This window comes from Gadus morhua, chromosome 3 (assembly GCF_902167405.1).
Source record: "Gadus morhua chromosome 3, gadMor3.0, whole genome shotgun sequence".
NCBI lineage: Eukaryota > Metazoa > Chordata > Actinopteri > Gadiformes > Gadidae > Gadus > Gadus morhua.
Window position 1 is genome coordinate 4,536,907 of NC_044050.1, and position 144,179 is coordinate 4,681,085.

The following is a 144,179-nucleotide window of genomic DNA, read 5'->3' on the forward strand; positions in this document are numbered from 1 at the left end:
ATGATCATTTTAACTGACATCTAACGGAGATAAGCTAATTACTGGGCAGCGATTCCAAGAGCAAGATTTTGCAGAACATTTTCTCTGAGTAAATCGCATTTTCAATTACATTAGGCAACAATATTTTATTTGCGATTAAATGTTGTCTTTAAAAAGAGAAATCTTAATGAACATTATTTTCACACACGCTTGATGAATTTCCAAACATGCATGTGTGTGGATTGCTAAATGCATTGTCTTGAGGAACATTGTCAACTAGAAACTGCATTTCCTGCAGAAAATGTGGTGAGTGCTGTAGTGCAAAGTGAGGTTGAAAATATTTTTCGATAAAGCCACATAGAATGAGACATAAAGAAACGTTAAATGGCTTAATTCAAGTGAAGTGACTTGAACAAAAGTTAAAAAGTCTAAATGGAGTAAACAATTTAAACATACACAGGATTTAAGAAAATTTAAATGGTTGGAAACAAATAAAGTGGCAGCTGAATGAAAAGCGCAAAGCATTGCTAAAAATGCAGAAATGTAAAGTGAATTGAACTGAATTATCTGAAAGGTCCAATGTATTGCCCTGCTCTGTTGGCGTGTGTGCGTGCGTGCGTGCGTGCGTGCGTGCGTGCGTGCGTGCGTGCGTGTGTATTTAAGAGAATAGCGAGCCGGTGCGTGATTAACAATAGCCCACAGAGTGGGAAAAACAGCCGAATCTGGCAACAATGCTGAACGTCCTCACACTCCAGCGTCAACGTAAATCAATGAGACCAGCTGAAAACGAAGTCGGTATGAAACTAATTCCGTCATATATTATTGAAGATACAAGTGTGTAGATTTGTTAAATGGTTTGAACGAAGATAAACGCTTGAAAATTGATTTAGTTACGTCTTAAACAGTTGAAGTCAAAAAAATAATCTTAAAAAGTATCAAAAAACACGCGATTCCAAGCTATTCTGAATATTTTAAAATCTGAATGGAGTCTCTAGGTGAAAAATTTACGAAGGAGATAGGTCCCAAAGTTTGTAGAGACTAGGGCTGGCCCGAATGCCATTTTTCAGGCTTCGGATACTCGTTGGTTTTTCCGAGCGAATATTCGAATACTCGTTCCAGAAAAAAACCCCATCAAAAACAACATTAAGAATCCCTATATACTCCCTGGAACCGATTTTGACAGTATCTGCATATTTTGTTGAAGATTTAATAGCTTTTGAACGTTAATTAGTAGGCCTAAGTAGGTTGAAGTTCCTTAGTTTTTCCCCGTGAAAGCGAACAGCTGTTGCTCCGTTCCAAATCAGCTGTTCTCTGCCATCTTAGCCCTTACGGGAGCTTTTCAATTCATCCTGGAACGTGCATCTTTTCAGAGAATTTGTACAATAAATCCATAACAAATACCGAATATTGATTGTCTTATGTGTCCATATTATATCCATTATATTGACCGGGTATTCCCAAGACGCTCACGCTCTGCAGCAAGCCAGTCACAGTTGATTGGCGCGGCGCTGTACAGCGAACGTAAACAAACAACTAAGCTAAGGTTTTAAGCATTACTTTTCCTCCAGAGATCCCGCTAATGTTGCGTTATAAAGTAAAGGGAAACAAGATATCTATTCTTCCTCCACCTCTCTCGCTTCTCTGCTCGGTGTCGCTGACGCTTATAGTTTGCCTCCCTCGCTCTGGTAACGTCACGTGCGTGAAAAAAAAAAAAAACGATGCTCCGAATACTGATTTAAGCTTTGAATACTAATTTTCCGAACGAGTATTTGAATATTCGAATAATTCGGGCCAGCCCTAGTAGAGACAAAGAGGAAAGAAAGAAAGAACTAGAAATTTGATTTCCTGCAGAAAACGCGTGTGAATGCTGACGGCTGAATGAGAAGCGCAAAGCATTGCTGAAAAAATGAAGAAATTAAAAATGAATTCAACTGAAGAATCAGAAAGTAGCAGTAGTAGTAGCTGAAGTAGTACTACCAAGTATAAGTAGTAGTTGCTGAAGTAGTAGTAGTAGTAACTGAAGTAGTAGTAGCTGAAGTATTAGTAGTAGCTGAAGTAGTAGTAGATGAAGTAGTAGAAGTATCTGACATAACAGTAGTAGCTGAAGTAGTAGAAGCTGAAGTAGTAGTAGTAGCTGAAGTAGTTGTAGCTGAATTAGTAGCTGAAGTAGTAATATAAGTAGCTGAAGTAGTAGTAGTAGTAGCTGAAGTAGTAGGTAGTAGCTGAAGTAGTAGGTAGTAGCTGAAGTAGTAGGTAGTAGCTGAAGTAGTAGTAGAAGCTGAAGTAGTAGTAGTAGCTTGATTGGCACATTTTCTACAAAAAGGTGTTGCTTTGTGACCGATATATCAAGGAATATTGTGTGTCAATGCACGAGGGGAAAATTACTTGAATCCATCTTAGAATGAGGCTGTACCGTCAGAACATTTAGAAAAGGGGAGCAGTGAATGACATCTGAATGCAATGTGCCTAGGACAGATGCTGGCTACTGTTTTCCTGTTACTCTTTATCCCTTAATGTCTCCCTCTCTCTCTCACACACACACACACACACACACACACGCACACACACACACACACACACACACACACACACACACACACACACACACACACACACACACACACACACAAACACATATTGTTTGTGCGAGTGTATTGCAAACTAGACACACACAGATGCCTCCGCACCGCCCGCCATATGTGAGAGGTCATGGGGAACCTAATTAAAGGCGGCCGGTGAGAGGCTAATGCCTGTTCTGCGCTCCATTACCCAGCTTCACATGCTGATCATACAGACCTAATCGCCCTCCTCATTGTCCTTTTATTTCTGTCCCCTGTTTGCCAGATCTATTCAAAACGCTCTGTATTTATTGTTAGCCCAACACTGCTTTAGCATGTAAACATGCAGACATTCAAAGTACAACACAGTACCAACAGGAGCTACATTCAATGATCAATTGAATATCACTCACTCTGCAATCAGCTCATTTCTGATTCTTTTTTGTAGTAGACGTTACATGGAGTCAGATCTCGGCCTTGGTAAAACATTGCTCAACAATGCACACATTCTTCTGTCAAGATATTTATCTTCTTTAAACATGGCTCTCTTTACACAAGGGAAATATTTACATTCTGCCAACCTTTCATAATCTCACCGAGCCCCTCTACATGAGGGGGCTTAATGTATAAATCTGTCCCAACAAATTTCTTAACTGTGAGGTTTTGTAAATCCATGTGGTCGGATTCAGAATCCCTGCACTGGGATTGGTAATCTGTGCAAATGCATCCATCCAGGCAATGTAATGAGGTGATCCGACCCCCCGGGGACATAGGTACCACAGGTTACCGACTGAACCCCCTCACAGTGTCCCCTCCCAGTCCCCTTAACAGACGTGTTCCCCTGGTTCCCCCCCCTAACAGACATGTTCTCTTGGTTCCCCCCAGTCCCCCTAACAGACGTGTTCTCCCGGTTCCCCCCAGTCCCCCTAACAGACGTGTTCTCCCGGTTCCCCCCAGTCCCCCTAACAGACGTGTTCTCCCGGTTCCCCCCAGTCCCCCTAACAGACGTGTTCTCCCGGTTCCCCCCAGTCCCCCTAACAGACGTGTTCTCCCGGTTCTCCCCAGTCCATGGTGCTGCTCCTGCACAGTCAGCACCAGTACATCTTTGACTACGACGCGGGGGACCGGCTGTCAGCCGTGACCATGCCCAGCGTGGCGCGCCACACCATGCAGACGGTGCGCTCCATCGGCTACTACAGGAACATCTACAGCCCCCCTGAGAGCAACGCCTCCGTCACCATCGACTACTCCGAGGACGGACAGGTGCGTGGGGTGCAGAGGGGGGCTCCCTGGTCTCTGTGTAGGATGTTCAGCAGCCTGGATTAAGAACACTGGGACTGTCGATCCCAGGTCTTCCATAGAGTCTTCCAGGCAATTGCCCTTTCAAGTCGCGATTCTTGCATCAATTTAAATCAGTGTGTGTGTTTGGATGAGGGCTGGTTGTGCAACCACACCTGGCCTCAGAGTCCAATCAGACTCAGCCAGGTGAGGCTGCTCAAACCAGCCATCATCCACACACACAATCCCACAGCCAGATACAACGATTCTCCACTGATACGTTACATTAGGTTCAAAATTCTTGAAAAAATAATACCTGAACTTACTTGCTTACGTAGAAAGAAATTCTCAATCGTAAATCAAAACAGATATTAAAATGTTGTTCTCATCATTTCACTCTTCGATGGAATAATTATTGTCTGCATTGAATTTCTGAATATTTGAATCAACATGTACAGGGAATAGTTATGAAATCGACGTAAAACCGAATGAGGTTCATTCATTTTACAGTTTTTTATTATCGCTGGCCTTAATTGTTTATTTCAGAGGGATAGCTAGAGGGAAACCGAATGAGGTTCATTCATTTTACAGTTATTATCGCTGGCCTTAATTGTATATTTCAGAGGGATAGCTAAACACAGCAGATCCAGTTGAACAGCTGCCTTTGAGTGCCGTCCCTTTCATCTCCTTGTTTGAATCACAGCATTTGAAAGAGGTTCATTCTAGCTGTGTGACATATTGATTTGTGTCCTTGTCAACAGCTCCTCAGAGTTGCCCACCTGGGAACCGGTCGTCGTATCCTGTATAAGTATCGCAGACAGGTACTGCCGAATTGGAAGCTTCACTTCTATTGTCCATTATTTTTGTACATTCATGCCCTCGACCCTGTTCCCTCCATTTCCTCTCAAACTATCCTGCTCCCAATAATCTCAATACCATTTATAAATACTGTGTTTGTTTCATAGGTACCTACTTATCTTTTGAGAGAACTTCCTCATTCCTAATCCATAAACCCATAGTATTCCCTGTACTGACGTGACTGTGGCTCCGCCCCCCAGAACAAGCTGGCGGAGATCCTGTACGACTCGACGCGGGTCAGCTTCACCTACGACGAGACGGCGGGCGTGCTGAAGACGGTCAACCTGCAGAGCGAGGGCTTCATCTGCTCCATCCGCTACCGACAGATCGGCCCGCTGGTGGACCGGCAGATCTTCCGCTTCAGCGAGGACGGCATGGTGAATGCCCGCTTCGACTACACCTACGACAACAGCTTCAGGGTGACCAGCATGCAGGCCGTCATCAACGAGACGCCGCTGCCCATCGACCTGTACCAGTTCGACGACATCTCGGGGAAGGTGGAGCAGTTCGGGAAGTTTGGCGTCATCTACTACGACATCAACCAGGTGAGCGCGGGCGACCTCGAGGTCCCTGGCCGCGTCGGCCCCCACTTGATCACAAAGTCGGAGGCGTGCGGACGGAGGAGATCCATTGGAGTGCACCGTCCGATCTTTTGCTTGAACCCTTTTCACCTCAGATGTGCTGGAGAAATGAGCAGATACGAAATGTGTATCTTCGTGACCGAATGCTAAAAAAGATACTTAAAAAGTGTACAAGATAAAAACAAATATAATAATTTCACAGTTGAATTTCAGAGAAATGTAAACATTTCAACCAAGGAATCATGCTCACATTTGGTCCTGTTTGAACGGCAGATCATTTCCACGGCCGTGATGACCTATACCAAGCACTTTGACCAGCACGGCCGCATCAAGGAGATCCAGTATGAGATCTTCAGGTCGCTGATGTATTGGATCACCATTCAGTACGACAACATGGGGCGGGTCACCAAGCGAGAGATCAAGATCGGCCCGTTCGCCAACACCACCAAATACGGCTATGAGTACGACGTGGACGGGCAGCTGCAGACCGTGTTCCTCAATGAGAAGATGATGTGGAGGTAGGACCGCTCATCCTGGACACAGGGACGTCAGGGTCCTCTCCCCACAAGCCTCAGCCTCTTATGTTGTGGTGTTAACATCAACTAAGGCTGTTTGAACATTTACCGCTAGTTATTGAATTACAGTCATTTGTGTACACTTTAAATTCCCATTGCATGGAAACACTTTTGATAGTGACATAATAATGCAAAGATTTCCGAACAAAACACATATTAATTGTGGGTGTAAATAATAAGAAATGTGTGTTTACTGATCTGAACTTCCCTTGAAAATTAATGCAATTTGGGTCCTTTTGAAATCAGCACTTTTGTGTGTAGGGGATTGTAATATTATGGGATGGTCATGAAGATGCAAAAAGACAACCGAAAACCGACCCTTGTGGTTGTGTTGTACAGTACTGCCCTGCGGTGCCCTCACCCTGCCCCCCTTTGGTTCAATGCAGGTATAACTACGACCTGAACGGTAACCTGCACCTGCTGAACCCCGGCAACAGCGCTCGCCTCACCCCGCTGCGCTACGACCTGCGGGACCGCATCACGCGGCTGGGGGACGTCCAGTACCGGCTGGACGAGGACGGCTTCCTGCGGCAGAGAGGGGCAGAGATATTTGAATACAATTCAAAAGGTGAGTGTGGGAGGGAGGCGAGTATTTGGTGTCTCTGCACTTGATATCCGACGGCCCAATCAATACTGTTGATTATTATTCTGGACTGCGCTTCTGCATCTGTTTGATATTCAATGAAAAGTACAGAAGAGACGTCTTGCGGTGCATCACACTATTATGCAGAAGTGGCCAGGGGTGTTGTCAAGAGGTTCAGCTGCAATACAGTCAGGTCATATTGGGTTTCTATGTGGGTTATTTATGTATACAGTATAAATATATACAAGCATATATCAGCTAGTGAGTAGAGAAGCTCAATGAACACAGAATATCAAAAGGGGCAGCCATAGCTCAGGAGGTTAGTTAGTGATTGCTAGTTCGATCCCCAGCACCTCGAGGTGTCCCTGAGCGAGGCGCCTCACCCTAACTGCTCCTGACGAGCTGGCTGACGCCCTGCGGGGTTGACTCTGTGTCAGCAAAATGCCCTAAATGTGAATGTCAATGTAAACATTAAGAAAAGTGCTGCCCCCCTAGAAGCGCCTGGCTGTTGCCCCTGCCTCACCAGTGGGTCTCCCCCTCTGCAGGTCTTCTGGAGCGGGTCTACAGCAAGGCGGCCAGCTGGACCATCCAGTACCGCTACGACGGCCTGGGCCGCCGCGTGTCCTCCAGGAACAGCCTGGGCCAGCATCTACAGTTCTTCTACGCCGACCTCAACTACCCCACTCGGATCACACATGTCTACAACCACTCCAGCTCCGAGATCACCTCGCTGTACTATGACCTGCAGGTAACCCCCCCCCCCCCCCCCCCCCCCCCCCCCCCCCCCCCCCCCCGGATCCCCTTAGAGACCCCCGCTAGCCTGTCCACCTCCAGGTCCTTTGAGCCGGGTTACATCACACATCAGGAGGATAGTTTGATTCTGAGGAAGGGCACTGGGATTGTTATCCAGTATAACAGGTCAGTGGGTCAGAAAGATGATTCATTCCAACAAACAGAAACTCACCAAAGAGACAGACTCTTCCAAATCATTGCAAGCAAGACTTTTCCCTATTGGAAAGATATAACCACCCACACAGCCAAAAATTATAATAGGCACATAAAGTATTAATATGCTGAGGTCGTAGTGTCAGATCAAACATTTAATCTCTCAACATCATTTTCATAATGTGGCTCTGAAAAGGTTACGGCACATTGTAATTCATTTAAGTTTCCCAGAACCCAACTCCAACCGCTATTTCAGGAGCTGCTTTAAAAGTTGGCTTCTTTTGAGGGGGTTTTAAGAACATGATGTTGTTTGTGTTGGAGTTGAATAGCCAACCAAATATCAAATACATCCCTATTAATTAAACTGCAACGGTTTGGTAAAGCAGAAACACCCCAGAAACACACCTCTATAACGGCTCATACTAACCAAATGCTGGGTGTGGCGTGTGCTGTGCAGGGCCACCTGTTTGCGATGGAGATCAGCAGTGGAGAGGAGTTCTACATGGCGTGTGACAACACTGGGACTCCCCTGGCCGTGTTCAGCAGCAACGGACTACTGCTGAAACAGGTGAGGGGGGAGATGCCATGCCTGTTTTTTCTCTTACAACTTTAAGATTTTGCATTGATATTGGTCGCACAAAAAACATGTCACAGCACAAAGCAAAGCAATCAACGTTAAACCTGACCAAAATAAATCTTCAAATAATGCATATATATAGTTTTTAATATTCATAATAATGGCACAATTAAGGCGTTCATGTTGAATTTATCTGACCTGTTTGTTCGTGTGTGTGTGTGTGTGTGTGTGTGTGTGTGTGTGTGTGTGTGTGTGTGTGTGTGTGTGTGTGTGTGTGTGTGTGTGTGTGTGTGTGTGTGTGTGTGTGTGTGTGTGTGTGTGTGTGTGTGTGTGTGTGTGTGTCTGTGTGCGTGTCATGTGAATGGCTGTGTGCAGGTGCAATACACGGCCTATGGAGAGGTGTATTTCGACTCCAACCCAGACTTTGTGCTGGTGATCGGGTTCCACGGGGGCCTGTACGACCCACTGACACGCCTGCTGCACTTCGGGGACCGGGACTACGACATCCCTGCTGGGAGGTGGGTGGTCGGCTCTCACACCTCCGGGGCGTCATTCAGAAACTTCTGGAAAATGCACCTCAGCATTCAGCACACCGGTCGACAAGTCAGCTCTGACCGTGGCAGAAATGGGGGGCATACTGCAAGACTTTAAATGGAGGGAGAGTATTACAACATTTGGTTTTTACATTTTTCAAGATCCATCTTACAAAAGATGTACAAAAATATGTTTTTGTGGGGATAATCAGCTTGGCCCTCAATTTAAGATGGTATGCAGCTTCCAAAGTTTGATGTCGCAATCAAACCCACAATTAAAATCATAATTAAAAGATGGTAATCCGGCAGCGTGTACCAGTCTCCTGAACAAGTCAACACATGTAAGATGTCTCTGTGACGGCCCGGCTGCATAAATAACCTGCATGCCGGGCCCTCTCTATTGGAGGAATCCAAAGACAGCCAAGGCCGCTGTGCATCATGGGATATTGTGCAGAAATAAGTGAGCATCAGTTGCACACTTTTTTGAGGGGGAATAATTTAAGTGAAGTTAACCGGATCTGTCGACTCAGATGTCGGACCAGGACCTGGGTCCACATATTTTAGTTCTATGCACGCATGACATCAGCCTGACCGTCGTATGACAGGCTAGCGTTGTGTAGTTTCCTTCTATATTTGAATCTATAGTTGAGGTTCGACTTGATGTTCTTTCGACTTGATGTTCTCCAGCGACGGCGCCAGCGCCTTTCTGCCGAGTGGTTTTCCACAAGGAGCGCTGGCAGCGGCCGCACAATCCATATATCTGCGGCGTATCTTCTCAAGGTGTCCGCATACATTCTCTCCTCATTGGGAACAATTTGAAAAAGTGGCAGACAAACACGCCATGTGGGCACGAGCCCTAAGAGGTGCACTAAATAGGACACATGGAGACTTATTCGCAGAACTATAGGCTATAGCACTGAACCAGCAATGGCGGCAGACACACACCAGCCCACGGCCAGGACCTCCGTTGACGGTGCTGAGTGGTCACCTGATTGGGCGTTCTGTGTGCTCTCCCAGGTGGACCACCCCAGACATCGGCACGTGGACACGCGTGGGCAAGGAACCGCAGCCCTTCAACCTGTACATGTTCCGGAACAACAACCCTGTGAGCAAGGTCCACCAGGTGAAGGAGTATGTCACAGGTAAAGGCTTCATGTTACTCTACATAGATCGACTCTCAATGAAAAAGCATGGTTTACATTTCATTTACATTTACCATAAGTCTCTTAGCAGACTACGCTTTAACACAAGGTGACTCCAAGTGAGTATGCAAAGAATCCAATTGAAATTGGAGTAGCTACAATAAAATATGTATAGTGCTGAACCTAATCATAAACAAGTGGAGGGAGTGAAGTGCAGCTGCAGGAATCAGAAATGCAAGGTTCTCACATGTCTTCCTTTCAAACTTTACAAACCTGAAGCAGACATATTTCTGCATATTCTTTACAATCCTGTTACTTGTGTGTGACAATGGCGATTTCCTAATCAGACCTTCCAACTATGCATCTATGGTTTGGGGATCATGGTGTGCTTCAGCCCCAAAACACATGGGAACCTCTTTCTGGACCACCAGTGCTACTCAACGACCGATCAGCAATCAGCAATCAGCATCAGTGCACAAGTCAGCTCACTTAACCCTCACTCCTCTTCCCTCTGCCCAGATGTAAACATCTGGCTGGTGACCTTCGGGTTTCACCTCCACAACGCCATCCCAGGGTTCCCCATCCCCAAGTTTGACCTGACGCAGCCCTCGCTGGAGATGAAGAAGAGCCAGCTGTGGGATGACCTGCCTGTACGTAACCTCTAACTCACATAGGTGTCATGGCTTCAATTACCATTGTTCTCTCAATCAGAGTGGGTAATGGATTTCCACATTCTCGTTTAGGATAATAGTTGTCAGCATCTGAAGGGAAAGCTGTGGTTCGCACAGTGTCGGCTGTGCTGTTGAATTTTGTTCATCTTTTGGGATAAAAAGATATCATTAAAACCATCATATGTGGTTATAGTGGGAGGAAGTGGGCTTTTTTTTGTCAATTATTTACACAGGTCATGAAAACAAAACTTGCCAGCATGATAACAATAATTACATGGCTTTGCACTTTGGCTATAGTGAAGTTTTTGGTAAACTGTTTATTGACTGTTTCTAAAAGTATGTTGTGTTTGCAGATTAAGTCCAGTTAAATCAGTTCTGTCAGGGGTCCTACAAGGGAAGTGCATAGATGCATGAAGCACACAGACTGTTTCTCAACCAACTGGGATTTTAGTTATCACTGCTGTACCAAGCATTTCTACTTTTACTGAAGACGGAAAACAAGCAGCCTTGGGCCCAGACTCACGCTGCAGCACTGATCAGATGCTTGTTTGGCAGGACTTTCAATGTATTTTCCAAAAAGCTATTTTTTTACAATAGCTCGATCGATGTCCCTAACCAAAGAAACGTCTCTCTCCCCAGTTGATCTCAGCAGTGCAGCAGGAGGTGACCCGTAAGGCCCAGGCTTTCCTGTCCTTCGAGCGCATGCCCGAGATCCAGCTGAGCCGCCGGCGGGTGGACCGGGACAAGCCCTGGCTGTGGTTCGCCACCGTCAAGTCCCTCATCGGCAAAGGGGTGATGCTGGCCGTGACGCAGGGCCGCGTGGTCACCAACGCCCTCAACATTGCCAACGAGGACTGCATCAAGGTGGCGGCCATCCTCAACAACGCCTTCCACCTGGAGGACCTGCACTTCACCGTGGAGGGCCGCGATACGCACTACTTCATCAAGACCAGCCTGCCGGAGAACGACCTGGGCACGCTGCGGCTCACCTCTGGCCGCAAGTCCCTGGAGAACGGCGTGAACGTCACCGTGTCCCAGTCCACCACGGTGGTCAACGGACGCACGCGGCGCTTCGCCGACGTGGAGCTGCAGTATGGCGCGCTGGCGCTACACGTGCGCTACGGGATGACCCTGGACGAGGAAAAGGCACGCATCCTAGAGCAGGCGCGGCAGCGGGCGCTGGCCAGCGCGTGGGCGAGGGAGCAGCAGCACGTGAGGGACGGGGAGGAGGGCGCGCGGCTGTGGACCGAGGGGGAGAAGCGGCAGCTGCTGAGCGGGGGCAAGGTGCTGGGCTACGACGGCTACTACGTGCTCTCTGTGGAGCAGTACCCCGAGCTGGCGGACAGCGCAAACAATATCCAGTTCCTACGCCAGAGTGAGATAGGGAAGAGGTAACACTGCTGGAGGAGCACAAGCGCCCATGGCTCCCGCTCCAGACTGCACAGAAGCCATGGTCTGTTCTTAAAGAGAGAGACGTTTAGCACGGGCTGTCACTCAGCCACTGAAGGATGGCCAGTGTTCGTTTTTTTTTAAGAAAAAGTACAATGGTCGTATAACAATCATTACTGAAACTACCGTCGGCAAACATTTTAAATGTTTGCCGTTGAAAAATGGGAGCTGCCAAGGAAGTTTGGAAGTCCTCGGACCCTTTTGAGCCTTTCACCAAGCCCCCCCCAAACCGGCCCTCTGTCCACCCCCCGATTGGCCGCCTCAGCCCATTCCACATGCTGTGAGACAGCGCGATGTGGAATAACATGAGGATATTCAGAAGGACCCACCCGTTTGAGTGTGTCCCCCACGTGAATCTGATGTCAGAGGTTGTATACTAGGGTCTAAGCAAGGCGCAAGGACTGAACCATTATAGGTTTGCAGACGTCTGTAGGCTGTGTATATCGCTAAATGGATGTACCGGGCTGTATTTTCACAGAAGGATCTGTTAAAATATACTATGGAACTGCCGTGGACTCTCTTAAAGAGATAGACACACAAAAGACTTCTGTTTATAAAAGTACACAAGGACTTTCTTGTTCTGTTATGGTTATGTTTGTTTTTATATATACTTTATTGGATTGCTTTGGACAAAAAAAGGGAAACATAAAAAAAGAAAAGTTTACATGTGATAACCTATACCACTATTACTACTACTACTATTCCTACAGCACCTCTGGACTATTAACCATCATCTGAGTAAGGACCAATACACTTTTCCTTCGCCATAGAGATCTGTTGTCTATATTACAATTGGTCAAGTTTGATGGAAATAACCCCAATTCTCTCTTCCCAGGGCCTTTAAAATTCAGGTCATGTCAGCTGCAATGTAAACAATCAAGGTTCCTTTGACAAATGTGGGAGGAACAAACTTTGGGACCTGCGCTGGGACCAGTTAAACTAAACTTTGTGGATGGATGTATTCTCGGACCAAGTGGCTCCACTAGTCCTGTACCTAAACACACCAGTAGAGCAGCGGGCTCACATTAGCTCATGGGTGGCTATGTGCAAAATGTGTAGACCATGTGCATTTATTGGCCTGATAATGTGTAGAGGTAGTAGTCTTGCTTGCCATAGAAACATGTTGTCATGGTAAAAGAGCTTTTGGGAAGAATTGCTGCAAGGAGTTAACAATCGTTGCCTCTTTAGTTCTTCGCCTGTTTCTCGCAAAATTCAAGCGTATTGCCATCAGTGACTTTTACAGAAGTGGTAATGGCTCCGAAACATACTTGGATGTTTTTTCCTCATTGAGCGTGGGGTCTCTGTTTGCTAGAGGTTTTTGTTTGTTATTGTGTATGTGTGTGTGTACAAGGAAGTGACCGCATATTAATGCATTTCAAAAGCTAAACTAGGAAATTGAGTAATAATGGAGTTGAAGTGTATGAAGGTGTTAAATGATACATTTTTTTAAGTTGAAAATAATTCACTTATCCGTACATCATTATTAGTCTCAGAGAAAGTAATTCATGTACAGTGTTTCTACGTTAAAAATAAACTTTAAAAATTCTGTGAGGTTTACAAAGTGTTGTTTTCTGTCTCTTAATGTCAAAATCATATGACATCCAATATAAACCGAATCACCCTCCAGTGACAATTATGCCACTTCTATAATAGAGTGGGTCAGGGGATTTGAATAAAAACGCTGCCCGGATTATGTAATAGATATTGTGATAATAAGTAATTGCATTTCTATGGTGTTTCTCAAGGAATTCAAAGTGCTTCACATAGTGTTTGGGGTATAGTTATCAACTCGTTCAGAAGCGTGTCTAACGCCCACTGGGGTGATGCATGGCTCACAATTGGTGCCAAAACATTCAGTGCACTCTGGCTATCGGCCTGGGGAGGGGAGGAGTGAAACGGTCTGACTGAGGACCTGGGATGATGGCCCGCAGCCACCAGTGCCATGGGATGCTTAGTGGCCACAGGAAGTCCGAGCATGGTTTATGATCTCATCGAAGGACGTTGCTCTTGACCGGACCGAGACCCGGCATTGGGGTTATTAGCTCAGCCAGAGGGATGAGCCCCCCTACTGGTTTTCCATCCCCTCCACCTCCATCTGACGGACCAGACTAGCCCTGCTTAGCTGCCAAACGAAACAGTGATGCTAAAACAAACCGTTGCTAATATTGCAGGAGAAAGCTTGAGAGGAACTGCCATGAAGGATGGGAGAAATGAGAGATGCACCAGCCCTTGAGGTTGTTGTTCCTGCCAAAGGTCAATTAAGTACTGATTAAACACTCTGACTACTTACAATGTGATATCTCAGTTTCAGATTTGTATTATATTGGCAAAATTACAAAACTGTTACTTGTCATTATATGGGATGTGTGTGTAAATAAGTGCGAAAGGCACAATTCTGAAACATAAAATGGCCTATGCTGGCGCATAGGGCAGCTACAGATTCCCTCCACTTCTTTCTTTGGCCATCTTCTCCCCAGTCAATTCACTCTCAATGGTTCTTCACCTATATATTTGGGCCTACCGCATTTATGCTTTGCTTGGTTCCATAGTTGTCCTCCTCTCTGAACCGGTGATTCCTGTAGTCTGAGCGCAGGACCAATCCAGATCCAATGGTGTGGTGTGTTTTTTTATTCTGATGAGTCGCTCTTCGAAGATTGTTTTTTTAAATATTATTTATTTTTCATTTTTTTCTTATTGCCATTTCTGTCCATAGGACTGCAGTTATTTCCTGTAGTTGTCGATGTGCATGCGAGAGGAGGGCTGGACCGCGCCTTCCCATAGGGTTAGGAACTCTGGGGGCCCTTCACGTAGCATAATCATTTGTTTTATGGTTAGGAGATTTCTATGCGCCAGGTGTGTAGTGGTTATTTTTTTAGCGGGGGCACTGTGCATGACGTCATCAAAAAGGAATCCTGCGTGCACGAGCACACATTCAGAAGAAGTTTGTTAAAAATATCTTTCCAAATTTGTATCCAAATATGAAAACTAGCTAATCTCAATTGTAAAAATCAACATGTTTAATAATAATGCTTCTTTCTCATTACCCCACGTATTACAACAATACGCATACCTACAGGTCTAGACAAACACTACTCATGTCACCAAATGTGGCCTGTCAAAAACAACAGATGTTTATTGAACGTCATATTATTGCATTTATCAAAAATCACCTACAACACATTTATGGAGCAAATCCAAATAAACCGAAGCTTCTACCATCACCACGCTACCACCATTTAATTTGTAACTTGATGTAAATAGTGGAGGATGGCGCGTCCCCCGCCCGCTACACCCCTGCTTTGCGCCATGTCCAACCCTCAGCAGGTCATGGTTTTGGGAGGGTTGATAAATGAATAGAGTTAAATACGGTAATAATCGGAGGAAATTGTACTTGGCATTTATTATTTATTTTTAAAAAGCAATTCATAGCTTTAAGGTGTTTGCTCCAAAGGTTAGAACAACTGAACCAAAAACGTGAGTCAATTATTTATGGCTACCAGATTCAGATTGCTACGCTATATCCAATGATTTCTCCTCAACCTCATTCCGCCACAGCCTGCCTTTCCACAACAAGGCTTTTTCATTTTTTACATCAATGCAACACATTTAGATGTTAACCACTGAAAAGCCATAGAAAGCCTAAGAGACAAAGTTAACAAAAGACCAGACTGCGCAAAATAAAATCATACATTAGGCGAGTGCTGCTGTAGCAATGACAAAGTGCCGCCGAGGAGAGAGAGAGGGGAGGGTAGGGGGAGCGCGGGGGGAGAGAGGAAACGGTGGACGGGAGGTTATAAAGAGCATGTGGAGTGCTGCCCAGAGATAGTCAGATTGGCCCTCGAGCCGGGTCATTTGACATTAACCTAAATGCCAGTTACTCTCCCATGTGACTTAAGTTGATCCAAAAGTAGGAGAAAATACAAATAAATACAAAATGTATATTTGGTCTCTTTGTCCCACACGCACAACGCACCAGACCGAGGCATTGGCATCGTCTCAACTAAGGCAAGCCGAGGAAGTTTTTGGGGTCTGGTCAAATGGATGTTGAAATATTCTTTAGAGAAGCTATATTTTTGGCCATTTTATAACAATAATTTGGCTTGATAGAGATTGTATAAACACACCTTTTCATGGAAAGTAAGCTTCACCGCCTTCCTGAAGTTTGACTTATCTGTCTTCCTACCTTGTGACTCTTTTAAAAGCCAGATTGTTCAGCCTCCAGCTGATTAAAGTGATTAAAGAGAGTGGTGGCGATGGCACCTGCAACAGAGCAGTGTTATTTTTCATTTCATGTCATTTTAGAAGAGGGCACATTCAACACATTAACTAATTATTGAATGCTGCCGACAGCATGCCTACTGTGGACAAGGAAGAGATTGAACAGATGTTTACTCGATGTATCACATGTTCTACCAACTCTTACCTTAGATTGTTTCTCTATGATATTGAGCTGATGAGTTTGTATGGTGTAAGCTTTGTGTTACAGGTACAGCCTTGCACAGAAATAGAGGCCAAATTTAGAGCAAGAGACATTGTGTGATGAACCATGATAATATTTGTTACGTGGTGTCTGTGTTTTTGTTTGTGAGCTGTTTGACATTTGTTTGCTTGCTAGTCTGTTTTGCCGTGTGATACCTGTCCTGTTGACTTCCCTTTCTTCCCAGGGAAGGGGACTAGGTAAGCTGGGGTACCCTGTACATAGCTCCCAGGTAGATCACCTTGTCTAGAGACACTAGGTAAGCTGGGGTACCCTGTACGTAGCTCCCATGTAGATCACCTTGCCTAGAGACACTAGGTTAGCGGTGGATGCCACCTGTGTACGTTTTATTTTTTGTCGCTAGCTAGGCTAGGGGGTTCAGGGTTTTTGATATCTTCTTTCTAAGGAGCTCAGCTCTTTAGTAGTAGTTTTGTTTTGCTAAATTGCATTTATTTGGCTCCAACATCAGTCCCACTAGCCTACCCTTTGTGTGTGTCCCACAATAAATGTTTTTTTACTTTTCAGTTGTTGAGTTTCGATCTCTGGTTGTTGTGCAAGTATTTTTACCACTTAGAGCCTTTAAAGGAGCGAAACAATATGAATGAGTTGTTTGTGTTAATGTCCTCCCTTTGTGGGCCATTGTTCTTTCGTATGGATGTTGACCGATTTTTCTAGTCGGCTGTTCATGTTTGATTGATCGGAGTTGTGATCAAAGATCGGTATTGCAGGGTGCCCCGGTGGCTCACAGAGTAGAGCGCGTACCATTAACGTTTGGTCCTTTTTTTTTTGTCCTTTGCTGCATGTCCTCCCCTCCATCTCCCATACCTTCCTTTCTATCTGAGCCACACCAGTCTCCTAGAGAGAACCTACTCTGCAGATGATACAGCCAGCGCTCTTATCATCACAGAAGAGGATGAACGTGTAGTGTTCAAACGCATCAACATCCGAAAAGCGGCCGGGTGAGACGGGTTACCTGGCCGGGTGTTCAAAGCATGTGCGGACCAGCAGGAAGGTGTATTCACAAACATTTTCAACCTCTCCCTCTCCACGGGCATGGTGCAAGCCTGCTTCAGGTCATCAGTAATCATTGAAGTACAAAAAAAGAGCAAAATAATATGCCCAAACGACTGGCGCCCTGTTGCTCTCAACCCCATAGTGAGCAAATGCTTTGCAAAGCTCATCAAGGTGCTGATCTGCAGAATGCTGCCACCAGCCCTGGACCCCTACCAATTTGGCTATCGAAACAACAGATCGACAGACGACGCCATTACCACAGCACTCCACTCAGCCCTCGCTCACCTCGACAAGAGGAACACCTATGTGAGGATGCAGTTTGTGGATTATAGTTCGGCATTTAACACAATAGTCCCCTCCAGACTCGACAGGAAGCTCAAGGACCTAGGCTTTGATCCCAGCCTATGCAACTGGATCCTTGACTTCCTGACGGATCGAAAACAGGTGGTGAAGATGGGTTCTAAGATCTCCGCCCCTCTGACCATCAGCACAGGAGCACCCAGGGCCTGGGGCCTCTTGTGCTGAAGCCCCCTCCTCTACTCCCTATACACCCACGACTGCGTGGCTACACATGGCTGCAATGCAGTGATCCAGTTCGCCGATGACACGACAGTGATCGGGAGGTCCTCACACCAACCAGGTGGTGAAAAACCACAGAGGCGCCTATTTTACCTTAGACGGCTGAAAAAATTTGATCCTGGGGGCCTTCTTCAGAGGCACAACGAAGAGCATATTGACTGGATGCATCACTGCCTGGTAGGGGAACTGCACTGCCCAAAGCCGCAAAATGCTGTAAAGGGTAGTGTGGACAGCTGAGAGGATCAGCGGATGTGAGGTTCCCTCCATCCAGGAAACGTACTAGGCCCGATGTGTCAAGAAGGCCCTCCGAATCATTTGGGACCCCAGCCACCCCAACCAGAAACTGTTTGAGCTACTGACGTCAGGGAGGCGGTACCAAAGCCTAAGGGCCAAAACCCAGAGGATGACAAACAGTTTTTTCCCCAAGCAGTCAGGCCTCTGGAGAAACACACTACCCCCAAACCATCCACACGCACACCACAACAACAGACTGGTATTTAACCCCATACTTGTCTATTGTATTTGCACAGCATTTATTTATTGCACAATAACACTACCTGTGGCTGCTACCACTACCACTACCACTTGAACACCCTACACTTCACACTTTATTACACCTCATTACTTATTATTATTATTATTGATGCTGCTACTTATTTTATATTTCTTACTTATTTTTTCTTATGTGTTTTTTATCTTTATTTATTTTATCTTGTATAGTTGCTGCTATGTGAATGTTGAGAAACAAAGCCTAATAATTGTACTCTTGTGTACTGTACAATAAGATGTAAGTGATTCTGATTCTGATTCTATCTAGTCTACCATAAAGCATAAAAATGCAAAAATAAATCTTAAAAGATAAAATAAAAAGATCACTATTTGGCCACCTCCATCTAGGCAACGTCCGACTGGTGTGTGTTAAGATGATAACATGACTTATTCTATTCAATTTACTTTTTGAGACCATTTTATTTCTTGGAGGCTGAGGTGGAAGTGGACAATGTCTTGTTAAAGGTTTAAAACAACCCTACCATCACTCTGACTCCACAGTGCCTGTGTGATATGTGTGGCCTACACTTCTTTCCAGGATCTTCGAAGCGAGCTAGACAATGCAGCTGCGCATTCCAGCCATTTAAAGCAGGAAGACTTAAAGGATGTTATCCTTCACTTTTATCACCGCAGTGCTCCCATCAGCAACAGGAAAGAGCGCTGTGGCCTGCCCAATGGGCTAACTGGTTGTCAAGGGTCATCACTGATGTCAAAATCTCCTCTCATAAGTGGAAATAAGGTCCTGTCTTCAGCAAATGAGATCCCCCCTCAATAGGCCGCTCTGATGTATTGGAAGAGACTTTGTTTTGCTATTTTTGCAAGAAATGTACCCAAACATTACTAAAAAAACATAAAGATTTAAAAAATGTAAATTCAAACTTCATAATAAATACTGAATTGTTTGAATTGGTGTTTCTCACAAGTTCAGGGATCCGGTGTGTATCCTCTGTTATTTATGTCTAGGTGTCTACCAAACATAGCAGCAGTAGATGTATTCCAAAACAAGATCCAGAATATGCTACACAAGAAAGATCTGACGATGAACAAAGAGCAATGTGAATAATACACTACGTCACAGGAGTTCTATGGATACATATTCTCAGAGGAACGCTTCTCAGCCCACCCAAAGCAGAGGTGATCTTCCTCAGAATCAGAGTGAAGTAAGTAAGTACTTACTTCTGAGTCTTCTTCGAATGAGGAACTCATTAAAATGTAACCCTATCTCCTTGGTGAGCTCACCAAGAAGGAGACCGATTGGATAACAGTTGTCCTTAACATGCTCAAAGAAAGAATCATAAGCATCCAGGGATGAGCTACTTTCATCCAGACCGCGGTACGGACATCCTTGTGGAAGCCAGCCCAGTCGTGTGATCCTTGCCCAGAAAACCAAAAAATACCATCACAACGCAAGGTGGCATTTGCAGGAAGAGCACTTAGTTGAACAGAAGTACTCCAAGAAAGAAAGAGAAGCTCTTAGCCATTGCATGCAGCTGCAAACATGTTCCCCTGCCAGAATTGAAAATGGACTCAATGCAGCCCTACGTTCAAATTGAAAAACTGTTATTTTGACTATGCTTAGACATCCATGAAGGCTTAGTTAATCAATGACCACAGATGAATTTGACAGCAAAATACATATACACTTTTGAATTACGAATAGGCCTACAGTAAAAAAAAAAAAGACCCTCCAGGAAGTCAAGCCAGAGACATCCGATGATCCAGTATTACAGCACTTCATTACAGTATTTCATTCAAGCCACTGGGAAAGTGTTGAAAACATTTAACAATGTCAGAGATCATCTAGATGCTCAGAGTCTAATAGAAGGAAGTCTTGTTCTCAGTGGAATCCGACTGTCAAGAGCACTCAACTTTGCTCATAAAGGTTTCGGGGGCTTGTAAAGACTATAACAAGGAACAAGTTTAGTTTATACAATGTACAACAAGGACCATGGTAGAACATCTCCAGAGGCGCCGCATCCCATTAGGCATACCAGGCAATTGCCTGGGGCCCCGGTCAACAATCCTCTGCCTAGGGCCACACTACCTAGAATCGCCCCTGAACATCTCAGTAGACATCTGTGAACCTTCCCCATCAGGTGACCTACAGATTCCCCTTTGTGGAGCAAACAACATCCACATCAACCAGCAAAGGGATTCCTGTGAGGTATTACCTCTTCTGAACAGTAGGAGGCAGCATAGTAGTAGGAACCGTAGGAGGCCGCGTCTATAAAATTATCCCGACAGCTAGCGAAGGTACTGGGTGGGGCCAACGGGGTCTGGATGTAAGGGAAGAATTAGAAGCAGGTTCGCTCTGCAATACGAGGTTGCTTGTTTTGAAGATGTTTGAATGAAAAGATTACCTACAATCAGTGGTGTAGTGGTCCCTGGAGAAGTGGATATACTCTAAATGTTTGCCCTTTTTTTTAGAAACAGTGACATGTGAGACTAATCTATTTAGTTTACCCAAAAATCCTTCAGTAGTATTTGCTCATTGTCACATAATTTCTGCTGCTTGATCTCAGGGAGGGAGGATTATGAAATTACTAAACCAATACTGGCCCACAGACTAGTGACAGACAACTATGCATTTTGAGTACACTATTCCTTATTCCTGGAATGACACCTGTCCTCTCACTTGACAAGTCAGTAATTTATTTTGTAAACTGCGTCTTTGGACAGCTGATTTGCAACACATAGCATGGGCCAGAGTGGGCCACTATTATAAAATTAACATGACTTGATCAGGAGCAGTTTGTAGGTATTACTGGTCACACAGGCAGCCTGCATGAATGTAAAATATAGATGAGGCAAAAATGGTGTTCAGTAATGTTTTGAACATTTATTTTAATAAAATACTTCAGATCTGAATTTGACAATGAATCCTTGTTCATATTTCACCTTAGATAAAAAAAAACGCACATCATTCTCTTCCACATCAATCATCTCGTTAGATATATATATAATATCAATATATATAAATATCATAAGATGATTGAACATCATCATTCAAATTATTCAACAATCGAATCAGTAAAGGCAGCGAGTATTAGCCAATAAGAGGCAGAGTAGCGTGGGTCATGGCGCACAGAGCTTTTGGCCGTGATATTATATATACAATTATATTATATTATATACTATTATATATAGAGCACCGGTAGTCGCAAACGGCAACAAAAAATTCTCATCCATGCTGCAGTTCACCCCGGACTGCACTGCACTGAGTTTGACGGTTGAACGCTGATTGGCTGTTACATGTCACTCATATGGCCACGCTGTTGAACGCTGATTGGCTGTCATCACGCGAAATTCGCCTCAAAGTTGAAATATTTCAACTCAAGCGAATTTGTCGCTGCACAAATCCTTTTGAATGCGCTCGCCTGTGCATGGCGAAAGTGTGGCGCGCAAATCAAAACTTGTCGCCGGTTTTCTCTCGCGGAAAATTCGCCCGATATGCATCTCTACGTTCACTTGTATGGGATCTTGTCGCCCCGTCGCGTTTGGTGTGAACGCAAAAAAGTGGACAATTTGGCTTGCAGATACTACTGAATGGTGCGCATCTGGGGGGATTTAGAAGTGGTCTACGCAATGATGACTGAAAAAGAAGTGGGTACACGCCGTATACCCGCGTATACCCTGGACTACACCAGTGCCTACAATAGGGCCCCGTTTGTCTCTTGACTGAATGATGATTGCCATGGACCTGCTCTCTTTTGACTACAGTTAGAGTTAATGTGTGAAACTTAAATTCTGACCAATCAAATATTTTATTTATAATAAATAAAATAAAGACATTCACTGAGAAGCAATTACCCAAATCATCTGTTGCCCTGACCCAAACAGGGTCAGGGTCAGGGATAATTTTCTAATATAGATGAAATGTCCTCCCGCCGGATGCGTTTTCAGAGCTCGGAAATATGACAATTTTCTCACTCTCAATTTCTGAACAGTACTCTAAACTGTAGTCTATCGCGGCTGTGCTGTAAAAATAATTGCTAATCGTTTCTTTCTTAATGTCATTATAATGTAAATTAAAGTGTCAGTGAGAATGAACTACTGTGGGTCGTGAACTCCCAGCTCCATTTTCACATCAGCGCATTAATTAACACAATAGCAGAAGACAGCAGGCTCTCTGCGTCGCATAACAAATTGTCTTACCGATCTACAGATCCTGAATGTGTATCCACTCCACAGAAAACGAGTTATTTTATTGTTATTCTTATTGTTGGCTGTACGGCACCCTCAAGGCTATTGTGCCACATTTTAGAAACGTAAATGTTTTGTGTTAGAGCCTGTGAATTAAATACATTTGACAGCTTTAACAAAGTTTCTCTGGCGGTCAGGAATTCCAATGTTTGCTACGTCTTTTTTTATGTTTGTGTTTCTTTGTTTGTCAGTGGCCATACTCAGCTAGTCCTGTAAAAACAAATAGATCTCATTTACTTCAATATAAAGATTTCATTAGAGGTCAGACCAAGTCAAGCAGCTATAGGTAAAGATGAGCTTTGACATGATGTCAAGATAAACTCACTGAGCTACATTCCAAGCCCATCAATTCCTCCATGATTTCAAGCAAATATAAACAGCAAGAAAATCAATCTCATTTTCAGACTGGACAGCATCAACCAGTTTAGGTATATAATTTGGCCAAATCCATTTATCATACCCCTCAGACCTGGACATTGTGAGGGTTACACCGTTTTTTGCCTTTCATATTGGTCAATACATATGTAAACATTTATTGTAAAATTAAATTATTTCCTATCTTATAGCTGTTAGCTACAGCTGTCTGTTTATGCATACAAATAAGATAAAAAATAATTATATTTCTGGGGTTTTGAGATTCAGCCTGTGCAGAAAGTATTACGGACTATAATTGGGAATAACGATTGGAAATAATTCCATCAGAGCTGTCAATTGATGTGAGGATGTAAATTGTTTACTTATGCATTCAATCATTAAAAAATCTAATTTGACATTTTAGCGCTTGCATTTCTTTGGGTTGGGCGTTATACTGTTGAGGGCTTTGTAGCCAGCATCAAACTTGGAAATGTTACTTAAAAAAGGAAAATACATTTGAACAATCACATTTTAATAATGATTTCCTCCCCCCCCCAGTAATTTTAGAAGCTACATCTGTCCAAACACACGGCAACGCTTTATATTAAGGTCCTTGTAATAAGCCTTAGTGAATATGTAATAAGACCTTATTATATGCTTATTAACATTAATTTATGTTAATAACAGTATCAATAAATGTTAATAATAACATAATAAACATGTTTATTATGAGATTACACGACTTTTACACGCACTTATAAGAAATTTGTCAACTATTTATTGATTGCTTTATAACATTAATAATGGTCTTACGAGTTTCTTATAGTTGTTAATAAACGCATTACAAACCCATTTATTGAGTCTCTCTAACTTAGCTATTATGTCATTGTTAAACCCCTACTAAGCATTTTTTATTCTTATTAAAGTTAATAAGTCCTTTATTAAACTGCTAATCATGGATTTTGCAGGTACGGAATCTAAAGCGGGAACCATGCTTATAAAGGTTAATAAGTCCGTTATTAAACTGCTAATCATACATTTTGCAGGTAAAGGGATCTAAAGCGGGAATGATGCTTATTAAGGTTAATAAGTCCTTTAATATACACTTATTAACAGTTAATGTCTATGTTATCAAGGTTGATAAAAGGAAAAATAAAAAATACATATACTGTCATTACAATGTTATGGCAGTGAAGCACAAAAACACACTTAAAAAAAAAAAAAAAAAAGTAAAAACTTCAGAATGTATTCTTGAACATCAACATTTTAAAAAGGCTGGTCTTCCTTGTTACTGTATAAAGAAACATAAAGAACATTGACCACATTAAACAGTTAGCAGACAGGTTACAATAAGCATTAAGCCGTTTAGACATGGATTCATGACACAACTGTTAGAATTAGACACGTTTGTTTAAATAGTTTCATATGATAGCATAGGCTAAACGTTAGCTCAAATGTAGCACGCCAAAGCCTCTGAACGAAAGTAATGTAAGCCAAAAAAGTTCAGCAAACAGCTAGCAAACATACTAGCATTACATTCTTAAAGGTCCCATGACATGCTATTTTATGTATTCTTTAATATAGGTATTAGTGGGCAACCAACACAGTATTCAAAGACGTTCCCGAAATTCAGCCGTGGTGCAGAGTTACAGCCACTCCGAGCCAGTCGCACATTGAGCTTCCCCCAAATGCGCTGTTTTGGTGTCTGTAGCTATAATGCAAATGAGGAGGAGCGAGGCGGGTCAAGGAGGAGGGTGGGGGTGTGGCCCTGAGCAGCTTGCAGCCACGGTACCATGCGCTCTGTTTACAGTGGATGTATCGCAATGGCGAGGCGCACACACCCTTTAGCCGTGTTCTGTAAATATTCTAGAACACACGGGAGTCCTGGAGCTCTATATCTAAATATTATCATATAGCCTACATAGATATATCATATAATATATATTATCACGGCCAAAAGCTGTGTGAGCCGATATTATGAATCTCAAACAACCTCATTGGGTTCTCCGACGTTCCTGGTTCTTCAACGTCCTCATCAAAGTGAAGTAGACTGAACCGCGACAAGGAGGAGAAAGGGATCGTTGCCGGTCTTAGGAACCTCCGCCTCCGGCGGTGGTCCCTCAGCGGGGCTCAAGCGGGAGACATTCGCCGCCAACAATCCCTTTCTCCTCCATGTCGTGGTTCATGTGTTTGAGGGAGTCAAAGCCAAAGTTCCTTCCCCCCAATTCATTCTCAACCTTGGCTGAGATAACCCCCAATACGAGTCTCGTTGTAGAAATACCAGAGACGAGAGTTCGACGAGGAAGTGTACAACAATTGCGTTACAGTCCTGGAGCTCTATATCTAAATAATATCATATAATACATAGAAATCTGTATCATTTAATACACATTATCACGGCCAAAAGCTGTGTGCGCCTCCAGACGATATTATGAATCACAAACGACTTTGTCGGGTTCTGCGACGTCTCTGGTTCTTCCACTTTCACATCAACCTGAAGTCGACTGAACCGCGCGCTGCCTGCTGCCGGCTGCCCGCTGCCGGGCGATGGTGCCTCGCGGCAACCGGCGGCATGTCGCAGTTCATGTACTTCAGCGAGTCAAAGCCAAAGTTCCTTTCCCCCAATTCCTTCTCAACCATGGCTCAGATAACCCCCACAACAGTCTCGTTGTGGAAATACAAGACACGTCAAAGAACCGGCAAGAAACCTCCGCCAGGTCTTCCAGGCCATTCGGGGGGCAGGGCTGCGCCTACACCCCAAAAAGTGCAACCTTCTGCAGTGCGAGACCAGGTTCCTGGGCCATGTGATGGGGCCAGAAGACGTGGCTACGGACCCTGCCAAGGTGGAGGCGGTAAGGAACTGGCCCATCCCCCGAAATGTCAGTGAGGTGCTCAGCTTCCTTGGGCTCGCCTCATACTATCGACGGTTCATCCGCAACTTTGCATCAACTGCCACCCCCCTACACCGGCTCACGGACAAGGGGAGGATGTTCAGCTGGGCGGACGACTGTGTGGCCGCCTTTGCCCAGCTCCGTGCTGCTCTGACAACCGCACCCATCCTGGCCCTTCCTGACCCTGGTCGCAGCCTCATAGTGGACATGGATGCCAGTGACGTGGGACTGGGGGCAGTCCTGTCGCAGGAGGGAGCAGGGGGCGAGAGGGTTCAGGCTTACTACAGATTTACAACTTAATTTTGACACCCACATCAAACACCTCTGTAAGACAGCTTTATACCACCTCAGGAACATCGCCAAACTCCGCCAATCACTCACCCTGGCTGATGCAGAGAAGCTCGTCCATGCCTTTGTCTCCTACAGGTTGGACTACTGCAATGCACTCCTCATTGGGATCCCTGGCAAGAGCATCCAGAGGCTCCAATACATTCAAAACAGTGCTGCCAGGGTCCTGATGAGGGTGTGCAAGCATGACCACATCACTCCCATCCTGAAATCACTGCACTGGCTCCCTGTCCTACTCAGAATTGAGTACAAGGTCTCCCTCCTCACCCACCAGTGCCTTCACGGACTTGCCCCCCTCTACCTTCAGGAACTCCTCACCCCCCCGACAAACTCACGTACACTCCGTTCAGGATCCACTCACACCCTCCAAACCCGACATACGAAGCTGTGCACCATGGGTGATCGGGCCTTTTCTGCTGCTGCCCCTAGACTATGGAACGCCCTCCCTGACCACCTGAGGGCGGGAGTGGGTTGACAACCAGGCACGCCCCTTCAAGCAAGCTGTCTCTGCCTCGTCCGTGGAAACCAAGACCTACTTCTCAGAGTGGGCCACCTTGGCACGGCATAATGGACTGCTTTACAGGGTCTGGCGTGCACCAGGCTTGGGATGAGATGTGTGGTGTGAGTTCCTAGTGCCCAAGGACTGGCACCAATGGGTGTGACATGCGGTTCACGGTTTGGTGGGGGCAGGACACTACGGGGTGGCCAAGACCCTCAACAAGCTGCGCCAAAGGACACAGCGCTTTTCGTTCACTGCTGTGACTCCTGCACTGCTGAGAAGGGGCCGACTTGACGTTCCCATACCCCTTTGCAGCAATACCAGGTGGGGGCCCCCATGAAGCGGGTTGAGGTGGACATCCTGGGCCAATTCCCCTCCACCGACAGCGGGAACCGCTACATCCTCGTGGCCATGGACTATTTCACTAAGCGGCCGAAGGGGTATGCGGTCCCCGACCAGAATGCGGTGACCACAGACGAGCGCCTGGTGTGTGAGATGTCCTGTGGGTTCGGGGCACCTCAGGAAATGCACAGCGATCAGGGGCTGAACTTTGAGGCTCAAGTCTCTGCTGAGGTGTGCAAACGCATGGGGGTAAGCAAGACCAGGACGGGGCCCCTCCGACCCCAGAGCGATGTGCTAATGGAGAGGTTGAACCGGACGCTTGCCATGCAACTGGCTATCATCACCTCACGACCCCAGCGAGACTGGGACCGCCACCTACCCCTTGTCCTGTGGGCTTATCGCTCAGCGGTGCAAGAGAGCACGGGGTGCACACCAGCTGCACTTATGTTCGGCAGAGAGCTGTGGACGCCAGTGGACATAGTCTTTGGTGCCCCTCCCGGCACTGATCTCCCCAAGATACCGCCCGCTACCAGCTGCCCGCTGTCGGCTGCCCGCTGCCGGGCGGTGGTGCTACGTGGCTGTGGTGCCTCCTGGCAGCGGGTGGCGGGGCTCAACGATGGCTGAGATAACCCCCACTAGAGTCTCGTTGTGGATATACGAGAGACGTCAGAGAACCAACGTGTTATGCGCCATAACACCAACGTTAGAATGGTTATCCAAGTAACAAAGAAGTGTACTACACTTGCATTACAGTGTGTGTAATCACAGACACACACACACACACATATTTGGCGCTCGCAAGGTCGTACCTCATTGTCTCATGGGCGGGCCAAATTCTCTGGGCGGGCAAGGCAGAGAAAGGGGAGGTAGCTTGGCCGCTTATGACGAAATATGGGGCCACATTCCAAATCAGCGCGCTTGAGCTTCAATTTTTTCAAAGGCGAGCAGGATACCTAGTCCTCGTTTTACACCGAATGCAAGTTTTAGCCACATAACACCATAGGCAGGCTAGGGGAACTCATGTCAATGTTAGAAAACCTCATAAAGTGAGATATTCTGGAGAGTCATCCTCCAGTTCTGACCTCTTCCTCTTATCCATGTTTTCTGTGCTTGTTCCTGTCTTTTGTCTGTCAGCTGTTGGTCTGGGGTGCTCGTGCCGACAATTCTGACATGTTCTCCAAACATAAAAAATGCTTATTAAAGTTTTAAAAATGACATAATAGGTAAGTTAGTAAGACTCAATAAATGGGTTTGTAATGCTTTTATTAACAACTATAAGAAACTCATAAGACTATTATTAATATTATGAAGCAATCAATAAATAGTTAACACGTTTCTTATAAGTGCTTATAAAAGTCTTATAACATCACAATAAACATGTTTATTATGTTATTATTAACACTTATAGATAGTCTTAATAACATTAATTAATGTTAATAAGCATATGATAAGTGTCTTATCACCTATTTCTACTTATTTTATGCATTTCTTTTTTAGTCAAGACCTGTGTATGCCTGGGCCCCTTTCAACAACTGTCCTGCCCAACCCTGACTTCTGCAAATGTAGAGCGCTTTGGGTCAACTCCTGTTGTCTTTAAATGTGCTATATAAATAAAAGTGACTTGACTTGACTATTAACAAAGGCTTATTACAAGGACCTTAATATAAAGCGTTACCAAACACTCCTAGAGAATGGTGTGATCCTAGTGTTGCACTAGGTCTTACCCTGCAGTGCATTGTGTAGCGCCTGTCTTCGGACACATGAACAACTTTGAGCAGGACCAGCCACGCCGGACGGGAGGACATACAATACAAGATACAAGATCGTTTATTGTCATATACACAATGGAAACATAGTTTGCACTGGGCAATGAAATTCTTAATTTGTAAGTTCCCTTTACACAAAATATCCTTAAATAAGGTAGGTAAATAAACTAAACTACCAGAAATATCTGTACAAAGAGCAGAATTTAGTTAAACAAAAACAGTTAAATATAAGGTGCTGTTTAGCATGTGCAATGTTCGCATACAGCAGAAGGCCCTGAAATACATTGAAATATAGAAGTTTTTGAATATATACATTGGATATTGAATATTATTAGTAGATAAGTACATAGTGCAAATGAAGCTCACAGATGAAAATAAGTACAGTTCACAGTATTGAATATAGTGCAAATACAGGGTGTCATCAGTGTTTGAGAGAGTCATTCAGCAGCCTGATGGCCTGTGGATAAAAAATGTTTTAAGTCTTGTTGTTCTGGCTTTCATGCTCCTGTAGCGTCTGCCAGATGGTAGCAGTGTGAACATTGTGTGCAGGGGGTGTGTAGTGTCCTTGGTGATGTGGTGTGCCCTCTTTGTAACCCGGGTGTTGTAAATGTCTTGAAGTGATGGGAATGCTGCTCCACAGATGTATTGTGCAGTTTTAATCACACGTTGGAGAACCTTCCTTTCCTGTACCGTGCAGTTTCCAAACCATACTGTGACGGAGTTGCTCAGGAGGCTCTCCACTGTACACCCGTAGAATTTGCTGAGGAGTTTGGATTACAGCCCAAATTTCCTCAGCTTTCTTAAGAAGTAAACGTCGAAAACGTTATTTGCTCCTGGGTTTCTGGCAATGCGAAAGAAGTGAAGAATGAGAACACAAACATACACACACAAAGACACGCAGCATTCGTCCTAAATCAATACTGGCTGTGGAACGCAGGGCAAGGAGCATATGTTATTGGTAAACAGCATGATACGCCAGCTGTGCTGCTACTGTGAGTGTGTGTTTGTGTGTGTGTGTGAACTAGTGTGGTTTCCTTCCAAGGGCGGGATATGAGATTACTCTATTACAGCAGCCTAGGTGAGAGCAGAACAAATTGGCCCTTTGACAGATTTGTCAGCGCACCGGAGCATGATGCTGCCACTCATTACAGTTCTCCACACGGCCTTCTCTGTTTGCAACCATGATATTGTGTCATTAAATAGGTTGACTTGAGTGAGCAAGTGTCCGCAGCCAGGCAGGTGGCTCAAATACACACAAAGCACGCTGCTCTATCTAAAGCCCTAGACAGTCTCAGAGTAAGATGAAAGACGGGACAAACTAACCAATGGTTAGGGTAAGGGTTAGTGTTTTTTGCCCTTTTTAGATTTGCGCCGGGCACAAGAGTCATTTATCTGCCGGTAAAATAGCAACATCGCCATAGAACCGCCCACAAAACTACTTGCGTTTGGCGCATCTCACTTGCGTTTCAGACTGTTAAAATAGGGCCCATAGAGTATTCCCCTCTGTCCCAAAGCAGTTTGCTGTGGCAGTGAGTGGGCTGCTCTGTTTGAACTGCAGTGGAGCACGGTTCACAGGGCTTCATACTACGACACAATAGCTCACAACTACAGACTGGTTTGGAAGAATGGGTTATGATCTCTCAATCTTGTGAAAATCTAATGAGAGAACCACAATGTGCTGCAGGAGGGGGCTCTCACTATGGTGCTGATGTAGATGATGTTCATTGGTTTACCTGAAGTACCTACAAGTGCCTGGTATTATTTAAAGAAAGCTATTCACATATTCAGCTCCATGGCAATTGTGCTGTCTCGCTGACTTAGTGGTCCACATGCTCCACAGTAGAGTGCAGACTTCGTTCACAAATTAAAGATCTTTCACACCTGGGGGTATCCCTGCTTTTTATGTTACTTTAGGCAAATGGAGTCAAGCAAGAGAAGCCCATTGTTCCATTTGTGTGTGCGCATATTGTCAAGTTAAACCACATTTATTATTAACAAAAATACAAATGTTTTTGGTCCGTATTTTTATTTGCCTTTATTTGCATTATGTAAATGGTTTCCGAGTAGCTTTAGCTCAGCATAATTTACATTTTCTATCCTACTAATTTGATTTGATTACCTTAACTAATGTTTTTTTGCTCCTGAGGGGTATCTGTGTCTTCCAAGTATTAGCTTGAATGTACGTACATTTCTGCATTACCCTATCCTAGCTGAACCCAAGACAAAACAAAATCCATCTGGCATTTTTACATTTACATTAACAATTTAGGGCATTTAGGAGACGCTTTTATCCAAAGTGACTTAATAATAATAAAAATAATACATTTTATTTCAAGTGCCTTTCATGTCACCCACACTGGGTGACATGGACACTGTACAGTAAAGGTAAAACAAAATGGTAATAAAATAACATTAGACATCAAACACTGAACATTTGTTAAACACACTATAGAGAAAAAACTAAACAAAAACTAGATAATAAATAAAACAGCGGTAAAAGATACATGGGAAGAGGAAATGGAAGGGGGGAGGGTGCGTTGGTCAGCCCTGGTCAAGGTCAGGGTAGAAGGCATTAGGGGTAGGGGGGTAAAGCCAGGGTGAATAGGTGGGTTTTGAGTAGAGATTTGAAAGTGGACAGTGAAGTGCATTGGGAGGGAGTTCCAGAGATTTGGACCGGCCATGCTAAACGCCCTGTCACCCATGGTGCGGAGGTTTGCAGTGGGGGTGGAAAGGAGTTGGGCTACAGTGGAGCGTAAGGTGCAGGTTTGTTGGTAGGGGGTCAGGAGGTTAGAAAGATAGGATAGTGCAAGATTATGTTGTGCTTTGAAAGTAAGGAGAATGATTTTAAATTGAATACGGTATTGCACAGGGAGCCAGTGTAATGCGGGAGGATCGGAGTGATGTGATGCCAGGGCCCAGTGTGGGTGAGAACTCTTGCAGCGGATGAGGTGATGGTGGTGAAAAAGCCAGGGATAAATAACAGTGTGTTTGAGTTTTCAACATGACTGGTGTGGCAATGATGGTTTAATTTGAGAAAGTTCTGTGTCATCCAGTTGCTGATGGCATTAAGGCAGGTGACCAGATTGGAGGGGGGGAGTTAGTTGGAGGGCTTACTGTGAATATGTGTCGTTGGCATAGCAGTGAAGGTTTAAACCATGCTGACGTAAGATGTGACCAAGAGGGAGGATGTACTGTATATGACGAAGAGCAGGGAACCTAGGACAGAACCCTGGGGAACACCATGTGAGAGGAGTGAGCTGGGGGACCTGTTATTACCTATGGAGACAAACTGTTCCCTAGCTGTGAGATATGACCTAAACCAGGTGAGCGGAGTGCCAGTAATACCCAAAAGTGTTTCCAGCCGTTTGAGCAGTGCGTTGTGACAGACCGTGTCGAAGGCAGCTGTGAGGTCCAGCAGCATGAGAATGCTGACATGGCCTGTGTCAGCAGCAATGAGAAGGTTGTTTATGACCTTGACCAGTGCCTTCTGAGGTGCTGTGCTGAGCCCTGAAACCAGACTGAAACACTTCACATAAGCTATGGTGTGTCAGATGTTGTTGAATTTGTGAGGAGACAGTGTGCTCAAGGATTTTGGCTATCAATGGGAGGTTGGAGAAAGGACAGTAATTATTGAGATCATCAGCAGCTGCACCAGTTTTTTTGAGTACTGGGGTGATAGCTGCAGTTTTGAGTGAGCATGGGACAGAACCAGTAAAAAGAGATGAGTTTATTATGTGAACAAGGAGGGGGCGTAGTCAAAAAGCAGGCAGTTTTTGACCAGTGGGGTAGGCATAGTGTCCAAAAGGCAGGTAGTGAACTTAGCCTTAGTGGCCAGGTCTTGGACAAAATGCTCATCCAACAGTTCAAAAGGAGAGAGAAACTGTGCTAGTGATTGAAGGGTATTTGGTACATCACTCGGTGCAGTAGCAGTAGGGAGTGATTGAAGTTGACTGTATATGGTACTGATTTCGTTTTGGAAAAAAATAAGAGTGGGAAGGGTTGGTAGGCTGGAGTACCTTGTTAACTGTGGAATAGAGGGCTCTAGGTTTGCCCTGTCCTCTAGCAATAATGGTGGTGTAGTGCATGGATTTGGCTTCGTTTAGAGCCTCCTGGTAGGCCAAGACATGGTCTTTATATGCCTGTATGTGAACTGTTAGACCAGAGTCGTTCAAGTTGACGACCAGCAGCCTTCAATTTGCGCAGCTCAGGTGTGTACCATGCAGCCGAGCGTAGGAAGGTGACGAAGGTGTGTTTTCAATGGGGCAAACTGATTTAACCTATGAGATAGATGTATGAGTGTTCAATAGCTCAGGGCCAAAGTCAGAAGGAGAGAAACCAGCAACGCAGACAGGGTCTAGATTCTGACCTTTTGAGTGGGTGGGGAAGTTAACATGTTGAGTAACATCAAAGAAGTTCCGTTTATTGAGAAAATGATCAGCAAGGTGACAGTTGTTTGAATCCGCATGTAGATTAAAATCACCCAGAGCAAGGATAGATGAGTATTGGGCACACAGAGGATAGCAGCTCAGCAAATTCATTTATAAAAACAGAGGATGCTTTAGGAGGCCTGTCGATAAGTAAAATGAATAGTGGTAGACTACCAGTGAATTTTAAAGCAAGACATTCAAAGGATGAGAAATCCTGCAGGGGCACACTCACAACCTTAAAACAGGAGCGATAAAGCACTTTCCCACGCCCAGGCAATCGTGGTTTATCAATAAATTCATACCCATGTGGGATGGCTTCATTTAGTTTGATAAATTCATTTGGTACTTGCCAGGTTTCAGTTAAGCACATAAAGTCAATACCCATATTAGTAATTGTTTTGTTGGGGTTTATGGGTTCTTCAATAACGACACATTAGTTATATGTTATAGGACGTGAGCTTCATTCATGATACAGGTAACGTATATCTATCAGCTTCCAGCTTCGGCAGCTTACTTGACCTATCTAACAGGAGCGCTCCCTGCGGTCAGCACATGATAAGATATACAAAATGTGTTCTTGTCATTACAGTAATTACATCATTAATGAAAGTTGCCTTGTGGTTGAGAGAACGTACATTGAGTAAAGCCAAGAATGCATTTTTTGCAGTGGGATTATTTTGAGTGACTTTCGTTAACGGATAAAGGCAGAGATTGTTGGTGTCCGCACTGCACTCAATGTTCCGTTTTAAGTTCTGAGTCCAGCTCCAGAGAGAGTCAATGTTGTTGGTATGAGGACAGCGGGTAGACTTCCTACGAGAGCCCCTGTGGATGTATTTGGGGCAACGACGCAGAATACCGAGGTGTTGGGGTGACAAAAGAGCATCTGGAGATTTATTACAGTATTTCTGCAGGCAGGGGAGATGTGACAATGAGTAGTTGAGGGCCATGGGTGTGGAGCACATTAGCCTGTGCAGATGTTGACAAGGGCTACGGGGAAAACAGCGTACCAGACAGAGCTCAAGGACTTGGAATCAGGCCAGCAAAACGGTTGTAGATCGCATTGGCAAGGAGGATGGGAGGCAGCCACAGGTTAGCACTGACACACCTAACCCTCGTTCTAATGATCTAGCAGTTAGCCAGCAAGTGTAACCACTGACACTCTGAGGGCTGGCAATGGAGGTAACCAGGTCCCTGTGAGTGTAATCTTAAGCAAGAGACTCACCCACTCATAAAATCAAGCAAGAGACTTACCCAAGCCGACTCAGTGGAGTAGCCATGCGAGGGCTCGCACAACGATGCATAGAGCAGGCGGGCAGGCAGGGACAGAGCGCACCGGAAGACCGTCACGTAAAGTGGCAAACAGTTCACCTCCCGTTGCTACTCGTCTCGGAAGCAGACCCAGTAGATCTTCAGATTGTATATAGCTTCAATGTTCCTTATGGTTTTAATCCACTCACAAGCAGTAATGCTGTGGGTCCACAGTGAGGTTTTCGGGATGGTAAAAAGTTTCAGTATGCAAAAGGAGTATCCACGGGCAGGGCATATTTACAGAAAAATATTTAAAAGTTACTTTGTTAGACGTAGGCTAGTCTACAAACAAACAAACAAACAAACAAACACAAACGAGTCCGGGGAGCAGTGGCAGCCAGATGCGCCAGCGTTCACTCACGACGACAACAGACTTACAATAAATACATTTGTCAGAAGGAGAAACAATATATCGCTGTCGGGGGATCAGCCCTATGTTCCCACAGCCCTATGTCTCCACATTTCAAAGAATGTTTTATTCACTGAACATTTTGAAAAATTAGGCCCCTTTGTTCCATCATTTCTAAGATTTTCCTTATTTCTACGATTTTTCTCAAAATGAAACCCGAAGGTCCCACATTTCTAGGACATTTTCAAAATGAGGTCTTGTGTTCCTTATAGTTCCCTTAAATGTATGCCCTATACTCCCACAACATTTGTTGGAAGCACTTTATAGTAAATTAATGAGTAATTTCTTTCCGCAATATTTGGTGAAAAGTTTAGCAGACAGGGTTAGGGTTAGGGTTAGTTTAGTGTTCTGGCACCTGAGCGCATAGCGATGCACACATCACCAGACAGCTAAACACTTTTCCCCACAAAACTTGAAGACAGGATCAATGATGAAAGTCCGTAAAGGATGTTGTCGACATCCACTTGTATGTCCATTTATTTATAGTTGTTGAACAAGTTGTTGCAGCTTTAGAAGTGTGAAACTGAAAATGAACCAATATGCAAATTGGTTATAAAAACGCACTTATAAAGTTGTGAAATACAATGAAATATGAACGTAAATAATTACATAAGACATGGATGAATTAAGTTACTTACAAACAAAGATTCTCCAAGGCTTACACGGATGAATGACGTGAGATAAAAAATATGTTTCACCGCGTGGATCTCTGGCTCAAATGACAGATCAAAATGGCTGCCGAAATAATGACCGATCACGTGACTAACAGAATGTGACTCTTATCAGCCAATGAGAATGAACACATTAAGAAACTACAAAAGAACTGCATACAAGTAATGGCCTGCAGGGGGCTCTAAAATGCCTAATACAAACTCAAAACGTGTAACGTAACATTTAGGGTTATGTTAGTGTTAAGGCAATACTAGTGTGTAGGAGGTGTGGGAGGGAGTGGCTATGCAGAGTCTAGGTAAACTCTGAACAAGTGAGTCTTTTGCGGGAGCCGGTGAGCGACTCTCTGGTCCTGACATTGGTAGGGAGCTCATTCCAGCATCACAGTGCCAAAACAGAAAAGTTGTATGGCTCTGATGATTGATCTTTGCTTGCCCGTAGCAATGGCAGTACCAGACGTCCAGCTGAATTAGTTGAGCGGAGCGCTCGAGCTGGGGAGTGTGGTCTCACCAATGCTTGGAGGTAGGCAGGAACAGTTCCATTGATCGTCTTGTAAGCCAGTACCATCATCTTGAATCTGATACAAGCTACTACAGGGAGCAAGTGGAGATAGCAGAAAAGGGGGGTCACATTGGAGAATTTGGGTAGGTTGAACACGAGGCGTGCAGCAGCGTTCTGGATACGCTGCAAAGGTTTAATCGTGGAGCCAGAGAATCCAGCCAAGAGCGAGATGCAGTAGTTAAGGCGGGAGATGACGAGCGCTTGGACCAGGAGCATAGCTGCTTCCCTCCTGAGGAAGGGCCTGATCTTGTGGATGTTGTAGGGGGCAAATCTGCAGGATCAGTGCAGCACGCAGCATAACTGATTGTCCAGGACCACACCGCGGTTGGTGATGGAGATACTGCAATGTCCTCGACAGTGACCAGTAGGTCCATGTGAGGGCAATCTTTACCTGGCATAAGCAGGAGCTCAGTCCACTTGAGGTTAAGCTTCAGGTGATGGGTAGTCGTCCAAGTGCTGATGTCTGCTAGACATTGTGAGATGGTTATTGCAATCAGGGGGCTGTCAGAGGAGGAGAAAGAGAGGAATAGAGTGTCATCAGCATAGCAGTGATAGGATAAACCATGTGATGTGATTACAGAGCCCAATGATCTGGTTTATAGGGAGAACATAAGGTGTCCCAGTACAGAGCCTGGAGGGACACCAGTGTCAAGATTGCAAGGTTTGGACAAGGAGCCATTACATCTGATCTGATAGGTGCGATTCGTCAGGTAGGATGTGAATAGCGTAGAGTCAGCGATGCCGAGTTCAGCGAGAGTGGCGAGGAGGATCTAGTGATTCATGGTGTCGAACGCCGTGGACAGGTCGAGGAGAATGAGAACCGATGACAGGGACGAGGCTCTGGCAGCTAAGATTGACAGACTCACCACGAGGAGAGCTGTCTCAGTGGAGTGTGCAGTCTTGAACCCTGACTGAGGATCAAGCAGATTGTTTTGTGAGCATATCATGCACTGTAAAACCGAACAAGTTTGGTTCACTCAAAATGTTATTTGTAACTGATTAAATTAGAATATTTAAGTTGTGGCAACAATTATATTAAGTAAAATATTATGTAAAGAATATATTAATTTCATTCTTTTTTTATTAGGGTTATTTTTTATTTCGACATGCTAAATTAAAATATATTAAATGATGCTTATTACTAAATTCCACTAACTAATTCTTAACTAAATACATTGAATTGTGCAAAACTTATAGCCTGGGGGAAATCTACTCAAATTCTTGTGTGAGTGTGATTAGCCATTACAAGCAGCTTTGTAAATGGCTTGTAATATGCATTTTGTATATCTAGGTGGACAAGCCCACCTGTGATGTCAGAAGCTTCACATTTTCAAAACAGCTTGTAATGGCTAACCACACTCACACGTGGTGGTATAATATGTCCCCTTTAAAATGTACAGAAGCCCCAATTTCAGTTAACATTTTGAATACATCTCCACTGTTACAATTACATTTTCATTTTATTAAAAAATAAAACAGCATTCCTTTTCAAAGGCATTAACCTAATCTGGTAAGGTCCCAGGTTGTGCGGGAGCTCAAACGCACGACACAGACGAAGGTTGTAACCGTTTGAATGTTTATTTGATGGGAAATGAGAAGAAGCTGAATGATGCAGAAGGCCAGCTGGGTCGGTGTAGGAACTGAGCTATATAGATTGCAGCATACTCTTTGCGCGGGATACGTTTCTTTCTGGAGAAGTGAAGAGGGCGTCCTACTGAACGGAGGTGGGTATCCTACAGAGGGCCCTATTTTAACGGTCTGAAACGCAAGTGGGAAGCGCAAAGCGCAAGTAGCTTTGTGGGCGGTTCTACGGCGCTATCGCTATTTTACAGGCGGATAAATGACGCTTGCGCCGCGGCGCAAGTGTCAAAATGGTTGGTCTGAAGCAGCCTAATTACCCGTAGGTGTGGTTTGGGCGTAACGTGCAACAAACCAATGAGAGTGCCAGCTCCCATCCCCTTTAAGAGCCATGAGCGCATTTGAATCGGACGAGTTGATATTTTGACAGCGCGTCTGCAGTCTCCGATGAGACAGATGCACATGAATCTCAAACTGCAAATGGCTTAGTTTATTGCCAAATAATATGGCCTAATTCACACATGGAATAAGGGGTTTTCTTCCACAACTTCAGAAATACTGAGTCCTCAAATAAATTTCGGCAAAGAAAACGTATGATAGGCTATAACATATGATATGCGGTAACTGTGGTTCTATTTAATGATGTACGCAATACATTATAAACATTGTTTCTTATGAGTATTGTATATGGGGTCAGAACAGTCTCATTAATAATGAATGCACAGAGAAGGATTCACAAATGTATTTTGTGATTTATATATAAATTACTCTCTTCCCACAAATACATTTCAATGCACACATAAATGGATATCGGTATGTATAAATGTAAAATAAATCCATAAACAAAAATAAGTTTCACAAACACATTTCTAATCCACACACAAATGTACCTTGTTTTAAATAAATGTAATATAAATCCATAAATATATTAATTAAAAAAATATTTGCAATTTTCATCACAATGTATTTGGATGTTGTAACATTTATATACAAACTGTTAAACTTGTATTTACAAGACGTTTTTCATTTGTGAACTTACTTGCATTTGTGTGGGAACTGGTCTGTATTTATGTGTGGATTTTTGAGACTCTCCTGACGTCGCTAGATTCACAAATGCATTTTTTTCAACAAGGAAGTCTCTGTAGCCAATCAGATGCCTCCCTCGTTTTCAGTCAACCACATGACTGCTGTGACTGGGTTTTTACGTCGGTGCCGTTTACTACTTTAACGGCACCGATAATCCCAAAACCCAGTCGAAATTAGATGGAAAAAGTGTCGTGACGCAGCATTCACTTCTTCACCACCTAGAGATTGTTATGTACGATCATTCAAAAAAACATGTTCTTTCCGATAGAGTAGACATTTGACAGAGAACCGGGAGGCTTGGAGGCTGGACCCCATGGGCTGGACTCAGAGGTCGGAACTGCAGCCATGTGATTGGCTGAAAACGAGGGAGGCATCTGATTGGCTACAGAGAGTTCCTTGTTGAAAAAAATGCATTTGTGAATCTAGCGACGTCAGGAGAGTCTCAAAAATCCACACATAAATGCAGACAGTTTCAGACACAAATGCAAACAAGCTCACAAATGAAAAGCGTCTTGTAAATTCAAGTTTAACAGTTTGTACATAAATGTAACAACATCCAAATACATTTTTGATGAAAATTGCAAATCTTTTTTAAATTAATATATTTATGGATTTATATTACCTTTATTTAAAACAAGACATATTTGTGTGTGGATCAGAAATATGTTTGTGAAACTTATTTTGGTTTATGGATTTATTTTACATTTATACATGCCGATATCCATTTGTGTGTGCATTGAAATGTATTTGTGAGAAGAGAGTAATTTATGTATAAATCACAAAATACATTTGTGAATCCTTCTCTGTGCATTCATTAATAATGAGACTGTTCTGACTCCATAATTGTATGCTATCCTAATATGCATCCCCGCGGTAATAGACATTGCCATTGATTGTATTATGCGTTACGTGTTTAGTTTGCCCAAGTGAAGGAGTTCAAGTAGCCTACCTCGGGGTCTTGTTCGCGAGTGAGGGAACTATGGAGCGTGAGATTGGCCGGAGAATCGGAGCAGCGGGGGCGGTATTGCGTTCGCTTTACCGCACCGTTGTTACGAAAAGAGAGCTGAGCCGCAAGGCAAAGCTCTCGATCTACCGGTCGATCTTCGTTCCTATCCTCACCTATGGTCATGAGGGTTGGGTGATGACCGAAAGGACGAGATCGCGGGTACAAGCGGCCGAGATGAGTTTTCTCAGAAGGGTGGCTGGCGTCTCCCTTAGGGATAGGGTGAGAAGCTCAGCCATCCGTGAGGAACTCGGATTAGAGCCGCTGCTCCTTTACTTAGAAAGGAGTCAGCTGAGGTGGTTCGGGCATCTGGTAACGATGCCTACTGGGCGCCTTCCTTGGGAGGTGTTTCAGGCACGTCCAGTGGGGAGGAGACCTCGGGGAAGACCCAGGACTAGGTGGAGAGATTATATCTCAACACTGGCCTGGTAACGCCTCGGGATCCCCCCGTCAGAGCTGGTCAATGTGGCCCGGGAAAGGGAAGTCTGGGGCCCCCTGCTTGAGCTGCTCCCCCCGCGACCCGACCCCGGATAAGCGGACGAAGATGAGATGATGATGAGTGTTTAGTTTGCGTGTGTTTTAACAGAGCACACACGCGCGCCCGCATTCATTCATTCTTTTTAACACTCACTCGCAGTAAAACAATGTTTTTCACGATCAAATAGGCCTACTCATCAATCCTAAAAGTTATGGGCATTTAGGCCTACACGATGTCTGTGTCAAGAAAATATGTGTTTGCTGTACGGTGTTTGCAGATGCATTGATTTAAAAGTACAACTTATTACCGCTGCATCAGCTGTTCTTTCCCAAATAATTTACCAAGAATGTGCGGCTAGGTAGATGAGAGAAGCAAAGTGTATGCGCGAGGTGCACAAGCAATGTATTGCATGCGCCCTTAAAATAGCATCTGAACAACGCGCCACTGACTTTAAACCAGGTATTTCCTGGTCAGTAGCGCAATGGTATTCAGAGACGGCAAAATACCGTTTGCGCCAGAACACGCCTCCTCCTTCCGCCGAACCGCCCCTTGGGGCGCATGATCAATCCCTAATTTACCGGCGAGTGGCGCTGGTGGGAAAAGAACGCTCTGCGCCAGTTGTAAACAAGCAACGACACATGCGCCAGTGACTACTGCCGCGTTTCCACTGCAGGGTGCGGAACGGATCGGATCGCAAAGGGGCGGTAGGGAGGGGGCGGTATAGCCCAGCTCAGTTCCGAGGTCGCGTTTCCACCGCCGACAGTACCCTTTGTGGTAGGCCGGATGTCGATCGCCGCGGCAGCTACGTAAACATCGTAAACAACGTCTTCCTCCGCAAGAATGCAGACGAACGTCTCCACCTCCTTGTTCGCCCAAGCAAGCTTTTTACGCGACATGTTAATTGTAAAGAATAATACCTCGAGGCTACTGTTTGTTTGTTTGTTCTTATCCCCGCGTCACCCGGAAGTGACGATTCTGTCGACCAATCAACGGAGGGGGGGTGTAGCTAGAATTCCAGGGTACCCTTTCAGGCGTCTGGTCTCGTTTTGGGTACCGCAACGGAGGAGTCCCTAAAATGGGGTCGGAACGGGTACGGCAAAGTCCGGGTCACGCCCACTTTTGGCGGTGGAAACGCGATCCGACCCGCACCTTTGCGATCCGATCCGTTCCGCACCCTGCAGTGGAAATGCGCCATAAGTCACTTGCGCCGGATGCAAGATAGGGCCCAGAATGTTAAAAGAAATTACTTAGATTAAGTGAATTCCCCCCAAAGTATTTCATTAACATGCCGCAAATGTACTTCAATTGATTGATTGATTGATTGATTTCATTTATTTCAGACTTATCAAAATACAAATCAAACATCGCAAATAACACCAAACAAAATAAAAAGCATGAAACTACAATAAACAAAAGCGATGTGCCAATTATTTCACTAAAGAAAAAAAAATACATACATTCAATTGATATGCCTGAAAAGGAGTAGGAAGAAGTGTAACACTAATTTAATCCTACCCCTTTTCCACAGTTCAATAATTAATATTTATTTAATGTATACTTCCTGTATTCCTCATAATCTCTCTTGATACTATATTTGATATATTATTTCATATATATATTAATATTATTATTATTATTTATTTTTTTATATTTTCCTTCTTACTTCTGTCCCTCATCCCTGTACCTTTTGAAAATCCTTGCTTTGAACCTTTATTTAAACTGGATCATGTTTGGACATTGCTTTAGCTCCTTGCTCATCCCATTCCACAGTTTCACACCCCCAATTGAGATGCAATGACATTTTAAAGTCATGCGTACAGCCAGTGTCTCAAAGTTTAACTGTTCCCTCAAATTGTAACCCCCCTCTCTGTCAAAAAAAAGTTTTTTAATGTTACCTGGTAGCAGTTTATTTCTAGCTTTGAACATGATTTGTGCAACTTGATAATCAACCAGGTCATTGAACTTTATGATACGGGAATGTAAAAACAAGAGGTTGGTGTGATCATAATATCCAGCTTTATTGATTATTCTTATGGCTAGTTTTTGAAGTGTGACTAGTGGTAGCAGTGAGCTTTTGTAAGTGGTCCCCCAGACCTCCACACAGTAATTTAAATAAGGTAAGATCATTGAGCAGTAAAGAATATGCAATGAGTTGTGATCCAATATATGCTTTGCTTTACCCAGGACTGAGATGCTTCGTGACAGTTTAGATTTAACATGTTTTATGTGAGGTTTCCAGCTGAGCTAATGGTCTATTGTCACACCCAGGAATTTATATACATACACTCTTTCAATATCATGATTTTTGTTTTACTTAGATTCAATGACAATTTATTATTGTCAAACCACTTTTTTAATTTGCTCATTTCAGTTGTAATTAACTCCAGTAGCTGCTGTAAGTCCTCTCCCGTACAGAAAATATTAGTGTTGTCTGCAAATAACACAAATTGTAAATTCTTTGATGTTTTGCATATATCATTGATGTAGACAATAAAAATAATTGGCCCCAATACTGACCCCTGGGGGACCCCACAGACAATGTACAAACAAGATGACATATGTTCACCCATCTTCACAAACTGTTGCCTGTTCTGTAGATAGCTCCTCAGCCAGTTTAATACAACCCCCCTAATACCATATCGTTCTAGTTTATTGATTAATCTGTCATGATTTATGGTATCAAATGCTTTTTTGAGATCAATAACACCAGCTGCATAATTATTTTGGTCCAGGGAATTTGTTATCTTTTCAATTAGCTCAATGACTGCTAATGAAGTGGATCGGTTGGGTCTAAATTCGTATTGGCTGTCAGTTAGTAAATTATGTTTATTGATGAATTTGTTAAATCTGTCAGCAAAGAGTTTTTCTAAAATTTTTGAAAATTGAGGAAGCAGTGAAACAGGCTGTAGTTTGTGAAGTGGTATTTGTCTCCAGTTTTGTACAGCGGTATGGCTTTTGCAATTTTCATTTTTTTGGGGAATTTACCAGTTTTAAATGATAAGTTACAGATATGCGTTAATGGCTTCGAAATTCCGTGAATTACCTCTTTGACTATTTTCATGTCAATGTCACTATAGTCAGTTGAAGTTTTGTTTTTGCATTTATGAGCAATCTCTATAATTTCACTCTCTTCCACTGCTGTTAGAAACATTGATTTTGGATTAATGTCTATGAAATCATAATTGCTGTCATCAGATCTCACAGGAACAGGGATTTTTTCAGCCAGTATTGGTCCCACATTTACAAAATATTGGTTGAAGCCATTTACTGCATCATCCATATTGTCAATACTCATATCATTTTCAATAAACTCATGTGGATAATTAACTTGTCTAGAACCATTTCCAATAACATTATTTAGTATATTCCATAGACCTTTAATATTGTTTTTATTATTATCTATTAATTTTCTGTAATATTCTTTCTTACTAATTCTCATAATGTTAGTAAGTTTATTTTTATATTTCTTATATTTATTTTCTGCGTCTTTGGTTCTAAGCTTTATAAATTCTTTATATAGTGTATTTTTCTTTTTGCAGGCATTTTGTAATCCTTTAGTTATCCATGGACTATCTGAATATTTAAATTTCATTTTGATTACTTTTATCGGGCAATATTTATCATACAACAATTTAAATATCCCTAAGAATATTTCATAACCTTTATCAATATTTTCTTCTTTGTATAATAGTTCCCAATTTTGATTTAATAATTCATTTTTTAAAGCATTTATTGCCTCATCTGTCCGTACCCTTCTGTACTTGAATGCACTCTCCCGTTTTTCCCTCTTGTAGTTGTTATTGTAAACAAGAAACACTGGCAGATGGTCACTGATGTCATTGATCATTAATCCACTTATTGTATTGTTGTCGATAACGTTTGTAAATATGTTGTCTATTAATGTGGCACAGTGTGATGTTATCCTGCTTGGTCTGGTGATTTTTGGATAGAGACTTAAACTGTACATTGTATTGATAAAGTCTTCAGTTGGTTTGTGGTTATTGGGATTAAGAAGATCTATATTAAAATCCCCACAGATAAATATGACCTTTTGCATTGACATTGTGTAAATTTTTTCCATCCATTCCTTGCATATATCAATATTCGAACCCGGTGCTCTATAAATACAGCTAACAATCACATTCTTCTTATTTTCCATAGAGAATTCAACAGTTAGACATTCTAATACATTTCCGATTGCAGTTGTCTCCACTCCACAGTTGAGCCACACCTCCTCCAGTCTTGTTCTCTCTGTTTCTGTAGTACAGTTCATAGCCCTCTATTTCAAAATCCACACCCCTTTCAGGGTTGATCCAAGTTTCTGATATTGCGATTATGTTAAATGGTTGTGAAAATTGGCGCAAATATTCCTGAATGTTTTGGAAATTTGCATACAGACTTCTGTTAAAATGAATCATGGAAAGTTTCTGATCTGCCTTAATGGTCTTATTGTACTGTTCAGCTGTGTAATAGCCGCAGTCGGCATTGATATTACAGAAGAAGTTATTTTCCGGGTCGATATTGTCTTCCATGTCTTGTAGATTGTGCTCCGTATATTCAAATGTTTTCAGTTCCAGTGTATCATAATCGGCAATCATTTGTGTTATAGGTACCGGTGTGATGTGTCCAGAGTATGTCATGATTAGTAGCCTACCTCAGACATCGAATCTGTCAAGATCACCAATGTCATTAATGACCATGACTTTTCCGTCTTCTGTAGTCGTCGTACCATTCAGCTTTATCAACACTTTACAGCTAGCAGTCCATGTAGACTGAATCTTGCTTTGCTTCCTCAGGATGCGTGCGCGCCTGGCGATCTCACCATTCCTCCTGGTGAGGTGTTCGTTAATGTACACCTCCGTTCCTTTTAGTTTCCGACCCTGTTTTAGGATCGAAATCTTGTTCTTTCTGTTGGTGAAGCGAATGATGATCACTGGGTTCGCTCCCTTGGTTCTCGTAGGCAGAGTGTGACAGGCTTCGATGTCGCTCCTGTCAACGGAGATCCCCTTACTCCCCAAGAAGCCGACCACCTGCTGCTCCAGCGATTCCGTCTCCGACTCAGCGTGGTCAATGCTCAATGTCAAACGCTCAATGTATTTTAATGGTCGCCATAACATAAGTTCAGAAATGTTAATGCAATACTTTGGGGGAATTCACTTGAACTAAGTAATTTCATTTAACATAATGTAGGATACCTGCGAGAGTATGCTGCGATCTTTATAGCTCCATGGCTGGCACGCGGTGGGTCCCAGTGTAATTTGAGAAATGCATCCCTGCCGGCGATATTCATTGGATTAGGAAATTATGGGCGGAACTATTTTGTCCCGCCCACGGACGCTCTGGCATCTACAGATACGAATACTTTTGCTACACATTTAACACCTAGACGTGTTGCAAAACTACCTGCAAAAAAACCCACAGCTGAGACTTGCAGGAGCAGATTCGAGCAATGGTAAAATGGATTTTTGCTCGCTCATTAAAATGCTGAATTAACATAGCGTTCTTTATCATTTTATTTGTGAGGAAATTTTTCACAGATGTGCAACTTCTGATGCATTAGTTTAAATTTGGGTTTACAAATGCACACCTTTTTGGCCATGTTCTCAGATTATGAAACACGGGTGTGCGAATGTGTTTTGTACCAACTGCACTGCAATAATTGTAGCAAAAAGATTTGTACACCTGTAACACAGATTTGCATACTCGTAGACCCTATTTTGTGTTTACAAAGATATAAAAAATATTTACGACTACAAATGTAGGCTACTGTTACACATTTGTGACTTTAGAGTACACATGCGAATTTAAATATATACGACTTCAAATTTACTGTGACTTTAGTGTACGCATTCAAATTCTGCTGTTACAGGTGCTTAAGACTTTTGCCACAATAATACCTTCATACAAATCCCCATTGAAAATGCATTGAAGGCTCAATTTCCGAAAAAAAAGTTTTAACATTAGAGTCAACGGAGATGGCTTGGGCGATTTTCCACGTCGATGAATTCGCACATAGAGGCGGGACCATTTGAAACGCGACTTGAATCTGACGATTCTGATTGAACGATGACAGATAATAGGTCTAGAACACTGAAAACTACTTTTGCCGTGCTAGAATAAAAAATAAAATAAAAATCCTTTCTCCCAGTTGGTAGTGCGTCGCCCAAATCACCCCTATACACCATCCGCCCCTGCATTTGAACGTGCACTGCTTTCCCTCTGCCATTTTCATTAATATCCTGTGCAGCGTGTGAACGCAGAGGATTGTGGGTAGTTTGGTATGGAGTTAGAATCATGCCAAAACCCCGCACACACGCAAAACGTGTTTTGCTCACGCACAACGATTCACACACACTCAAAACATGTTTTACTCACGCACAATGATTCACACACACGCTCAGTGGGGTTTGTAAATACAAAACATCATTCACAATCTAATGCATTTTGCTTCAGAAACAAATACAGTATGTTTTACGCATAGTACAAACTAAAATCTTTCAAGTACACAAAACAATTCCACAAGTACGGAACACTGAAAGCTGCGCGTGGATTGGAAGGCATTTGCGCGTGGATCAGCAAGGCGGAAAATGAGTGCCAAAAGTCACGTGACAAACAAATGTCCGGTGATTCACACTACACAACAGCAGGTGGCGCTGTTGAGTCAGTTTAAGGCCGCCAGGACGATCTTTTTTTCTTTTTGATGCCGGCCAACCGTGTGTGGATTCTATGGAAAGCGAAGGCCACTAACTGGCCCTAGAATGGCGCGGTAAAAGTGTACGGAAAACGTACGGAATCCATGCGGTTTGGCAGGAACAGCGCCATACTAATATATTATATTATATTAGTAATATTCTAGAAGTATTATTATATACTAATATATCATATTATATTAGTAATATTACATGGTTAATCAATGTATTTTTTGGCAGTACTATATTGTGTACATAGCTATTATATATTGTACATAACATATGGCCATATCAACCAGTTCTGGCATATAATTCCTAATTCCTTCTTATTCGTTTTCTTTCAGGACTTCGTTGAGTCCACTGCCACCAGCCCCCCCCCCCACCTCTCCCTCATGCTCCTCCACCCCAGGCACCTCTTCCACCACCCCAGACACCCCTTCCAAGAGGAGAGTGCCAGGGAGCAGGCGAGGCATGAGGAGAGCGAGGCAAAGTTGGCGGAATGGTGGAGAAGATGTGATTCTCCACCATTCTCTCAAAAGCTGAGAGAGAGAGTGTATGAGCCGACACGCGCACACGCACGGCTATAGGCAACCTGAGCTGGATGACGTATAGTCAATGCGACGACCACGGACATAATAAAGGCGACGAGCCTTCTTTCCCATTAAACGGTAAACATCGCGTCAAGCGGTTCAACTGTTGGTGTGTTCTCTTGTTGTCCATTGTTGTTAAAACTGACTGGCGGCAGACTTTATTATGGTCCATGCAGCGGACGCTTGGTGATGACGTGTTACGACGTGATGACGTATGTACAAGAGCCTTCCGTGGCCAGGCCACAGCTGCGACGGCCAACGGCCACGGCCAGATGGCCTAGTGTGAGTGCAGGCCAGAGAACAATGGGGCCATTTGAGCACGGTTAGGTGTGAAAACGGCCAACAGCCACAGCCAGGTGGCCTAGTGTGAGTGCACCCTAATACCACCTTTAACATGTAGCTAAGTGACATTCAAAATAAAGGTATATTACGAGGGACAAATAGTATTATTTTTTTTTATACTTTATTTAAACATGCCAATTACAAAATATAAATACCATTTCAGGTTAAACATCTTTACAATGGGTCTTGCTTGTTGCCCAAAACAATGGCAGCCAGTCTGTCTCTTGTAACATTACCAGGGGTCTGGTTATCTGCTAGGGGGCACGGGGAGGCCATGATGACGTCACAGGGTAGGGTTGTCCCATTTGGTAGGGGATCGGTTAGGGGTAGCAATGAGCATGAGCTATGAGGGTAAGGGTTAGGGTTAGGGTCGAGATGTAGGGTTGAGACAGTGAGCAAAGAAACGGGATTGGGCCAAAGTCTCCCATTCAAAATGCATTGGTTTACATTTCGTTATGTTTAGCACGAAAAAAGACAGACAACCGGCTCTGGGACACGATTCCATAGGGATATTTTCATTCCTATGAGCACGAAATTGTGTGATATCGGGTTGGGTTCTAACACAGTTTTCACTCAATACCTCTGGTTCTAACACGGTACTCACTCCATTATCTCTTGTTCTAACAGGCCCTTCACGCCATTACCTTTGTGTTTCTAACACTGTATTCACTCGATAACCTCTGGTTCTAACAGGCTCTTCTCTCCATTAGCTCTGGTTCTAGCAGGCTCTTCTCTCCATTAGCTCTGGTTCCATCAGGCTTTTCTCTCCATTAGCTCTGTTTCTAACAGGCTCTTCTCTCCTATAGCTCTGGTTCTAACATGATAGGTCCTCACTCCATATTACAGGGGTTGGATCAACTTGCCTCACCCTGAGCCAGTGACCAATTGACCATGAATCTACAATTAGCTGGCAGTTAACTGGAAACCACTGCACAGGAGTAGGAAAAAGTCTTGAAAATTCAAATGAGGTGGGTTACGTTTTTTTTAGAGCTGTCAAGCGATTAAAATATTTAATCGTGATTAATCGCATTAATGTCATAGTTAACTCACGATTAATCGCAATTAATCACAAATTATTTTTCTATGCTAAATATCCCTTGATTTTCTTGTCCCATAATTCTTCTCATTTTAATTCTCTTATCAACATGGTGAAGTGCATCGGCTTGCCTTGTGCAAATGATTTTTATTGATAACAACATTGGCATATACTGATCAAAACAGGACGATACAAAAAAAGAGCCTATAGTGCAATTAAACGACTGCTTTGAACAAATGTCATTTGAACATAGCAGTCAGGCTACTGCTTCTTTGTTTTGAGCCAAAGAAAATTATATATTTTTTTAAATATAATAATTGCGTTAATCGCGCGATAAAAAATGTAACGCCGTTAAAATTGGTTTTGTGTTAACGCCGTTAATAACGCGTTTAACTGACAGCTCTAGTTTTTTTACAAAGTCCTGAATTATAACACGCACCTGCTCCCAATGATGCCAATATTTCATTGTGTAATCTTAAAGCATATCACCCATTATGTTGTTTATATGAATGCCAATAACTAAACAACAAACAATAATTCCACTTTCAAAACCACATTGAGTCCAATAAGAAGAAAAACAAAGTCCCATGAAAGAAACATGGCGGTTTGCATATAGAATGATATTTTATGTAGTCCTTGAAAACACAATACAAAATCAATAATAAGTACCCTCTTATTAATTGCTGGACTGTATTAGACTTTCACCGACTGCGCCAAAGTTTTGTCAGAGTTCAAAACCATGTTAAACATATTTAAAAATGCAACTGTTAAAGCCTAAATATGAACCCACCATCGCATTGAGCGGTTAAGGGCTTAGTATAAAATTAGAGTTCCTAATAGTCATGAGGTTTATCAAAAGGAAGAGGTAAGAATCCAAAGTGCAGATAAGTATTTTGACAAAGATAATTGGGCAGCATGTCTCTCTGGCATTTAAGCATACCTTCCCCACTGTTCGAATCTCTGGACCCTGCAAGGAGAGTCAGTCCCCCCCCACTCTTGTAAAGTTTAGCGTGTCGGGCCATCCAGAGTTCCAGGTTGATTAATAGAATTAAAATCAATGGTTATCGTTGTCCTCTTAGGCTTGAACTCCCTGTAAAGAAACACAAGGAGATAGAAGGGAAATCAATGTGATTTATAAATCAGTCTCCCCATCACTACATTTTTGTTCAGTTCAAGTGTTTGCATTTTCTAACCCCTAAACACACACCTACATCTAGAGAAAGTCTCAATGAACACATTTTTTACCTAAATGTTGACTTTTACTGTGACTAGGGTTAATTATTTTATTCATTTAGAAATACCGGATTTCATCCTCCACAAACCTCTTTTGGTTATCCCTATGAAAAAGAAAAAAGTACTTCCTTCCTTCCTAAATTCCCTCCACAGCTCCCGGACCTGTGTATAAAACCCTGCATCCTGCCTAATCTCCCTGTGCATCTGACCAGTGTTCCCTTGACAGATCATTAGAGGACAGGTTGTTGTCTCTACATCCCCCAAGACTCCCACACATGGTCATAAGCCAGTCACAAACCAGTTCAGGCCCACCAGTCCCCGCCCATTATAAATCACAATACCCGATGGAGTTACCTATCGAAAATTCTGAAGTGGGTTTCCTGTGGAGTTTGTGAATGTGAGTGTGTGAGTGTGAGTGTCTCACTTGAACTCTATGCCTGCCAAGCCCAGTAACCTCCTAGAAGCCTTCATCATTGGAGCGTCATGGTACTTGTCAGAGAGATACACCACTTCCTTAATACCTGGTAGGATATTAAGAACACATTAAGGAAATGTTGGTAGACTAAATGCAACTGATACATTCACTACCAAAACGTCAATGATTACGTCAAATAACTTACTTATAGTCCTGACCTCTGCATTACCAGAGGTAAAGGAGAGAGGGGTTCATGACTTTATTTGAATGGATTTATTTGAATCAATTTGTGTGTCCGTGTGTGTGCATGTGTGTCTCTTCCAGTCTGCCACCCACCTGCTTGGATGATGAGCTTGGCACACTCATTGCATGGAAAAAGTGCCACGTAAATAGTGCAGTCTTTCACATCAGCGCTGTTCTTATTCATTATGGCGTTAAGCTCTGCATGGCACACTGCAGGGGTGTCGGTGAGTAGGGGGGGGGGGGGGGGGAGTATATGGCATGTTATGACAATGTTGAGACAAATAAAACAAAACAGGATTACGAAAATAATGTAATATATATCTATATACAAGTTGATGCCTCAAAGCTAATTTGTTGGTTATGTCAGAGCACCCTCTACAGAAATAGATGAGAAACTACATTTCAGAGGTCAATTTCCTTTTTTATTCTGGAATATGTACACAGTTTGTAATGAAAAATACAGGTACATATTTGACCCCATAAAATCCAAGTTGAACTCACCATAAGGGTACTTTGTGTCCAAATTGTCGTCAGCTGTTCTTGCCCATGGCATAAGGTCATCGTCACAGCCGTTGGGCATTCCATTGTAACCAATGCCAACAATTTTTTTGTCCTGGTTCACAATACAGGCTCCAACCTGTAGTTAGTGAGATTTTCAAATTATATAAAGTTATTTTCCAATTAACCATAATAGTGTACAACTAAAGTATAGCATTAAGGAAGATGACATCAATATCAAAAAGAACACCATGCCCTTGCTCCAAATTAAACAAATTGTCCAGTTGAACAACATGAAACATACAATTTAATTTCTACGATTGTATCACAATACCACCATATTGCCACAAAACACTGATTCCTGTCCCTACTACCGACTGGTAGTGGAGAGGCTCTGGAGTAATACTGCAGCGATTTGCAATCTGGGTGATGGATTTCTCAACCAACGTTTTTTGTGGTCACATTTGGAACAGTAGTGGATATCTGGCTGTGCATCACACACACACACGATTGGGCAGATGTCCTCTGTGACTTCAAAGTGCACAATTACAACCTTAATTTTACAGATGTTGGCTGATAATTGTGCATCATCTTTACAGCTGGACTACTTTATATCCGTACTCAGTCTTTTCATGGTAGCCTTCTGCAAATCATTATCCACCAACAAATAAAGTGATTATCATGTGTTACTTTTTTTTAACATGGGAGTCAATGGGACTTTCCTCTGGTACTTGAACTGTTTAAGACGTGATACATTTTCAACCGTTTACCATCGTTCATACCATTAAACAAATCTAAACATGTGTATCTTCAAAACAAAATTTCGATAGCATATATACTTTTTTCAGAATCACAGTTTTAGTTTCCAACCGGCATAGTTTTCAGTTGATCTCATTGATTTCCGTTGACGCCAGACGTGAGGACGTTCAGGCTGAGTTGATGAACAACACCATCAACTCAGCCTCTCTCTACTCAACTCAGAGTCGAGTGAATGTAGTCTCCAATACTAGAATCCGGAGTTCAGTTCCAGATTTGTGGCTGCAGGCTTATGCCCGCACTCTAGCAAATCATCTCCACATTAAGTTCCAGACACTAAATTAATTTGAAGCAATGGAGCAATGAGTCTGCAAAGGAGCAATGGGTCCACATGGGTCCGCAAAGGAACAATGGGTCCAATGGGAACATTGGGTCTGTTGCGTCTAATTACTTGTTCAGACGCAAGGCGGACAAGCTTTGCCAATAAACTAGAGAGGATCACTCACTGGTGGAATCTACGGCAGCCTCAAAAGGGTAATCAACAAGGTCAAGACCACTGCTGTCCAACAGGCCCACAATCGTGAAGTAACCCAGCCCGAAGGAGGTAAAGGGGCGATGCCTGACCGCTGGAAAGGGAGAGGCCACGGCAACAAAAGCAACGGCTGTGCTTGTCCCAGAGAAGGAAAACCATCGCCATTTGGCAAGGCAGTACGATACAGTGGTAAAACCAGTGTTTCCTCTATAGGCATTCAGCAGAGGACGCTGCTAGATTGTCAGCGGCACTGAAAATAAATACAATAAATAAAATAAAAATAGTTTCTGCCAAGTTCAAGGCACATTTTCACAATGATCTGGTCTCAGCAGATACCTTGACTCTGTTGGTTGCTATGGCAGATTTGGAATCTCAATCTTTAAATTTTCCCTCAGCAGAAGAAACCATTTTAAGATCCCATGGCATGAGGTTTTCCAACATTAATATGAGTTCCCCTAGCCTACCTATGCTCCCCCAGTAGCTAGAAATTTCGTTGGGTTTAAAACGAGCCCTAGGCATTCTGCTCCGCCTTTGATAAAACGAAGCTCAGACGCACCGTTTTGGAATTTGCCCTGTATGTCGTTATAAGGGGAGATCCCATCTCCCATTTCTCTGCCTTGCCAGCCCAGAGAATTTGGCCCGCCAATGAGACAATGAGCTACGACCGTGCGAGTGTCATGTGTGTGTGTGTGTTTTACACAAGTGTTGTACACTTCTTTGTTATTTGGATAACCGTTCTGCTGTTTGTGTTATGGCGCATAACACGTCGGTTCTTTGTCGTCTCAGGTATTTCCACAACGAGACTGTAGTTGGGGTTATCTCAGACATGTTTGAGGAGGAATTGGGGGAAAGGAACTATGGCTCGACTCCCTGAAGTACATGAACTGCAACATGGAGGAGAAAGGGATTGTTGCCCGTGATTGTCTCCTGCCGGAGCCCGGTGCCGGCAGAATTTCGGGAACGTCTTCAAGTACTGTGTTAGGGGCCCACTAATATCGATATCAAAGCATCCATAAAGTAGCATGCCATGGGACCTTTAAAGGGTTATTTTTCCAAATGTTCTTCCGGGGGGGGGGGGCATACCCCCAGACCCCCCTAGCATTGCTCAGTTACCAACTCACAGCACCACTGCTACAAAAAAATCGAGGGAACACACACACACACACACACACACACACACACACACACACACACACACACGTTGACAGTCCTCCAAACAAATGTCCAGTATGAGGTAAACAATATTTATTTATTCAAATAAATATCAATCTACCTGAGAGCTAGGGTCCTTGCTTCTCTGAGCCGACAGGAATGCCACGGCCATAAAATACTCTGGCCATTCCAAGTAGTCCTCCCTCTTCGTAGTTGCACTGGGAGAAGACATAAGAGGAGAGTAAGAATGAGAGACAGATGTAGGAGCAGAGTGTCATTCACACTTTAAACAAACGACAGACTTACAGTTTCACCAAGTTTGGCTTTTAACTTCTTAATAGCCAGCCAATATTTTTACCCAAGTTTGCGCACTTAATGCTTGTTGTACAAAGTAATGATAACGGAAACCCCTTTCTGATGATTATGAATTGAGCTACCAGAATATGCACCAATATATACCAGTATATCATTGAGGAGAAAATTACACCGGCCTTAGCATTGATCACAATACGTTTGTGTACCCGTTAGGGGTGTGACGAAATCTCGTGCCACGAGATCTCGCGAGATTAAACTCGACGATATTACCCGTCGCGTTAAAAATCGGTCTCGCGAGATTTGTGATTTATCCAAACTTCTATTTGTCGCCTGTGGGGGCAGTAATGCGCCTTTGCAACATCTAGCCGGCCAGAACCTAAAGAAGGAGAAGGAAAAGAAGAGGAGGAAAAGGAGGGGAAGCAGGGGAAGCATCGAAAGCAGCCATAAGCTGTGTTCGAAATCGTTCCCTATCACGGATATAGTGTACTATATAGGGTGCTCGCCATTTTGTAGTGGTGTTCGAATTCTCAGTGGTTAATTTCATGCACTATATAGTGCACTTAAAATACCCAAAATTTGAGTGTACATACGATGTAGCCTACATGTTACTCCCGTATACCACATTGCAATGCTGTCGTGTTTTCCGGAGGAGAAGAAGAGGCTGAATAACCGCGAAAACGAATACATTTAATCAAAGTACATTTTGGGTACTTTGATTTGGTTTTGCACATAATATTGTTTGCAATTGAAAACAGAGAATTATTTAATTTAATTAACTTTAATTTAACTTTTATAAATTTTAGTTTTAGTTTCAATTTCATGCATGTAAAGAGTTATAATAAAACATTTCAAAATGCATGCGCAACTTGGTTAAATAAAAGTCTGTTGTTCCAGTCACATAATTTGTCATTGTAGTTTTCTTAAAACCTCGTCTCGTTCTCGTGAACCCAATATCGTGTCTCGTCTCGTGAGCTGAGTGTATCGTCACACCCCTAGTACCCATTCAACGCATTAGCAAGATATTTATGGTTGCACACAACTCCTGCTCTTGGCAGGATTTTTTATTCAAACATGTATTACTAGTTCGATATGTGAGACTTTCCTCCCAGGGACTTAAGCAAAAATGTGATTTCCCCAGTTTCATTAAATCACTAAAGGTAAGGCAAGGGGACATTCTGTAAGCAATTTGGCACACAGTTTAGAGATGTGAAATAGCTTGGATGTTGTCACCTGCAACTGTTATGCCTGGCTAGATAATCATACCGGCTTTTTACCGCATGTAAAATTCAAAGGACCCCAAATGTCCCTGATGAAAGTGGCTAGGGGGTGTAACCCATCAATTAAGTCACCGATGTGATCGTTCCCCAGAAACTTAGCCATAACATCCATGACATAAACCATGGTCATCATGAACCATATAAACTCACCCACACAGAGAATACATAATACAGCCAATCGTGTACTGATTTTACCATATGGCATATGTTACTTTTTTTTAACATGGGAGTCAATGGGACTTTCCTCTGGTACTTCAACTGTTTAAGACGTGATAAATGTTCAACCGTTTACCATCGTTCAAACCATTAAGCAAATCTACACATGTGTATCTTCAATACTACCAAAACGAAATTTCGATAGCATTTATTAAATACATTGCACTTTCTATTTTACTCATTTCTTTGCATATGTTTTCTTTTACTTATCTATTATTTTATTTTATTGCATGACAATGTCAGAATCACAGTTTTAGTTTCAAACCGGCATAGTTTTCAGTTGATCTCATTGATTTCCGTTGACGCCAGACGTGAGGACGTTCAGGCACACAAACACACGCAAAAGCTCCGCCATTTTCTTAAGACACACACACACACAGCTTTATTCCAATTCGATTTTAACGTTTTGAACTCTATTCAAATCTCTCACTTGATTAAAGCTATTCAAAATTTCTCCTGACTACTACTACTACCAATACAACTACTAAAATTGTTACTACTACTTCAGCTACTACTACTACTTCTTCAGCTACTACTACTACTACTACAGCTACTACTTCAGCTACTAACTACTACTTCAACTGCTACTACTTACACTGCTACTACTTCAGCTACTACTACTACTTCAGCTACTACTACTACAACTTCAGCCACTACTACTACTTCAGCCACTACTACTACTTCAGCTTCTACTACTACTACTACTTCAGCTTCTACTACTACTACTACTACTACTACTTCAGCTTCTACTACTACTACTTCAGCTTCTACTACTTCAGCTACCACTTTCAAGTTATTCAGTTCAATTCATTTTACATTTCTTAATTTTCAGCAATGCTTTGCGCTTTTCATTCAGCCGTCAGCATTCACACGCGTTTTCTGCAGGAAATGCAATTTCTAGTTTTTCTTATTCTTCCTCCCGTTTTTTGGTCTTCAACTCATCCGCCATACTTTCAGCTACAGAAACCATTCAACTATCAAAAGGTTCAGCTTTTTAACAGCATGATGGCTATATATCAGCGTTTTTAAACTCTTTCAACTATTCAGCTTTTTCCACTTTTTTTAACATGGAAGTCAATGAGTCGGAAAATTTCGTTTCTTTAAATATTGCCGCCGTAAAGGACTATGGGATACCACTAGGGCTGCAACTAACAATTATTTTAATAATCAATTAATCTGTCGATTATTTTTTCGATTAATCGATGAATCTGATAAAAAAAAGAAACATTTGGAATTGCCGCATCTTTATTCAAAAACTGAACATAACTTCAAATTCACAGTGCAGATTGAAGTGTAAAAACAACAGGTTATTGCTCCAACGTCCCGGAACTATTAAAAGTAATATTAAATAATAAAAAAATTAAAAAAACATAACTGGGATAGCACAAAAAAAAACATACAATGTATGATATACTTTTATATGCATATAAGGGATGTCCATGGTTAACCGGTCAAACCTATTGATACCATTTTCGAGACAACTTGAAATAGAACTTGTTATATTGCTTTAATTGCTGATAAGATGATGATAGTTCAAGATAGGCCATTAAACAGGTCATAATTCTATCTTTACTATCTATTTTATATTACTGGGAAAACAAGTTTTCACCAAAATCTAAATTATTTTTTTTCTGTTGCATTTGAACGCATCAATCATATTACTGAGCCGACCTGAACACATCACATTTGACACTGTTTGTGACCATTGGTCAGTTTGTTTTTTTAAGCTTACTAGCTCTATATCCTGCCGATTTTAACATGGATTTAAAAACTGCATTACTATTTTTAACTGACGGGACTTTCTACACTGTCCTGTTGTGTGATTACTACCGCTGCTTTGAATGACTGTTGATGCACGCGGTGCCGACTCCGAGCCCGTCTGCACACCGTCTGCAGCAGCAGCAGCTGACAGAGTTTTCGGTTGGACTAGACGGATACTGAGTTGAAGGAGTTTTATTAACCCAAAGACAGTGAAGGTACAACACTTTTATGTAGGCCTACAGTCCAGTTTTAAGATATGACCAAAATACAAGCTGTGGTCGCTCACACTAAAGCTTGCTGTGGGCGTGCATGAACCATGAAAAAACCTGTCGGTGGCTGGCTGTAAACAGTGCTGCGCCTATGAGTAACTTATTAATCGCGTGACACAACGAATCGACGACTAAATTCGTTGCCAACGCATTTAGTAATCGATTTTTATCAATTCGTTGTTGCAGCCCTAGATACCACTATCTCCTTTTCTTTCGTAAAGGTTGCTCAGGAATATCCTATGCTAAAGGAGGATTAAAGGATGCATCGAGGCTCCTTTCCTAAGCATTTTTAGAATTCTAACCACCTTTCCTCCAAGTACTTCCGGGTCATCTCGTTAGAAAAGGATATTTCCTATGCAAAAGAGAATTCGTAGAGGCATCTGGTGTGATCCAGATGCCTCGGAAACTTAAGAATGTGCACGGATACGTATCAATCGTTTTGTGACAGAACTTTCACTTCAGAGTTTCTTTTTTGCAAATACCGGTTGGGTATAAGGCAAGGCAACTTTATTTATAGCACTTTCATACACAAGGCAGACTCAATGTGCCTCACATATAAACATTGTCATGCAATAAAATAAAATAATAGATAAGTAAAAGAAAACATATGCAAAGAAATGAGTAAAATAGAAAGTGCAATGTATTTAAGATCAGATCAACAGTCTCTCTGGTACCCACGTCGGGACTCCAACCCGACCTAAAGGAATTTCGCTGGCGTGCATCTATGCTCTTTTCATTAGCACAGAGTCGGGATCGGTCGACGAGTCGTCACACTGCTGGTGAAACGTCTCCAAAAGCTCACTTTACGCGATGGATCGAGTGAAATAGGAGAAACACCCGTTACTCTGCCTACTGGATCGACACTCGACAACCAAAAACAGTGCGACAACAACCTTGAATTTGTTGAATTTGCTGTTTAATTTGGTTTGTGTGCGGTCAGAAGTCATTTCCGCGTTCCGTGATGCGTTCAAGGGCCGTGATCGACAACGGGCAACGACCCCTTTATTGAGCCTGATTCGCTTGAAATCAAACACAACAGAATGCCTTGTTTCAATATGGCTGCTGCTGATCCCAAAGCTATTGATGTCATCAATGGTAAACTACTGACTGTTGCTGATGTAATTTCAAAGACTGTTATCAGCGCATACAGCCTGAGGGTAGCACACTCTAGAAATCTTACAAAGATGTCTGCAGCTAAGTTCAGCCTTCCCTCCCTGGAATGCTATGCAGACTTTCTTGGCGTCCAGCTGAGGAACGGAAATGACACCGCCAATTTTTCAAGTAAGGCAGCGTTGGCTGATAGAGTGATTCTTGCTATCGAGGCCCTATTCCCCCAATACTGTGGCGAATGCGAGGCTGACTACGCCATCGCCTTCGACTCAGAGGAAAAACCAACTATTCTTTGTTTCTCCTGTTTCCGGGGTTCCCACAACTGTACCCAGATCCGTGAGAAACTAGATGTTCCCGACACCATAACAAACCTCCCATCAGGGTTTGTCTGGCTGTGTCATGGGTGCAAGGCTAAAATAAACCCGGTAAAGCCACCCAAGGGAACCCGGACCGTCAGTGTGTCCAACAACGTTTCCAACAACGTATTCAACACCGCAAGTGCTGCTAACTCTCCAAAGCACAACACCCAGCCTTCGCCTCTCAACGAGGATGATCTTCAACAAAGACTGTCAAATATTGACAGAGGAGCTGAAGAGCAAACAGAGCAGACAAACGGCGACAGCACCAAAGTCTGCCCACGCTACAAAACTAGAAATTGTCCCCATGGCAAGGATGGGAAAGAGCTAGTTGCAGGAGTTTCCTGCCCATTACGACACCCAAAGCTGTGCCACAAATACTGTGGACACGGAACGAACTCAAGATTCGGATGTACAAAGGGAAAAAGGTGCGAGTTTTTCCATCCCAGGCTTTGCAGAAACTCCCTGCAAGACAAACACTGCCCAGTGGAAGATTGTACCTTCACGCATCTTAAAGGAACAGCTCGAGGTCCTGACAGGCCTAGAAGACCGAGCTCCAGAGAGTCCCAACCCCCGTCGTACCCCAGCAGAGGTCGAAGCAACCCGGCTGAAAATAGAGCAGCTGGGGACAACAACGCCTGGCCGCGACCGAGAGCTGCAAGCAGGGCCGCGGAACTGGGAGCCGAGGAGAACAGAAGTTGAACTGTAAGCTCCTCCAGCATTGACAACAATGCTAATTTTTTACAGATCATGGGACTGGTGACATCCATGCAAGAATACTTCAGGAAAGAGATTGCAGAACTCAAGAGCAGCCTTTCCAGACTTTCGCCAGTGTGATGGAAAATCTACATGTTGCTACGTTTTTGGTCTATCTATGAACTTACTATTTTGTGTGATGCAGATATTGCCTGCCTTCTCCTCTCCTTATGGGTCATCTAAAGTGTGAACCTTCTAGGGTCGTCTGATGCGTTTTATTGCCTGCCTCTTCCTATCTTTTCGTGTGTTGTAAATCAGCTTCCAAGCAATGCTTTGAAGCTGATGGGCCTGTTCCTCGACACTCTGGCTAGCGTCAATAAAAGTCAGAGGGTTACATTGCACGACCGCCGACCCCAACTTAGCCTTGGGGGGGGGGGAAGCTTCAACTGTAAAGATAACAATCTGGTGAACAAAGACTTTTAGTATTGGGGGACCACCCCCTTCAGGACCCAACCGAAGTGAATAAGAACTCATTGATTGGAAGACTCAGTGGACTTCTCCCCAGCGTACCTTCAGAGAATGAAGTAACACGCAAAGAGAAGCTCCCATCTGAGGCCTCAGATTATTGTAATGTATGCCTGTTTAATTGTTTGTTGATGCATGTTGTGATGCATCTTTGTTCGTACTTTTATTACAAATATATATAACCACTTATTGTCAACAGTATTGTGTGCTTTTTGCATCTAAATATCTCATCTGTCTTAGACGCAAACTCTGATAGAGAAATTGCCACGACAATTTGGGGGCTCGTCCAGGATACCTAACCTGATGATCCCGTGAAAAATCCCTAGGTGTCTGCCAAGTCAGGTCTGAGGATTCGTTCTCAGTCCCAAAGCTCTACCTCGTCTACAGGTGACTGTAACCAGACTAATGGGGTCGAGGAAAGGGTGTCTGTGGGGGATGGAGTAGGGGTATTCAGTACGGTATCCAAAGGAAAAAGAATTCGAGCAGGTGAGATCACAATACTGTTAAAGCTTCCAAATAAAATCTGTTACAGGAACGGTATATAAATGTTTCGGTAAACGTAAACTTATATCTGAACTTAGGCCTCGTTCAAGGAAACTCTGTTATAGGAACATACGGTAAAGCTCTGGTTCCGTTGATATATATAGGAAGTTATATAGGTAACAGAAAGGGCAGCTAGAGTCTGTCGGGGGAACGGGAAAAAGGGAAACCCGTTGAAGCGCGGTTGGTGTTTTATATATATATTAGAGCTGTCAAGCGATTAAAATATTTAATCGTGATTAATCGCATTAATGTCATAGTTAACTCTAATTAATCGGGATTAATCGCAAATTATTTTTCTATGCTAAATATCCCTTGATTTTTTTGTCACATAATTCTTCTCATTTTAATTCTCTTATCAACATGGTGAAGTGCATCGGCTTGCCTTGTGCAAAGGATTTTTTGTTGATAACAACATTGGCATATACACTGATCAAAACAGGACGATGCAAAAAAAGAGCCTATAGTGCAATTAAACGACTGCTTTGAACAAATGTCATTTGAACATAGCAGTCAGGCTACTGCTTCTTTGTTTTGAGCCAAAGAAAAAAAAAAAAAAAAAAGTTCTCTTTTTTTTTTTTTATAAAATAATTGCGTTAATCACGCGATAAAAAAATTAACGCCGTTAAATTTGGTTTGCGTTAACGCCGTTAATAACGCGTTTAACTGACAGCTCTAATATATATATATAAATAATAATAATAGGCATTCATTAATAAATATATGTATGTGTGTAGTAACAAGGAGGTTTCGGGGATATTAGATAATTTGTTAAATAATAACTAATAGTGTAAAAGGATCTAAAACATGGGTAACAGATCGGGAAAAACTGAGATAACGGGGCCTGCAAAGGTAATGTTGGAGAAGCACGGTGAAGCGGCTCTGGAGGGTTTAAAATATTGGTGCAAACTGGGCTTTCCTGAAATGGGGAGTTTTAGCTTAAAACGATTACAGGAGTTAGAGAGACGGCTGTTGGAGTCAGAAATGAAAAAGAAAAGTTCCAAACTATGTTGGTGTGCATTTTATTTGTGGGAAAGAGAGGGCCAGGAAAGAAAAAAAAATCAGCCAGGGACAGAGAGCGTAGAGAGTGTAGGGATTTTTAATCTCAATGTCACCCGAGATATAGACCCCGACCTGGACTGCACCGGCGGACCGCGTGCGAATCCCCCTTCTCCTCTCCCGTATGACAACGCCCCTGAAGCCGCCTCATCGGACAATCTCTACCCTGACCTCGAAGAAGAGGAGAAAGCCCCCGCTCGCAGCGCGAGAGAAGATTGGCCTGCAACTCGTAGCCAGAGGAAAGCTCCACAATCATTCCAGCAGGCGACGGCCACACCGACCAAGCGGGAACCCGTCGCCAGCCGCTTGAGGAACCAGGGAATGGCGTCCTCCCCAACTCCTCAACATGGGGACGTGATGGATGGACAATTCCCCATGATCGAAGTACTGAACCCCCAGAATGGCAGTCCAGCATACGTTTTCCGTGCATGGAGACCCAGTGACATTAAGGACATAGCGGAATGGCTCCCAGACCCATCTGCAGTGGGAGGGGCTGCCTTCGCCACAGCCCTTCAAGAGTTGGTCCAACAACACAAGGCCTCCATCAGCGAAGTTCGCCAACTCTGTACGTACAGACTGACCCTAAGGTGTGGTCGAATCCAAGGCGACATGCCCGGGAGGGACGAAGCTGATTTAATGTTCAATTGGGATCAAGGGTCCGTGTACCGCCGGCTGGTAGAGGGACTGTGTGAACGGGCCAGGGGGGCGTTCCCCATGGTTAGAGATTGGACCGCTATTCGAAAAATCAAACAAATAGAAGGCGAGACGGTGGCTGACTTGATGGACCGCATTGAAAAGGTGTTCAAGATCCACGGGGGAGTGCCTGTACCAACCGACCGAGTGGTTCAGACTCCGTACGAAGAAAATCTCACCGCGGCCTTCCTGGATGCGTTGACCGACAAAATATCGGAATTCATAGAGACACACTGCATTGGGTGGCGTACCGCCAGACTTGATTTGATTATAAGTCACGCGACCCACGCAGAAAACCTCTTCATGAAGAAAGAAAAGTTCGAGAAAAATAGAAAAGAAGAGATAACCAAGAAGCTCCAGCTCGCCCAACTGGAGGCCCTGGAGAATCCTGAGCCAACCCGTCGCGACAAAGACCAAAGAACCGACCGGCCAGAAGAGAGAAAGTCCCGTGGATTAATCAACCGGGACTGTTTGTATTGTGGCTCCGAGGATCATTGGTTAAAAGATTGTCCGATTAGAAATCAGGAAAACGATGAAGCGGACGACTGGGAATCCGCACCTTCCCGTGAAGTGACTGTGAATCGTCCAAGAGGCAGAGGTGAAGGGGGGCATTCGCATTGACGGGACGCAGGAGCAGGCCAGGTCCAAGGAGGAGGTATGAGCATCATAACACAAACACAACGCACGCAAGCACCACATCCAAATGATTGTTGTATGGTTCTCACCAGCCTTACGCGACCTGATCAGCTAAATGTAATATTATGTATGGTTATTATATATAGTTATTATACATGGTCATAGTAAACAACGGGCTATTGTAGAATGGTCAACCATATCACACAGCCATGACATGACCCCAACTGACCCAGACTAACCCCGACTGACCCCCGACTGACAACGTGACGGGGACAACAGAAGTGTATTGCCAAATATGAAAAATGCAGATTTTTAATATTATGATATTTTGTTAATGTTTTATGGCCAAATAAAACGGAGGGTCTCAGAGACGGGAGAGACGTGGGGACAGGCACTTCAAAGGACAGCCCGTGATGCGGATGAGAGGCAAAAAGCAGAGAGAGAGGTGGAGGCGTGTCCAGGCGGATGGAGAGAAGAGCAGTGTACAGAAAGTATCGCACTAGACACAGCATTCAAGCATATTACAAGAGACGAGATCTAATGTGTAACTAGGATTGTGTATAAATTGTGTGATAATTTCTAAAAATTACATCTGAAAGGTTTGAAAGTCATCAGGAAAAGTGGTTTGAAGGAACATAGACAAGTAGAAAAGTTGAAGGTTAAAGAAATGTGTTAGACAGAGTTCAGATGTACGACAGCGGTAGAATTCATTAAGGCACAAAACGTTAAAATTGAACCCCAAAAAGCATAACCATGATGTATGCTACAATGTTTTTCAGAATTAAAGTAGAAGGTTTTTGGTGCACTCGCAACAGCAAGCCATGCTTACAGGCCTGGGCTTTCCCTTATTATGGTAAATTGACACATGGGAAAGTCCATGCGTCAAGAGGGGGGATGGGGAGCCCAAAAAAAAAATAAAAAATTACGCAAAAAAAAAAATTAAACAAACCCCATGTAGGTCCCTCAGAGACATCATGAAGGACAATGGGAAAGAGAAGAGGAATACCGTTTAAATGTTGGGTTATACTGTGTGTTATTAATACTGACTGGATTGACAATTAATGTTTAGAGTAGTAAACATTAAGTGCTTGCCAACTACTCATGTGTTTGTATCACGGAAGCAGCATTAAGGACACATCAAATAAGAATACTTTTGTTTAGAAATGTTTTTAAAAGGTAGCCTTGTTTCTTTGTTTTATTTTTATGACTTTTGAATATATGGAAACAGATGACTTGATTGTGATGTTAGGTGATTTTATGCTACCTTCTGTAAAAGCAAACGGTGGTATAAATATCTGTACTTTGAGGCCATGGTCGGACATAGTAGATTATGAACAGATGCATGTTGTGAATAAGTGATCATTTTAATCCTAAAGGTTGCATCATTTTGTGATTATAAATAATCAAAGGGGGGATTGTGATGGAAAATCTACATGTTGTTACGTTTTTGGTCTATCTATGAACTTACTATTTTGTGTGATGCAGATATTGCCTGCCTTCTCCTCTCCTTATGGGTCATCTAAAGTGTGAACCTTCTAGGGTCGTGTGATGCGTTTTATTGCCTGCCTCTTCCTATCTTTTCGTGCGTTGTAAATCAGCTTCCAAACAATGCTTTGAAGCTGATGGGCCTGTTCCTCGACACTCTGGCTAGCGTCAATAAAAGTCAGAGGGTTACATTGCACGACCGCCAACCCCAACTTAGCCTTGGGGGGGGGGGAAGCTTCAACTGTAAAGATAACAATCTGGTGAACAAAGACTTTTAGTATTGGGGGACCACCCCCTTCAGGACCCAACCGAAGTGAATAAGAACTCATTGATTGGAAGACTCAGTGGACTTCTCCCCAGCGTACCTTCAGAGAATGAAGTAACACGCAAAGAGAAGCTCCCATCTGAGGCCTCAGATTATTGTAATGTATGCCTGTTTAATTGTTTGTTGATGCATGTTGTAATGTATCTTTGTTCGTACTTTTATTACAAATATATATAACCACTTATTGTCAACAGTATTGTGTGCTTTTTGCATCTAAATATCTCATCTGTCTTAGACGCAAACTCTGATAGAGAAATTGCCACGACAGCCAGTCCCCACAACAGGGGTTAAAATTAACTTTTTTTCACCACCGTCCCGGAAACGTCCCGAAAAACATTTTGAACCGTCCCGAATCGTCCCGAATTTTTCCCATAAATATTTTTTACATTTTGAGTCGTTACTTAGGCCTACTGATAATATAATAAAAACACAATACATTATGTTGATGAAATAATATATTTATTTCCAGATGACAAGCAACACCCTCGCAGAACTGTGGTCTATACGTGACCACAGTGTGTGTGTGTGTGTGTGTGTGTGTGTGTGTGTGTGTGTGTGTGTGTACATAGAACAATTTGTTACGCAGCGCCACAGAATCAACACCGAGCGCCACAAATTGATTCTGCTTTTTTTTTTAAAAACGTTTTAGCGATTTTGAAATATAAATATCGTTCCGTTCGTACATCTCCGCGTAGCAATCTTTCTCCCTGTCATTCTCGTTCACAGACGCACAGAGACAAGCGCGCATAGGCCTACATGCCAATGGTGCGCGGGTACACTACCACTTATTGGATAAACCTGCGTATCATGCACACGCACTGACTGCGGATTCGCCCGCTCATCCTCTCAATGCACCTACAAAGGCAAACCCGAAGCAGCAGGAATGTAAAAAGGGATAGTGTATAGAACGCCGGTAATTATCGGGAAAATAAGCCCCGACAGGGCGAACTTGCTTCGCCCTGAAGGGGCTTATTTTCAATCATGACCGGCGATGTTCTCTACATATCCCGCTTATTACACGGCTACTTGCCAAAACGAAACAATAACTTCACATGGTGTGTCTTTTTACAATTTATTTGATACGATAGTGTTGATCAGCAGAGAAATAGTCCGCCAAAGACGTTGACGTCGCTTAGCAACCGAAGACGCTGGGGTTGACAAGTTACCGGTACTTGCGGAGTGAGACTTCATTAGAGGCGAAAAATCTGTTGTTTTCCTTGACAGCGGTCAATCATACTCGTGATTATACTTAGCAACGGTGAATTTTCAAATATAATTCACCGCCGGAAGTTGTGAAGGTCCCATTGCAAGCGAACGGAGCGTTCCATGGCATTGAGAAGACCTATGTAATAATTGCGATTGATGTGAAATGCAGCTGCTATGTAGCCTATATATATGAAAATTAGATAAATTACATTTAGATAAATGACGTTGTTAGACCCCCACGCCGTTCTGCCGGCGATTTAAATTCGCTCTGCAGCATAGGCTGGAGATCGGGAAGTCTCCCGGTGGGCCGGCCCACTTATTTTTTTGACTCTGTGCGCAGCGCCGCCTTCTCCAGTGAACCAAGAAAGCCTGACGAACGGGGGATTTTACCCCCGCTGTCTCACTGAACAACACAAACGCGAGCGCGCCAACCAATTGAAAGAAGCCCTTTCCATTAAATAAGTATTTTCCACCGATCGCGTACATCACAGAAAGTGTTGAAAACTTAAACAGAAAAATTAAGTCAGTGCCCGCAAAATTCTCTTCGTCCCGAAGTCGACCCGAGAGAGAATAAAAATCCTCCCGATGACAATTAATTACGTCCCCGGGACGACGGGACGTCGTTAATTTTAATCCCTGCCCCACAACGCTACCCAAGCCCCTCTTCAACCAGCATGTACTGAGATACCCTCAGAGCTACCCCCAAAGCTACCCACAGCAATACTGCTAAATATTCAGTGTATGAACCCCAGTGGAACACCAAATGGAAGCTTCCCTACCTCTACAACCTTCCCGATCAGGACATCAATTGTAGCTTCCCAATACTTGCACTCACTGAAACTTGGCTCAAGTCCTACATCACTGATGCCCAGATTCACCTACCAGGGTATGATATTATCAGAGGTGATCGTTCCTCCCGAAAAGGAGGTGGTGTCGTACTCTACATCTCTGATCAACTGGTCACCAGCAATATCGAAGTGCACGGCGACAAAGTCTGCCAAGCAGTTGCCTGCTCTTGCGAAAACTCCAAGACGGCAATTATCCTCGTCTATCGCCCTCCAAGCGCACTACCCTGCAACACTAAAGACCTCTTCAAATTCGTCAAAGACTACGCAGCAGCAGTGGAGGATGGATATGTCATGTTGATGGGTGATTTCAACCTGCCCAACATCGACTGGTCGAAGTCAATGATAAAACGTGGCTCCCCGCAAGCAACCATAGATGCAGCAGAAGAGCTTCTTGACCTTATGGACTCCCACTTCATGGACCAGCACGTGATTGAAGACACAAGGTCGACAAACATCCTTGACCTCTTCATCACCAACAACAAAACGATCTTCCAAAATATCGAAGTTGTTGACGCCCCACTCTCAGATCATAGGATAGTGAAGATTTCTCTCACAGATGACCCAGCCTACCAGCCAATCCTCACCACCAAAGAGTTTGAAAGAAACACCTTCAGATCTCTTAACCTGGAGAAATCAGACTGGGAAGCGATTAACCAGAACCTTTCGGACATGGACTGGGTGTCCTTAAAAGCATCCTGCCACGACGAAAACGACTTCCCAGAACTCTTTCGGCTAACGCTTCTCCACGTATGTCTCCAACATACTCCTCTCAAACCGGAAAACATCAAGCCCTACAAGCCATCCGGATCGCGTTCCTGCCGCATCATCGGCAGAAAGAAGAGAAAACTCCAGACAAAGTTGAAAACTGTACAGAGCCAGCCTCACTGCCCCAGAGTCGAGGAGAATCTCAAGACTGAGCTAGCTCTGCTCCATATCCAGATGCGGGACACAATCCATGGAGAGATAGAGCTCAAGGAACAAGAAGCTGTAAAGAAAGTGAAGAAAAATCCCAAATATTTTTACACTTGCACAATATTTTTACACTTGCACATGCAAAGCAGTTTCTCAAGCGTAGCACTGACATCAAGCTACTCAAAGACAAGGACAACAAGCCGGTACAAGACAAGAAGGGCATAGCTGACTTGCTGCAGGAGCAGTACATGTCAGTGTTCAGCGACCCCAACAACCCAGCTGAGGACCCAAGCTTCAGCCCCGCAACTGCTGCCCCGTCCGACGATGACATGACCTTCACCAAAGAAGATGTCATCGAAGCTATTGATGAGGTCAACCCGAATGCCGCCAGAGGCCCAGATGAAATTCCTATTAGGGTACTCAAGGAATGTAAGCTGACTGTGGCAGAACCTATCTACCTTATCTGGGACTGCTCATTTACCAAGAGTCAAGTCCCCAGTTACTACAAGGATTCCATAGTAACCCCGATACACAAAAAGGGCAGCAAGTTCCTGGCTCAGAACTACCGCCCAGTGTCCCTAACCTCCCACATTGTGAAACTGTTTGAACGAATTCTCCGGAAGCAGCTAGTCAACTACCTGGAGAGAAACAACCTTATTTCAAAGACAGCACGGTTTTCGCAAGGGACACAGCTGCCTGTCAGAACTTCTCGAACACCTGGATGACATCCTGACGGGCCTCCAAGATGAGAAAGACACCGACGTGATCTATCTAGACTTCGCTTAAGTGTTTGATAAGGTGGACCACCCACTGCTCATCAAGAAGCTGGAAAGATATGGGATCCACACAAAAATTATCGCCTGGATATCATCGTTCCTCTCAGACAGAACACAATCAGTTGTCGTGAATGGTATCCACTCCTTTATAGCGGCGATTATCAGTGGTGTTCCCCAGGGTACAGTCCTTGGCCCCATCCTATTCATATTGTTTATTAACGATATTGGAGATTGTGTCAACGGGATCACCGCAAAGCTCCCAAAACTCTTGAAGTCAGGCAAGGCGAAACACCAGACGATGTACGATACATCTTTCGCAGTACTCGGGCCCAAGCTTTGGAACCTCATCCCAGCCAATGTATCCTCGGCGAAGGACCTCGAAGTCTTCAAAATCAAGCTCAATAAGGACTTCCTCTCCAAAATGCCCGACAAGCCACCTGTCAAGGGCTACTCTTGCGAGAACAACAACTCTCTCCTGGAATGGTGCTCTAGTGGAGCACTGCCGAGTGGACGGATATGCTGATGGCTCTGTTAAAGACAAAATCCTGAAAAAGAAAGAAAAGAAAGAAGAATTTGGTACCCACGTCGGGACTACAACCCGACCTAAAGAAGCTTGGTACTTTCTCTGCGACTCCAACCCGGATTCTAGTACTCTATTCTAGGACTCTAACCTAGATTCTAGGACCCTAACCCAGGCACAAGTGGGGACTCTAACCACCAACCAAAGGCCTTATTCTGGGACTCCAACCCAGTAGCGTTTCCGGGCCGAGCTCACCAGGGAGGCAAACATGAGCACGCAGTGCACCCGCACATGCATGTCTTTCGCGTAGGCCTACACAACTTTTAAAAAAAACATACTCGCGTGACGCGTCGCTTGGTGGCGAGAGCATAATAACTAAAATAAACTAGACACTTAACAGTGTATCAGCAGAGTGCAATGCTTCTAAACTTTTAATCAAACGTGCAGACAAAGTTCAACTTCATAAAGTTAAGTTCATTCATGGGGCGTGCTGCTTAAATGTAATGCATTACAGCGTACAGCAGGGATGCCAGGGTTACGGCCCACGGGCCGGACACGGCCCGACTGTATGTCACATCCGGCCCGCGGGTGATAAGGGGAGAATATATGTATTTATTTGTATTTTATTTCTTTATATATTTTTATTTTTTGGGACTCCGTCAGTTGGTCTGTTACTTCTGCTGGTCTGTTACGATTCAATAACTGTTCATCCCCCATTCTCCATTCCATTTCGAAACGTGTTTAGAAAACACGGTTGTTTCATTAAAATTAATTTGTTAATCAAGGCCGCCACCAGGGGGCGCCCCCAACACTTTTGCTGCCCCCAACGCATTTGACGCCCTAGGCGATCGCCTAGTTCACCTATGCAAGCCTTCAATAAATAAAATAAAAGTAATTAACAGTTTACACTTGTTATTTTATAGGAAATGTGTTTTGTTGGCACCTTGTCTATTTTGTTGCATTTCTCATTTATAAATGTAGGATACTTGCATGGATAGGAAAATGTTAAGTTTTAGAGGGGAGCCGTCTCCTGCTTTAGGCTATGTAATTGTAGGCCTCATTGTGAGGCTATTTTGGGGCCTATCAATGTCTAGGCCTTCAAGCATAATTTGAAATAGCCTACCTATCCATGTGTTGAGTCAGTGTTTGGCCTTTTCAGGCCTTTTCAGTCCGAAAGTGTAATCCGGCCCCCTGAGTTCTCACTTGAAAAAAATCTGGCCCCCTGACCAATTTCATCCTGGCATCCCTGTCGACAGTGTCAACGACACGCAGGGCTCCAGAGTGCGCCTAATTTGGGCGCACATGTGCCTAGAATTCAGGGTAGTGCAACCAAATATTTTATTTGGGCGCACCGGTGCGACTGAAAATGTATGTGGTATAATTATTATGATATTTTTTTTTACAGAGCAGTCTATTCATAATATTGTAATAACCACGGAAGAGGCAGTGAATGAAGTATTGATTAGACAGCGATTTATTAGACACCTAATAAACCGTTGGAACACGCAAGACCGGTAACAATAGAAATGCCGGTAAACAAACCCGCAAAGCCCAATCCAGGGGCCTGTACTACGAAGCTCGATCAGAGGGTTAGCGAGGTATGTTGAGCTGAAAGCCTGGGTTAGCTGTACCATGAAAGTCGATCTCTTTAAGCGTCGCTGTATCACCATGGTGACTTACGCTCGCAACCAAACCTGGTCGGGAGCAGCTTTTCAGCGAGTCTACCCGGAGATCGGCTACTTATATCGCCGTGCGCATCTTCCTAGCCCCTCCTCCGATAATGGCGTCACCATTTGTGGGTGTTCCCATGGACCTCGGCGCACTTATCGTACAGGCGTCTCTCCGGAGACAGAGGGTTTTTCGGGACAGAACCGATCCCTTGGCATTGCCTGACGATATTCTTTATGAGAGATACAGAATCGGCATTTATTCAAGGCAGTTATTTAATGGTCAAGATATTATTAATCAATGGCGTAAATATCGACGGTGCAACTGGTGCAGCTGCCCGGGTGCAGCTGCCCGGGTGCAGCTGCCCGGGTGCAGCTGCCCGGGTGCAGCTGCCCGGGTGCAGCTGCCCGGGTGCAGCTGCCCGGGTGCAGCTGCCCGGGTGCAGCTGCCCGGGTGCAGCTGCCCGGGTGCAGCGACCCAGCTGCACCCGGGGTCCCCCCCCCCCTCAACAATGCAGCGCAAGGCAGGCACGGTCCAACCCCCCCCCCCCCCCCCCCCCCCTCAACAATTCAAAACTTGGTTGCACCATAAATACGTGCTGGTGCACCCAAATTAAAAATTTAGGCGCACCAGTGCACCCAAGGAAAAAGTTAGTCTGGAGCCCTGACACGTATCTATCATATCAATATAATATTGTGGAAATTGCATTAAATGGAAAGAGACAATTTCTCGTTGAGCACACAAATGCGTGACTCGTTTATTTCGTTAGAAAACCAAAACATTAAACTAACATTTAATGGGACAGCGATCCCTGAACAACCAGACAGAGTAAACGATATGCATGCAACAGTGTAGATTATATTAATTTCTCCTCCGGATTGTACTTTCTTAATGTTCCCATTACAACTTCAGTTAAAGCCTCGGCATCTCTTTCTGCACTGACATCCTCAAATCCGAAGAATCGTTCGCACTAGGGATGGGCATTCGATTAAGTTTTCGTAGTCGATCGTCGGGAGAATTATATGGAGTTAGAATCATGCCAAAACCCCGCACACACGCGAAACGTGTTTTGCTCACGCATAACGATTCACACGCACACAAAACGTGTTTTACTCACGCACAATGTAAAATATACCACACTGAGCGTGTGTGTGAATCATTGTGCGTGAGTAAATCACAGGACATTTGTTTGTCACGTGACTTTTGGCACTAATTTTCCGCCTTGCTGATCCGTGCGCAAATGCCTTCCAATCCACACGCAGCTTTCAGCGTTCGGTACTTGTAGAATCGTTTTGTGTACTTGAAGGATTTTTTTTTGTACTTTGTGTAAAACATACTGTATTTTCTTAATGTTCCCATTACAACTTCAGTTAAAGCCTCGGCATCTCTTTCTGCACTGACATCCTCAAATCCTAAGAATCGTTCGCACTAGGGATGGGCATTCGATTAAGTTTTCGTAGTCGATCGTCGGGAGAATTATATGGAGTTAGAATCATGCCAAAACCCCGCACACACGCGAAACGTGTTTTGCTCACGCATAACGATTCACACGCACACAAAACGTGTTTTACTCACTTGTGAAAATCACAGGACATTTGTTTGTCACGTGACTTTTGGCACTAATTTTCCGCCTTGCTGATCCGTGCGCAAATGCCTTCCGATCCACACGCAGCTTTCAGTGTTCGGTACTTGTAGAATCGTTTTGTGTACTTGAAGGATTTTTTGTGCTTTGTGTAAAACATACTGTATTTGTTTCTGAAGCAAAATGCATTAGTTTGTGAATGATGTTTTGTATTTGCAAACCACACTGAGTGTGTGTGTGAATCATTGTGCGTGAGTAAAACACGTTTTGTGTTTGTGTGAATCGTTATGCGTGAGCAAAACACGTTTTGCGTGTGTGCGGGGTTTTGGCATGATTCTAACTCCATAGAATTAACGATCAATTTGTCGATTAATCGTTAATATTTTAAATTAAAATTAAAAGAAAAATTATATTCAAAATTAAATGAAAATACAAATGCAGCGTGTTATCCTCATTGGGATCTTTATTATTAGATTAACAACTCGTTAAACCAGATCCGTTCAATAGTTATGCGCTACTCTGCTCTAAGCAACGGAGCATGCAGCTCGAAGCCGGTGCTCGTAAACATAACTAAAAATAAACACAACCCTAGTTTCTTCCCAAAATAATAATGATAATATCAAAAAAACAATCATGTTATAACTTAACCAACCAGTCTACGGATTTTGTTCAGAAAGATGAGCATGTTGACTTGCTCAGGGGTCAGACACGACCGCAGCCTGGTGACCGTCATTCCAGCCGCCGAAAACACCCGCTCTGAGGGGACCGACGTTGCCGTGATGCACAAATACCTAACTTGGCAAGGCGAACAACTTTCCACAATCGCCTTGAGTGGTAGGCCTTTAGTGCTCCCCAAGAAGTCATTTTTTAAAATCATAATGGTCCCACACCAGCCTTCGCCCTTGCCTCGTCCGCTTCATGATTACATCGCCGTGTTCCAATATCCATACTATCCGTACTTACTAGTCTAAGTTTGAGTACGTAGGGCGTTCCGATTCAGATCGGGCGAAAATAAGTGTACTGAAAATGGTGAAATCTCGAAGTGTGTGGCGATGTACACTTTTCGTACTCAACGGCAGACATCTTAGCTACGTAGCGGAAGAGGGCAGAGCCAGGCTGAGCCAAAGTCGGCGCATTTTCCACATAGCCTGCATTAATAGTCATTTTGTAGTTTTTAGCTTTTTATAGCTGCTAGGCATAAAGAGTTCACTGTTCAAAGCGGGATGTTTATTGCGGGGGAGGAGCCGCAAATTTAAATATTGCCCCCGTGTGGTAAAATGTTTAATTGCACACTGCATTAGTTTAATCGATGAAAAATTTACGCAATAGACGAAATTCTTAACGATCAATTAGTCGATCGTCGATTAATCATGCCCATCCCTAGTTCGCACACATACCCTTTCTCATTCACATATCCAAGGATGGCTGACACTGGCAGGACACATCAGTTGTATCATCAGCTTGCACGGCGATGAATGGAGCTGCACTAATTTCACGATCGATGTCTGCCTTAATCACCATTGCTATGCTATGAATGATGTTGTTCTGTATAGGGCTAGGCGATATATCGATATTTAAAATATATCGATATTTTTTCAAACGCGATATGAAACGAGACCATATCGTCAATATCGATATAATTAAATTTGCGTTGAAATTACAGCACATTTGTTCCAAATAACACCAGTTTCGAACCGCGCCTGCCGCCTGCTATTTCGTAACTCTGCTTATGTCTCTCCTGCTCTGCCTCCGGCTCACACACAGTCTCTGCCTGCCCCCCCCCCCCCTCCACTGACTCACGTCACTTTTTGAAACATGAGCCTTGTTCGAAATCGTTCACTATTCATTGGGTATTTTAAGTGCACTATATTGTGCATGAAATTAACCACTGAGAATTCGAACACCACTACAAAATGGCGAGCACCCTGTATAGTGCACTATATCCGTGATAGGGAACGATTTCGAACACAGCTATGGAGTCCGCCTGCGCATGCAGCTCCGAGGAGCTTGTTTGCAAGCGAAAGACCAACGGCTCCATAGTATGGAAATGGTTTGGATATAAGTTGTCTGACGAATTACAAAATCACTGATTTGTGGAGAGTGCTTAAAAACTGTCGCAACCCAAGGGTTGCAATTCTGTCCATAATATTCCGGAGGTGCACACAGCTTTTGGCTGTGATTATATATTATAATGTTCTCAAATACGAGGCGGAGGCAGTGTCTAGTCCACGGTTTATTCAACCATCAAATTGTATTCAATTCTGAACGGTAGGAATAGTAATTGTAAATCGAAACGGTAGGTAGGTATAGTAATAACGGTAACTCCACAGTAACTTCAAGGTTTCTCACTCCGCGAGACCCAAACATAAAACATTAAAGGTCCCATGACATGAAAATCTCACTTTATGAGGTTTTCTAACATAAATATGAGTTCCCCTAGCCTGCCTATGGTCCCCCAGTGGCTAAAACTTGCGTTTGGTGTAAAACGAGCACTAGCTGTTCTGCTCGCCTTTGAAAAAACGGAGGCTCAAGCGCGCTGATTTGGAATGTCTTGGTCTGTCACAAAGCATCTAAGCTCCTCCCCTTACTCTGCCTGGCCCGCCCAGAGACGTTGGCCCGCCAATGAGACACGACCGTGCGAGCGCCACATGTGTGTGTGTGAACACACACACTGTAACGCAAGTGTTTCTTGTCGGTTCTTTGACGTCTCTTGTATTTCCACAACGAGACTGTATTGGGGGTTATCTGAGCCATGGTTGAGAAGGAATTGGGGGAAAGGAACTTTGGCTTTGACTCGCTGAAGTACATGAACTGCGACATGCCTCCCGTGTGTTCTAGAATATTTACAGAACACGGCTAAAGGCTATGTGCGCCTCGCCATTGCAATACATCCACTGTAAACAGAGCGCATGGTACCGTGGCTGCACGGCAGAATTTCGGCAACGTCTTTGAATACTGCGTTAGTTGCCCACTAATACCTATATTCAGTGGCGGTTTTAGGCACGGGCGAACCAGGCAGCCGCCCGGGGCGCCATCTTTGTGGGGGGCGCCAAATCACATGGTGTGCGCCACGAGCAGTTAAAAAAAAAGAAGCGCTGCGTAGCGGTTTTCAATGAAGTACAAAACATTGTGTGGGGAATTGGTGTTTTGGCGCCCCCTCTGGCTGCAGGCGCACACCTGCTCGTTGAGAAGGTGCCGTGCACAGACGGAATGAAACCCCCACTGAAGTCCGTAGGGTCATGATACAACCCCCCCCCTGGAGGAAGTCTTGCCCGGGGCGTAACTGGACGTAGAACCGCCACTGCCTATATTAACGAATACATAAAAAAAGTCTTGTCCGCCCCCCCACGCAGTCGTTACGGTTCATAATATTTCGGAGGCGCACAAAGCTTTTGGCCGTGATGTTAAATATTATAATGTTCTCAAAAACGAGGTGGAGGCAGTGTCTAGTCCACGGCTTATTCAACCATCAAACTGTATTCAATTCCGAACGGTAGAAATAGTAATATCAAATCTGTGCACGGAGCGCGCCATCGCCGCCCCCCCCCCCCCCCCCCCCCCCCCTTCGACAAATATCGATATTCATCTTATATCGATATTCTGCTTAAAGATATCGAGATAAGACTTTTGGGCCATATCGCCCAGCCCTAGTTCTGTATGGCTTTTGATGTCCCTTTGAAAACTGTGGCTGATTCTAGATGTTGAGCTAGCACAGGATCTACCTCGCAGTAAGACTCCAACAATTCAACGGAATTGCCCTTATTAAGGCTATCAGCTGACTCATTGTGCCCACGGAAGGCCTGCTCTTGCTTCCCAAGATATACCACTGCAATGATAATTTTACGTAGTATCTCCCGATTTCTTCTCACAAGTTCATTGTGGCGCTGGGTAGCGATGCTAGCTGCCTGGCTGAGGGCTTCATCAATCCGCACATGTCCAAACAGTTTCAACTTTAAGTTGGAATTAATGTGTCTCTTGGACTTGTGCTTTAAGTCATCAAATCCACTGCTAATCCATGGGTTAGGTGTAGCCTCGAAAATTTGTGTTCTTGAGGATATTGAATTATATTCTCCTCCATGTTGATATCGTTGTTAGTCGTTATCTTTGTTAGCCGCGGAAACTGACTAGAAAGAACGATAGTTATGATATAATAACTCTAGTTCTATGATTTTAGGCGCAGCTGTCTAGGCTTCACCTTATGGGCTTGTCCCGTGCGCGTGCTCGCGTGCACTGAAAAATTTCAACCATGCACCAATCAACGTGGGCACCGCCCACATTCCCACGGCACTGTGTAAATAAGGCGCCGCAAACCGCCGTCCATCCTCCACACTATTCTTTCAGCATTTGGAGGGTACAGCAGGTGGGAAACTAAACGGCGTAGCCTACAATCATAGAACTAGAGTTATAATATCATAACTATCGTTGTTCTGCCCTTCAGGCATTTCATTTGAATTGAATGCTTTAAATTTGTGTTTCATCCAGACTTTTATTTTGATGTTGTATTTGAGCTGCACAGGAAGGAAAATAGTTTATATCACGTTAGAATGCGCGTGTAGAAAACGTTAGAAATGGCAGGTTGATTGGGAGTGCAGACGGTCACTACCCCAGAGAAAGGCTTCTTGCATGTTGGTTCCCCAGCAGAGGCATCGCTTGTACGTATCGTATCTTTGTTGTGGCTGTGTTGACTCATTTGTATGTTAATTACATGATGTAAAAACTGAGTTATAAGGCTAACTAATCGGGAATGTTAACTATGCATGTTAGTTTCAACACGTGGCCTTCAAGATGATGTTAGTTCTAAGAAATGTTAACATTTAGCTTTATTGTGATTTCTATACTTAAGGTATTGTTCAAGGAAACTAGGTGACTTAACTAATTGCAATACTTTGTTGTTTGTTTTCTAGTTTCACTCTCTTTCATCCTTTGATCTCTTGATCTTATCTACATGGATTCAATACAATGTGAAGAATGAAAATAAATCTACAAACAAGAATTCAAGGCATTCTTCATGTTCATGAATAGAAGAGAGTTTAGCTCACTGTCTAGTTGGAGTTAGCACACCCCACCGAGGACAGTACAATCGTTCTATTTCATGTAGGCTACGCCGTCTAGGCTTCACCTTATTATGGGCTAAGGTGAACCTGCGAGCAGAGCCCAATCAATGTACTCCTGCTGGACCCCAGTCAAGAAACTTTAGTCACCAGGGCACACAGGACTCAGAAAAGCAGAGGATGTGCAAAACACAACAGCTTAATAAAAAAGTAGTTCCTCCTAGATCAAGCAAGTCGATGATCAAGAGAAAAAAGTGAGTCTGCAAAGACTCCGGCCCCAATCCGTCCTTCATGGAATCCATTAAAGTGAAGGGAAAAACCAGAGTAATACGGTTTCCATTAGGTCCGCTACCATCGGGGGCGGAGCTACGGATTTCGACTCTCAAATAAGGAGCTTCTTGTCCGTTTATTATTATTTTTTAAATGGCGGGAGTGCCATACTGGCAGACAAAACCAACTCGTCAAACGGCGAGCCAATAGGAACCTTCTACTCCGCTTTCCATTTGAAAAACGGAGGGAGAGAAATACTGGCATTCAAGTCCAACTCGCCATCCGGCGAGAGGAATTTCAACAATGCCGCTTAAAAGAACATGCCTTCATTCCTAAGCCGTAGAAGGGGCCCCGGACTCCAACACAGAGTTGCCGAGTGAGCCCCTGGACATGTCTAACTTCTAGAGACGAACAAAGGGGCCGGGGGAAGATCAAGACGAAGCAGCGCAAATGTCTTCCACCGGAACGCCTCCGAGTAGAGCCGTTGAAGCGGCCACGCCCCGCGTCGGGACCGCAGCGAAGCATGAGGTCCGCCCCGAAGTTCTGGGCGCCTGCGATATGCAGGGCTCTCAGACTGAGGAGATACTGATAAGCCCAAAGCCAGTGCTTGACCGCCTTTTGGTGGAGAGCAGAGGAGCGCACTCCCCCCTGTTTGTTTATGTACACTGCTGCCGACACACTGTGTGTCCTGATCAGAACGTGGCGGCAACGCACCAGGTGAAAGAAATGCAACAGCACTTTCCTCACAGCGACGAGTCAACCCCAACCCGTCAAAGAGGCGTCCGTGAAGACCACTACGTAGGAGGTCACTCTGCCCGGGGGAACGCCCCTGTGAAGGGCGGGGGGGGTTCCCCAATATTCCAGGTCTGGTGACACTGAACGGGGTAGGAGGAGCACCCTGAGCTCCCCGCCTACTGGTGGGAGGAGCCCGTGAGAATCGCCCCGAACCGGGAACGATTCTCACGGACGGCCTGCTGGTGAGCGAGCACCTCCTAGAACCAGGCCCAAGATAGTCCATCCGGAGCTAAAGGGCCCTGGACGAGGCTGGCCCACTCTCGTTCCGGAACAGCAGTGTGAGAGAGCCATATGGCCCTCTGGATCATTGTGGCCCACGCCATATCCCGGCCGGCCGAAACGGCTACCGGCTGGCACAGCTGAAGGATGGCGCTGGAGAAGCGGGAAACCGCCGGCCATCTCGTGACTTCCTCCGGGTCGTAAGCCTCCCTGCCAGCCAACAGGGAGACCAGGGCAGAGCAGGGCAATGTTGTTGACCGCCGCCGCAGACTGCGAGGCACAGACGAACTGCTTCTGGAGGCGGTCGGGGGGCAGCGGCTTCTCATTAGGACGCCATCCGGCGCCCGGAAAGAGAAGCGCTGCCAGGGAAGGCTCCAGGCGAGGGATCCTGATGGCGGATGGCCTCAGCGAGATCCATCGATGGGGAGAAAAAGAGGTGCCTGGAGAGGAGCCCCCCTTCAGGCAGTGCGCGGCAGGCGGCGCAGGAGGCGGGGGCAACCAAGGCAGCCGCGGCGTGCTCAGCGCCGAGGCACCTGAAACACGCCCGGTGTCCATCACCCGGAGCCAGGGAGGCAGGACAGGAGGCTCACTGAGGCCCTGAAAAGGGAAGTTGGTCCGTGGCCTCGCCACGCCGCTGCCACCGGTCATCTTAAGGTTGGAAGTCATATCTTCGTTTTCCGTTGATCAGTACAAATCGCTGAAAGAAAAGGGAGGATGGGCGGCGGTTTGCGCCGCCTTATATACACGGTGCCGTGGGAATGTGGCCGGTGCCCACGTTGATAGGTGCATAGTTGCCTTATGGGACAAGCCCATAAGGCTAAGCCTAAGCCTAGACGGCGTAGCCTACATGAATTGCTCAGAACATTATTTAAAAAAAATACTGATTTGTGATTGGTTACAAGGAGTAGCTGAGGCTGGCCTCCCTTCCTATGTTTAACAAGGTATATGATTTACCTCGCAACAGTGAAACTGAATTGTGATTGGTTATTTTTTATTCTCAAAGGCGGCAAAAATGAGTTTTGGCCTCTTTGCCTCCGCTCCCTTCAGTGGCTAGCCCTGGACACAACATACTGAGAGTAACGTCGGCCAGCCTCCGCGTTTGCAAAGGCACATTTTTTTTCATCATTTTCATGCAATTATTCAGTAATAAACACACATTGCACATAGATAATTTCGAAAAATTAATATTTTTTAATAAAAAAAAAAGAAAATGTTGGGGGAAAATCACGAGGAGGCGTTGCCTCCTCTAAGGAACCGCCACTGCTCCAACCCAGACAGACGTCGGGACTCTAACCCAGACAGAACTCGGGTCTGGGACTCCAACCCGACTTAAAGGAACTTGGTCCTTTCTCTATAACTGCAATAAAATAATTTTAGCAGGGGAAGTGTTCTTCTACATTCATCATTTATAAAATTCCCTGCGCGCTCGCGCTCTGCCCTGTCTCTGTCTGTTACGAAGCACAAAGCTTCCCCTGCATCTCTGCATGTTGGCAGGCCTCTCGCACTGTGATTGGCCACCCACACAGATTGAAAAGCAAACTACACTATTTCAATGTTTTAAGCCTGGCCCAAAATCTACTGCGAAAGAGAGAGAGAGAGAGAGAGAGAGAGAGAGAGAGAGAGAGACCTCCCATATTAATGTGTATACCACATTAACGGCCTTATGGTTCGTTTGAGTTTTCTCTGCGAACCGACTCGGATCTGATGCCACGCCCACAATTCAAGCGTTTTATTATTTCGCTCGGTCGTTGGAGGAAAACATGCGCCACCCGGAAAGCTGTTGTCGCGGTAGCATTGGCAGAGGACCAGGTGCTCCAAAATAAGTAGGCCATAGGCAGAGATACGGACGCAGTAAGGTATTGCAGTAATACGAGTGATTGAAATTGCCATTTAAACCATCATTCTGTGACTAAAACTCGCAAATAACAACTTAAGAAGAAACGTCCCCTTTTCTTTTAACAACCAAAAATGAAGTTTTACCTTTGGGATTTTTGTCCACAAAGTTGATTCTGATCGAATAAAACCAACATTAACAGATAATCCAGTGTCTGGAGCAAACTTTGCAACTAAACATGGTGTTTTCAATTAATGAATAAGAGAACGTTTCTTAGGAAATAGGTAAATTACCTTAAATTGCACTGACAATTCCTTCCCTATGGATTGTAACTTTCACTCAGATTACCATTGCATCTAATTACAAAACCCAAGTAAACGTTGCTCATGATTCTTTGTGTTTCTTACTCATCTTTTCTTTGTTATATTTTATGTAATTATTAAGTAATATTTAATAGGAATGTATTAGTTAATATTAATTGAATTTAGTAAATATTTTTACTATTCTAATATTTCAATATTTTCCAGAAACAAATATTTGCATCTTAAGGGATGTTTGAAATACACTTTTATTTCACATTTGAAATGGCATGGATGTATTTAAAATACATAACATAACCACATAGAACTTCCTGCTAGCAAATTTGAAAACAGTGTACACACACACACACACACACACACAAAAGCTCAAAAGTAAAGCCGTTTAGGATTTGAAAAATTCAATGCGGAATGGCAAAGCACCAACTGACTTTAGGACTGATATTCCAGCATACAAACGAATACAGTGTTACAGTTGACTTTTCAGAACAGCAAAGAATGCATACATAAACTGCAATGGCTACCTTTGCAGACATTCTCAGGATGTTCATGACAGAAATAACTTAAAAACTAAGCAAAACTTGAAATTTCAGTCAGAAAAATGACAAAAGTAAAGAGATTGTTTGTGCTGGACAAAAGCACAAATAGCACTGGAACGCTCACGCTAAAAGTTTATCGTGGAGAAACTGGAGCTTTGGTGACATTGTAATGACGTCAAGCTCAAGAAACGGCTTCTGAAATACTTCAAACGTATATTTCAGTTTAAGTGGGTAACTTAAGTTTACAGCATAGATGACACCCATGAGCAGGAGGCAAGCGTTTGTCACACTTGATGATGACTGACACATACACAGGATCTTGGATTTCCTGTGCCACATTGGGATGGATGACGTTGCCCTGCATCATGTGATTACTGCAGTCCTCTTTCACTGCTTCTTGGCTGACGTCCTGTGAAAACAAATAAGGCACAATGAGAAACAAACTAAGAATCGATTCCAAGTAAAAGAAAAGCTTAAGAGAAAAAAAACTTGAAAATAAAAACAAAAAAGGTATACTCAATTTAGTGTACTCAAATCCAACAATATTCATATGGCACTTTTCATACATAAAGTTAGACAACGTGCTTCACAGAGGCTGACCCTGAGCCAAAGAAAGTCACTTTTGGGGGCCATCCAGACTGAGGGGGGTCATCGCCCACGACCATAGGGAGTGCCGCCACAGTGACCACCCTGGCCCGGGCAGACAGGAGGCTCCACACAGGGGTGCAGAGCCCTCCAGCCACCCAGGCTGGAGCTATCTATGGGACTGCATCCGTGTTGGTAGACCAGAACTAGTCCCAGTGTGGAAGGTCCCCATGGGGGAAACACTGGTGCTGAAAACTGAGGGATTAAAATAGGTTATAAAAAAGGTATTAATTAAATTACTCTTTTACTCATAAAATAAAGTTAATAAGTGATCGTTAAATAGAGACAAAAGGCAACCCTTAAGTGTTCTTAAATTATTTACTTTGTGGATGTTCCGAAAGCCAAAACGTGGCTTGTTAAATTAACAGGTTGGCTGGAAATATCCCCAAGAACACTTAAGGGTTAAAGTTTAAGATAGATAATATAAAGATTAAATATGATTTAAAAAAAAATGGGTAAGAGCATAAAAATAGTTTAAGAAATCAGTTAAAAGCCTGATTGAAAAATGTGCATCTTTTGAGTCTTTTAAAAAACATCACAAGTGAACACCAGATTATAAGGCTAGACAATCATTTTAATATGGTCATGATTATCATCAGATACCTGATAGTCTTTGATCAGCTCCTCTCCACTCTCTCCAAGATACTCAACTAAGCAACGGATGATAATGTCCCTTCTGCCGTCGACATGATGCTATTAAACACAAAAAGAATTTATTGCAGAGAATACATAACATATGTAGCATACATACATCACAGCACGTATAGATGGAAACAGAAAGTTACCCATGGGGAATGTAAGCCTGCAACTGCATTCTAACGTGAAGTGTCCAACTTAACATACATCTTTTACAGTAGAGGTCAACCAGAAGTTCTATAACCACTGTATGAAAGGGCTACAGCGCCACTTAGGGTAGCGGATTCAGCCATGCTCCGGCCATTATCCGATCTCTAAAGGCCATGTACGTTCGGGCAATTGACATGGTCCGTTCGAGTAGCAAAATCGGTATAAGGTTTAATCCAAGCTATCCCATGTAAAAGCACTGTGTGTTCTGCTAGCGGGAGGTTCAGATCTACAGGTGTGTTCAGGGTCGAAGTCAAGACACTCGGACACAGTGGTTCCGGCCACGTTGGTTGAACATACATCGCTGTAAAATGTGTGCGGGAATTCCACACATTATAAGTGTTGGATTTGCAGGCATAAATTAAATTGTGCACAATCCCACGCTGAAATTCAGCCCGTTTTTGTTTTTGAAGACGCTAGTTAAGGCGGCAGGCATGTGTTGCTTTGGCGGCCGCCTAAGCTGTAAAGTGCTGTCGGAAACCCACCTCGTGGCGCTAGCAAAGTTAGCTAGCAGGAAAATACACTATTTGTTAGCGCCGCAGCCGCATCTGCTTTCAGTGCGGAGAAACTGACTTAAGTAGGTGAGCCAACAGGAACGTACAACATTTGTTTCGCTTAAAACTTACCTTCGTGGTTCATTCACGTTCATCTTCCCCATCTCATTCAACAAAGTCTGCCAACCCAGTTGAAATGTGGAACTTGGACTGTCACTGGAGTACAGCACGTCTCGGACGAAAGACCGTTCAAATGTGGGGAGGGGCTTTGACGTCATGCTCCGAATGTTCGTGAAAGTTGCCAGGTTCACTGATATCACTCAAGTACATTTTACTTGGAAATATCAACTAATTAGGCCAATGAACTGGTTTAGTGAATATTACTTGGATCGAATGATTTAATTTACATACAAAACTGAGTAGACATAATTACAAACAATCACCAAGTAACTACACTACATTAAAACTGGTATTTTAAAGTAAAAGCACTGAATTCGGATTTCTTTGTAGAATTTACATACATAATTGAAATAATAATTACAGGGCCAAAAAATCATTTTTTACAGTGCACTTACGCTGTGTTCCATGGCTTTATTCACTTTAACCAAGTATTATCCCCATTGAATAATATTTCACTTGCACAACAATCTTTCTTTTGGCACAAAGATGACATTATCGCCCTCTCAGTTGTGGAGATATACTCCATTTACATTGGGTATGTTTTTTCCTGAAAAAAACTTTTCCCCTGATATCGAAATTGGTATAGAATATATATCTATTTTTTTTTTTTTCCAGGTATAGTTTCGAAGTTAGGAAATCCAGTATCGTGACTGACAACACTACTAGAAACGCGATTGTGATAATTCAGTTAGAGCTCCAAGAAACGTGAAAGTTAAAAAATACATATCTTTGCTACTACCTCTGACATTTAGTTATGTACATTTGCATTATTTATTGCATTCTTTTTTCGATTTGGCAAGTAGCCATTACTAATAATACCAATACTCTTTGGCTGGGATGATGAGGCATCAGACAATCAAGTAATTTTAGCCTGATTACATAGGTAAGAAGCACCAGAGCAGGTCGCTAGTACCATGGAGAGTATCAGAACGATAACCTGTTGAACTAAATGGATGTGGTAGGCTACACCACGGGATGCATCTGCAGACCACTGCCTCATAAATAAAGGAAAGACGCAATATTTATTGCTTAAGATTTGCTGGTGCTGTGGCGAGGTCTTTTGTGTTTTTTGCACTCAAGTGGTCGGCTGTTTAAACTTGCAATTGATAGTCGGTGGAGTCAATCTCCTGTTGACAAAATGACTTTTGGTCATTCTTGCTTTGCCTGAATTCTGGAAGAATTGTGGGGGGGGGGGGGGGAGTTCATGAGTTTTGGTCAGAATGCCTGATGTAGGCTAATTTTGATGGAATGCGTATTGTGAATTGAGAACAGCCAGCTCCTGATGTGATACAGCGTTCAGCTGTGCAACAAATATTTTTTTCTTTTTCAATCTTGACGATTTTGTAGTGCTGTGTGTAGCCACACCCTTGGCCCTTCTGAACTTAAACATGCAGTTAAATTCCTTTCCTAGCTCCACTTGTTTATGTTGTTAGCTTAGCCATTTCATGTCACGTTGTCAACATTGGATACATGGAGCAGAACATAGTGGGTCATATGTCCGATGCTTTTTGAAAACGTTTTCTTCATAAAACCGGCACTAAAGAGAGAAAAAAAGAGTGCATCCTCATTGTACCCAGCACTTCTAAAAATGCACTTCCGAATGCGTCTCTGTCCCCAGTACATTTCAAACCAAACTGACGCCCATGAACCTGACCTGTACTTTCCCGATGGCCAAGTGCTTTTGAAACCTTAGTGTCAACCTCTGCACCAGAATAGGTCTGTTTAGTAATCCGGATTTGATGCCGCATTCCTACACTTCGAAAATGCAATTCAATGTGGAAGTAATCCAAGTATTCAGAATACCAAACTCAGTTTGAGTGATGAAACGGAATACGTTACATATTTTGGGCATGTATTCTGTAACTGGATACATTTTAAAAGTATCCTTACCAACACTGATCATCACGGTATACCAACTACAATAAAATAGACTACATCACTGCGTGAAAGTAACTAGTTGAACGGGTTATAGATATCAGATATCAAAGTTTGCATTTCTGAACATTTGAACAGATTCCAGAGAAGGGTCTCTGAATTGTCAATATAGTTCATCTCCAAATTAATACGTTACCTAGATGCACCAGGTGTCGTTTCCTCGGTCGTATTTTGCTCCATGTTGTAGAAATGAACGTTACTATCAGCGGTGTAAAGCTCCTGAACTCGTTTTGTTGACAGACGTGTACACACAGCAGCACGTCAAAACCGGACAACATGGAATTCTCCCGCCATGGACCCGGTGACGTGTTTCCGTAGTTCTTCTTCTTCTTCAGTTTCCGGTAGTTTGGACGCTGTCCAGTGAATTACTGCCCTCCACAGGTCCGATGATTAACTACATTTTTACGCATAGTCCTGTACCATGCAGGAACTGCAAAACTGCCCTAGAGATCAGTTTATGGTTATCACAGTGCCCAAACAAGGAAAAAACTGAAAAAGCCCGACCTCCAAGTCCCAAGATGCACTACCAAATAGTGCATGTCTTTCTGTCCTATATTTTCTACACTCCAGAAAAACATGTTTTACTGTCTCAGAAGTCCCACATTCAAATAAACCAGACACATGTTTTCCTACAATTAATAAAAAGTGATTTAGCCCACAGTGACCCAGCCTCAATCTACACAGTTTAACTGCGTCCCTACGGGACTGAAAAGTGCAGGTACATCTTTTTTTTACTTCAGATTGTAAAGAGAAATAGTGTCTACCCCTGCTTTCTTTTTCCCACCCTCTCTGCCATTCCTTCGTTAAGCCTTCTTTAATTATTTCTCTCAGTTCCACTCTCCCCCAGGATATATGAACATCTACCTCTCTACTCAAACTCTGTTTTGCAATCTGATCCACCTGCTCATTCCCCCCAACCCCAGCGTGTCCCGGAACCCAGCAAAAGGATATGTTAGATCTAAACCCAATTCTAAAAAATAAAGTTAGAATGTCAGTAATAATATCAGGTCGAGCCTTAGATTTCCCCCCTTTTAAGGCTTCCAGAGCAGCTGCAGAGTCAGAACGGATGATAACCACTCTAGGTCTGGTTTCTTCAATCCACCTTAAAGGGAAACTGTGTAATATTTTAAGTCATTTATTACCTCAAATCAACGTATTCATTGATAAAGAAGTCCTCATTGGTGTAAAATTATCTCTGCCAAAAATCTCCCTTATCCTCCTGAGCGAAGAATAATTAATATGTAGTTACATAGGACGGGTAAGCTTCATGGAGCCTTCCATGTTCTTCCAGTCTATGAACTGCCGAGAGGGACAAAAAGCACTATGTGGTACAGGAAATGCAAACGCGTTTTCACTCTGAGCCAGCGTGAATGATGACTAAATAATTCACTATCTTGCTCGAGGAACTCATACATCATTAGCTTACACTAATGATTCAATGCAGTTTGAAATTTGTTTGAAATAACAAACCTCATCATCACTCGAATGACTCGATGAGTATTGGATGTCATGACCCAGCTTCTTGGCACATACTGCCCACCGTAGTTTTTGAACAAGCGAGCACTATTAGTTTGAATGCAATAGACAATTGTACCACTACATGGGAGTAATTTTTACACTGTGTCCCTTTAAAGCCCATAGGATTGCCATGAACTCAGATGTGAAAACAGAGCTCCCATTAGAGATGCGCCGGCCAATCTTCACCCCAAGCTGCTCCACATACATCCCAAACCCAGCTCTCCCACTAACTGGGTCTCTAGATCCATCTGTAAAAATAATCAAAGTAGGGTCTACTGTTTCTAATTGAGTTCAGATGTTCTGCTATTTTTGGAGTTATCAGCTTCTTATATTTTTCCTGAAGAAAGACAAATGTTCAGCACGGGCAGCACCCAATATGGTTTCCGTAGTTTCCAAATATGGATTTGTGTGTAGTACCGCAAGACCAGTGCAGTGGTGAAGTCACGCCTCTTCCGGTAGAGCCCATGGGACCTATGAGATCGAAAAATATGGGTTTCAATCGAGAGAAAGTAATTATTTTCTGGTCCCAGTCTTTATATGCCCTGGATTACACATATGTTGTTTTTTGATTTAAATGATAATTTTTCATGTCAAGAGTTTGACAGTTTATTGTGCAATTGTTCAATTAAAGGCTGTAGAGAAAACACAATGAGAAAGACTACATGTCTCGTATGTGCCGTCACGCTCCCTGCGACTGGCATGGACAATACCGACAATCTCCCCATAACTGAAACTCTCCACATGCCCGACTTATAATGGTTTTCACCTCTTTCGATGCTTTTATTCTCCCCTTGGGAAAAACCTAAGGAAGGGGCGTGACTTCGCCACTCCATTGGAGTGAATGGGACCTATGTGATCGAAAAATATGAATGGGTGTCAATGGAGAGAAAAGAATTATTTTCTGGTCCCAGTCTTTATATGCCCTGGATTACACATATGTTGTTTTTGGATTTAGATGATAATTTTTCATGCAAAGAAAACTAAAAATGTTCGTGAAGAAGTTTGATAATTTTAGGTTTTATGTGAGGCCGCTTTGTGAACTACATCTCTTCGCTGCTCTCGACGCATATGATATCGTCACCACACCCGCACTTGGAACTCGGCACAGAGATGGCACATAGAGATGGCACATTACTAAAACTCTCCACATGCCCCGACTTATAGTGCTTTTCACCTCTTTCTATGCTTTTATCCTCGCCTTGAAAAAGAGTGGTGAAGTGGAGCAGAGAGATCGCCATCTCTGTGCCGAGTTCCAAGTGCGGGTGTGGTGACGTATATCATATTCGTCGAGAGCAGCGGAGAGCTGTAGTTCACAAAGCGGCCTCACATAAAATCTAAAATTATCAAACTTCTTCACTACAATTTTTAGTTTTCTTTGCATGAAAAATTATCATTTAAATCCACAAACAACATATGTGTAATCCAGGGCATATAAAGACTGGGACCAGAAAATAATTATTTTCTCTACATTGACACCCATTCATATTTTTCGATCTCATAGGTCCCATGAGCTCTACCTACCGGAAGGGGCGTGACTTCGCCACTCTATGCATCCTCACGAGATTATTTGAGCGCCAGTACGATACGCCCTTTCTCTATGGGGTCAGAACAGTCTCATTAATAATGAATGCACAGAGAAGGATTCACAAATGTATTTTGTGATTTATATATAAATTACTCTCTTCCCACAAATACATTTCAATGCACACATAAATGGATATCGGCATGTATAAATGTAAAATAAATCCATAAACAAAAATAAGTTTCACAAACACATTTCTAATCCACACACAAATGTACCTTGTTTTAAATAAATATAATATAAATCCATAAATATATTAATTAAAAAAATATTTGCAATTTTCATCACAATGTATTTGGATGTTGTAACATTTATATACAAACTGTTAAACTTGTATTTACAAGACGTTTTTCATTTGTGAACTTACTTGCATTTGTGTGGGAACTGGTCTGTATTTATGTGTGGATTTTTGAGACTCTCCTGACGTCGCTAGATTCACAAATGCATTTTTTTCAACAAGGAAGTCTCTGTAGCCAATCAGATGCCTCCCTCGTTTTCAGTCAACCACATGACTGCTGTGACTGGGTTTTTACGTCGGTGCCGTTTACTACTTTAACGGCACCGATAATCCCAAAACCCAGTCGAAATTAGATGGAAAAAGTGTCGTGACGCAGCATTCACTTCTTCACCACCTAGAGATTGTTATGTACGATCATTCAAAAAACCATGTTCTTTCCGATAGAGTAGACATTTGACAGAGAACCGGGAGGTTTGGAGGCTGGACTCAGAGGTCGGAACTGCAGCCATGTGATTGGCTGAAAACGAGGGAGGCATCTGATTGGCTACAGAGAGTTCCTTGTTGAAAAAAATGCATTTGTGAATCTAGCGACGTCAGGAGAGTCTCAAAAATCCACGCATAAATGCAGACAGTTTCACACACAAATGCAAACAAGCTCACAAATGAAAAGCGTCTTGTAAATTCAAGTTTAACAGTTTGTACATAAATGTAACAACATCCAAATACATTTTTGATGAAAATTGCAAATCTTTTTTAAATTAATATATTTATGGATTTATATTACCTTTATTTAAAACAAGACATATTTGTGTGTGGATCAGAAATATGTTTGTGAAACTTATTTTTGTTTATGGATTTATTTTACATTTATACATGCCGATATCCATTTGTGTGTGGATTGAAATGTATTTGTGAGAAGAGAGTAATTTATGTATAAATCACAAAATACATTTGTGAATCCTTCTCTGTGCATTCATTAATAATGAGACTGTTCTCCCACTAGAGGGCCCAGCACGGTAAGGCACCGGGGTATTTATCTGAGCGTCGGCGATACTCCATTTCTCCCACTAGAGGGCCCAGCATGATAAGGGACCGGGGGTATTTATCTGAGCGTCGGCGATACGCCCTTTCTCCCACTAAAGGGCCCAGCAGCATGGTAAGGGACCGGGGATATTTGTCTGAGCGCCGGCGATATGCCATTTCTCCCCTGCTAGAGGGCCCAGCATAGTAAGGGACCGAGGGTATTTTAAACATGGCTCTGAAGACGCAGAGATGTCGTGCTCTTTTCCAATTGGCTTAGATGGATCAAAACATGTTACGTCGTTCACCCGGAAATAAATATTTTGAGGGAGTTGCGTTTGCCTCATAGGAGGACTATTTTGAAAGGTCTCGGTTTATTCATAATATAACCTACAGAATCTGTTACGATATAGTCAGACTGTAACCTTCGTTGCGAACATGAAAAGGTTCCTACTACTGGTTGCACATTGTCTCTTTGTGGTACAAGTAAAAAGTTGGAATCAAGGTTGGTTGACAGCTACGTTATTAATTTTTTACCAAAAATGCGTTTGTGATGTCTTAAATCAATATTTTAATGCGTTTGAGTTGAGTTTTAATTTTTCCGTGGGTCGAGGCTAGTCAATTAACTGAATGTTTTGCAAACATCCCCCGGAAGTCTTCCTTCTAATGTATTATGTGTACTGCCAGGCTCGGGCAGCGTCTTGCTGCGGGACGTCCAGGTGTTGACTCTGTACAAGGGCCGCTTCACCACCGCGGGCCGCTCCAGCGCCATACCCCAAATCAAGTGTATCGGGGGCTCGGCTGGCTGCGGAGCATTTGTCCCAGAGGCTGTTCAGTGTAAAAACAAAGGCTGGGATGGAGTCGACGTGCAGGTGATTCTCATAAAATATCTGTCCAGATAAAAGTTACAAATATACACCGGGTTAATCAGAAGCAGAGATGCAATACGACATTCTGTTTAATATGCCTTTTCCCTGACACCCTTGGAATGGTCGGGGATCAAAGGCTCCAACTCATACTCAACTGATACGTCCTCCCCTTTATCACATCTGTCATGGCAATTTCTTTAAGAGGTATTGCATCTAGGACAGATGAGACTTCACATTTCAATTGGCAATGATCAAACATCCTATTTACCTAAAGGACAGAGTTTCCTGTGTTCTCATCAAGTAGAAGAATGGGGATCCCTGCTCCCTTGTGACCGGTATATCCCAGACACAAATGTTAATGTTAGATAACGCTAGGAACAGGTTGGTTAGCTAGATAGTTCAAGGAGTAGGAGACAAAGCTTAGATGATGAAGGGGAAACAACATAGGACTCCGCCGAGGACTACACCGCTGTTCTCAAAATTTCTGAGACCTGTGCCACGGTATCAAAAGTCCTTGCTTTGGCCAATGCATTGGACTTCTGCTTGCAGAGCTCTTAGAGAGATTGCAGGGTGAACTCTAATTTGAGGCCTCGGTTTATTGTATGTTTGTGGTATGTTTGTAATATGTTTTTGGTATGCTATTGCATGTTTATTACTTAAATACATTAGCCTAATTGTTGAAATTCGGATTACTCTTCATTCTTATACGGTTTAAACAGAAACGACGAATGGGCAATACAGAATTTTGCAGTAGAGTAATTTCAAAGAATACATATTTTAATGTGTTTTTATCCTCTTTCCTCATTGTTGTATGTCTTGCCGTCTTTAAGTGGGAATGTAAGACTGATATGGACAACTCCTACCAGTTTGGTCACATCGAGGTGAGCTGTGAGGGCTACAGCCATCCAGACGATGCCTACATACTGAAAGGCTCCTGTGGACTGGAGTACACCCTGGAGCTGACCGAAGAAGGGAGGGCAAGGCAGAGGTCCGGCTCCACCCACGGATCCAAGCAGTCTGGTGGTAGGAGAGCTGGGAGTGTGTTTGCAACCATGTGGATGTGTGTTTGTATCATCCTTGAGTAGATCTAGGTCCTAGTAGGGGCCATACATCACGGGGCTTTTAGATATGAAGACAGCTGGTTGAATATGTTTTGCCACCATGCTAATATGTCCTGCGATGCCACAGGTACATGCAAACACGTATGGAGTGGATAGGGGATAATGCCTTGCAATGGAAAGAATGCTTGCAATGTCGGTTCATATGAAGGCTACACAAAAGGGTAGCTTTAAATAGATTATACGTTTAAAACATCAAAAAGTATCTATAAAATCTATTTATCTATAATCTCTTCTAATATTTTATTTGTGTATGTTTAAAATGAAATTTAAAATGAAAAGAAAATGTTCTTCGTCCTTAGGCTTTGGGGATTTCGCCTCCAACTTCTTTAGTGGTTTCTCTGGTAGCAAGCATCAACAGCAGGGCAACCATCAGCATCAACAGCATCAGGGCTCCTCGTCAGTAGGCAGCGAGGGCGGCTCAGGTAGTATGCTGGGACTGGCCATTCTACTACTGCTAGCCTATGGTGTCTACAAGCTCTTTCTCAGTGGAAACTCAGCTCAAGGTGGCCATCCTGAACCCGAGCCGGGAAGCTATCCTACTGGCCACGATGACCGTGGCCATACCAGTGGACCTCCGCCCCCTGGCTTTAAACCCAACTTCACGGGTAAGTTCTATATTTCTAGAAGATAAGTTAACAAGAGGTGCGTAGTCTGCGTAAGGGTTGTTGATATATGGGGGCCTGTATAACTACAGTTATTTCATTGTAAATGATATGGGGGTGCCCCGCCTACACCCTACGGTGTAGCCTGACTACAATGCAATCAAATGCAGGAATGCGCCTACTAGTAGAGATATTTTGGTTTATTAAAAGAGGGACACGCAGACGCACGTGAAAATAGACTTGGAGTCTATTCTAGCATTTTGCGACACAGCAACATGATTTTTGCGTCACGTCTTGCGTCAAACAATAAATGGATCATCAGAGATAAAACATAGCACACAGAATCAAGTTTCTTTTTCTTTTCATTGCTGAACAGTCCCCTAGCTTGTGGCCTGGCAAGATGGATTCTCGCGGGATCCTAATCAGGCAAATCAGGCGGCCTCGCAAGGCTAGCCTCACCTCACCTCCACCTGAGCAGTGTTTGAATAGATGTGACAAAGATCCTTCTGCTTTAGGTTCCTCAGCAGGCTACCCTGGTGCTCCTCCTCCAGCCTACCCTGGTGATCCTCCTCCGGCCTACCCCGGTGCTCCTCCTCCAGGCTATGGCTTCCAGAGTGGGTACAGCTCTGGGAGCCAGCATTATCCACGGCAGCAAAGGGCCACACCAGGAGCGGGTGGAGGCGGCTTCTGGACCGGGCTCGGGACAGGAGGAGCACTTGGATACCTTTTTGGTAGTCAAAGGTAAGTGCAAGGCTATTTATGAGGGAAATATACGAACCACGTGTATGAGGGTCATTCATTCCAAGAGCTTAGGCTTTCTACGGGTATCTTTTGTTCAGTTTTAAGGTAATTGGATTGGGTTCAACAGATTCAATGGCATTGTCTTAATTGCCTAATTACACCTGAGTAAAGAGGAGGCACCATGAGTAGGGTCAGCATGGCCATGGATGGCATGCTGGCATGATGGCATGATGGCACATTCTAATTTATGCAACTAACTAAGCGATGTGTTAGCGGCAGTGACAGTAACAAAAAAGGCTTTGTATTAAAAACCCAGAATGTACTGAAAAATATACAGAAATTAAGGCATGGTGACCATTTTAACCAAACTACGTGACCTACGTCGCGTACCTTAGTGGTAGGGCAGGAGATTTGAGCCGAGAAGCACTGACCACACACACTTGGGAAGCCAGAAGTTTGCTTATTTGATTGTCTTCTAATTCCAAGAAAGCGTTTGGCTTGCATTAGCTGTAAGATGCGCATCATATTTTGTAAATCAGTTCCTGAGCTATAACTGTTAAACTGGTACTAAATATAGCCAGTACAATGGAGCTAGGCAAAGTATTTAATGCAAAGTAGTGGGAGCAGGACACATACACCTCTACTCCATTTGTCCTCTTCCTAGAAGTCTCCTTCCTCCGGTTTCAGAGATGATTTGTTTTCAATTATATAAAAATGTTAAGATGGTTCTGTTAATTATTCAACAATATGATAGTTGAATAATAAATACTGGTATTACTGCAGTCCATAATATGGGGTGTCTTGAAATAAGTGCAGTTTTTCCATTATTATTATTTTTTTCCATAATCAGTTGTTTTGTTGTTTGTTCTTTGCTAAAGGAACCAACCTTACAATTCCAACTTCAGCGCATCCGGCCACATCCCACGTCCCGCACAAGCGCCCAGCTTTAGCAGTGGGACCCGCAGTGCTTCAGGTACAACAGAGGACAATGTTGGAATGACCCATGTATTGGTGAATTTAGTTACTTGTATCACACGCACTTAAGTACTATGTAGGAAGATATAGTATATAAAGCTATACTTACTTGGGTTGTTATTATTTTAGTCTAGTAGTAAAATAATTGTCATGTTAGTACATTTGAATGGAATATAAGTTCCTCCCAGGTGAATTTTCTTTCGCTACTACTAGTCCATTAGTGTGGTTATGAATGTTTTCTAGCGTGTGACCAATCACACGCTTCAAAATTGTATTACCAGAACAAGTTTTCACATATCTAAAAGCAGGGGTGAAACCAAAGGAAAATGTGGCCCCATTCGGTGTTTGTACTATTTGTTCAGCAGTCGGTGCGGAACAACACCACAACATCCCGCCCTGAACAGACTGTGTAAGGGGCTAGCATGGTTGTTCTTTGTGTCCAGGTTTTGGAGGAACCAAAAGAAGATAAAACTCATTTGGGCGTGTGATCTCCTGTCTGCCAGCTGAGCTACACATCACAAAAAATAAGAGGCCAGAACATGATGAAACATCTGGGAGACATCAGCAAGTCTCGGGAGAATTAGATGTTTTATTGTGATGCGTTAAATGCTCAATTGACCACATCTATGAATTTGTTCCAATCCAAACCTTTTCTGATGGCTGTTAGAGATGTGACCATCTTGATTAATTACAGCAGATGTTTGTGATATGTTTTTATTATGTCTATCAACAAAAATCTGAATATTTTGGAAATTTATGAAATAACGAGATGACAAGTTCATGTTGTTACTCTGCTCTTTTTTTCTATTGGTCATTTTAGAATTTTGAATATATTTATTTTTGATCAAACACCAAACTATCTTGTTTTTACTGATGGTTGAAGTTTTTTCAGAAAAATATGTATTCTAATAAATATAATCTAGGCAAACTGAATGTCGTTATACTATAACAAACATGAACTATTTTGTTTTCATTTAAGTTATGTTTGCAGTTTCTTGTATTTTCCTGTTTTGAATATAAACACAGCAACGCTTATAAATACTTTCCCTTACGTATAGTCAGTTGGGGCAAATCAATGATTGTAAGCTTTAATTTAAAAATGTATGAATTTAAAGCTGTCATCCATTTGCCATTGTAGCATTATTATTAATAATAATAATAATAATATATTTAATTTGTAGAGCACTTTACATTCAGAAATCTCAAAGTGCTACAGAGTTTAAGAGAGAGGAAAATAAATAAATGGTGTCATTATTTATTATCACGTAGTTAATACAGTTGGAGCATGGGAGGAGGGGGTCTGATAAATCAGCACAGTAACAATGCAGCATTTTACTCATGATACATTTGGTCTTGTGGTCTAATGCGATGAAGTAAATACAAAATACAAAAAGGGATTCAACAGTGTAATGGTTTAGGACCTAAGATATGCGTTGTATTTTGCAATGAAAATGCTAGCATTGGCTAAACATAGGAAGAAATAACATCATGAATAATACATTTTGTTCTCCCTACTTATATAAAATACATATATAAAAATAATGAAGAAAATAAATATATATATGTAATTATTTAGTTGATATAGTCAGTGTTTTATCCAAAGAATGCCGTAAAATGTATTTAGGGCTGTAGTTTTCTCCAGTCTGGCTATCCCTGTGTGGTGTACAACATTATCAATAAAATCTGACAAACAGGAATAGATAATTTAACAGCACCTGCCGATGGGATTTGTTCGTGAAAAGCATTCATTTATTTTGCTCTTGAATAATTTGGATAAATCTTCGTCCTCATCTGTGTAATTAAATGACTCAAAATACACCGTAGTCCGATATGTTGGCCGAATGGGCCTTTCCTCCAATAGAGCTTAGAAAGCGCTGTGCTAAATGATACCCAGTGTTTCATAGATGACATCGGAGAGGCCATCGTCGCTAGAGTTTATCGCGGTGGTCAGGGCAGACCCCGAAGGTGAGAAAGGGATTGTTTTTTCTGGGGAAGGAGTTAGTTTGCAGACTTGTGCATAAAGGTCCGTGAACAGGTCAGTTCTGTCATTCTTCTTTGCTACTCCCTCAACTTTCCTCACAGGCTCGGCATAAATGGGTTCTTTCTCTATTTCCCCTTTTTGGGTCTGAGTTGGGTGAGCTCTGCTTTGGCCTGGGCTTAGTTTGTCGTACACTTCTGCGTAGATGGGCTCTGAAGGATTGGCATGGTCTGTAGAGGGCCCCGGTGCTTCCATCGTGTTGGAGGTGGTGGGTGGTTTAAGAGGAAGGAAACTTGCTGGGTCGGCGTACACACTTTCGACTCCCAGATGTGGATTTGACGTAGACCTCTCCGTGACGTCAATGCTGGGGTGTTCTGGGAACGTCACACAGGACACGGGAGCGGACGCTTTGGTAGATATCACTTTGTCGAGAGGCTGAGCGTTAACACATTCAGATGCACTTATCCAGTCTGCCGGCTGAGAGTACAAGCTCTCTTCCGAGTCCACGAGAGAATTCGATTTGATTTTTTGAGTTTTGTGCAAAATATCAGGTATTAAGTCCATATCGGGTATCTTGGGCAAAGGGGAACGGGGAATCCGACTCGGCAGTGCTGCTACCCCATCTGGGGTTGGGAGGACTGTGTGGATGGCAGGACTGTTGGTGGGGACAGCAGTGGAAGATGTTTGGTGTTTGATTGCCTTCTCAATTAGGCTAAACAGAACACTGGCTTGGCCGGTCTCAAACGTAAAGGTCCCAGGTCCAGAATCACACCGCCTGCCAGCTTCGATGGTTAAGGAAAGCTGTAGGGATGAAAATAGAGCAACTCATTTAGGTGTTTTCTTTTATCTATATTAACAGTACATTTAAACTGAAATTCTATAATCATATAATACTATACTTAGTCATAACTCTATTCATCCAAAAAAATATAACAAATGTCCTGAATATAGTTATATAGTAGTAGTAGTAGTACTAGTGTAGTTATTATAAAATAACAACAGGTGTTTTAGTTAAGACTTTACCTCAGGATTGGCTGTTCAATACAGGTGTAATCCACATACTCATTGATAATCATTCATTAATTGGGGGCCAATGATCAAATGTTGATGACCACCAAGAAAATTGTATTAAATGTCTGGCATCAGTGCATTCCACCCTTACATTATCTTTTCCATATCGTCTCAGGAGGCGGTATGGCCAGCTCAAGATGGTCCTTGGATTCTCTGCCTCTCTTAACGACAGATCACCCTGGCCCACATGTAACTTGTACACCCCCTGCAGGCCGCAACGTGCTGCGGCATCAGTTTGCTGCACCGCCACCGAGAACATACCCACTGGAAGAAGAAGCATGAGGCAAATACAAAAGATGTTTGGCGAACCAATCTGTACACTATTCTTTGTTAAATGGATTTGAACAGATTGGGTTGGCGTATTGAGGGGTGAAGATGTATGGGAAATCACCCTCTTCTGTCGAGGCATAAATCACATTGTCTTCCATTTGAGGCTTAGAGCTGGTTCCGCTCACATTGGGATTCTAAGAGAAAGAGAAGATAGAATAAAGAGAAGATCCTTTCCATATTTTAAGGAGCTCTGAATTGTCAACTTTTTCCAAGGTATATATTTACAATTTCCTATATTTACAATTTCAGTTTTTACTAATAATTAGTGTATGTAAGGAGACATTAGTAACTTGCTGGAATATAGCATATCGTTGTATCAATCCAATCATCACTTGAGAGGCTCAAGGCACTGCCTAACTAATATACCTGATGTTATCAAAATTATAGGATTGTCATGTTTTTCCAAATAATTGAAAGAAAGCCAACTTCAGAAAGAGGTACTGAACCATTGTGATGAAATCAATGCTTTAAACACTGTTGGACTAGTTTCCTTAAATAACAAGGTTCTTGGCAGTATTCAACCAATCAGAGGGTTGTGTCTCACCTGAAAGGCAATTTCGCACACCTTCTCTACCCACTCTGTACTCTCCTCTTTCATGGCAGAAAACACCAAGTTTCTCTCCTCCGTCTTCACACAGAATGCTGCCATGTTATCCTACAACAAGAATCATCTGAGTTGATGTTTTCAGCTTCATTCTATTGACAGTATTTGCTATAACTAAGATGCTATACATACCATTCCACTTTGAACAGAAAAGGTTATATCTTATCCATTAGTATATGCTACACGTGAACCTCCTAAGATGGCGCAATTTGATTGGTTCGCTATCTCGGGATATTGGGCAATATCCCATGATTGAGATCTCAAACTCGGGAAATTGTTTAGCACACATGACGATCGTCTTGTCACGCTAATAAAAACAAATAAACCGCTATTAAAAACAAATAGATCCCGGCAAAAAGTGTTATTTTGTTTATTTTTGGAGTGTTCACGAGTAGTATATCCTAAAACAATTATTCACCTCAGGCTCTGTGAATAGTAAACACTAAACATAAACATTTTTCACTTCACCTCAGGCGAATAATTGTTCAATACTTCACATACAGCGCCCTCCATAATTATTGGCACCCCTGGTTAAGATGTGTTAAAACTTAAAAGCCATAAATAAATTAAATTTTTATTGCAGAAGCATACTCTCACACTGAAAATTGTAAAAAAAAATCCCTGACTAAGAAATAATTATTCTTCATAAAATCACCTGTTCCACAATTATTGGCACCCCTAACAATTCCTAGGGAATAAATGTAATTAAAGCATTTCTGTCATTTCTACAGTAGTTTACAAAGTTGATCAGAGTATGTAGGAACATTTAATTAGTAATTCATAACTTCCTGTTTCCCTGGGGTATAAATATGACATGCCACAGAAGCCATTCTCTTCAACATGGGAAAGACAAAGGAACACACTGTTCAAGTAAGGCAGATGTGTGTCGACCTTCACAAATCAGGCAATGGCTACAAGAAAATAGCCACTCGCCTACACCTGCCCATATCTACTGTCAGAGGAATCGTCAAGAAGTTTAAAACAACTGCAACAGTGGTAAACAAGCCTGGACGAGGACGCAAGTTCATTTTGCCACCATGCAGTGAGGAGGATGGTAAGAGAAATAAAAAAATCTCCAAAGCTCACTGTCACAGAATTGCAAGGAATGGTAGCATCTTGGGGTCACAAAGTCTCCAAAATAATCATCAGGCGCTATCTACATGCCAACAGGCTGTTTGGGAGGCATGCACGGAATGCACTTGAATTAAAGGCGGTATTTCACATTTTCTTTCATTGTGGTCCTATATTATTTCGAAAAAAAAAAATAATTATTAGAAGCTAAAGAAAACCTCTTAACGAGGGGTGCCAATAATTATGGAGGGTGCTGTATATATATCTGACAAAGAGAAAACCTTTAATAATGGATTAACCTTAGTCGACATCTATTAAGAGTTAAGTTGACCCCGACTTACCTCCCACTCAGACAAGACTTAATGACATCACCATGACCCTGATCATCATGTTTATGAAATGGATGGTAAAAACCAAGTCCTGTACTTTGTGTCAAATGAGAGAATAAGGTGATTACCTTGGGCAGGGCCTCAGCATGCGGGGGCAGTTTGAGTACACTGATGATGTCGGACAGTCGGACCACCTTCAGCTTCCTCTCCTTGTGGCCCTGCTGGTGTCTCTTAGCATCCCCTCCGAGCCCTGCGCTGGGCCGTTCCCCCCCCACACCTGCCCCTGTTGGATCACCAATGACAGAAATAGTGGAGCTCATCATAATGATGGTGGCATCTTATCCTGATGTAAACCACATGAATTACATCCCAGCCAGGGAGTGTTTGAGGTTTGCATTATGTTCGGATAGCAGCACAGCTAGAGCTCTCTAAGCATGCACAACATTGTCTCACTAACATCAGCTGGCCAATGTTCAATTAGCTAAATCCCTAACATACTAGCATCAAAAAAACGATAGCAGAAAGGAACTCCCCTACACTAAACCATTTTTTTTTTAGATAGATTCATCCTGAAAGGTGGTGTTACTACTCTGGCATCAGCTTCCTGTAATCTGATAGGGTCACGGTTTGGTGTGTTATCTCGGTCTACCGCAAAGCAATTTCCGTTCTTGTACTTCCTATGAGGTTTATGAGCCAGTAAACAGTGCTCGGAGTGAGAAGAATAGGTACATGGCGAGAAGCAGAACAACAAACTAACACTGCATGCAAAGCAATATGTCAAACATAAAATGGAAATGTATTCATGTTCCTCACATATTCCACAATTGGTGGTCTCTCCATCTCTGATGATGCCTCTCAACACTAAACCCAAGTTTATCAGAACCATGTTGGGACGTCCCGCCCTCTCTCTCGCCAATGACGCTCAGAAGCACAGAGCTTCTAGCAGAGGCGGGCCGTCTGGGCCAGCAAATCCTTCTCTAATGGCCTAGACACTTTCAGAACAATACATTATTTTTATTGTTATAAAATATATAATTTATACCTTTTAATATATATATTTTTTCAATCATTCTATCTATTTTAATAAGCTTGTTCACATAAGTCTAAATACGTATTTATTTGTTTTTCCTTCAGTTGCGTTGCCTCCAGCGCGGTAATACATATATTATGCCGCGTTTCCACTGCAGGGTGCGGAACGGATCGTATCGCAAAGGTGCGGTAGGGAGGGGGCGGTATAGCCCAGCTCAGTTCCGAGGTCGCGTTTCCACTGCCGACAGTACCCTTTGTGGTAGGCCGGATGTCGATCGCCGCGGCAGCTACGTAAACATCGTAAACAACGTCTTCCTCCCCAAGAATGCAGACGAACGTCTCCAACTCCTTGTTTGCCCAAGCAAGATGTTGGAGACGCAACATGTTAATTGTAAAGAATAATACCTCGAGGCTACTGTTTGTTTGTTTTTATCCCCGCGTCACCCGGAAGTGATGATTCTGTCGACCAATCAACGGAGGGGGTGTGTAGCTAGAATTTCCCGGGACCCTTTCAGGCGTCTCGTCTCGTTTTCGGTACCCCAACGGAGGAGTCCCGAGAACGAGGCCGGAACGGGTACGGAAAAGTCCGGGTCACGGCCACTTTTGGCGGTGGAAACGCGACCCGATCCGCACCTTTGCGATCCAATCCGTTCCGCACCCTGCAGTGGAAACGCGCCATTAGAGCCCTTATCCAATCAGATTATTTCCCTACACTGTCTCCGGGTAAAAAATAATCTAGCCGAGGCCTTCAGAATCCTGAGAGAATCCCCTCGCTGTTGACGCTAAAGGGACTATGTTGTTGATTGACATGTTCTTCAACCAATCAGATGTCGAGTATGCCGAGCTGGGCGTATCCTTTTACACGTCTAGGCCTTCTAGCTGGCCTTGTTGTTTGGCGCTGTCACGTTAAAATTGTACCGGGGGCGAAAATTGTACCGGCCTACGTCATCAGTTGTTGACAACTTGACAACTGATTTGATTGGGTTGTTCATTGCCGGGCAGGTTTCAAAAACATTCTCATGTTTCCAAAGACGAAATAACACAATACAGATAACGAATCGCTAGATAACACTTGTTTTTACTTTATATTTGTATTGTATTGAATTGTTTAATCGAATTTAGCTAGTAAACTGAGTGTTTAAAGCAGGTTTCAAAAACCATTCACGCTTATGTTGCCGAACACCGAATAACATAATACAGATAACGGACCGCTAGATAACACTTGTTTTTACTTTATATTTGTATGGTATTGAATTGTTTAATCGAATTTAGCTAGTAAACTGAGTGTATAAAGCAGGTTTCAAAAACCTGTCTTGTCACTCGAGCATGAAAGTTCGCGAATGTTCAAGAACCTCCCTACGTCATTCGACGCGATCGCCCGTTGCCAGGCAACAGACGGTCGCGTCGTCTGTTGCCAGGCAGGTTTGGAATTTGTCAACAACTGATAACGTAGGCCGGTGCAATTTTCGCCCCCGGTACGATTTTAACGTGACAGCGCCATCAGGAGGTAAACAAAAGGAATTACAACTAGCTAGCAGCGAAATTATATAGATCATTAGGTTAGATTTTTTTTTAGATTAGATTCACTTTAATTACAATGGATGACATAGGAGAAGGACTGGATATTGCGGCCGACTCGTTGAAAAAGTATTTTTCGAGAAGGAATTTCTCAAAGGATTTGTGCGGCACTTTCAATCCAGCAACTACGCGAGTATAGTTGGCTGACAGCGTCAAGTGGTCATTGTAATCTGTATTTATGGGAATGCTTGCTTTTTGCAAAGTATCGATGTGGTGTTTGGAGCCACGGTGGGTTTTCCAACCTGAGTTGTCTTAGAAAGTCGGCATTGAGACACCAAAGTACGGCGGGCCACTTGCATGCAACAGTCTTGTTGAAGTCGTTCGGAGACACCAGAGTGGATATTCAAGTAAAGAAGGGAAACAGAGCTCCACAACGAAATCGCACTTTCGTTGATTTGTAAAGCCTATAATATTCTTTTGGTTTAAAAAAAATACCTGTGTTCGTTAAAGTAACATGTTATTGTTTTGAATTGGTTCTTGTTTGGTAGTATTGAATATGTATGAATTTATTGCAAAAGTCCTCTAAATCAAGCACAGGTTCTATGAAAGAAGCACGTACTTTACAGCGTTTTGCTAGGCTTAAATGACGGAAGATTTTTGGCTGCATTCACGGACAGTCGGAAATTGTAGAATCTGACGAATATTACGGTCTTTTCAGCTTATGACTAGGGTAGGCTACGTGCGTTTTGTTGTGGTTGTTTTGGCTTGAAAAAAAGAAAATTTTTTTCTTAAAGCCCGCTCAGTTGTCAGGGTTATATTGGGTAATATATTGAAGGCCTCATGGTAGTCATTGCAAGACTGAACGCCTGGGGTGCTTGCAATGAATGTTAATGGCAGCAGAGAGGGAACAAGGTTACATTCGTTAATGGTGCTATAAACTAATACCTCCGCCAAGCTCAGCCTACGTGATTAAGACGTGGCTAAGTCTGCATGACGTTACCTGCCCATGAACTTCTAATGTCACTGATCTCCAACCGGCCCATGCTGCATTGACTGGCGGGGTACAGGGACAGCCACACTTGATTCCATTTCTGACAGAGAAAAGAGATGTGAAAGAGTTCATGTCAAATAGGATATATATTGTGAGAGAGAGAGAGAGAGAGAGAGAGAGAGAGAGAGAGAGAGAGAGAGAGAGAGAGAGAGAGAGAGAGAGAGAGAGAGAGAGAGAGAGAGAGAGAGAGAGAGAGAGAGAGAGAGAGAGAGAGAGAGAGAGAGAGAGAGAGAGAGAGAGAGAGAGAGAGAGAGAGAGAGAGAGAGAGAGAGAGAGAGACCTACACTACAGGAATGCGGTAATGGAGTTATGTCTGAACTTGTGAATCTGCCTCAACACATTTCAACTTCACACATCAATGAGCTATGCCGTGATTTTATCAACTTTTCCTGGCTTCATGTAGGCCTAGATCGTTTCGACATGACGCCAGGTAAGTATTTACCTAGTTTAGGTAAATAAACGGTTAATTCAAACGGTGTGTCATTACAATTTCTACTTACTTTGCCGATTTTCCGTGGTTGGAGGTAGACCTGTCCTGCTTTAACGTGCGTATCCATTCTTCCAATTTGTGGAATGCTTAAAAAAAACTCCTTCAAACGTCCGCAAGCCCAAATCGTTGGGTTGAAATGTTTCCTGTAGCTCTGAGCAGTCCTAGTTAAAGGAGCTCCGTGGTTTAACAATGTCCCTGGCGAATGAGGCGCACCCCCGTCAGTGGGCACCCGCACAGGGGGCTGAAGGTCTGCGTAACCGCTGCGTCACGACTACAGGTGCGTCACCACTACAGGTGTGGTACCCATACCATACTAAATATGGTGTTTTATACCATATACCTTATTTATACCATACATACTATTTAGTATGGCTGCATTCCAATACCCATACTACCATGCTAAATAGTATGGTAGTATGGGTATTGGAATGCAGTATTGGAATACTACCATACTAAATAGTATGGTAGTATGGGTATTGGAACGCAGCCCAGGCGTGCGCCGTGGCTCCACTCCCCTCGCGTGAACGCTGAGGGGCGACCAATGTCCGAAGACAAACCATAAACGTCCCCTAGGCCTACCCAGAGCCATAGAGAGAAGAGTTGCGACACTCTCTGATCTCGCCGGCAGGGGGGTCACGTGGTTCAAGTAAGCCTGTATAGTTCCAAAACACGCCGCGCTGTCATGTTCTTCTATGGGACTGACATCAGGATTGCAATATTGAATGGTATATATAGAAATTAAAAAAACACATAACCAAGTACTTTTCTGACTATTGTTGCATATTTGTAATTGTCAGATTTACATTTGGAGTGGTAGGGTGACAACTGAAAGCTAGATACGTTTTTAAGTTTGAGTGAAAGCTTCACGTTCGTGTTTGAATGGGTAGCACTAGGCTACTGACTTTAGTGGCTTAACCTTAACTTTTACCTTACTACATCTGTTCTGAAATCAAAGACGATTCAAGATGTTCATTTTTGCGCACCTGGACTATTGGATTTCCTTGATTTTGCTTGTAATTCCGACACACTTACCCTTGGTCAGAGAGCGATTGAGAAAGCAAAGTAGCAACAGTCCATTTAGCATTTAGTATCCAGGCAACTTCTTCTGATGAGACAGGAGCTGACCACACAATCATGATACTTTTAAGACTAAGCCATATACGTATCAAATGTATTAAAGAATAACAAATGATTACGCTTAGATGAATGAAATAGTATTTTTTGTATGAGATAACAAGAATGTGTGTGTGTGTGTGTGTGTGTGTGTGTGTGTGTGTGTGTGTGTGTGTGTGTGTGTGTGTGTGTGTGTGTGTGTGTGTGTGTGTGTGTGTGTGTGTGTGTGTGTGTATCCAACTTGAAAAACTAGAACAAAGTGAAGGAACAGGGATGAATATTGTATATATAAGTGTTAACAAGAGAGGAATACGGTGAGGAAAGGAGACAATTAAAAAACCAATACAAATAAAATGGACCACTTGTTATAAAACCCTCCAGCAAATGCAGATTCCACTGCCTAACATCTGTACGCTGCAAAGGAGGATGCATCATGTAAAGCTGGACCCAGTGTTTGAGATGCTGAGTGTTTAGAAAAAAAATCCTCTCCACATATATCAGGCTGCGTTTTGTGGAAGTTGAAGTTGTGAAGTTACTTGACGGCCAGCAATGGGAATGAATGATCTCATACGCCGTAAATGGATGTTTTGGAACTATGCGAGGCTCCAGACCCCGGAAGTAGGCGGCAAAAAACGCTACAACGGAGTCCAATGGAAGTGTCGCCACTCTGTTATATCTATCACTCTGGGCCTACCTACATACAGATATGTGCTATTCAAAATGTTCATAGTCCTCACTTATGTCATATGTATGTTAAAATAGGGATATGTAGTACTGTATTTCAATAGTTTAAGGGAAGCACCATTCGGCCGTTCTTTGACACAAAGCATCAGCCATACAACTTCAACGCAAAGTCAAGTCATTCTTTAGCTGTTATCTGCACAGGCTACTAATGATCCGGTAGTATCTGCGCGGCAGCCATGACATTTTTTTTTAATTCTCTTAATGCTAAGGAAAGGTGCTTCAATGCTTGCCTTCCTTATCTCCTTTAGCATAGGTTACAATGGACCATCCTTTGCGAAAATAAAGGAGATTACAGCCATCCCACAAATCCTTGCAGCAGGAACATTTAAAGCAGGGGTGCCCAAACTTTTTCGGCTTTCAAAATGACCGGGTGAAAATGTTCTACATACATTAAAATGCTTTGATGACTTACACTGAATGGAGACATCCAGGGTTGCATAGTCCGGACAGTAGCTGCGGATAGGTAGTCGCCAGCAGGCTTCCAAATGACCATCAGTCATGGTGGAACGGTACTTAGACTTCAAAATCTTCATGTGGGAAAAGGCTGAATGGCATAAATAAGAGTATAATAATAAGAGCCAAATAATGCAGTCAAGGAGGTAGCACATTTCCTCATGTTTGGAAACCTTTCCTTTGTGAGTTCCCAGATTGTCCATCCTGGACTTAAGCTCAATATCAGCTTTTACTGTCAAAATCTCGACCTCCACTGCAGACGAGTTCAGTTGATAGTGCCAAGCCTATAGAGCGAGTGAAGGCCCCCGCATTTGATGACTGCTCCTGGAATGCAGACTGGCCAATAAAATAAAACCATTTAAAATTGCAAATTAAATTTTTGGCTGTACGAGCATTGTAGAAGCATTTTATTACAGGAACTCTTGTCATCCACCTGTTAGAAATAATAATTTTGTCAGTTAATGAACTTCAGGAAATACATTTCGATAGTCATTGACTCTTTGATGCTTTAAAGGAATTTTAGCAGTTCCAATTGAGAATACTTACCAATTATATATGCTGCTGGGGCCGCTAGCCCAAAGCCTGCTTCTGCTCCTGGCCTCAGTAGCTTGAAGCCTGCTGCTGCCGGCGTCCTGGAGCCTGCTGCTGCTGCCGGCAGCCTTGAGCCTACTGCTGCTGCCGGCAGCCTGGAGCCTGCTGCTGCTGTTGGCGGATTGGAGCCTTCTGCTGCTGCTGCTGGCGGCCTGGAGCCTGCTGCTGCTGCTGGCAGCCTGGAGCCTGCTGCTGCTGTTTCCAGTGAAGACTTCCCAGATGTTTTTTTGTAAAAAAAACCAGTGGGGCAAACACAAAATGTGAAATTTGATAAAAGCTGGCTGATTTCTCTTAATGCTAAGGAAAGGTGTTGCAATGCTTCCTTACTTATTTATTTTTACAATGGACCATCTTTTACGATAAAAGGATATGCGGAAGGAGCATTTTAATGTAGGCCTATTGCTGGTTTACACGGTTAGGCCTAGGCCTACATCTGATATCCGATATCACAGCTTATAAAGCACACCACTGCCTTAAGGTTATATTTCCAATGACATTACATTGACTTATAGGGTTTGATTATGTATACTTTTACAATAAATTTCAGCACTTGAGTTGAGACGTTGTTTTTGTCATCATTATATACTGGTGCTTATTTAGATGGAGGCGAAGGCAATATAGGTCATGATAAGGATTTCCCGGTTGACATTTGAATGCATGCCACCTGTATCATCATAGTTTCGGCATTGTATCTCAGTAAAGAAATACAAAATAACAGTCTTTACATATTGGAGGTCTGATTCATCGTCTGTTTTGAGACGATGAATTGAGGGTCCGGGTCGGTGGGGTTGAGGGTTTGGCATCCCCCCCGTTCATAGCCAACTGCCATAAAAAGCAAGAAGAAGATGCATTTGCATCAGATATTTCCATCTCTCTCAAGCTTTTGCACGATATCTCGCCAGGTGATCAATGCAATTGCTGTGTTTATATTATTTCATTCATCCATTCACCCATGGGAACGAAGTGTGGATCGGGAGTCGCGCATGCTGATGTTAACGTATTTTCCCTAAATAATTGTATTTTTCTGATGAGCATGGTATACTGTCTGTATTGTACCAGAAAACAGTAGTATTAACAGTTTTTGTTGTTTTCAGGATTCTTCCCGTTTGGCCTACCATAAGCAGCCCTTTCCTCAAGTACCAAATTCTCTTCCCGTTCTGATCCGATTAATACAGAAAGAAGATGGAAATGATTGGCAATTTTAAAAAACAATAAACAGGAACAGTTGTGAGTTCCATTGCATTGTTTACATTCAGCATCTAAAAAATGTCATGAATGAACTTCAAACCTTGTTCACTCGCACATGCAAGGAAGATGAAAAGATATATGGTAACCTTTTTCCCTACTGCCATTCGCTTTATAAACAGTAAAAACCTTTTATCTTCTTTCCCTAATTGTTGTTGGACTTGAAGACAAAATAAGGGACATCTAATGCCTACCCCTCAATATCCATTGATCCCTTAAGAGCCATAGAGGTTAGAGACAGGTATGACAGGGAGGAGGATGAGAACAGCATGAAGGTGAATCCACGTCAATTGTTTTACCAATTCTTAAAAAGTAATGTGGGGCTAGAGACAGATGTTTGGCAGGGAGAGGGATAAAAACAGGATGAAGACTAAACATACTTACTGTCTAATCAACTAACAGTGAGGTCAGAGACAGGGGTCTGACAGGGACGGGGATAAGGCCACTGCAAAGGTGTAATAACTGTTTGATCAGCAATTAGTGTGGGTCAAAGACACCTCTGGCAGGGAGGGGGCGAGTGCAGGGCAAAGGTGTAAGGTATAAGCTTTTTGGTAAACTAACAGTGGGGGTCAGAGACAGGGGTCTGGCAGACAGGGGAATAAAACAGAATGAGGTGAAACCATAATAACTATTTAGCGATTAAAACACTCTTCTTCAACTGCTATAGTGTCAATGAGGGGCTTTTGGATTAAGATATTGGGGATAATATAAATATATGCAAAACAATAGGTGGTGAAACAGAAATCTCTTGTTTAAGCCTTTATTCTACTAGGTCTATTTGAAATAGTAAGCTATCCTATCCTATCAGATTCAAATGCTTATTTTCAGAAACCAACAATCTTTAAAAAACTCAATGTCCAGGCTGCAATTCACTGCTTTGTCTCTGTGCCACTGGTAGACCATTGACATGCTGCTGCAGATTTGTGGCCGCCTCATGGCAGGAATGAGGTGATGACAACCTGCATTGTTTGTGTGCGCCATGAGGTCAGGACGGGATGAAGCAATCCTTTCCTCATTCGACATTTCATGGAAACAGCATTCTATTAACTCATGATCCAGAACCCACATGTATTCAGCAAAATGATTGGCTTCGCCCACTCCGTCTGTCTCGTTGTGACCTTACAGTCGGAGACAGAGCCAAGACCTTATCTCCCCCAGATGCATGCTTCAGCACCCTGGCCCTTGCTCTGCTGTGGCTTCTCCTGGGGTCTTGGCTGGCTCTAAACAGCTTGTCCCGGCTTGCAGGCTGAGAGGTAGTTGGCATAGGGGCATACATGCGTCAAAGGGGAATACAGGAAAGGGAATGTGAAATCTGAACAGAGGACTAGCTAAACTACAGTCATACTAGCAAATGCAGATGCATGCAAACATGTGACTTCTTGACTTTGTCTTTGCCAAGCCAATAAATTACTAGTGAAAGTAAACAGTAAGTTCTGATAGCATGAGGGCCTGATAAAACGTGTCTGTAGACTAGATAAAGCAAGTCCACAAAAACATATACCAACTTGCTTGATTTAATTTTCAAAATGTTCTTGGCAGGGTCCGGACCAAATACCGGGGGCAATTCACTAAGGTGGTGTACACGGTGCACATGCCAGGTTGGGGTGCGTAGTGGTGCTGCACAAAGACAGACATAGTCCCAATCGGCCCCTCCTGCTGCTGGGGACGAGGGTGAGTCCAGTACCCCACATCCTGCCCGGCGCACGTCGCCAACAGAGACATCTTCCTCGATGCTAGACACGCCAGACATGATTTGGTCTAAATACAGTCTGTTCTTTATTTCTTAGCTAAAATATTTTGATTTCATTATGTTGGGCCATTGTGTAGGCATCCCTGGCCAACAAATGTTAGTTGCAATGAATATATGAATAAGGATGTATGTGTGCTGACAGCCATTAAATGGTATGCCTCTAGCCTGCAGAGGGCACTCATGGCTAGAAATAAGATACACAATGCATATGTGACAAAGACGGCTAGGATTCCCTGATACGGGAGGACTTTGAAAATGTGCTTACATGATCAGATGTAATACTGTGACGTCAGTGACATGATCAAAACAGGGGACAATGCAGAGCCATTCAAGCTTCAAGAATGAAACAAAGATCAATCAGTGTAGTTCACACATCAGTCAGGGAAAACAACGTAAAATGGAATTATGGCATTGTTGTTGAAGCGATTTTACTGGGGAAAGAGATTGATTAATATAGTCCTCGATAACTAAGGGGAAAACATTGTGGTCATAAGGGAGTGTACTTACAGATGCAACAGATATGTTGTGAGAATGCATTCACTCCAGTGTGTCTGGTTAACAACTCTCAAGAAACCTGTTTACACATACATATGTATGTCTGACGGGGATCCCCCTGTCAGAGCTGGTCAATGTGGCCCGGGAAAGGGAAGTCTGGGGTCCCCCTGCTTGAGCTGCTGCCCCCGCGACCTGACCCCGGATAAGTTTGGCGATGAGGATGAGGATGATTGAAACAGGCTATCCACCAGTGTTTGCCAAGCTATTTGGTGAGTGGAGTGAGCTATGCTATGCTCCAAAAACCAACTACTTGGCCAAGTAGTTTACTACACAAGAAGCTACTTTTATTTATTTTTCTTAACCAACTTCATGCTTATTAAATGCTATCTAAGCGATAAATATACATGTCAATCAAACAGATAAGCAGGTCAAAATTCATTTCTTATTATACGATTTATTAAACAATAATAAAGAGATCTCAACTCCTATCACATGCCAGACTTGATCATGCCATGTCAGATTGACAGGTGTTTACTTGTTGAAAAGGGAGGAATAACAGACACCTTGCAGGTGACTTGCTCTGGTTAGAGCAAATGCCCTCATGTTTGACCTGTTTTCAATTCTACATAGAGTTGGTGTTGTATGAACTGCTGTGTGAGTCTTTGTATGAATTCAATCAATAGTATGAATGTAAATACTCAAAGTCGAAATTAAACTAAAAAAGACATCAGATAGATCAACAACTTAAATATTTTTCTACAATATTTGTATTGGATTGTCCCGATACCACTTTTCACTTTCGATACCGAAACCGCAGCTTTGGCTATATGCCGATACCGATATCAGTCCGATGCTTTGTTTTACTCTTGAACAAATACTACTTATAATAAAACAACTACCAGCGACTCCTGTGTTGCACTTCAGGAGAATCCTCATCAGCGGCAGGGCTTGGAATGCATTGACAAGGTGTCCGTCTATTGCAAATAGCTGTTGTTCTCCCTGATGGGACGAATGCAGGGACTTCATCATTGCTATAACTTGGGTCCTTGCCATCAGTCTGCATGTGATCTGGAGATTGAGGTAGTGGTAGGTTTACTTCTGCTTTCAGGCTTGACAAAACATCGCCTTCTTTTCGCTGAGAATGTAGGCAAATCTGCACACAGGATGAGCTTCAGAGGTATTGAGCAACCACGCATTTTGAAAATTCCATTCCATCCTCTGCACAACCCCATTGATGATAGCATCTACCAGGGGGGGGGGGATATAGGTTGGTCTCATGCTTTATCTGCCCCATCTTCTGGAAGAGAAACAACATTTCTGACATCAACTCTCCTGTGTGTAGTATGTCAAGGGCATTGGCCAGCAGCGCCATTAACTTTAAGTTCCACCGAAAAAAGACTGAACTATATATGAATTATTTTTGCCACAGTCGCGGGCAAAGCCATGACCACGACCTCTCACGGTGCCCATGCCTAGCAGCAGGAAGTGCCATCACACTGCGGGCGCGGGTGTCATCGATCAGCATTTTTTCCACACCCCATTTTACGGAGCGCATGCACATGCGCATGCACATGCGTGGTAATGCACTTCCTTACCATATTACCTTATCGTGTTGATTCTATAGGCTTTATTTTTGACTGGTAGATTTTAGGCAATTAAGATCCCTGAAAGACTTTTGGAATCTCTCTGCGCCTGGGTCTTGGTTAACCAAAACGTTACAGAAGAATCAGACAGAAATGGACCAAGCAGAGAGATAATTGGTGCAACAAGTCAAAGCTTTATCCAGCTCCATCAAGCAGTTGCAATCAGAGCAGCAGCAGTACCAGTCATCAGTGGGGGATCAGGTAGCAGCACTCACCTCGATGGTTACCAACTCCTGCCTGGAGCCTCCTCATCTGCCGGTCCAAGCCCGTCTCCTCAACAACCTGCTGAGCCAGCCCTGTTTCTCCAAGGAGCTAAGCCCAGCATCTGTACTCCGGAGAATTACAAGGGGGATCCAGAGACTTGCAGAACTTTCCTGATTCAGTGTGACCTAGCATTTGAGTCGGAACCCATCAGGTGCACCTTCACCAGTTGTTCTGCCTCCTTCAAACACGTAGAGTTCTGAAGGGTATTTGGAGAAGCCTATGGAGATAGGAGGAACACGTCTGACCCAGCAGGAACTTCGTCAGCAGGTGTACAAGCGATGCAGCCTGATATAGGAGACCCGTCAGTAAAGATTTTGCCTTGAATCTGCCTCCCTTTCGTGGGGAGATTCAACCCACCAACTGATTCCTGGGCAGTGGGTCACTTCCTGGACATCTCACGGGCCCATGAGTTGGGAGTTCCTTTAAGCCAGCTGGAAGATCCTTTAAAGGTAAATGTCCTGTATGGCCGTCCCTTGGGCTCCGGCAAGGTCAGTCAATGCACTTAATCACTCATTTTAGCTCTGGAGGGGATCACAAAGAGAGACTTTCGTTCACCTCATACACTGGGATTTCTGGCTAGCACAGCATGATCCCCGTGTTGATTGGACGGTGGAACACTTGAAGAAACGGGGTCCGTCAGGTTCTCACACATGTCTTAAGCCTTACCAGGAGAGGACCAGGGGTTCTCTACTTCGGGTGAAGATTCTGGATTTGTCCAAAGTTCCTTTGAACTACGCTGACCTCTATGAGTTCTTCAACAAGAGAAGGGCCTAACACTTTGCCACCACACCACCCATATGACCCATATGTGTGATTAACCGCCCGCCTGGTTCCTGTCCTACTCGGGGTCCTCTCTACTCCCTGGTCCCTCCTGAGACAGCAGCCATGGAGGCATTAGCGATGGGCTTCATCCGCCCAACTACTTCTCCTTCTATTTTACAAAGATCCACGATTTTTACTAAGATAAACCTTAGAAATGCCTACAACCTGGTTCATATCCGTGAGGGTGATGAGTGGAAGACAGAGCACTATGGATATCTGGTCCGGCCCTTCCAAGCCCTGGTCAATGTCATGCTTTGTTACATGCTAGACAAACACATTATAGATTTGTTTTTGTGTACCTGGAGTGTAAAAAAGCGTAACGCGAGTTTCATGCCAGCTCCATTACACTTCTTGGCTTTATCCTGGCCATCTCTCAAATCAAGATGTAAATGAGCAAGGTGTCTTCCATGACAGATAGTGAAACAGGTGAGACGCTTAATGGGGTTTTCAAATTTGGGTCACTGCTTCATCCAGGATTTTAGTTCTGTTGCTGCCCAAATAAATGCTCTCACCAGGAAGACAACTTGGGGTTTCCGGTGGACTCATGAGGTGGACCAGGGGTTCCTGGAGCGCAACCAACATTACAGACTCGCTGCCGTTCCCCTTAGAAGTGGATGCATCAGAGGTGGGGGTAGGAATAGTGTTGTCCCAGCAGTCAGTCGATTGCAAGCTCCTCCCTCGCTCCTTCTTCACGGCTTACACCTGCGGAGGTGAATGACGATGTTGGCAACTGCAAGCTCCTGGCAGGGAAGGAGGCACTGGATGAGGGCGGGATTGGTTGGAGGGGCCTTGAACAAATGCTTTGTAAATCTCAAAGGTGCCACCTTTGAGATTGTAAGTGTAAGCCACCCATATAATTCGAATCATAATGTTGTGCACATGATTCTAGTATACAAGACCAAACTTAACAGCAATAAACCTGAAAAGAAAATGATTAGAACATTAAAAAATTACTGAAAGCCTGACAGACTGGGAAACGTTTCAGGAGGATTCACAAAATAAATTAACTAGTTACAAATTATTAGATTGACTTTTGTGTACAATTGATTGTCCCCACCAAGGAGATTAAAATATATCCTAACAATAAATCATCTGTACCTAAGGACATAAAAAAATTAATAAACAAAAGGAAATTGGCGTTCAAAAACAAAGATTCTGAAGCAAAACTGGCACACAGAAAGCATCTAGAAGATGCTTTCAGAACTAATTACTCAAAAAAGGTTTTGGTTACAATGAAATCAATGACGGGAATGTCATCCGCCTCTAAATTCATGGTGACAGATAATGAACTTTATTTTTCAAATGAACTTAATACAGTTTTTGCTAGATTTGAATCTAACGATAATCCCGTTAAGTGCAAAGAAATTCTTAATACTGTTATACCTGCTGCTTCTGACAGGATTGTCATCACGGTGGAAGCTGTTAGGAAAATATTTCAAAACAAAGCTTTCTTTGTCTACAAACACAAAGAAAGCTGCTGGGCCAGAGCATGTAGTGCTTTTCTGTTGAGGAACTTTGCAACCCAGCTGGCTCCAGTGTGGCAACACATATTTCAGGCTTCTGTTGACACACACACTATCCCGATGTCATGAAAAATGTTGCATGTTAAACCTTTGCCCAAGATTCCATGTTCAAAGGAACATAAGGATGTCAAACCCATAGCCCTTAACTCAGTCATTATGAAATCTCTAGAAAGAATTTTGCTCCGACATTTCATCAGTGCAACAGACAATAAACTTGACCCATTTCAATTTGCTATAAGCAGGGTCTGGGCCACTGAAGACACTGTTGCCTCCTTAGATCATATTATTTCGAAATATTTAAATATTCATGCCCAACATCTTTCTAGATTTTTGATCAGCCCCAATACCATACAAACAGAAATTCTGGTGGCAAAAATGGTCCAGCAGGAACTGAATCCATACCGGATACATTGGTATGCTTAATTTCTCACTAACAGAGTACAGTTTGTAAAGGTAAACAAATCCCTTTCATCTGCCATAATAAGCAATGTTGCCCCCCCCAGGGTTGTGTGAGTTGATGATTGTTGATGATTGTCATACAGATACAGCAAATCAATATATATTAAACTACTCTGACGACACTGTTTTATTAACTCGGTTAAGTAACTCAGAAAAACCTGAGTTTCATCAACTTGGTGTGAAAAAACTGGTCGAGTGGACTAACAATAATGCACTTCTGATAAACACTAATAAAACAGAAGAGGTTGTATTTGGCTCACCACCTGACTGTTATTCCATTTCCCTTGTCATCCAGCAAGAAAAAATCAAGCAGGTGTCTTCATTTAGATAATTGGGGGTAACCACCATGGGTGTTTCCCAATGTTAAGGAAGCATGCTCAACGGCCGCCCTTTTAAGGACGCCACGTCATAGAACGCCGACAAGCACTGTTCCAATATGGCAAGCCATCCCCGCCAGAAGACGGCATCATTTAGACGCGTATCACCATCATTACGCCGTAAAAAACGCTGTAAAATGTAGAAAAACTGCGTATTTTACGCCGTCATGCGCAAAAAAGCACCGCTTTTTACGCCGCAATTAAGCCTTTCAAGAGCGTGCGTAAAAAGCGCCGTTTTGAACATCAAACCGCACGTAAAATACGGCGCTTTTGTATGGCAAGCCATCCCCGCCAGAAAATGGCAACATTTAGACGCGTATCACCTTCATTACGCCGTAAAAAACGCCGTAAAATGTAGAAAAACGCAGTATTTTACGCCGTCATGCGCATAAAAACGCCGCTTTTTATTCCGCAATTAAGCCTTTCAAGAGCGCGTGTAAAAAGCGTCATTTTGAACATCAAACCGCGCGTAAAATACGGCGCTTTTGTGCACATCACAACGCCGTAAAATACGGCGTCTCTCTAGTATGCTAATAATCTCTGCCCTTCTTTTCTCTCAGCCAATGCATTTGAAGTGTTTGCGCCCAATCGCTGAACAAGACAAGCAGACCAAATCAGTTTAGCACAGATCTGCTTTGAGGAGTTCTCCTCTCATTTGTTGTTAGTTGTAGCGTCATATCGATATATATTAGTAAATCCAGTTCCTACAGTGTGGTCACCGTGGCCGTGGCCCAATCGATAGAGACGCTTGCTCTGTAGGCAAGAGGTTGTTTAAAAATAAATAATAATAATACATATAAAGACGTTTCAAACGATCCATCGAGTCTCTCGCATTCTTGGGCAGCTTTATTGTTTCCCATGGGAGCCGGCAAAACTAGATTTCTCCTTCGAAGGTTGTGCTCCACACAGAACCTCCTCACCTTCATAACGGGGTACTTCGGGGCACCAGAATGCTTTAGAGCGGTACTGATCGCGTCGTGTCTTTCCAGTGTCAAATAGTTCACGAATAAAATCACCATAAGGTTCAAGTGCGGCCATAACTAAGGCTAAATATAATTAGACAGTCTATTGCTGGTTTAGGTGGTTGGCTCTTTTTTCTTCGCTGCGTTCTGCCTTCTGGTGTAGCCTATAACTATAAATGTATCTATTTTTGTAGGCCCTATTTGTTTTTCTGTTTCGGGTTTTAAAAACCAACACACAAACACAAAATCAAATGCCGTTTATTTGTTTATTCCTTTTGCCCTTTTTCAGTTTCAAAACCAAATCAGAAAAACCAAAAAACAATCAAACAAACAATTGTTTTTTCTGATTTTGTTATAAATCGGAATATTCAAAGAACGAACCATACACGGATTCTCCTAACTCATCACTTTACTGACACACACAATGTGTGGCAGTAAAGTGACAGGATCATTCCATAGACAAAAATCTTTCCATCTAACTAATTTAATTTAGGAGGATAGTCATTGCACAGATGTAAGTTAACCAAGTATTATCATTATAGCCTATAGTTATATCCTAGTTTTGCATATTTATACATTGTATCCTATTTTCATATTTCATGTGGCATCTGTATTTTTATGTAGGCTACAGCATCTGTATTTTAAATGTAGCTTATATCTTCTTTTTGCATTTTACCTTTTGCTGAGGTGGGCGCTGTATTAGCCTATTAGGCTGTCTGTATTTGTGTAAGAGTTATTTGTATTGTGTAACCTGCTGGATTATGAAAGTTAGTTTGGGGTAAATAAAGTGTCTGTCTGTCTGTCTGTCTGGGGGAAAATGCCGTGAAAAATGTACGCACGGTGCGTTCAGGATTAGGACTGATATTTTGTCGGCATAGGCCTAATCAATCGGGTTTTAATATTTGAAGCATTCATATCAGTCTATTCTTTTCGTAGGCTACTCTGCTGTTGGCCTTGATGGGGAGATATTCTTTTGCTTCCATGCACAAATAGTTGAATCCAACAACATTCCTGCGTCTCCAGAGCCCATTTAAGCACCGTGTCAGACTCAGTAGACTGTTACAAGCCTCTGAACGTTGTTAGAGCATGGCTCCCCAGTTCATCAGTGTCTCTCTCTATGGCTCCCTCTAACTCCTTTCCACTGTGTATTTATATCGATTGAACAAGAGAGGATGTTACGATAACTCCGCGAAAATAAAGGCTCCATGGCTGTAATAATTTAAATATAATTAACTTATAAAGCGTGTATCAAGACACCTAGATGATCTGGCTGGCTGACTAAAAAGGCACTGAATTTGGAACTTATAACACAGGAGGTCTGGCTTGCGGACTAAAAAGCATTGCGATCATAAAAGCGTGACCATCTGACAAAAGCACAAATCTGACAATAAATGGATTCGATCCGACAACCTCTTCCCTACATAGCAAGTGTCTCTATCGATTGGACCACGGTTATCACAACGTTGAAACTGCATTTACTAATATATATATCTATATGAACAGGGGCGGACTGGGACAAAAAATTGGCCCGGGCATTTTGAACCAGACCGGCCCACTCAATTCGATAACACACCTTTTCAGTCTTTTTGGTCTCTCGAATGTCTACACCAGGGGTTTTCAAAGTGTGAGAGACTGAGCCCCCCCTCAGAGAAAAAAATTCAGCTGAGCCCCCCCCCCCCTTTTTCTAAAGACCTGTGTTTTGAAAGTTATCTTAATTATTTTACACATTTTAAACATCTCTGATCATAATTTTAAAACATTTGAAACATATTTTTTTAACATTTTAAACATATTTTTTAAACATATTTATTTAAACATTTTAAACATATTTCTGAAACATTACAACATCTTTGTGCGTTTTTAAACACATTTCAAACACAATTTAACAACTTTATCTATGCATGTTTTAGCTTAACCTTTTTTAAATACATTTGAACATCTTAATCTGTGTAAACTGCCAGTTTACACAGATTCATTCAGGGTCCCCGACTCTGAATTTTCAGTCGAATCAGATCTGCTTTTTCAGTCCAGAGATTCGACTATTCGGCGGGGTTTGTTTACCGGCGTTGCTATGGTGACCTAAATTATTATAAGCAACTGAAAACGATGCCGGTTTGAAACTAAAACTGTGATTCTGAAAAAAGTATAAATGCTATCAAAATTCAGTTTGGACAGTATTGAAGATACTGGCTGTGTAGATTTGTTCAATGGTTTGAACGATGGTAAACGGTTGAAAAATGAATGAGTTACGATGTCTAGAAGTAGGTGTATCAGAATGGGCAGACGTCTTCAATGAAAACAGCTGAAAACGAAGCGGTATGAAACTAAAACGGTGGTTCTGAAGAAATTTTAAATGATATCGAAATTCTGTTTCGATATTATTGAAGATACAAGTGTGTAGATTTGTTAAATGGTTTGCACGAAGATAAACGGTTGAAAATTGATTTAGGTTACTTCTACAGTTGTACGATTGATGATTTGAATCATCGACTTTCAGGTTTTTCTTCGGGTTTATTTTTTTCTCACGTCGCGCCCCCCCTGAAGAACTCTGGCGCCCCCCAGGGGGGGCGCGCCACACAGTTTGAAAACCACTGGTCTACACCAACCAGGCTTTTAGCTAGCAGGGCGTCTGCCCTATAGTCTACTAAAAAATAAGAAAAAATGGGACGCCCTACTTTTAGGCAGGACGGCCTAAAGACGCCCTATTTTTCTCCCGTTTTACCTGTTAACTTCGCTGAATGTGATCAAAATTCACCGTTTCAGTCGCTTCAGTGCTTAGCGAAGTCTAGAATCATACATATGCCCTGCCAATTAGAAAATAGCATTGCTGTATTCCCGCTACAACAACGTTACATCATGATTCCAACGAAACATTGATTTACGGGCTCGCAGAAGCTACAGAAGACAGCTGTCTCACCGCACGTCACTGAACCTACTACTTTATGAGTTCAACAAGAGTTTGGGCCCTATCTTGCATCCGGCGCAAGTGACTTAGTCACTGTTGCTAGTTTACAACTGGCGCAGAGCGTTCTTTTCCCACCAGCGCCACTCGCCGGTAAATTAGGGATTGATCATGCGCCCCAAGGGGTGGTTCGGCGGAAGGAGGAGGCGTGTTCTGGCGCAAACGGTATTTTGCCGTCTCTGAATACCATTGCGCTACTGACCAGGAAATACCTGGTTTAAAGTCAGTGGCGCGTTGTTCAGATCCTATTTTAAGGGCGCAAGCATACATGCGCATGCGATGCATACGGATTGCTTGTGCACCTCGCGCATACACTTTGCTTCTCTCATCTACCTAGCCGCACATTCTTGGTAAATTATTTGGGAAAGAACAGCTGATGCAGCGGTAATAAGTTGTACTTTTAAATCAATGCATCTGCAAACACCGTACAGCAAACACATATTTTCTTGACACAGACATCGTGTAGGCCTACATGCCCATAACTTTTAGGATTGATGAGTAGGCCTATTTGATCGTGAAAAACATTGTTTTACCGCAAGTGAGTGTTAAAAAGAATGAATGAATGCGGGCGCCCGTGTGTGCTCTGTTTAAACACACGCAAACTAAACACTCTCATCATCATCTCATCTTCGTCCGCTTATCCGGGGTCGGGTCGCGGGGGGAGCAGCTCAAGCAGGGGGCCCCAGACTTCCCTTTCCCGGGCCACATTGACCAGCTCTGACGGGGGGATCTGAGGCGTTCCCAAGCCAGTGTTGAGATATAATCTCTCCACCTAGTCCTGGGTCTTCCCCGAGTTCTCCTCCCCACTGTACGTGCCTGAAACACCTCCCAAGGAAGGCGCCCAGTGGGCATCGTTACCAGATGCCCGAACCACCTCAGCTGACTCCTTTCTAAGTAAAGGAGCAGCGGCTCTAATCCGAGTTCCTCACGGATGGCTGAGCTTCTCACCCTATCCCTAAGGGAGACGCCAGCCACCCTTCTGAGAAAACTCATCTCGGCCGCTTGTACCCGCGATCTCGTCCTTTCGGTCATCACCCAACCCTCATGACCATAGGTGAGGATAGGAACAAAGATCGACCGGTAGATCGAGAGCTTTGCCTTGCGGCTCAGCTCTCTTTTCGTAACAACGGTGCGGTAAAGCGAACGCAATACCGCCCCCGCTGCTCCGATTCTCTGGCCAATCTCACGCTCCATAGTTCCCTCACTCGCGAACAAGACCCCGAGGTACTTGAACTCCTTCACTTGGGCAAACTAAACACGTAACACATAATACAATCAATGGCAATGTCTATTACCGCGGGGACACATGCATATTAGGATAGCATACAATACTGATAAGAAACAATGTTTATAATGTATTGCGTATATCATTAAATAGAACCACAGTTAGGCCTACCGCATATCATAGGCCTATGTTATAGCCTATCATACGTTTTCTTTGCCGAAATTTATTTGAGGACTCAGTATTTCTGAAGTTGTGGAAGAAAACCCCTTATTCCATGTGTGAATTAGGCCATATTATTTGGCAATAAACTAAGCCATTTGCAAATTCATGTGCATCTGTCTCATCGGAGACTGCAGACGCGCTGTCAAAATATCAACTCGTCCGATTCAAATGCGCTCATGGCTCTTAAAGGGGATGGGAGCTGGCACTCTCATTGGTTGGTTGCACGTTACGCCCAAACCACACCTACGGGTAATTAGGCTGCTTCAGACCAACCCTTTTGACACTTGCGCCGCGGCGCAAGCGTCATTTATCCGCCTGTAAAATAGCGATAGCGCCGTAGAACCGCCCACAAAGCTACTTGCGCTTTGCGCTTCCCACTTGCGTTTCAGACCGTTAAAATAGGGCCCTTTGTGTGTTAAGGTGGTGGTCTTAATTAATCTAAATTCAATACAATACAATATACATCATACACTTTAAAGTTGTGTAGAAAGTTGTATCTTTTTGTTAAAGTTGTTACTTGAATTTTGTACCTTGTTACCTAGTTTCAGTTACACTCACAGTTATTATGTATTAAATTACTAAACATATAAATAAATCAGTGTAATTGTAATATTACCTAAAAACGATCAAGTGCTGTACAAAAAATCCTAGCTAAAAGCCTGACTCCAACTGTGCAACTATTTTCCACATACCTTAAGCCATGCAATGAGTTAAAAGCAATCAGTGAGAGTGGACGCATTATACACTTCCAAAAGGTGTTATTTATTAACAAAAAAAGTATACTCCACGTCCATCACAGTAATGGGTAGAGTTCATCCGACTGGGTGTGTACCTGCGTTTAATAGAAGAGAAAGACAAAAAATAGAAGACAAAGACAAAGAATAGAGAAGAGAATAAATGATGGATCAGATGTAACTCTACTGTATCAAGAGTAGTACCCACTAAATTGTGAACTTACCCAGTCAAAAGGGACTTCGACATCTTCAGTAGCCTATGAAACATGAATGAGGGAGAGAGAATTATAATGAATAGACATAGCTGATTAATCTGATTGTCAGTTTTCCAGACAAAGCAGTGCTGATTTAAGAGGGCCTGTGAACTCCTAAGATGAACGAATGAATTAATGAATATTTTCATAATCAATTATTATCCTACAGTTCCTTTCACTGAATTACCTTACAAGAGCAGCTTCCTCATCAATGCACTCTTGTCAGCCACCTTGTCAATTACTACATCTGTGTCCAATGCCATGAGAATGTCTTTCTCAGTGGCCATCAACATAAACGCCTCAAGCTTGCTAGCTGACAGGTTGCTCCTGAGTCTGTTTTTTATGAACTTGAGGGTAGAGAATGTTCTTTCACAGGCCACCTGGGTCAGGGAAAGGGTCAGCAAGAACTTATAAGCAAGCCCAAGGAGATGATAGGCATCTGAGAGCATGTTGAGCCGTTGGAGAATCTGGTAACAGCACAGTGGGCAATTTTTACAGGAGGCACAGGCTTTATTCACAAGATGTTTCCTCTTCTTGTCCTTCAGATCCATCTTCCACTGTTCTGGTCATGTAATCCTCAAGATGGGATGCTTTCAGTCTGTCCCACTGTCCTGCTAAACATTTCAGCTCTGATTGTAGATTGTCCACTGTCGCACTGCTGTCAAATTTCATCAGACATCTGCTCAAGACTTCAAAAGCAGTGTTGGGAAAGGTAGTGGTCCGGATCTTGTCAAAGCTCCTGGGGTCCAGCCATGCCAAATCAGCGAAAAGAGTGCCATGTGTCATAAACCTTCTATGAATTGCGTCAAGAGCAGTGTATAGAATTCTGTTGTGGACATTCACTTCAAATGCTCTGTTAACATCTCTTAGAGGGTCATCTTCAGCCATTTCTCCCGCTGTTTTTTTTCTTTCTTCCTCTTTTCTAAGGCAATGCACTCTCAACTTCAACTTCAACCTCTCTTGTCTCAATTTGATCATTTGCCCATTGCACAAAAGTGTCTGCAGCTGCTTTCACGGTTTCAAAATCTCTTGCAATGTTTTTCAGGCCCTCTTGCGTGGCCATCACCATACGATGAGCCGTAAGGATATCCATGCTTTCTGTCTGGAGGTACTTAGAAAGCGGTGTGGTTAGCTCAAATATTCTAAGGAATATTTGAGCTGTTAAGTTGGTCTCATATTTCAAGAGACCCTCTCTAAAACCACATGCTTTGGCACGTACTGTTGGTTTTTCGTGGTCTTTGCCTTCTATGGCTGCCAGTGTCAGGACTGCATCCATGTACAAACCATTCTGTGGTTTCCCAAAATGTCCAAACACTTTTTTGAGGGCCTCATGTTTGGACCACCACCTTGTCTCCTTAATTGAAGAGAGGCGCCCGTGGCTTTTCTCTTGCACTTGGTTCTCCCACAGATTGACCCTTTGGTAGGAGTCCTTGATGAAGACCATGTCATGTCATTCAGTAGACTGAACAGTGATCCACTTTCAATTACAGTTTGCGTTGTGTCAGATAGCACAAGATTGAGAACATGTCTGTGCATAGCACCAGACATGTACATGGGTGGGTGACTGAGAGGTCATCAGTGAGTTAAACCCTTTATACTGGCCTTGCATATTTGCCGCCCCATCTGTGGCATTTTCAATGCACATGTCTTTGTTGAGGTTCAGACGGTCCAGGACATCTAAAACCAGGTTCACAAAGTACTGCCCAGTGGATGCCTCACATCTCACTAAGGCAACAAGCCTCTCATGCACACAGTGTCACATATCTTACAACAATTGAACACTGATCATGGGAGGTTATGTCCTGTGTTGTGTCCAGCTGTATGGAGAACATTCCAGTTTGCTGTACTTCGTTTGAAATGCAGTCTTGAATGAGGTGCCCAATTGTATCAATTACTGTGTTGATTAGGGCTGCCGTAGTTCTGCTGGGAGACTTCAACGCCCACGTGGGCAACGATGGAGACACCTGGAGAGGCGTGGTGGGGAGGAACGGCCTCCCTGATCTAAACCCGAGCGGTCGTTTGTTATTGGACTTCTGTGCTAGTCATGGATTATCCATAACAAACACCATGTTCGAACATAAGGGTGCTCATAAGTGTACCTGGTACCAGAGTACCCTAGGCCGAAGATCGATGATCGATTTTGTGATCGTGTCATCTGATCTGAGGCCGCATGTTTTGGACACTCGGGTAAAGAGAGGGGCGGAACTGTCAACCGACCACCATCTGGTTGTGAGTTGGATCAGGGAATGGGGGAAATTTCCGGATAGACCTGGTAAGCCCAAACGAGTAGTGCGGGTGAACTGGGAACGTCTGGAGGAGGCCCCCGTCCTAGGTATCTTCAACTCACACCTCCGGCGGAGCTTTTCTGGCATTCCTGTGGAGGTTGGGGGCATTGAGCCGAAGTGGGCGGTGTTCAAAGCCTCCATTGCTGAAGCTGCGGTGGCTAGCTGTGGCCTCAGGGTCTTAGGCTCCTCAAGGGGCGGTAACCCTCGGACACAGTGGTGGTCACCGGTGGTCAGGGAAGCCGTCCGACTGAAGAAGGAGGCCTTCCGGGATATGATATCCTGGAGGACTCCTGACTCGGTTGCAGGGTACCGACAGGCTCGAAGGGCTGCAGCGGCTGCCGTGTCGGAGGCTAAGCAGCGGGTGTGGGAGAAGTTCGGAGAGGCCATGGAGAAGGACTTTCGGTCGGCACCAAAGTGTTTCTGGAAGACCATCCGGCACCTCAGGAGGGGGAAACGGGGAACCATCCAAGCTGTGTACAGTAAGGATGGGACTCTGTTGACCTCAACTGAGGAGGTCGTCGGACGTTGGAAGGAACACTTTGAGGAACTCCTGAATCCGAATAACACGCCCTCTATGTTGGAGGCAGAGCTCGAGGTTGATGGTGTTTCGTCGTCAATTTCCCTGGTGGAGGTCACTGAGGTAGTCAAACATCTCCGCAGTGGCAAAGCCCCAGGGATTGGTGAGATCCAGCCAGAAATGCTAAAGGCTCTGGGTGTTGAGGGGCTGTCATGGTTGACACGCCTATTCAACATCACGTGGGAGTCGGGTACAGTGCCAAAGGAGTGGCAAACCGGGGTGGTGGTTCCCCTGTTCAAAAAGGGGGACCAGAGAGTGTGTGCCAATTACCGGGGTATCACACTTCTCAGCCTCCCTGGTAAAGTCTACTCCAAGGTGCTGGAAAGGAGGGTTCGGCCGATCGTCGAACCTCAGACTGAAGAGGAACAATGCGGTTTTCGCCCCGGACGTGGAACTACGGACCAGCTCTTCACTCTCGCAAGGATCCTGGAGGGGGCCTGGGAGTATGCCCATCCGGTCTACATGTGTTTTGTGGATCTGGAGAAGGCGTATGACCGGGTCCCCCGGGAGAAACTGTGGGAGGTGCTGCGGGAGTATGGGGTAAGGGGGTCTATCCTCAGGGCCATCCAATCTTTGTACTCCCAAAGCGAGAGCTGTGTTCGTGTTCTCGGCAGCCAGTCAGTTTCGTTCTCAGTGGGTGCTGGTCTCCGCCAGGGCTGCGCCTTGTCACCAATCCTGTTTGTGATATACATGGACAGGATATCGAGGCGTAGTCGTGGTGGAGAGGGGTTGCAGTTCGGTGGTCTGAGGATCTCGTCACTGCTTTTTGCAGATGATGTGGTCCTCATTGGATCATCGGCCTGTGACCTTCAGCACTCACTGGATCGGTTGGCGGCCGAGTGTGAAGCGGCTGGGATGAGGATCAGCACCGCTAAATCTGAGGCCATGACTCTTAGCAGGAAACCGGTGGATTGCTTACTCCGGGTAGGAAATGAGTCCTTAGCCCAAGTGAAGGAGTTCAAGTACCTCGGGGTCTTGTTCGCGAGTGAGGGTACTATGGAGCGTGAGATTGGCCAGAGAATCGGAGCAGCGGGGGCGGTATTGCGTTCGCTTTACCGCACCGTTGTAACGAAAAGAGAGCTGAGCCGCAAGGCAAAGCTCTCGATCTACCGGTCGATCTTCGTTCCTATCCTCACCTATGGTCATGAGGGCTGGGTGATGACCGAAAGGACGAGATCGCGGGTACAAGCGGCCGAGATGAGTTTTCTCAGAAGGGTGGCTGGCGTCTCCCTTAGGGATAGGGTGAGAAGCTCAGCCATCCGTGAGGAATTCGGATTAGAGCCGCTGCTCCTTTACTTAGAAAGGAGTCAGCTGAGGTGGTTCGGGCATCTGGTAAGGATGCCCACTGGGCGCCTTCCTTGGGAGGTGTTTCAGGCACGTCCAGTTGGGAGGAGACCTCGGGGAAGACCCAGGACTAGGTGGAGAGATTATATCTCAACACTGGCCTGGGAACGCCTCGGGATCCCCCCGTCAGAGCTGGTCAATGTGGCCCGGGAAAGGGAAGTCTGGGGCCCCCTGCTTGAGCTGCTCCCCCCGCGACCCGACCCCGGATAAGCGGATGACGATGAGGATGAGGATTAGGGCTGCAACTAACGATTATTTTAATAATCAATCGATTATTTTTTCGATTAATCGATGAATCGGATAAGAAAAAGAAACATTTGGAATTGCCGCATTTTTATTCAAAAACTGAACATTACTTCAAATTCACAGTGCAGACTGAAGGTTATTGATCCAACGTCCCGGAACTATTAAAAATAATATTCAATAATACAAAAATAAAAAAAACATAACTGGGATAACACAAAAAAAAAAATACAATGTATGATATACTTTTATACGTTTCTAAGGGATGTCCATGGTTAACCAGTCAAACCTATTGATACCATTTTCGAGACTCCTTCAAATATAACTTGTAATTTTGCTTTAATTTATGATAAGATGATGATAGTTCAAGATAGGACATTAAACAGGTCATAATTCTATCTTTACTAACTATTTTATATTACTAGGAAAACTACTAATTACCAGGAAAGTTTTCACCAAAATCTCAATATATATATATTTTTTTCTGTTGCATTTGAACGCATCAATCATATTACTGAGCCGACCTGAACACATCACATTTGACACTGTTTGTGACCATTGGTTATTTATTTATTTTAAGCTACTAGCTCTATATCCTGCCGATTTTAACATGGATTTAAAAACTGCATTACTATTTTTAACTTACGGGACTTTCTACACCGTCCGGTTGTGTGATTACTACCGCTGCTTTGAATGACTGTTGATGCACGCGGTGCCGACTCCGAGCCCGTCTGCACAACGTCTGCAGCAGCAGCTGACAGTTTTCGGTTGGACTAGACGGATACTGAGTTGAAGGAGTTTTTTTAACCCAAAGACAGTGAAGATACAACACTTTTATGTAGGCCTACAGTCCAGTTTTAAGATATGACCAAAATACAAGCTGTGGTCGCTCACACTAAAGCTCGCTGTGGGCGTGCATGAACCATGAACCAACCTGTCGGCGGCTGGCTGTAAACAGTGCTGCGCCTATGAGTAACTTATTAATCGCGCGACGCAACGAATCGACGACCAAATTAGTTGCCAACGCATTTAGTAATCGATTTTTATCGATTCGTTGTTGCAGCCCTAGTGTTGATTGTAGTTTTGGAGAGAAGGGTGACAAGAGACCCTCGACCACTCGTTCCACTGGAATTGTGTAATTCCTTGCTCTTTTTAATGCAAATATCAAGGTGTTCTTTTAGGCACACATCATATTTTCCCAATAAAAGGATGTGTTCCAGAAAGTTTCCATGATCAATTGTGCCATCATCTAGTGTGTAGGCTGCCTCATTCGCCGTGTGCCTGTAGCTCAGCCCCCTCTTCCCTAACACTTTCACCACATCCACCACACGCTCCAATACCCGACGTCTCTTCCTGACCTGTTCCCTCTGTGCAGACAGCTGATTACCAGCAAACGTACTGCTGATATCTGCTTTTGAGCACCTTAGTAAAAACGCTTCAGCACAGATTCGGTGTGCACTACTCCTTTCATGTTCTTCTGTGCGCTGCTGCACATGCCTCCAATCTGACCTACCAGTAATAAATGAGCTTGTGTCACTGGTCTTCCCGAAAGCCATATACACAAAACAAAACAATTTGTGCCGTCTATCACAATATGTGAGCCACCTCCTGTTGGTTCCTTTTTTACTGGTGAATAACCTTTGCAATACTGGATTTCGGGCATTTTGTTGTGGGTGGTGATCCAAAAAGCTCTGTAACATTGAAGGCTCAGGACGGGCAAAGTAATCTATGCCCTCCTGCTCACTGCTCTCCTCTCTCTCATGGTTTCTTTCATCAACTCCCTCCTCACTCTCATCGACTCTTTCCTCACTTTCACCGACTCTCTCCTCGCTTTCGCAGACACTCTCCTCTCTCTCATGGTGTCTTTCATCTCTCTCCCTAGCACTGTCCTCTTTTGGGGATGCAACCTCAACCTAGCACAACAAAACATGACAGACTGAGACTGGAATAGTTTTTTACATAATGATGCAGTCAAGTCAAGAATTATTACATTCTCTAAATAACAGACACGCATGCTGAATAGGCAATAGACACAATTATATACTTAAAAAAAAAAAGTGGTATTCTTCCATTTCTGTTCATTGTCACTAACCAGCTACATAACAACTGCCAAACAGATTTTTCTCTTTTTTTTTCAAAAAAGTAGCTCAGCCTTGGGTTAGCCTACTAATCATCCCACAAACATAGGGTTGGCATTTGGCGTTAGAAGCTATTCTCTTGCACAGGGGTTTTCAACTGGTTTTGTCCCAGCGACCACCATTAATTTTTTTGAATTTAACTTCAAAAGTACACGGAGGCTATGCTTAACTGCAAATGCTTGTCAACTTCACGCACAGGACTGTACATTCTGAATAATGCATGGCATGACGTTAGGGCGCAATGCATTAACATTAGCACTTCACAGGCTACCATAGACTGGATATGTGCAAGGCTAAATTATGACATTGTGAATCTCATTTATAATATGAAACTATTGAATGTGATTTACCGAAAAATACCCCTGGACCTTCTTCCCACAAGTCCGAAATAACTTTACTCCGACAAAATTATACCCACTGTTCCGAAATCCCATTGTTTCGAAAAGTGGCGCTGAATTCATTTTTTGTGGTGGAGGTGTTGTGGTTCCCGCCGCATCTTGCAGCACTTTGCACGCCAGTGCTACCACTGTTTTCACGTCTTCATAAATGAACATCATAACATCATCATACAGTACACCATGGCACATAAATGACACCACCCTATCCATGTGTTTTCCCTGCTCGCAACTTTTTCTCAAACAACTTGTTGCTTTACCTCTGTGCTTCTCAACATCAGCATATATTTACTATGGAAACACCATAACTTCACCACAGTAACCTAGCATTTTCATTTGATGTAGCCTACCAGTGGACTGCTATGTTCACAATTTCTGAACAATGGGCTGTCGGACTAATGACTTTCTTGTTGTCGGAGTATAGGACTATCATAATTCGGTATCTGGACCGCGCACCAATAGGCTAACAGGCTAGCCCACCACTCAAACACACAACATTAGAGTGTAGGCTAAAGGCTGGCTGTTTCAGAGTAGAGTAGGCTGAGGGCTAGCAACAGCTACAGACTTGTCTTGTATTTACAATGCAAACAAACTTGGCCATAGAACATAGGTCCTAAGTCAAGCATATTTTAGAGACGTTTTAATTGATGATCAGTAAGCTTACCGTAGGTCGTTGTATCGTATCGCCACCAGCATCACTGTCATCCACGGGAGCTGATGAGGCCTAAATAAAATTTTGTTTGGTTCCGGTTTCCGACCGACCCTGTCAATTTATGTGCGACCCAAATTATTTTATGAGCTTTATAAAAAAAAAAAAAAAAAAAAAAAAATTTTTTTTTTTTTTTTTTGATGCAAACTATAATTACGTTCTGGTACAGCACCTCTTCATTCTGTACAAGGATGAGCGAATTTTCTCGTTTTTAAATGAAAACAACCTACCTATCATTCGCTGCCGCTGGAAAAAATAAAATAAAAAAATAAAATAAATTCCCTACCTACCCATGACCTCAACTGACAACCAACAGGAACCAAACTTTTTTTTTTTTTAGGCCTGATGGCCCTGCCGTGGCAAACATTTCTGATATTTTGCCACATTTGGCAGCGTTGGCTTGAAGAGCAAGCCTCTTCTTGTCTCGCAGTTTCTCTGCACCCCGTTTTCTCTTTCTCTCCATTTTGGACTGGAGGATTCTCATGAAACGTGCGTTTCTGTGCACCGACCAAGCTAAAGGTAGAAGGTGTTTGGTGATATGATTGGACGAGCCCCTAGTCAGTAAAGAAGACAGCTAATGGGCCGCAGACTAGCGTGCGCGTGTCAAGAATGTCAAGGCCATGGGCCACGCTGAGTTTGTTTACCGTCCTAATGCATTATGTAGGTAGGTCCAAATTGAAAGGGGTGTTGGGTCAGCCCAGGGGATGTGATTGGGCCAGCCCTGTCAATAGGGCCGCTGATGAACTACTTTCGTGGGCCAGCCGGTCAGACCATTATATTGAAAAAAGAAAATAATAATAAAAAATTCGGGACTATCGGCCCATATTGCACCTCGGCCCACCGGGCAAACGCCCGGTATGCCCGACGGCCAGTCCGTCCCTGTATATGAATATGACGCTACAACTCACCCAAATGAGAGGAGATCTGTGTTGAACTGATTTCGGCTGCTTGTCTTGTTCAGCGATTGGGCGCAAACACTTCAAATGCATTGGCTGAGAGAAAAGAAGGGCGGAGATTATTAGCATACTAGAGAAACGCCGTATTTTACGGCGTTGTGATGTGCACAAAAGCGCCGTATTTTACGTGCGGTTTGATGTTCAAAACGGCGCTTTTTACGCACGCTCTTGAAAGGCTCAATTGCGCATGACGGTGTATTTTACGGCGTTTTTCTACATTTTACGGCGTTTTTTACGGCGTAATGAAGGTGATACGCGTCTAAATGATGCCGTTTTCTGGCGGGGATGGCTTGCCATACTTTTGTGGACATCACAACGGCGTAAAATACAGCGTTTTTTAGATTTCTACTTTTGTCAGATGGTCACGCTTTTATGATCGCAATGCTTTTTAGTCTGCAAGCCAAACCTCCTGTGTTATAAGTTCCAAAGTCAGTGCCTTTTTAGTCAGCCAGCCAGATCATCTTGGTGTTTTGTAACACGCTTTATAAGTTAATTATATTTAAATTATTATAGCCATCGAGCCTTTATTTTCGTGGAGTTATCGTTACATCCTCTCTTGTTCAATCGATATAAATACACAGTGGAAAGGAGTGAGAGGGAGCCATAGAGAGTGACACTGATGAACTGGGGAGCCAAGTAGCCTAGCCGCGTTTACATGGCACATCTGATCCGCATAGATTTCTATGCGGCATAGATCTGTTCCTAAAATGTGTTCCGAATGTAGATGATGGCAGTAACCAAAGTGTCCGTTATGTCTCTCGCGCACACCTGACACATCTCTGGAACGGCGGCGACATAATGGATGTCTTATCACTATCGGGGATTTTAAATTTGATTTTAATGAAAGCACGGCGGGAGAGAGCTTTTCTCTGCCTGCTCCTTCAATTAAGAAGGAGGAGGACAGCTCAGCTGTCCTCCTCCGACGTCAATTTCTCGTCAGATCTTTATATTTACCCTAAGCTCCGCCGCAAACAAGGTTTGGATGCGAGTCCGCAGCCAAGACTGGTGGGAGAGAGTGGTCTTACGGGAATTTAGTGACCAGGGATCCTCGAAGGTCCCATTGTGAACTACTGCAGCTGCCATCTCTCTAAGTTAAGGGTTAGTATTTAAAAGTATTTTAACATTCAGCCTGCAAAAGTACTAGTAGTAGCCTACTCATTTACAGTTATCTCGGACGCGCGCGGACACTACGATACATGAACACGTCATTAAAGGGGTAGTTCGGAATTTTGGACATAGGGCCTGATTCCCAAGTGAGCATTGGTATTCTTTATCACTGGAGACGGTTTTCAACACATTTCATTCAGTCCTTCTAGTTGCTGAGTTCGCTCGTGCTAGGCTAGCGCACGTCAACGGGCAATGCTAGCCTGCTATTAAAAACAGTGTTACCCACTCCACAGTACACCCGAGGTAAATCAATTATAGCGACAGACTATAAATCTAAATGTCTGTTTTAGGGCTTTGACTTCGAACTTCGTGATTCGAATATAATTCGAATATCAAAAAAAATAAAAATAATTCGAACGAATATTAGGCAGCCCTTAATATTCGAACCTGTTATGGGCAGGCCAAGAGGGAGAGACGTCGGAGAACCCATGCAGTCTATTCATAATGTTGTAATGACCACGGAAGAGGCAGTTAATGAAGTATTGATTAGACAGCGATTTATTAGAAACATAATAAACAGTTGGAACACGCAAGACCGGTAACCATAGCAACGCCGGTAAACAAACCTCGCAAAGCCCAATCAAGGGCTGAATCCGAATACTCATACTTATAGTATGCATTTTGTAGTACGCCACAAATATAGCGCGTCCGAATGCTCAGTGTGCATTGTGTAGCACGGAAAACGTTTCCGAATGCGTACTACCGCCACAGTATACAACGGTAGGTCACTACGTTACCAGACTACGGGTGTGGTAACGAACGAAGAAGAGATGGCTGACCCGACACTACCAACAGCGGCTTAGAAAGACGTCATAGAAAGCGGCGAAAAAAAGAGACATTAAAAAGAGTAAAAAAGTAAAGTAAGTAATTAAGTAAAAATACATTTTTAATTTAATAGCAACGATGACAAGATGGAAAACAGGTAACTTATCAAGGTAATTTTGCCGGCATCTGAGGGGAGACACGTCATCTCCAAACATCCGGTGGAGTTACGGCGGTGTTCGGAAGAGTTCAGAGGCGTTCTACGCATAGCTGTAGACCGTTCTAGGCGTTCTACGCATAGCTGTAGACCGTACTACAAGTGTAGTACGGTCAAGTAGTAGACACTGAACATAAATAGTATGTACTAAGTACTCGGATTCAGCCCAGGTATTACTGAAGGCATTTAATGGTCAAAATATTTTTAATAAATATTCGAATATATTCGAATACTAATATTAATAAACAAACGAACTTCGAATATGATTTTTGGCCAAAAGTCAAAGCCCTAGTCTGTTTATAGAATAATGTTAGAAATAAAACCAACCTTGCATTGCATTGCATTTTGAGGGAATTGCGGGGCCTCAGCAGCAGTGTTTATATTCCTGTACGTAGGCTACGGCAGCGGCGGACTGATACCTAGGTTACCTGCAGCTGTCATTGCTACAAACGCAGAGCAGTGATGTTGATAGGTTTTCAATGTAGTGAGTCCCCGGGACCCACAGGTGGCGAGTTGGGTGGGTCCCTGAGAAATTCAATGGGTCCCGACTCCCCAGTTTAAAAAATGTGTTTCTTTTTTATTATTATTCTATTTCTTAAATTAAATTAATAGTGTTAAACTCCTTGATGGTGGTATGATATGGTTAGAGCTGGAGTACTCAACCGTTCATGTTTAACACTAGAAACGCCGGGCCATTTTTACTTACTCCTAGCGCCGCAAGAGGGGTCAAATGACCCCTAAGTCATTTTAATGAGAGGCTGTGCATTTGCACATAATGATCACTAGGTGGCGCCAATGAGCTATTACCGCGCGAGCGCCACATTTGTGTGTGTGTGTGTGTGTGTGTCACAAGCCTAGTCCTCACGATTTTGTCATAAATGTACATATATTCAATCAGAAGGATTGCAAAAAAATCCTGTTTGATTTGCTCATTCGACACGAATGAGCACAGCATCGAGCAGTGGAAACGTGGGTTTATTTACTATGAAGTTCGTATTTTTAATTGTTGAAATGAAATCAGCGGTGACGAGCTAGTTGTTTTGGTAGCGGCTAAATTAGCATGTCGCGATACCTTGTACAGGGGATCACATCTGCGCCGAGTACATGCGCAGAGGGTTGAAACAGCGCTTGTCCGATCTGCTCACAAGAAGGTTTCTTTGGCCAGTTACTGTGATTAAACACGAGTTGTTTAATGTTCACAATGTATCGTTTTTCATGGGGAAAATGAGATGCGTCCCCGGGACGCATGGATAGTGAGTTTAGTGCGTCCTTTCAGATTTTAATGCGTCAGGGACGCAGGACGCGTACCTAGCAACATCACTGCAGAGTACAGTGAAAGAAGGAATTCTATAAGCGTATTCAATTAACAAGATATGTTAATATATTAGGCAATCCTAGAAAAGGGAGATGCTACCGAAATGCCTCAACCAAATGTATCATCCTCAAAGACCTGATTCTACAGGTTGAGGAAGTGGCATATTAAACCTTTTACCAGCTACGAAACATTGGTACCAGTGTTTCGCACTTGTAGCACCTCGCTGATCATTACATGTGCTAGGGCTAGATTCTAGGTTCTAAGGAGCAGTGTGTGACCAAGTTAATAACGACACACCAAGACTGAGAGGTAAGTTTGAACTGTGGTTCATTTATGTAGCAAATAAAATGGTGAATCCATAGGTTCGAAAAATAAACCATGAAAAATAGAATAAATCAAATATGTAAAAAAAGAAAAGTATTTCCCCTCTTTTGGTTCACTTTGGGTTGATTTACACCTATTCAGGTCAATAAAAATATTTCTAACGATGCACCTTTAAGTTGCTATTTGAATTAATATTCGCTTTTTAGTTGACTCAATTTAACTATAGCCTAATTGTATCTAAGTGGTGCAATTTTGAGATTTTAGTACTATTTTCTATTTATTTTAAACACCAAATACCCAATAAACAAAAGAAATGCAAATACAATAAAATACAACTTAGTGTATCAAGTAGAAAAAAAAGAAAGAAAAGAAAACTAGCATTATCTGGGATCAATACACTTCAATTTTGAACATAATATTTAATCAGTCCTTTTGTCAAATCCTTCACTTCAGTTGCTCCACTGCATGTTGCAGACACTTTTGGAAAGTTAATTTGTCTCACCACACTCCTCAGTTATCCAAGAACAGGAGCGTGGTCCTGCAGCATGAGTGCTACAGCTCGCGATTGACGTCTTCTATGGGTAGCTCGCCATCTTGTTTTTTCTTCGGTTCTGTTCTACCAAACGATCTCCTCCTCATAAAAATAAACGTCCAAGTCCTCAAACGAATAACAACAAAAGTCCCGTGGCATAGAAAAAAATAACACAGAATCCTCCTAATAAAAAAAAACTGAGTTCTCAACCGAATAACAACAGAGTCCCGTGGCATAGAAAAAAGTATCACAGAATTCTCCAATAGAACGTTAAAATAAAGTAATCCAAATTAATCCAAAAACAAAGGGAAAAAATGAGGCTCAATGCTCTTTAAAACCTTGCTTTGTTATCGCTTTTCTCTATTCTCTTTTACCTCTTGTTATTCTCCTCTTATTACTAAGTTTTTCTGTCTGTCGCTAGTCTTTACCGCATCAAACTGGTCCGTTCCGGTTTTTCGCGCTCACTCACTCGCAAGTGACGCTACACCGTTCTGATTGGTTGCCTACGGTTGCACTCGCTAAAGGGCAATACACCAATTATATTATCACAAAGGTACAATATAATAACAACAAAGGTTTTTTACTTTATAGCCATGTTTATAGTTTTTAAATTGTAGTTGGCTTAATACAACATGCTATATTAGATACCCACTATACATTTATTACTGTGTTTAACCTTTTATTTGTTTAGGTCAGTTAACCTGGGTTACAATCTCCCCCCTTGACTCTATGCAAGTCCCTTTGCATAGTTAAAGTCGGCTTTGTGTAAAACAAGGCTCTAAGGCTCTACAGATGAATCAGTAATAGATGTGCCCAAACTTTGGGAAAAATTTAGTTTTTCAAAGAGGGAACTAAGAGCAAGAATAAGTGGCTTCCCTAGCTCTTCATAAGTACATTTCTGGGGCGGATGTCTATCTCTGGTAGAGCGTCTGGGCTCATCAGGTTCACTTTCAGACAAAGCTGCATGTGTTGACTGAACATCACGACTCTGCTCTGATTCAGGTTTATCCTGTGCCTGCTCTGTAAGCTCTGGGGTCTGCTCTTCAGGTTGTGAAGGAGGGTTTTGCATGTCAGGCCCAGGGATGTCTATGATAACATGGTCAGGGGACGTTGCAGGATAGTTATCTGCATGATTCTCCATTTCAATGACTGACTCATGCACATTGACCGGAAGGTCGGATTGCTCCTCCTCAGGCAAGATCCTGGGGACTTGAGGAGTGAATTCATTGGCCTGAGAGTTGAGATCAGCTGGAGGCTGTCAAAATCGTCCATCTCCTGCAAGTTGCATGATGGGAGGTTTTGTTGTCACCCCTACGACTCTCTCAAAACAATAGCTTTCCTCTTCCTCCTCACTCATGTCATCCTCATGATCATTCTGATCCATTTCTGGGTCTGAACCCTTCCTGCTTCTCAGTTTTCTCCTTGTGGACTTTTTTGTGTCCCTTTCCTTTTCCGGAGCTGCATCCACGGGTAGAAAACCACAGGGAAGAAGAAGATTTCTATGTAGTGTTCGGGGTGGACCACTGCCTCTCTCAGGCTTAACTACATAGACTGGTCCCTCATTGATTCTCTTCACCACAACATGGATTGTGCGCTCCCATCTGTCTGCCAGTTTATGCTTTCCGCGAATGTTGACATTTCGCACCAACACTCTGTCTCCTGTGACTAGTTCAGCTGCCCTGATTTTGGCATCAAATCTGGCTTTGTTTTGTTCTCCTCTCTTGCGACTTTTGTCAGCAGCCACTGCGTAGCTTTCCTGCAGACGCTGGCGCAGTTGGTTTACATACTCTGAGTGAGTAGTACAAGATCCTGCAGCAGGGCTGGTTCCCAGGACAAAATCGACTGGCAATGTAGGCTGTCTTCCGAACATTAGTTTGTACGGTGAGTAACCAGTAGTGTCATTTCGTGTGCAATTGTACGCATGTACAAGTGGCTTCACAAAATCTCCCCAATGATGTTTATCTTTCTCCTCCAGGGTTCCAAGCATACTCAAGAGTGTGCGATTGAATCGTTCATCGTTCCCTTGAGGGTGATATGGTGTTGTGCGCACCTTTTCCGCTCCAATGAGAAAACATAATCTCTTTATGGTGTGGGATTCAAAGTCTCTCCCTTGGTCGCTGTGGAGGCGGCTGTGGAAACCATAAGGCGCTATAAGGTTTTCCCACAGTGCCTTGGCAGTAGTCTTTGCCTTTTGGTCTCTTGTTGGTATCGCTATTGCGAATTTTGTGAAGTGATCTGTAATGACCAGGACGTTTCTTGTATCACGACTGTCAGGCTCTATTGACAGGAAGTCCATGCACACCAGTTCTAGCGGATAGGTGGTAAGTATGTTCTGCATAGGTGCTGCTTTTTGTGGGGTTGCTTTCCTCCTGAAGCACCTTTCACATGTTTGACATTTCTCTTTAATGGACTTTACCATTTTAGGCCAATAAAATCTGGCACGTGCAAGGCTGAGGGCACGTTCAGCACCTAGATGGCCAACTTCTTCATGTATGCCCTTTAAAGCACGGTCTCTAAACTGCTGGGGAATGACAAGCTGGTGGATTTCCTGACCATGTTCAAGGCATCTCCTATATAGCACCCCATCTTTGAATAGAAGCTTGTTCCACTCTTCAAGAAGAAGTCTGACCTCAGGCGGCTCACAGCTCGAATGTTTGAAGTTTGGCTTATGTGCTGCTTCAAGAAAAGAAATGACCTTGTTGAGAATTGGATCTTCCCTCTGAGATCTGTACCAGTCTTCCTTTTTCCTGCCAGGTATGGTGTCTTGTCCAGGATTGGCGAAACAGTCTGGTATAACTGAGGCATCCAGGGCCAAGGATTCAGCCAGACAGGGAAACTCAGACTCATCCAGACTTCAATGTATACAGTGACGCTGACAGAGAGCAGAGACCACCTCGCTGGAAACCACTTCAGCTTCCTCATTCAAGATGCGTTTTTTGAAACCTTCGATTCTTTCTCGTTCTCTAAGAAAAGCATCATCCTCTTGTGGTGGACCATGAGGTCGTCTGGACAAACCGTCGGCGTCTGCGTTTGCAAGGCCTGCTTGATATTTTATGCTGAAGTTGTAAGTTGACAAAGCCGCTAACCAGCGGTGTCCTGCAGCATCCAATTTGGCAGAAGTGAGAACGTAAGTGAGCGGGTTATTGTCAGTAAGAACCATAAACTCTGAACCATAGAGATAGTCATTGAATTTCTCTCAGACTGCCCACTTCAATGCCAAGTATTCCAACTTGTGTGTTGGGTAGTTTTTTTCACTCTTGGATAGCCCACGGCTAGCATATGCTATCCCCTTAAGCTTCCCGACTTGTTCTTGTTAAAGAGCAGCACCAAGACCCTCTCTGCTAGCATCGGTGTGCAATACATAGGAGAGCTTGGGGTCTGCGAATGCAAGGATTGGTGAGGATGTTAACCTCTCAATAAGGGTTTTAAAGGCAAGGTTGCATTCAGTGTTCCACTCATCACCAAAAGGTACCCGAGAGTTCACAGGGCCCTTGGGACAGGGTCTTTTGTATATCTTTCCTCTTTTACGAGGATGATGGTATCCAGCTTTAAGAGCATTTAAGGGCTTGGCTATCTTGGAGTAACCTTCAACGAAGCGCCGGTAATAGCCTGCAAAGCCCAAAAACTTTTCAAGTTCTTCTCTGTTTGTAGGACAAGGCCAGGTTTTCAAAGCTGAGATCTTATCTGGATCAGTGTGAACACCCTGAGCATCCACAACATGGCCAAGATACTTCACTGAGGACTTGAAGAAGTGACACTTCTCAGGTGATAACTTGAGACCATAGTCTTTGAGGCGCTGCAACACTCTCATGAGCCGGGCCTAGTCTCAGAGAAGATGATCTTATAGTCTCAGAGAAGACTATAAGATCATCCAAGAACACAAGCACTTCGTTCATGTGTAAGTCCCCAACGCACTTTTCCATCAGGCGTTGAAAAGTAGGGGGAGCATTTATTATGCCTTGGGGCATTCTGTTGAACTCCCAGAAGCCTAGGGGACACATGAACGCAGTCTTGTACTTGTCTTCTTCTGCCATTTCAACCTGGTAGTAACCAGATTTTAGGTCCATCACAGAGAACCATTTTGCACCACTAAGCGCTGAGAATGTCTCCTCGATGTTAGGTAGAGCATAAGCATCTTTAATGGTACGTGTATTTAGTTTTCTGTAGTCAACACAGAGTCTTATCTTTCCATTCTTCTTCTTGACTAAGACAATCGGAGAAGCAAAAGGACTTTCAGATTCTCTGATTATACCAGCTTCAAAAAGCTCTCTCAAGTGTTGTTTGACAGCTTCTCTGTCACTTGGGTGTATAGGTCTGGGTCTTTCTTTGAAAGGGGTTTCGTCACTTAGTCTTATATGGTGCTTAACTGCATTAGTGTGACCATTAGACATTTCATCAGTAGCAAATACATCTATGATGGAGTTAAGCTTATCTGTGATTCGTGTTTTCCATTCATCTCCAATAAGTGGGTTCTCAAGGTCAAAATGTAGTTTCTCCTTGACTTTCTTAGTTGTAGGCTCACAACGAGGGGAAGAAGGTTGATCAGAGTTAAGCGGCATGACACAAGCTGCGGCAGAGATTACGCCAATAACATGCCTTGGCTGCAAGGTGACATTATGGTCTGTCATGTTTCTGATGAAGACAAGAATCTTTCTGGCAGCTTTGCAGGAAATTTTCAAAAGAGCACATTCAAGCATTAAACCACCAGGCAGTGAGGAAGACTCAGGCGGCTCAAGGGCAAAAGAGGTGTCGGGATTTGTCTTGCCTACTCTTACATTCCCGAAGATCTGAACTCTCTGTTTGGGAGGGATGGAGACAGGGCTCTTCCCATGCAATATAACACGACAAGGTTTGCTTTCACTCCTGTTGCTGTGGCCTACATGCTGGAGGAGTAGTGCATAGTTGTCTGACCTCTTTAAGAACTTGGGTCCTTTGTGCTCTACAGCATGCTGGTATAGCTGTATTAAAACATTTGTGCCAACTAACACAGGTGTTTGACTGTTAAAGAGGCATTCAGGAACAATCAGGGCTAAGGCTCTTAACTCCTCTTTGGTTCCAGTGACAGTATCAGGAAAAGTAAGACTAACTTCAATATAGCCGAGGTAAGGTACAGTTTGCCCTCCAGCGCCTTCAATTTCAAGCAGACTCTGAATGGGTTGTATGTAGGGATCGACCGATATATCGGTCGGACGGTATTATCGGCCGATATTCGCGTTTTTTACGTGTATCGTATCGGCCGATACGCAGCTGATTTTCGCCGATATTTTTTCGCTTTTTTTTTATTTATTTTTTTTTTTTTTTACTTGTTCTACCTCACCTGTTTTTAATATTTGTTAAATATTGCTCATCTAATTTTTCTTACTTGTTTTACCTGACCTTTTTTTACTATTTGTTAAATATTGTTTTTTATATTGAAGTTCAATAAATGTTCCTTTTTTTAAATTGAGACTTGTAACATTTGTTATCAGTGTAATTTTTATGATTGAGGGAGAAAAAGCAGTATCGGCTCTAAATATCGGCTCTAAATATCGGTATCGGCGTATCGGAGTATCGGCTAAGGCTGATGAAAAAATATCGGTATCGTATCGGCCCTAAAAAATCTGTATCGGTCGATCCCTAGTTGTATGGGCAAGGATGACAGATATGAGGCATGGAATGTTTCAGAGATGGTCGTGACCTGTGACCCTGTGTCTAAGATGGACTCACACTGTACACCTTCAATTAAGACTGTTGCAGCATAGCGCGGACCAATAAGACCATTAGGTAAGTTAGAGTTGGCTTTGCTGTCTGATCTTGGGAGTCTGGGTTTCTTACGCGAGTTATGTGTCATTATCATGGGACTTGTCAAATCTTTGTTATCAGCTCCCAGTTGTCCCACAGCAGGAGCTGCTAGAAGTTTAAAGCCTGCTGGGGAGCTTCCTGTTTTGATTGATATTTCTCACGCCTGACTCTGAGTTCAGAGTTCTTTTTGCGGACAAGAGCCGGGTTTGATTCATTATCACAGTTAACCGCTATGTGACCGTCCTGGCCACATTTGAAGCAGAAACATGGCTTTGGATAGCTAGAAGCCTTTGCGACTGGGTGGGGGTTTACTGAGCTTGCAATAAGACAGTCATAGCTTTTGTCTCTAATGGGGCTGCTGTTGGTGTCAGTTTTTCTTGATTCCCATTTAGCTTTCTGATTCAGTGATGCTACTTGTATTCTTAGCTCAGCAACCTCTTTCTCTAACTTTTGTGTGTTGTCTGGTTTCTTTGGAATAGCAACATCTGAATCAGGATCATAGCTTGGCACGTCAAAGACTGAGTGCATGTGTGAAACAGCTTTTGCATTTCCTAAGTGTTTTTTCATTCTTTCGAGTTTTGCAGAGCGTCGATCTTCCTCTGCCCGGAGCAGAAGGAGCAACTCAGAAAAGGATGGTGGGCTACTCTTTTGATGCTCAAGCTGAAGACTTACAATCAAGCTTTGGTCCCAGCAACCTCTGCAAAACTGTCGAAGTAGATGTTTGTTTGAATCTTTGGCGTTGACTCCCCCTCTCAGAATGGCCTTGGTGAGAGAAACATTAAGCCTGTTCAAGTACATGGAGGGTTTTTCTCCAGTGTTCTGATTGGAGCTCAAGAAGGAGGCAAAAAGCTCCTCCCCATATTCTACCACTCCAAAAGCAGCTTCAAGCTGATCAAGATATGAACGGAGGGGTGAACCAGTGCCAAGGGGCTTAAAAATGTCAGTAGCAGGGCTAAGTAGACTCTCCAATATCCTCCTTAGCTTTTGATTTTCAGAGACTGAGACGTCACCAAGGAGAAGCTCAACTTGTGTACGCCAGGCTTCATAATCGACTTCACCATTTGGTTTAGGAGACTTGCCGGAGAATGTCCGTATTCTGCTCTGACTGTAGCTGGGTGGCTGTGGCTCACTGCGCATTATGTGTTCAACCACTACTTTTTGAATGTGTGGAGGGTTAAACATGCTCTCATCAATGAGTGGAGGGTTAATGGATCTGATTGAGGGAGGGACGCCAGGTGAGAAACTAGCTGGACGTCTCCCTGAATTTTCATGTTGATTGTTATCTGGGACTGGGTCGTCAGTCATACACGTTGGGTTATGTGCAGAACCCATGGTTCCATACTGACTATCGTTAGTCTGGGGTTCAGTAAAAGGGTTAGGGCTTTGCTGCCCTGGGGGCAAATGTGCCTCATTTGTCTGGGCAGGACTTGTGTCAGACTGAAAGGATTGAAGCTCACCCTGAAGTAGGTTGAAAAAGCCTGCTTTACTGTGGCCATGCAAAGCTTGCAGTTCACTTAAGTATCTTTGTGCTAACTCCCTGCCGAGCTCATCCTGACATATTTCTCGAATGGTCCTCACATGCCATGTCACATTAGGATCTCTAGGGCTTGGTAAGTTACAACAGTGGCAGGGTTTAGTCTTGAGATTGCTCTATCTGAAACATACTCTATTAAAGCTCTTCCTGCAGGTTGCTCTGGCTCGTCTGGGATTTTAACTGTCAGGGTGTGGGTGTCTCCCTGTGTTTTTCCCTCCTGTGTTGATTACTGTTCCCTCCCCTAATGTGTCTCAGCTGTTCCTCGTTGTGTTTGTTATTTAAGCCCTCGTCTTTCCTTTGTTCGGTGTGCTGTCATTGTGGTTTGTGTGTGGTTTGCTATGGTTAATGTTGGTTGTAGTCCTGCGTGTTCCGTGTTCCTTGTTCCCTTTCGAGTTCCCTGTTGTCTCCCGAGTTCCGAGTTGTCTCCCGAGTTCCCCGATACCTGTGCCTTAGCCTTTAGGTCTGAATAAAGTGCCGTTTACCCTCAATACCGTCTGCGTTTGGGTCCTACCTGCCTGCCTGCTCCTCCAGCCCCCTTAACAGAATGACAGCACCACGATGGGACCCAGCGGACGCTCAATTTGGCCGTAAGTTGGAGGATTTGATAGCCAAAATAAATAAGACAATGGAGCGCTGGGAGGGTGTGGGGAACCGTCCGGTTCCTGAGCCCACTCCTCGCTTTCCGGCGTGGTACCGGCCTGTTCGCCTGCTTGAGGTGGTCCGTCCTCCGCTCCTGCCTGGGGGGGCCCGCCCCCTGCTCCTTCCAGAGGGGTACCGGCCTCTGCTTCCACCGGAGGGGGTCCGCCCTCCAGACCGTCCAGGGGAGGCACGCCCTCTACCTGGCCTTTCACCAGAGGGGACCCGCCCTCTACCCTGTCCACCAGAGGGGACCCGCCCCCTGCCTGTCTTTCCACCAGAGGGGACCCGCCCTCTGCCTGTCTTTCCACCAGAGGGGACCCGCCCTCTACCCTGTCCACCAGAGGGGACCCGCCCTCTACCCTGTCCACCTACCAGAGGGGACCCGCCCTCTGCCTGGCCTTCTACCAGAGGGGACCCGCCCTCTGCCTGGCCTTCTACCAGAGGGGACCCGCCCTCTGCCTGGCCTTCTACCAGAGGGGACCCGCCCTCTGCCTGGCCTTCTACCAGAGGGGACCCGCCCTCTGCCTGTCTTTCCACCAGAGGGGACCCGCCCTCTGCCTGTCTTTCCACCAGAGGGGACCCGCCCTCTACCCTGTCCACCAGAGGGGACCCGCCCTCTACCTGGCCTTCCACCAGAGGGGACCCGCCCTCTGCCTGGCCTTCCACCAGAGGGGACCCGCCCTCTACCTGGCCTTCCACCAGAGGGGACCCGCCCTCTGCCTGGCCTTCCACCAGAGGGGACCCGCCCTCTGCCTGGCCTTCCACCAGAGGGGACCCGCCCTCTGCCTGGCCTTCTACCAGAGGGGACCCGCCCTCTACCCTGTCCACCAGAGGGGACCCGCCCTCTGCCTGGCCTTCTACCAGAGGGGACCCGCCCTCTGCCTGGCCTTCTACAAGAGGGGACCCGCCCTCTACCCTGTCCACCAGAGGGGACCCGCCCTTTGCCTGGCCCTCCTCCTGAGGGCACCCGCCCTCTACCTGGCCTGCCTCCTGAGGTGACCCGCCCTCTACCTGGCCTGCCTCCTGAGGGGACCCGCCCTCTACCTGGCCTTCCTCCTGAGGGGACCCGCCCTCTACCTGGCCTTCCTCTTGAGGGGACCCGCCCTCTACCTCGCCTTCGCCGGCCTCCTGAAGGGTTCCGCCTTCACCGCTGCCGGCCTTCTGAGGGGGTTCTGTGCCACTGCAGGTCTCCTGAGGGACTGAGCCCTCATCGTCCTTGCCGCCGGCCTCCTGAAGGGTTCCGCCTTCACTCTGCCTCTGCTTGCCCCCCAGGCCGTCCGCCTGAGGCTCCCTGCCATGCCCTGGGGCAGTTTTCTGGACGCCCGCCTGACGTCCCTCGGCTCTGCCTTAGTCCATTTTTTTTTGATGCCCCCCTCCTGGCGCCCCTCCACCCACCCGTTTTGGGTTTGACTTTCTTTGTTTTTTGCTTGTCGTGGGTCGCCTGGGAGTCGACCCTTAAGGGGGGGGTACTGTCAGGGTGTGGGTGTCTCCCTGTGTTTTTCCCTCCTGTGTTGATTACTGTTCCCTCCCCTAATGTGTCTCAGCTGTTCCTCGTTGTGTTTGTTATTTAAGCCCTCGTCTTTCCTTTGTTCGGTGTGCTGTCATTGTGGTTTGTGTGTGGTTTGCTGTGGTT

General features: G+C 43.6%; 5 protein-coding genes and 1 long non-coding RNA gene across 15 annotated transcripts in view; 2 read left to right on the top strand and 4 right to left on the bottom strand.

Moving 5' to 3' along the window:
* tenm3 (teneurin transmembrane protein 3) overlaps positions 1-13,286 on the top strand; it is a 138,976-nt gene extending 125,690 nt beyond the window's left edge. For all 9 annotated transcript variants that reach the window (XM_030351663.1, XM_030351666.1, XM_030351665.1 and 6 more), the window contains 11 exons: positions 3,603-3,800; positions 4,577-4,636; positions 4,874-5,218; positions 5,528-5,772; positions 6,216-6,397; positions 6,958-7,160; positions 7,815-7,925; positions 8,310-8,452; positions 9,485-9,609; positions 10,129-10,259; positions 10,920-13,286. In XM_030351663.1, coding sequence (XP_030207523.1) covers positions 3,603-3,800; positions 4,577-4,636; positions 4,874-5,218; positions 5,528-5,772; positions 6,216-6,397; positions 6,958-7,160; positions 7,815-7,925; positions 8,310-8,452; positions 9,485-9,609; positions 10,129-10,259; positions 10,920-11,675 — 2,499 coding nt within the window. In that variant the 3' untranslated portion in view covers positions 11,676-13,286. The remainder of the gene's footprint in view (positions 1-3,602; positions 3,801-4,576; positions 4,637-4,873; positions 5,219-5,527; positions 5,773-6,215; positions 6,398-6,957; positions 7,161-7,814; positions 7,926-8,309; positions 8,453-9,484; positions 9,610-10,128; positions 10,260-10,919) is intronic.
* Positions 13,287-49,392: 36,106 nt separating this feature from the next.
* Positions 49,393-85,959, bottom strand: dctd (dCMP deaminase). 2 transcript variants are annotated; one of them, XM_030352047.1, is made up of 6 exons: positions 85,790-85,957; positions 53,878-53,974; positions 51,320-51,455; positions 50,912-51,028; positions 50,585-50,681; positions 49,393-50,017 (listed from the first exon to the last, which is right to left on the bottom strand). In XM_030352047.1, exons 1-6 carry the CDS (start codon positions 85,831-85,833, stop codon positions 49,933-49,935), a joined length of 576 nt encoding a protein of 191 aa, XP_030207907.1. In that variant the 5' UTR covers positions 85,834-85,957; the 3' UTR covers positions 49,393-49,932. The 2 variants fall into 2 exon arrangements, with proteins under 2 accessions (XP_030207907.1, XP_030207908.1); XM_030352048.1 differs by lacking the exons at positions 49,393-50,017; positions 50,585-50,681 and adding an exon at positions 50,688-50,795 and having other exon boundaries at positions 85,790-85,959.
* On the bottom strand, positions 81,250-84,499 carry LOC115540606 (uncharacterized). The gene is made up of 3 exons (XR_003976209.1): positions 83,671-84,499; positions 82,805-82,894; positions 81,250-81,965 (listed from the first exon to the last, which is right to left on the bottom strand). It is a non-coding gene; the product is annotated as an uncharacterized LOC115540606 (long non-coding RNA).
* A 4,343-nt stretch (positions 85,960-90,302) lies between the features above and the next one.
* saraf (store-operated calcium entry-associated regulatory factor) lies at positions 90,303-95,447 on the top strand. The gene is made up of 7 exons (XM_030351646.1): positions 90,303-90,516; positions 90,699-90,883; positions 91,711-91,903; positions 92,301-92,606; positions 93,119-93,344; positions 94,223-94,317; positions 94,763-95,447. Exons 1-7 carry the CDS (start codon positions 90,450-90,452, stop codon positions 94,786-94,788), a joined length of 1,098 nt encoding a protein of 365 aa, XP_030207506.1. The 5' UTR covers positions 90,303-90,449; the 3' UTR covers positions 94,789-95,447.
* A 111-nt stretch (positions 95,448-95,558) lies between these two features.
* dok1a (docking protein 1a) lies at positions 95,559-104,088 on the bottom strand. Its single transcript, XM_030351645.1, has 7 exons — positions 103,801-104,088; positions 103,250-103,340; positions 99,831-99,985; positions 98,243-98,353; positions 97,760-97,832; positions 97,460-97,632; positions 95,559-97,098 (listed from the first exon to the last, which is right to left on the bottom strand). The coding sequence occupies exons 1-7, from the start codon at positions 103,855-103,857 to the stop codon at positions 96,199-96,201; spliced, it is 1,560 nt and encodes a 519-aa protein (XP_030207505.1). The 5' UTR covers positions 103,858-104,088; the 3' UTR covers positions 95,559-96,198.
* A 36,136-nt stretch (positions 104,089-140,224) lies between these two features.
* Positions 140,225-142,082, bottom strand: LOC115540681 (zinc finger CCHC domain-containing protein 12-like). The gene has a single exon (XM_030352168.1). It carries the CDS (start codon positions 141,703-141,705, stop codon positions 140,482-140,484), a length of 1,224 nt encoding a protein of 407 aa, XP_030208028.1. The 5' UTR covers positions 141,706-142,082; the 3' UTR covers positions 140,225-140,481.
* Between the last annotated feature and the right edge of the window lie 2,097 nt (positions 142,083-144,179).

Bases quoted from the DNA above. Each gene is read 5' to 3' on its own strand.
- LOC115540681 (XM_030352168.1), bottom strand. From the start codon at position 141,705: ATGGGTTCTGCACATAACCCAACGTGTATGACTGACGACCCAGTCCCA.
- saraf (XM_030351646.1), top strand. From the start codon at position 90,450: ATGAAAAGGTTCCTACTACTGGTTGCACATTGTCTCTTTGTGGTACAA. The intron at 90,884-91,710 runs GTGATTCTCATA...GCCGTCTTTAAG, and splicing joins GGGATGGAGTCGACGTGCAG to TGGGAATGTAAGACTGATAT. The intron at 92,607-93,118 runs GTAAGTTCTATA...CTTCTGCTTTAG, and splicing joins CTTTAAACCCAACTTCACGG to GTTCCTCAGCAGGCTACCCT.
- dctd (XM_030352047.1), bottom strand. From the start codon at position 85,833: ATGGAGCAAAATACGACCGAGGAAACGACACCTGGTGCATCTAG. The intron at 51,456-53,877 runs GTAGATTGATAT...CACTAACTACAG, and splicing joins GCAAGGACCCTAGCTCTCAG to GTTGGAGCCTGTATTGTGAA. The intron at 50,018-50,584 runs GTGAGACACTCA...GTTTCTTTACAG, and splicing joins TTGGCAGGCATAGAGTTCAA to GGAGTTCAAGCCTAAGAGGA.
- dok1a (XM_030351645.1), bottom strand. From the start codon at position 103,857: ATGGATACGCACGTTAAAGCAGGACAGGTCTACCTCCAACCACGGAAA. The intron at 98,354-99,830 runs GTAATCACCTTA...TTCTTGTTGTAG, and splicing joins ATGCTGAGGCCCTGCCCAAG to GATAACATGGCAGCATTCTG. The intron at 97,099-97,459 runs GTAAGGGTGGAA...TCATCCCTACAG, and splicing joins GACGATATGGAAAAGATAAT to CTTTCCTTAACCATCGAAGC.